Below are 104763 nucleotides of genomic sequence, written 5' to 3'. Positions count from 1 at the left end.
CTAAAGGGAAATAACAATTTCTGGTACATCACTATATTTTTCGAGATCTATTTGAATTAGGATAGATAAATTAATAAGCTACTAGGTAGTAAACTGTATCAGAAGAAAATTGCTGATCATCATGAACAAATACCGGTAGTCTATATCAAATGTTTACGTTTTTTTCATTCTTATGTTCAAGGGGTAGGATTCACTGTAAGAACCAGTATTCTGTCAAGGACATTGTCTTTAGGCATTTCTCTTTTTATGTATTAAGGCAAATAAAAAAGGGGGTATATTATTGCTAATTTAGTGACATTTGTGTATTTTTTATTGCATTATGTTGCCAAATCTCTATAAAATATTAAAATTGGATAAAAATTAAGAGGCTTTAAATTTTCTTAGTAATGTAAATTGAACTTTCTGTACACTGTTCACATAAAACACGAAAAAAACAACATAACAGCTATGATAAAATCTTAATTTCAGTCTTTTCATATTTCATATAATTTTTTTTTGCTCTTATATTGGTGACAAACTTAAATAAAAGAGAGTTATCAAAAATCATTAGCTTCAAGTCTTTAAATAGATAAATTTTGCAGAACAGTTGATATATCCTGGTCAATGCCCCATGTCCTCATCAAATGGGATAACAATTATTTCTTTGATCAAAAGAATTGAATATAAAAAGTAGTGGTATACAGTAATCAACTAATGCAAAGGTTATCTGATTTTATTTTTTTAAAAAAGTCAGTAAAATGGCTTTCATTTTTATGAATGAAAAAATAAGGGGCTATAAAGGGGAGATAATTTTGACATAGTAGAAATTAGAATCCTGACTACATAAGTAGTAGTTTGATATGAAAATTTCCATATTATTTTAAAGTAGGTATGAAAGTAAACTGGATCAAGAATGTTAAAATAAAATATGTTTTTGCAAATTTGGACGACAATTAATTGCAAGTATGTACCATTTCAACAATAGATATTGTACAGACTTGCAAATCCTTACCATTACATCACAGGAAGTAGTATGGTTGTCTGAGCGAAGCCAATTGGAAGTATGTACCTCTCAGTGAAGCTAATTGGGAGCACACCCTCTGTCATGTTGCGAAGCTGATTGGAAGCAGTACATATATACCTCTGTCTGCAAAAGCTAATTAGAAGTAGTACCCCTGACAGAGAGGTCCCAATTAGAAGTACGTAACTCAGAGGGAAGCCAATTGGAAACATGTACCTCTGCAAAATTTGATTAAACAATATTCAACAAATTCTATTTAACATTCTTTTCAAAGTTTGATGTCATACCAACTCTCATTTTCTATTTGTAATTACTCCCCTTGTTGATATTGTGACCTGCAAATTATCACTTCACCATTTTGTACTTGCCTGTGGTTTATATCCTGATGAAGATGCACTTAAGAAACAGAAACATGTAGATTATTTTTAATTTACTACAGCACATCCTCAAGTACTAGTATTGTTATAATTGAGGGCCAAATTTTTTAAAGTCAATTATTAAGGTGCATAATTTTAGTTTATGCATCTTTAAATGATAACTTATCTTACTGTAACTTTTTGACAGCTAAGGTTCATTAAGATCTATAGGGAGGCTGATATAAGTTTGCTACCAAGGGCATATGATACAGTAACAGGGGAGGTAATGATGTAGCTAATGTAATGTCAAATGTTACTTTTGGCCATTTCAAATAGTTTCATATTAAGAAAAGATTAATTTTTTGACTGATTTTTATCATTCAGACTGATTTAACATGAAAATGAGTTTTTGGACCCCTTTTTTGAAAAATTACATTAGGTTTGAAAATGTATCAAGATTATTTGCGCCAATTTAAATAAATCACCAATGGAAAGTTTTTAAATAAGATAAATATATACAGCCAAAGATGATATGTTTTTTTTACTAAAATCCGGTATAAAATCCGTTATAAAGATGCCAATTTGAAGAAATCACCAATGATATATTTTAAATAAGATAATATAAACATCCAAAAATGATGTTTTTATTTTACTAAAATAATGAAAACAGATAAAAATGAATTATTTCGGAAGAATTGTTACACAAATTTAACTCAAAATACTCTAAATATGTATAGATGATATTCCAGTTTTGTTTCTTTTACAAAACCCTGCTTGTGTTTATCTTTTAAAACAAAAAAGTTAGGTATATCTTTCCAATTAAAGGGAAATATCCAAGAAACCGAAATGTCTAAAATTTTGACCCTATTTGTCTATAAAAGTAGCACTTGAAGGTTTATTTATTATTACATATTTGAATTGACTAGCTGAATAAATAGGTTGTAAGCACAGTAAAATAAAACTTTGGTTTTTTTATTTTCGATAAAAAAAATTTAAATGAAAAATACAATAATTTGATTTTTATGCCCCACTTACGATAGTAAAGGGGCATTATTTTTTCTGGTCTGTGCATCCGTTTGTCTGTCTGTCCCACTTAAGAAAGTTTTTGGTCAAGGTAGTTTTTGATGAAGTTGAAGTCCAATCAACTTGAAACTTAGTACACATGTTCTCTATGATATAATCTTTCAAATTTTAACGCCAAATTAAAGTTTTGATCTCAATTTCATGATCCACTGAACATAGAAAATGAAAGTGCAAAGTTCAGGTTAAAGTTTTTGGTCAAGGTAGTTTTTGATGAAGTTGAAGTCCATTCAACTTGAAACTTAGTACACATGCTCCCCATGATATCTTTCTAATTTTAATGTCAAATTAAAGTTTTGATCCCAATTTCATGGTCCACTGAACATGGAAAATTATATTGCGAGTTGGGAATCCGTGTGCTATTAAGTTAAACTGTCAGAGGACGGGGTAGAAAAATCAGTTCTTATTTAATGAGTTCATAAGAACAGACTTTGCAATCCTTTCAGTTTGTTAAATTTTATTTGTGAAATAAAATAATTACTCATGGCACTTAATAGATTTTACAAGAAATTATTTTGTTATGAAGAAGTTAAAAGTGAAAATGGAAACCCTTATTTTTTTTTAACAGTTTTGAATTATGAACCTCATGTATACTTTAAAAATTTGATTTTAATAAAGGAAGAAAAAATTTGTGATAATTTTCAGTTTAGATTCAAATTGCAGATTTGACATGATAAATTACCAAATTTGTTGTTTTTCTAAACAACTCCCTAGTAAGCTTTAGATTAGAACATCTTGAAAAAGAAAAAGAAAAAAAAAGTGTACTAGCAGTGAAAGGATTAATCATTTTAATTATTATGAATTCAAAGTTTTCCGATGTTTATAGCTGCAAACTAGGCATTGATATTTGTTTACTTGACAAAAAGAGGATTTTTATTTTCAGTCTTCAGGTTATTTATTAAAAAATGGATTTCCTGAAAGTTGGCTTTTGAGGTTTGAACTTCTCCTCTTACACTATATATTGACCCTTAACCAAAAAGATACACTAGTTTTCTCTGACAATTAAAAGTTGTGTGTTTACTAGCAACTCAAAAAGATTTGCTTTTTCAGTTATTGTTTGGATATACAAGATAATATTTTTTATTTATATTGTTTTTTTTCAATATAGCCTCAACATATCATATTCAAAACATTCCTAAATTTTCTATTATAGCTTTAGATTTTACAATAGACATTTTACATTTTGGTTTTTTTATGCATAATACAAGATATGTTTGTCATTTTATTACACATGTTACTGTACATATGTTTATTTTATACCTTTTTTTTTAATTTGTCCCTTTATTTGTAAGTAAACAAACTAGCATCTTTTCTCTTATTAATTTAATATAACTTTATCAAATTATTTCTCACAATATCTTTTTATTGTTGCTTTAAAGAAAACACCAATTGCTTTCATTTGTTTAAAATCATTCAACATATTCAGACTTTAATTGTAAACAATTTTGCAGATTTAAATAATTCAATCCATATATTGGAAAAAGGAAAACCAAGGAAATAGATTTCCCTGAATGCATACCAACACAAATGCAAGTCCACTATCAAACTCCCACATTGACCACAATAATCACACATTAAATCATATACAGTTTGTACCATCAAGCTTCAGTTTCTACAGAACTTCTTTCAAATTTTATCTCTATTTTTTCCATCATTTCAGCATTAATAAAAATGATAACCACTTCCCCAAAAAAAATTATAGTTAACCATGCCAAAATTAAAGTAACTTGCATCTTTCAGAAATTGTTTTAATCAATAAAAATCAGTGAAGATAAAACTATGCCTTTCAATGAAATAAAGAAGAATGGTCATTATTAAAAAAAAATCCCAGAGCCTGTATAAAAAATTGTGCTTATTTTTATATAAAAAAAAACAACTACCAACAATCTAAAACTTACAGCAATCCTATCAATTAATACTTAGAAATACATTGTACTAGGAACAAACTTATTATATCAAACATTACAAACTAACCATACAAAATCAGAAACTTTATTATATTTATAGAGTCTATTATCTTTTGATCAGTTATCAGTATTATTCCTTCAAAGAAAATATTAATTCTTCTAATCATATAATTCATTCATTTTGTTTCACATAAACTCTTATTAAATCATCCACAAGTACAGCTACAATCCACTATTCAACCATATTTTATGTAAAAAAAGACACGTTTTGGTTAAACTAAAAATTTAAATGAATGAGCCATCAATACATGTCTAATCTATAAAAGTATTCAAATGTAACTTGAAAAGATGTACTAAAGGGACGAAACTCACAAGGCCAAACTGACATATTGAATTGATTTTTCCATTAAAGTATTTTGTTCATTATTTCATAAATAAAATTTATGTTTATCACATATCAAAATTATCTCTAAAACAATTTTTCACTATTTAGACTTTTCTACATTTTAGACTTAGTCAACCTGGCCTTGGGGGTATAGGCAGTACTATCTTTTCAAAGTTCGAGATCAAATTTTTATATTTTTTATTTGCACAGTCACCAGAAACTCATTCACTGGATTTCAACCGATTGAGTTTTAATTTTTGTTTGTTAATAATATTGATGTGTGAAACACCTACTGATGAGTCCTATTCACACATCCATATTACAATACTTTGTTATCAATTTCTATTCATTCCAGATTTTGATCTTTTACAACCTTACTACTACCTACATAATTCACATCTTGCAATAATTTTCCCATTAAAAGTGCATAATAAAACAGAATCTATAGTCTGAGCTATAGTCATGTATTTTGTTTTGATTAGTTCTCCTTTTTTATTAGCTTACTTGGCCCAAAGGGCCAAGTTAGCTTTTCCCATTACTTGGCGTCCGTCGTCGTCCGGCATCGTCTGTTGTCCGTCTTTGTTAACTTTTACAAAAATCTTCTCCTCTGAAACTACTGGGCCAAATTAAACCAAACTTTGCAGCAATCATCATTGGGGTATCTTGTTTAAAAAATGTGTCTGGTGACCTGGCAAACCAACCAAGATGGCCGCCATGGCTAAAAATAGAACATAGGGGTAAAATGCAGTTTTTGGCTTATAACTCCCAAACCAAAGACTTTAGAGCAAATCTGAAATGGGTTAAATTGTTAATCAGGTCAAAATCTATCTGCCCTGAAATTTTTAGATGAATCGAACAACCCGTTGTTGGGTTGCTGCCCCTGAATTGGTTATTTTAAGGACATTTTACTGTTTTTGGTTATTATCTTGAATATTATTATAGATAGAGATAAACTATAAACAGCAATAATGTTCAGCAAAGTAAGAATTACAAATAAGTCAAATGACGGAAATGGTCAATTGACCCCCTAAGGAGTTATTGTCCTTTACAGTCAATTTTTAACAATTTTCCACTGAAACTAATGGGCCAAGTTCATTAAAGATAGAGATTATTGTAAGCAGTAAGAATGTTCAGTAAAGTAGGATGTACAAACACATCACCATCATCAAAACGCAATTTTGTGATAAATCCATCTGCGTCCTTTGTTTAATATTCACATAGACCAAAGTATGCCTCCTGAAACAGTTCTTCCAAGCAAGTTATAAAGTAGGTTTCCAACATTTTTTCAAGACATGTTCATTTAATCTCATTTTAAATACAGTTTACAAGTAATTATAAATTTTTCAGTGTTTCGCAGTATAGTGAAAAAAATACTGTCTTCAGGTGGCTTGTCGGTACCAAAAGTTTAGCAAAAAATTAAACCTTTATTTTTTCATTACAAATTTTATCTATTACATTATAAGTTGTTACTTTATGATATGGTACAAAAAACAACCCAACAAATTTATTTGGTTTGGCCCCAGAAGACTTTAAAAATTGAAAAAGCTCCAAATTATCTCCCTTTGGTGCAAAAATGCCATTTTTTGGCCTTAAATTTGAAATATCTTTTGTAACTCATCGGTGACCTATATTTTTTATTATTGTTTTCAAATAAGCTGTACATAAACTTAATAATTGTAAAATTTAAGCGATTTCTTATATTAGGTTATTTTTTTATTTTGATATTTCCTCTTTTTCTCCTATTAGTTCAACAGAAAAAAAGGACATTAACAAAATTGTATGCTTCTTCCAGAGACAGATTTTTAGCTTAAATGAATGGTGACCCCATTTTTTTATTTCATTTTTCTATTAAGTATATGAAAAAGTTCATTCATGTAAAAATATAGTGAAATCCTATATTAGAAAAAAAAAATCATTTATACCCAGGAGCCCCATAAATTTTCTATCATATTTTGTATGGGTCAATGATGTATGATTGATCGTTCAGGTGACCTTAATAATGCTTTGTTATGCTAATTTGTTTTTCGCCGGTTTGTGAAAAAAATGTTTAGATGGTCATTCCAGTCGTAGACATTGACAGTTAAAACTTCCTTTTATGTATAAAAATTTGTCCTTTTATATAATAATAATCATGATGGAGTACGGCATCATTACCCAGAAACGGTTCTTGCATCATGCTCCATGACACAGGTTTCCAAACAATTGTTTTTTCTTTGTCGGCGAGTGTCTGTTTATGACGGGTATCCAAAATATGATAATAATATTTGGAATGTTCTTGGATGTTAATAGACTTACCAGTATATGTATTACTATTGTTGCCAAAAGTATATATTTTTTTTGGTTCACCAAGTTGTGTGCAAACTACTAATTAGTATATATATATATATTACTGTGTTAAATGATGTTTGCATGTGTGTAATATGAGATTATTGTATTGTATTGCATTACAAATTTGATTAAATGCTGGCTCCAGTCTGTCTGCATGGCAAAATGCATATTTGAGTTGAGTCTAATTAAGCCAGCCAAAATTATTGTGTAGTTATGACCATTATTAATTATCATTATAATGATTTTCTTTATGTGTATATGTTTATGCTAATGTTTTGTATTCATGTATATTGTATGTATAATAATTCCCTAGGCATAAAAGTATAACAGGAATTGATTGTCTTCTTGCATATTTGTAATACATGTACATGTAGGCGTAGGAATTTTAGCACCAAAAATTTGGATTGTATTAAACATGTGTAAAGTGACATTCTTAATGTATTGAGTTCTAACCTGAACTTTGAATATTGTAATTTGTATGTAGGAATGTCTATACAAACGTTATCATATTTCCACTTATGTACCAAATATTTTAAAGCTATATTCCTAATCAAGGATTTGTATGTAGCATCTTTCTATAGAAATCCTTGTCCTAATGATAAAAAATATAACATTTCCATTTTACTTACACATCTACAAACAAAATTATGTTTTCTTTTTCTCATTTGCCTATTGAGGTCCAACGCTCGAGTTTCGCTCTCATTGACAAATATAGTTTGTATAGTTATTAAAATGCATAAGGTTGACATGAGATTATTTCTCTAGTACCGGTACAAGTTACTGAATTTATATTGCATATATATATATAGTGTATGTTTATATTGATAATTTGTCTTATTAAATCGGCAGCTCACAATATGCAGTACTTGAGCTAGTCAACAAAATAAATTTGTGTTGTGTTTTTCTTTTAGGAGTTAAAGGTTAAATGTAGTTAAAAGAAGATGAATACATGTATTATTAAGATCAGATGTCCTTCAAGCTGTCTGAGTTGTTGATGAAAATAAGAGGTGGTATGATTGCCATTTAGACTCAACTCTCCACAAGAAACCAAATGACACTATAATATTAGCAATCATAGGTCACAGTACAGTCTTCAATAATGAGCAAAACCCATACCGCATAGTCAGCTATAAAAGGCCTTGAAATGACAAATGTAAAACAATTCAATCATTTGTTTTGTTTATATTAAAAAGAAGATGTAGTATGATTGCCAATGAGACAACTTGATCTCCCAAGAGACTAAAATGACACAGAAGTTAACAACTATAGGTCACTGTACGGCCTTCAACAATAAGCAAAGCCCATACCACTTAGTTGGCCTATATATTTAAGGGAAAGAAGTTGAGGTTTAATATATAGACTAGTTGGCTTATAAATTAATATGCCAGATGTGAGAATATGTATACCATCTTTTCTGCAAGTTTATTGTTTCCTGTTTTCTGTTTGATTATTAAATTTGATAATTAAGATCCATTTTATTGTCGAGCCTGCAACCATTGTTGCAGAAAGCTGGACATAGGGATAGTGACCCGGTGGCTGCTATGGCTAACTTCTTTAAAGCCTTTTATTGATTTTTTGCCAGCTTTTACTATGAAATTATATGTAGAACATGGACTGTTGGTTTTATAAAAATACCCAATGTAAAAGTTTTATTCATTTTATTCATCATTTTGTAATGCAAATAGTTTTAAGACATTCATCAATAATCATATAAAAATACAAATTAGTATGAAAATATTGAACATACAAAACTAATATCAAATGGTTAGAATACTCTTTCTCTAAAATCAAAAACAAAAAACTTTATGTGTAAACAAGATTTGTACACATTATTAGAACATGATGCTGAACATATACAAATATCATAATATGATAACAGTTTTATCCAGACTGATGTTGACATACATGTTAATATTCAGCAGCAGCATCAATAATTTATCATTTCAGAATAATGCATTTTGGGTAATATTTATTAAACTACACCAAGAATGTGATTGGTTAGTAACATTCAAAACAATGCTTATCCAGCCTATGATACAAATGATTCCCATTTTGATGTACAAAAACAAGGATATTTGACACAACCTGAAAGATTTTATATTTACAGTAGGTTAGCAATTCATACATATGCTCATTTTTCATTGGCTGCAAGATGAATCACCTGATTCTATTGGATGTTTCTAATTTATGTATAAGCAAGATAAGAAGAATAGAATTATTAGCTTCACAATCCAAAAAAAATGTCACTATTTTTAAACATTGCTGTACTTGTAGTTAAAGGTCAAGATTTAAAAAAAACTTGCCTTTTGTGATACTACAAATTTTATGTTGATGTTTTGCTTAAAGACTTTTAGACTTTTAATATGAACAGATATGTTGTATTTTCAAGATCTGTAAATAAAGGATTGAAACTTGTTTTTTTGAAAATTTACTTTTAAATAAAAGCAAGTGACTAGGATATGAAGGTAATACACATTTTAGCAAGAAAAGCATCATGTGATTTGTGGATGGATTTCATTTGTTTGGTAATAATTCACAGTCTTTTGTTCCAATTTTTTCTGTTTTTCTCAAAACTAGATTAATTGATTGGTTGTTGTTTGATAAACATCCAGTGATTAATATCTCATGCATGTAAAGGAATATCACAACAAGAATGTGTCCAAAGTACATGGATGCCCCACTCGCGCTATTATTTTACATGTTCAATGGACTGTGTAATTGGGTAAAAAATTTCTTTAAATACATTTATTTGTTAACATATATGCATATCTTATTTGAGCACTTGGTGAATATATCTTATATTAAAAGCAACATTCATAAATAAATGATTAGCAAAACTAGTTATAAATGCATATAAAACTTAGTATTAATTCAAAAAACAAATTAGGAACAGCGAATAATAATATATTGCAAATTTACGTTTCCAAAATGGCCACCATTCAAGATGGCCTCTAAATACGTCAATAGTATTATATTCTTTGTCATAAGAAATACGAAAGTTTATCAAAATTAGTTAAGTAACATATTTTTCATATTTTTTCTAATAATTTTTATTTACTTTTCAGACATGATTTCAAAATGGCCGCCCAGAGCTGCCATTTTGATTTTCTGAATTGGGTCCATAGCTATAAATGTTAGTTATGACCTCAACTAACACTCTGCAAAGTTTGATGCTTTTACCACAATCTGAGCAATTGTTTCACATTTCGACTGGACTACTAGATTTATGTTGAAAATACTGAGTTTTAATTCGAATAGATAACTTTCATCATCTATAAAAAGATTAAATTCCAAAGCAGACAAATGATTGAATTAAATACTTGTTATGTAAAAGTGTCTTGTCCGTAGCCACTTCCTCATCTTCTGGTAATACTGAAATGAAAGGATAAAGTCAGAGAGAGAGAGAAAAATACTTTTTCTTCATTTGATTTAGTTTTCTTTTAAGGTATGCAACAACTGGAATAAACATATTGAAGTAAAATAAGGTATGCTTTTATCACTGATAATTTGCCACATGTAAAGAAATTTTACAAAAAATTAGAACACTGATATTTCCATTTATCATTTAAAAATAAGATATTTCTAAGTTAAAACAACACATAGGACTAAAGTAGATTTAGACCCTTAAGTATGAAGGTATCAACATTATGTACTGAAATCTGTTATCAAGTCCTGCAGTTTACCGTTTAGAGCTTTTAATTTCTACAATGTTTGCATAAATATTACAAATGTATAACTATGCCACAGTGTGTACTTTGCAAATTAGAAATATCTTAGTAATAGGTATACTGCATGACTCATTTATGTGATTTATATAATAGTGTAGGCATTCAATTTATTATGATTATACATTATTAAGCGTTGATATGATGTGATTTTCTGTGATATTATGTAAGTTATTATGTTAATTACATCATTATACTTCGAAATAAATATTTTGTAGAATTTTATTTTTTAACTTTTCTTTTAAAATTAGTGAAGGTTCACATATTCATGTAGTTGGATACTGTAATTTGATTTAAATGAAATTGTCTCACAGAAATGATTTTGTTGATCGAACCTGCCACTTTTGTCACAGGAAGCTCAACATAGGGATAGTGATTGGGCAGCTTTAGCTAACCTCTTAGAAGGTAGAAGACCTGAATGCTTTATACTTTGTATATTGATGCCTTATGTTATATAGTGTCCGTCTATCACATGTCCATTGTCCTTGACCTTATTTTCAAGGTTCAATGACTTCTTGATAAAAAGAAGTTTAGATTTTTAACTGGACCATGACCTTATTTCACGGATCAGTAAGCAAGGTTAAGTTTTGGTGGGCAAGTCTATATATCAAGAGATTATAAGCAATAGGTCTAGTATATTTGGTGTATGGAAATATTGTAAGCTGTACATGTCCAACTGGCAGCTTTCATATGACTGTGACCTCATTTTCCTGGTTCTGTTGTCAAATTTTTTAATGATCCATATGTCAGTCTCTCAGGTTTTATTTGACCTTGATCCCATATTTATTGTTCAGTGTTAAGATTTTGTGTTTTGGTCTTTTTTTCTTACTATTTGTTGTATGGGAGGATTGTGCGATGTGTCTGTCTGGCAGGTATATGACCTTGACCTCATTTTGGTGGTTGATTTGTCAAGGTAAAGTTTGTTTCTGAGATACTATAAGCTAAAGGTCAACCATATTTAATGCAAAGATTGATTGTAAGGTGTACATGTCTGTCTGGCATGGTACATCTGACCTTGACCTCATTTTCATGGTTCATTGGTCAATTTTTAGTTTTTGTTAAGTCTGCTTCTTGGAAACTATAAGCAATAGTTCAAGTATAATATTTAGTTTATTGAATAATTGTAAGGTGTCTTTCTTTTTCTCATTTGGTTTATCTAACCTTTACCTCATTTTTGTGAATAACATCAAGATTATATGCTAGTTGTAGTAAAACATTATATTTAGGACTATCAGCATAATATCAATGGTTAGTAAAGAAGACGTGACAATTCAGTGTGTGCACACTTGTTTTCATTTTCAGACTTCTGACTTGGGTTTTCAGGTTTATAACTACCATGTGAAGTTTTTGAGTGTGTTATCTCACCGTTAAGTGTATTTCCTCCAATTTAAATATCTTTTTGAATAGTAATGACTTATTTGAAAGCTAACCAGCTCCCATCAAATTAAAAAAAACATAATTTTCCTTTAATTAAATATATAATTAAAGGAAAATTATATAAACTGATATCAGTTTAGAGATTTCCCTCTATGGATTTTTCTATTCAGGGAGTATTTACCCTAGTATTTTATTAGATAACTGTTTAGAACATCCAGAACATGAGATTGATAAAAGCTGATTAGTGTGCAGAGAACCCCCTTTCGTTGGCTGATGGGGACATACAGCTGGACCCCCAACCCTTTATCCTGGGTTGGGACCCCCCTTTTTAAAATGGCTGGATCCGCCCCCGAGTATTATGTACCATTTTCATAACATTTGGTAAGGGAACAGGAATTACAATCAATAACTCTGGAATGGTTTAAGTGACACCCTAAATGTTCAAACTTGATCTGTATATTGTGGTAATAAGTTTCATAACATTTAGAGACTGGGGGAAAAATAGTGCATTTTTTTTTCATTTGAAAAGAGGCACAACTCTAGGAATGATAAAGTAATGCCACCAAAATTCAAACTAGATCTGTGTTTTGTGGTAACAAGCATTGTACAATCAAGTTTCATAACATTTGGTTGAAGCAAACTAAAGTTACATAATTGAAACCAACTTTGGGACATACAGACAAGGGTAATACTTAATGCCCCTCCGTGAATGTTCAAATGAGCAAGCAATACAATGTCTATTGTGAAATTTGTCTCATTCAGGATTGAGAAAAAAAACAATACTTCTCACTTTCCCATTTACCAGTTCCAACTCCGATTTTTTGTATGCTGGAGGATTTCGGGCTTAAATTATTAACTAGAGACTCTAAAGAGCCTGTGTCGCTCACCTTGGTCTATGTGAATACTACACAATAGACACAGATGCCATGGATTCAAGACAAATTGTGGTTTGGTGATGGTGATGTGTTTGTAGATCCTATTTTACTGATCATTCTTACTGCTTACAATTATCTCTATCTAAAATAAACTTGGCCCAGTTGTAACAGTGAAAAATGTTAGTGAAAATCTACAAATTTTATGAAAAATTGTAAAAAATTGACAATGAAGTTCTTAAGGGTCAATTGACCATTTTGGTCATGTTGACATATTTTTAGGTCTTGTTTTGCTGTACACAGTTTATCTCTATCTATAATAATATTCAAGATAATAACAAATTCCAGGGGCAGCAACCTAACAACCAGTAATCTGATTCATCTGAAAATTCCTGATCAACAATTTCATTTCCTGTCAGATTTGCTCTAAAGGCTTTGTTTTTTGAGTTATAAGCCAAAAACAGCATTTCACTCCTATGTTCTTTTTTTAGCCATGGTGCCCATCTTGGTTGGTTTGCCGAGTTACCAAACACATATTTTTTAACCTAGATACCCCAATGATGATTGAGGCCAAGTTTGGTTTAATTTGGCCCAATAGTTTCAGAGGAGATGTATTTTGATATTCTTTGTCACTACATTTCATTATCCATACCTAAAGAATCATTTTCATAATAGCATGGACAACCACAATACTTGTGTAGGTAATATTACTGAATTATTTACCTTTAACTTGTTTGTCATTAGCTATCAAGAACAGTGATTTTACGCTCACACATTTTGTCAGAGGCCTTCCCAATGGGGATTCCAATAGAATAAAAGAGTAAAGTACATGCAGGTTCAAGAAAAGAAAAAGAAAGTTTAAGTATTCACCATTTATATCAACACACAAGGTTTAGTCTGCTAGTTATTGGTAAAGTTTAAATTCCATAACACATACCTTATGACAAGTGGGGATTTCAGACCATTGTTTACCTTATCTGAACCAGTCAAATGATTACCCGAGTGCACAAACAAATGATTTAGTCCACACTGTTATGAAAATGATTCTATATTATATAGGAGATGCTTGGGCCTTTATAAAAGAATAAGTATATCTGGAATAAACTTTATTAATAAAATATAACATTTATCAATCTTATGAAAATAATGAACAATGGGAAAAATGAAAAGTGAAACATGAAACTAATAACATTTTCTTAAAACTTGTCAAATAAAACTTAAAATTAACTGTAAACACGAAATGATGACTACATAATGCTGCCTTACCAATTCTGCTGCATATAATGATAAAATAAGAAACAGTTGTAAATTCTGAATGATGTTGAATAAGTAAGATGTGACCAGACCTAATTTGACTGCATCTTCTAAAAATCAAACAGAAAAATGTATCGAAAGTATAAACTGTGATGATGAGTGTACACAAATACACAAAAAATATTTTAAATGCCATTTCATCTTATAAAAATAAAATAAAACTAGGTGTCGCTCACCTTGGTCTATGTGAATATTAAACAAAGGAAGCAGATGGATTCATGACAAAATTGTGTTTTGGTGATGGTGATGTGTTTGTGCATTTTACTTTACTGAACATTCTCGCTGCGTACAATTATCTCTATCTATAATGATCTTGGCCCAGTAGTTTCAGTGGAAAATGTTAGTAAAAATTTACAAATTTTATGAAAATTGTTAAAAATTGACTATAAAAGACAATAACTCCTTAGGTCCTTAGGGGGTAAATTTACCATTTTGGTCATGTTGACTTATTTTTAGGTTTTACTTTGTGTACATTATTACAGTTTGTCTTTATCTATAATAGTATTCAAGATAATAACAAGAAACAGCAAAATTTCCTAAAAATTACCAATTCAGGGGCAGCAACCCAACAACCAGTTTTTCAATTCACCTGAAAATTTCAGGGCAGATATATCTTGACCTGATAACAATTTTACCCTTTGAGTTATGAGCCCAAAACTGCATTTTACCCCTATGGTCTATTTTTAGCCATGGCCGCCATCTTGGTTGGATGGCCCAGTCACCGTACACATTTTTTTAAACTACATACCCCAAAAATGATTATGGCAAAGTTTGGCTTTATTTGGCCAAGTAGTTTCAGAGGAGCAGATATTTGTAAAAGATTACGAAGATTTACGAAAAATGGTTAAAAATTGACTATAAAGGCCAATAACTCCTCAAGGGGTCAACTGACCATTTTGGTCATGTTGACTTTTTTGTAGATCTTACTTTGCTGAACATTATTGCTGTGTACAGATTATCTCTATCTATAATAATAATCAAGATAATAACCAAAAACAGCAAAATTTCCTTAAAATGACCAATTCTGGGTTAGCAACTAAACAACAGGTTGTCTGATTCATCTGAAAATTTCAGGGCAGATAGATCTGGACCGGATAAACAATTTTACCCCTGTCAGATTTGCTCTAAATGCTTTTGTTTCAGAGTTACAAGCCAAAATCTACATTTTACCCCTATGTTCTATTTTTATCCATGGCGGCCATCTCGGTTGGTTGGCCATGTCATGCCACACATTTTAAAACTAGATACCCCAATGATGATTGTGGCCAAGTTTGGTTAAATTTGGCCCAGTAGTTTCAGGGAAGATTTTTGTAAAAGTTAACGACGACGGACGCCAAGTGATGAGAAAAGCTCATTGGCCCTTTGGGCCAGGTGAGCTAAAAATATATTGAATTAATATTGCTATAACATATTTCACAATATGATTATCTCATTATTTAATAACGCTTTTGTCGATGTCATAAAAATTTCGATATGGTTACACATACGATAAACACCAAAAAATATACATGTTGAATATAGATGATACACAATTTAAGCTAAAATACTTGTCAAGATCTAACAAAGATTCCTTTACCTTGGATGACAACATAAAAATTGTTTCAGGGTACATACATATGTTTTTTTCAAGTAATTTGGTCTTTGGTAATTATGGGGTATCAAATACCCCTTTTATGCCTATTAACAGTATATACAACAATTACATATAGCACTAATACATATACAAACATACATACTAGAACAATACTTCATCAATGTCTTAAAACTATAAAAAGAAATATTCTTGCCCTTTAATTTGAATATATCAAAGCGATCTATATACACATTATTACTACACTTGCAATTATGTTTTACTAAGTCAATCAAGTGTCTCAAGCTTGCAGAGTTACTGTCTCATTAGCCTTTACAAAGATAATCTGACTCCAATACCATTAGGCTGCTTCTATTTCATTCAATTTTTCTGTCTGGTCTGATTTACATTCCAGAGTCTCCTCAGCAATTTTATTTTCTGTTTCTTCTTTGTCAGGGGCTTCTGGTTTTTCGCTCTTTTTCTTTTTTTGAATTTCATCTTGTGTTGTAGTTGCATCACTCTGTGAAGAAGATTGTGAACTACTGATCTGACTTGCGGTTTCATCAGAATCAAAACCAGAGTCGCTCTTTATTTCCTCTGTTAAGCTTTGTCCATCACCCTGTAACAAAAGAAGTTACAATGGAATGCTATCAAAATTACTTTCATTGGTGAATTGTTCAAGACTATTGAGATCTACACTCCAAAAAGACATTATTTTGAAAATCAAAGGTCTCCTATCAAGAAATTATTTCAGGCCTGTAAATTCAAAATTGAAGTTCCAACTCTAAAAATCTAAAAATAAAGATTATGAAACCCGCACATGTATAAATTTGAACACCTGATTATATACTAAAGATTTTCTTGGTACTTAATAATTTAATCTGTTTTCAACATACAATTGCTATTTAAGTGTGCAAAAGATAGATTTTATTTCAATTCTGCATGTTGTCATATGTATCTTGTACTAACTTGTAGATATAGAAATTGTTTATTGATTACTGTTCATTTTCATAAGATTTAAAAAAAAAAAAAAAAAAAAAAGGCTGACATATAGGTGGTTTTGATGAAATACCTAATTCCATTACTTACACTTATACATAATACATTTCATTTGTATTTTCTTAAGACAATATTGAGTTCTGTAACAAAATCATGTTCTTAAAGTCATTTCTTGCAAACTGCCTTAATTTACTATAAAATAAAAAGATGTTGTGTGATTGCCAATGATACATCTCCCCACCCAGACCAATTGACATAGAAATTAGTAACTATATATAGGTCACCATACAGCCTAAGCCGTTCAACAATGACCATTGGACGATTTCAAAATAATATATGTAAAAAATTATGAAGTGTTATCACAGAGATATGTTTCACTTTTTTGTAATTTTGATAATGCAAATGTTGAAATAAACTAGAGACTCTTCTTTTGCACACTTAAATAGCAATTGTATGTTAAAAACAGATTATATTATTAAGTACCAAGAAAATCTTTAGTATATAATCAGGTGTTCAAATTTATACATGTGCGGGTTTCATAATCTTTATTTTTAGCTCACCTTGTTCTATGTGCATATTTAACCAAGGACACAGAGGATTCAAGACAAAATTGTGTTTTGGTGATGGTGATGTATGTGTTTGTCAATCATACTCAACTGATCATTCTTGCTACTTATAATTTTCTTTCAATCATACTCAACTGATCATTCTTGCTACTTATAATTTTCTCTATCAATAATTAACTTGGCCATTTAGTTAAAGAGAAAAATATTTTGTAAAAATTTACAAAAAGAAGTAGGTTTGATAAGGCAATGGCCCCCTTTTTTAGCCTGAATTTCATATTGAAATTTATTGACCAATATCACAATGAATAATAGCTAATTCAGTGACAATATAGGAAATAAGTCTTTTTGTTGCAAATTTACGTTCCTGCGTTTTATTCATTAAGTCACAAATAGTACTCATTTTGATTTTCCACGAAAAAGCAATGAAAATAAATAAATTTCCATTGAAGATTTGGACAGGAAACATAGAGCCCATATGTGGACAAAAAAGATCTTTGACAATAATGTTAGTAATGATATTTAACATGTTTTACTTGAATAATAGGTTGTCAACAGATGTGCTCTATGTTTCTGATCTTAAATTTGGCTGAAATCCTGCCAATGTTGTCAAATTTTGCCAAAATTCCTTATTTTGACCTAACTTGGATGTACCAATCAACGATTTAGAATAAAACTATGATAGAAATTGTTCAATAAAACTCTCTTACATATCTTTAAGTCACCTTAAAACAGTTTTTATCTTGTAGCATTGAACTTTTTAATTGGTGCCAAATATGACCCTTACCAAACTTACTCCTTTACTAAATTAATGAAAATTGTTAAATATTGACTATAAAGGGCAATAACCCCTTAAGGTTCCAACTGATCATTTTGGTCATGTTGACTTATTTGTAGATCTTGCTTTGCTGAACATTATTGCTGTTTACAGTTTATCTCTATCTATAAAAGATAATAACCAAAAACGGCAAAAATTTCTTTAAAATTTACTAATTGGGGGAGAGCAACCAAACAACTAGGGCAGATAGATCTTCAACTGATAAACACTTTCACCCCCATGTCAGATTTGCTCTAAATGCTTTGGTTTCAGAGTAATAAGCCAAAACCTATATTTTAACCCCTCCATGTTCTATTTTAAGCCATGGCCGCTATCTTGGTTTGTTGGCCGGGTCATCGGACACATTCTTTAAACTAGATACTCCTATAATGATTGTGGTCAAGCTTGGTTAAATTTGGGCAAGTAGTTTCAGGAGAAGATTTTTGTAAAAGTTAACGATGACATAGACAGATGCCAAGTGATGAGAAAAGCTCACTTGAGCTAAAAAAGCAAGCGTCAAGCAAAACAAAAATAAGCATAAACATTTATAATTTTTGTCACCTCAAAGGTCCATGGTGGTGGTGGTTGATCGGTACATCTTCTTAAGGCAAACTTCCACACCAAAAACCCAGACTGACCAGTTGTTGACCAATATTTCTCTACAGTGTATAAACCTTAAATAAAATATACAAATACTTTCATGTACATGTATCTATAAATATTCAGTTTAGGTAAACAAAATGTTTTGAGTGTTTCTTTCTTTCAATCAACAAATCATAGCAATGGATAATTCAAACTTTGTTTGGGAGTTAATTCATATATTTTGGTGAAAAGGAAATCTCTGAAACAAGATTTCCAACCAATTATCCTACTTTAACAATTTTAACCAGTTCATATTGATTCAGATCATGTAAGCTTTTAACAATACATTCTGTGGTCTTTGGTAGTCTTGCAGGGCTCACACTTCTTCAGAATTATACAGAGAAGTGACATCTCTTTTTGAAACTGTTAGGGAGAAGTGGTGAGATTTGAAAGAGGAGTGCTCATTCGCGCGGTGCACTACAATGTTTGGATTTTCCTACAGTATAAAGGGTCATATGTAAATAATGTTCTTTTTATATTTTTTCAATTCATATCGGAGTATACAATTAAAGTAACACTTCAAATTAAAAGTTGTTTAAGTTTTACTAAGGTTCTAGTGAGAAACTTTCAACTGAATATTTAATATCTAGCACTAAAAAAAAATTTTTTATAAAAAAAATGTAAAGAAATTATAATATATCAATTACAATTTAATGCAAAACTATTTTGTGCATGAAATTCAGTGTTTCTCATAAAAAAAATATAAAAGTTATCAAGCTGGGCCATAATATATTGATATTAGTATAATAGTCTCAGTCTCAGAGTTAAGCAACTTAAATCAATAGTTTGAAACAATCCATAAAAAATATAGGGAATTATATACACCAATCAATTAGATGTAACCAATAGTCTCATTACGCGTGTGGAATACATAATTTTCCCCTTTGGGATCAATATTCTTCTGTCAGCTGTTCCATCCGTGCAACCGTAGTAATTATTGTTAAAGTACGGATTTCTGTCATAGCTGGTCCGGTTCAGATCCTTGTTTTAGAAATTGGTCAATTGCCAACGAATGAATGAAAATTTACAAAAATAAACGATGTTTGATAAGTCATTTGGAAAGGAACATGACGTTTTAATGCAATAAATAGATTAAACATTTACTGGAGGCAGGTTTTATTACATTTAAATGAGGTAGCAAACTAATTTTGCCGCTGAAATTTAGGTTGATGTACATTTTTGAGTAACAAGCACCAGAACTTGCGGAAATGCACGAAGTGATAAAAGTTGAACTTTTATCAAATAACCTATTACACACTGCAAAGACATTGCTTCAACCTCTTTTCTTAAGATAATGAATCGTTTATGTCTAAATTTCTTTAATTAACAATAAAAAAATGGTGTTTCATCAACTTGGTAAAAATTGAAAATGTCCAATGACGGAAGCGAAGGAAAGCAAGTATCGTCAAGATAAGGGCTACTTGTTTTCACTTTTGGGGGTCGGGAAAAGTAAAGTGACGGTCCGGAAAGCGACTTCGCCCAAGTCGCCTGGTAGTGTGATCCCTGGTCTTGATTTATTATTTTGGTTAATTTAGGTTTCGAAGTTTCATATGATGTCCATTATCACTGAACCATAAAATTGAGAATGGAAATGGGGAATGTGTCAAAGAGACAACAACCCGACCAAATAAAAAAATAACAGCAGAACATTTTGTTTAGGGGCCAGCTGAAGCACACATTGGGAGAGAGGGATTTTCTTGCCATTGGTGGCCTCCAACTGTTTTTTGCTCTTTTTGGTCGGTTGTTTTCTCTATTGCAGGAAGGTATACAAAATATATATACATTTTTGTTGTAGCACTTTTAATAAACAAACCATCATATCTGTATCCATCCTCTGGAGCAAATTGACTGAACTGTTGTAATTTATATCCCCTAATCACTCTGACTGGGTTTCCAGTTTCAACGTTACGACTCAATGCAAGATTACCACGAGTCAGCGTCTGATCTTTAGACTGTGGTGCTGTTCTCAGATTCTATAGAAAATAAAAATTTGTTAATACTAGTATTCACATCACTACACTGTTATAAGATTTAAGTATTGATGCTTATTTTGAATAGTATCAGTACACTTAATATCTATGACTTGATTAACTGTTTTTCTATTACCCAATACATTTTTGTTCAACCACTCAGACAACCAGATTGTAAAATTAAAATACAATTTAATTTGACCAGTTGCTATAACCCTTTCCTCCACAGTGACACCTTTTGATGCCACCCCCTTTACTCCATTATGAGGCCTTTTGACGCCTGTGTAGCACCTCGGTTGGAACGCTTTGACTACAAAGTGTCTGCTTCAAACGTAATAAAATTTGTATCCAATATGAAAAGGATATTCATATGAATATCTGACTTGAATTTATTTGATGAAAAAGTTGTTTTTCGAAAATTGTTTATACTTTAAAGCATATTTTTAGCCTTTTATTGTAAATCCTATGCAAATCAAGTATGCCAAAAAAAATGTCAATGGAGGAAAGGGTTGAGAGCTAATAGTAATACATAGATGATCACTCAGGCATTTTAAAGTTTTTTAGACTTAAAGTCCAACAGGATGCTTTCCCATTACTTCACATATTGATTTTATTTTCGTAGTCTTACTGAGATAGTTGCAAAACTGATTAACTGACATAAAGGCTTCAGTTTTTATCTTGGAAAGTAGCATTACTGGTATACTGTTTAAATAGGTATGGCATGACAATAACTAAAGTAGAGCTGCAAGTCCAAAATTTTAAAGAGCAGCTGGATATTTTACATTTATAAGGAATGGCACTTAAAGGTAGGAGTATAACTTAAGCCCATATTTTACCTTTGGTTTGTTGGCTGTCCCTTTCAAATCTCTGCCTCCTGCAAAATATAAATTAATTTTATTATAGTTCTATTATGCCAATATGGTCAATATTACCAGATAACTTTCCAAATTTTCTTCCACACAACATTCTAGGAATATTTCTGCATTGTGGACCTGAAAAGGTCTTCCCTGCTTCTAAAATTTGTTTGTGTTGCTGTCTAACTCACCTATTCCTTTTATTAATATCAATTTAAATAATTACTGATTTCTTTAGTTGACTTATTAGTTTACTAGAACACACCCGAGGTATCGCGGATCTGTGACTGAATTATAGAATATAACTATGCGTAAGCCTTATTTTAGTATTGGTATTGTCATCATGTCGATTATAAGATGCACAGTTTTCTCTGCTTTCAACATCTTTCTGTTTGAACCCGTCGACCTGGAACTTATCAATTATTGATATTATTAATTTTATATGGAAAACAAAAGGACCTGGAAAGGAGTATTTTTTTATCAACAGCATTGTCCTTTATGAGTTATAAAGTTGAATTCTTTGATTCACTGTTTACGTCATTCCAGCCAACACATGAACTGTACATGCCTTACCTATACACCTTATTTTAAGTCCAGATTTTTATTATTCGTATTGTCATCTTAGAAAGTCATAATGATTAAAATACTACTTGGGAACAATGTGACAATGATTGAATTTAGTAGAGTAAACCCTGTAATTACGACCCGTTTATTACTTTTATATAGCAAAATCCTAAATACAGCGTTTGGTGGTGCGCCTGTAAGATGCGGAACGTACAGATAAGGTAATAGGTAACAGTTGAATATACTATAGGTATCGGTATCGGATTTGACCCGGCACTTCTTAATTATTGGCAATAATAAGTATGTGGAAACAAAAAGGTCTGGAGTGGTGTAATTTTTAATCAACAGCATTGTATTATATTAGTTATGTATAAAGTTGAATTCTTTGATTCATTGTTTTCATGTGATGACGGCTGACAAATTGGACCTCGTAATTTTAGTATTATAGATATTACCGGTATGTACATTCTGGAAAGTGTGAGTATGCATTTACTGAAGCAACAGTCATTGTATACTATTTAAATCAGTTTTTTTGTCTATTTTTCCCATGAAATTGACCTTTAAAATTTGTTATATATAGTTGAGAACTTTTTTGTTATTTTATCCATTTCCTCTAAAATGTTTGCTTTTGTCTTCATGGTGATTTACACATGTAACATTAATTTGCAAACTAGATTTATAAGCATAGAACCAACTCTGACCATGAACTATAATATGTTCACACATCATATTGGACCTTATAGGATTAAGCATAATTCAGTGTTAATTGGACAAAAGAAAGTGTGTTAAAATTGAGGGCATATAAATAATTCATCAAAAGTAAGAATTTAAGAATCTCTATGATTCCTGTAATTTGAATACTTCAATATTAGTCTACTGTAAGTTATGGCTCTGTTTTCAAATATGTGGTAAATGATTGCATGTTGCCATGTTTTATATATTGTTTACGAAAGTAGTCAAACTAAAACATGGTCTATCAAAAAAATAAACTTCCCAAAATAATCCTATTAAAAGCAGTTCATATTTAGGCCTTAATAAAAAATATATAAATCATTTAGGAATTTCATTTTATAGTAACGACAGAAATAACAGAGATGTAATTACCTTCTCCTGTGTAAGTAAAACAATCTCCCAAGTCAATATTGTCTTCATATCCACCAGAGAGAGCAATAGAAAATGATCCATCTTGTCCAGCATGGATTCCTGCTACTGTAGGCCTAGAAATCACAAAATATTTATCTAAAAGATTATTATCAGGGGAGATAACTATGGCTTTACCAATACAAATATATCATCTATGTTGTTTGGTTTCTGGTGGAGACTGGTTGTCTCATTGGCAATCATGTCACATCTTCTTGTTTTAATATAACATATCTATTTCATTCCATAGGTTTTCTATACCTGTCCTGTATGTTGCCATAGTTCAAGATTTGAATAGATAATTATTAACAAAATATATATATTCAAAATCTTTTCTTTGAAATTGGAGGTTGATGGACTCAATGAAGATTTTTCATTTGAGCCAAAATTATAAAACAGGCAAGTTTGCCATAGCCTGACCGGCCTGATTTCAGATGATTTGGATTTTTTTTTAATCTCCATTCACCTAAATCTCAATTTCAATGTGATTAGAACAAATGGAAATAAATTCACCATTCTTAAAGGATTTCTATAATATCATAACTGTCTGGATGATAAATGATGGAAGTTAGTGTTGTGATTGAGGTATCATACAAATAAACCAAACACATATTAAGCTAGGAACCATATTTTGTTTGAAAATCAAGCAATAATTTGAGCATCAAAATCTCAGTGGGGTCCTTGTATTGGATTTTGTAAGGAGTTTCACTTTAGCTCTAAACTTCAAGATTTCTACTTCTAACATTCTAATAAACAAACATAAAGATTTCAAATGATCTTTGCTTAAGCATCATTAATAAGAACATCCAATACCTGTGTATGCCATCACGACAACATTCCATTCTTGTGGCCCATACTGTTCCTACTTCCACACCTAAAATGCAAAGAAAACAACATGGAAATTAAAACTTGTAAATTATAAAATATACCGTCTGAACAAAACAATGGCCACTTGTCCAAATAAGAGAAATTATGTTTTCAATTATCATTGTAATATGAGTGGACTTTTTGCTATGTGTTACAATACTTCATACTTGCCAAGTGACATGATATTCGCGTGTAATACACGCTTTTTCAACGAATTTACACACATGGAGTTTGTCACATGGCACGTTTTTTTCCACTTTACATGCGAATACACGCTTTTTCTTTCTTTTCACTTTTTGGTCGTTAGTGATATCGTTTTTCACGTTTTTTTTCCTTATTCAGAGTAAATACCGAAAATTTCTAAGTAATTGTTTGGCTGCCATTGTTTGTTTTTCTATAATGAACGAACAGCAAAAGGTATGTAGTCTGTGATTAGTTTTTATGATTTTGTGACTTTCTTTCAAATTCACTTTATTGGGAAAATGAACACAGGAATAGGTTGCTTTCAGGGTCTGTACTGTCGTCTAAAATGCTGGTTGGCCAAAACAATGTGTACGTACCAAGATTCAAGATTTACTAATCATATAATTTTGGAGTTCGAGTTTAAATGATAGAGTGACGAATTGTGCATTCTATGTTGCAATAGTATATAAAATACACATGAGAGGGGAAATACAATTTAGCTATTTGAATAAGCATTCAACATGTTTATTAAATGGAAATCAAGTTATAATTTATATTAAAACATTTTTCTTTTTCAATTTCAGTTTCAAATCTAGCCAAAAGATTTCCATGGGCAATGGGATGAAAATATTGCAGAACTGTTGGATCATAGTGCCAGTTATTTTCTAATAAACTTACCAGTTTTGACCAGGCAATAGCAATGGGAGCAATGGCAGAGATTATAGATGACATTTTACATTGCCAAAAAAAACCAACATTATGACATTCTTCCAACGCTTGATAAAACTAATTGAGTTGAGCCAAATATCAATTCTTACTGAGAGAGAGCAACTTTCAAAGATTTGTTGGGGGTTTTCCACACTATAAAAACAAAATGAATGATGTGAGGGAATGTCACTCTGGTCAACCCGATTGGGGATTGACGGCTTGAAGATTTCCCCCAAAACAGGTATGCCAGTCCTCTTATGAAATTTGGATAAACTGTATAACATATTACCTGGAACTGCTCCGTAAAAATTTGGTCTATTTGGTGCAACTTTGGCCGGTGCATCATTCTCATTAATCCATTGGTCAACTTCTTCCTTTAATTCTGTTTCTGTTTGCACTTCCTTTAATGCAAGCCAAAATATAAATAATCTTGTCGGTTTGTAAATTCAGACTTTTTACATGCATCTCAATATTATATTTTATACTTATGAAACTAACAACAGTTATAATTGTTATTTATAATAGATACTAGATTCGTGCACCAAGCACAGTTTATGCAAATTTTGTTAGTTAGCTATAACCATCATTTTGAAACTTAATATATATATCATTTATAATTTTTGTATGTTCATCTATTGGATCTTTCGAAGGTTGTGCTCGATACACTTTGCTTTTTACTTTTTCTAATAAGAAGTGATTAAAAAATTTATAACTATAAAGCCAGTCCCTTTAGGATTTTGATTGTTTAAAGGCAATGTTTATCCCAAAACATACCATCTGTTACTAAAATCTCACACTGATTAATTTTTAATTGATCTCTTAGTCAACCAATATATATCCCATTATGGCTTTAAAACAAATAAAATAGTTCAACAATGTATAAATTAAACAACAAAAGAAAGAGTTATAATTGCACAATATTAAGTCCTTCAAAATGTATGGCTATCATTCCAATTAGATATCAGAATTGCTTTCGAGGAAATTTCCTACATATATATGTACCTTTCCCTTAACACGAGCTGAACGTCTACGACTTCCCCTCAAAGATCCAGAATTTTCTGGATCTAATTCAACATGCTTCTTTACTGGTCGACTAGAAGTGCTGTCTTCTGCTTTTCTCTTGTTACCACGAATACCCTTCTTGAAGCTGACTTTAGGCAAGGATTTGTACTGAAATAGAAAATCATCTTGATCAAGATTTTTACTTTAATTTTAACAGGGATTTATGGTTAAATATGGCTAGTTAAAACATATTTTAATTGTTTGTGTTTCATTAGCGTTTCTCGTTTTTTAAGTAGATATGACCACTTAGCTTTCCTGTTTGAATGGTTTTAAATTAGTCATTTTTTTTGCCCTTTTAAGCTTACTGTTCAGGTTACAATGTACCAAATAGAATTACATGGGCGCAGCCATTTTATGAAGTGAACATGACAAAGAGATAAACATAGATGGCTCTCTGTGATTGGTTGTTATACAATGTAGCATTAATATATTTTTCTTCTGCAAAGCATTATGAATGAAGTTTCATGCAAGCACAAATTTGTTCTTAAATGTATACGATGCTCATGAAGGGCTGGAAATAATTTTTATATGTTGATCAAAATTAGGGAAAATTTTCAGCAAAATCGTAAGGTATCATGAAAACCCCAAAAATTCACCAAGAAAAGCCATGGAACCAGATACTTTTAAAAGTGCTGTAAAATCACAATTAGATATAGAGCTTGAATTAGACAACAGTATTTTTTCCCTAATTAATTTATTAAAAACGCCTTTTAAGGAGATACTTGCTAAAACTAGCATTGCCGGCAATGGGGCCACCATTTAGTACTTTATATTCTATAATGTGAGCCAATACTTAATAGACCACTTTCGAGTTCATCCGTCACCGGCAAAAACTCGTCAATTAAGCACGCCTTTATGACGTCATTTACCAGATAGAGGGGGTTGCCTGCATCCCTGCACTATTTACGTTCATCAAGCGTCTTAGTGATCGTCTTTGTGCAGGATAAACTAGAAATAATGGTTGCTCTGTAGGTACTTACTGACAATTCCCTGACAGCAGTGTTGATTGTCAATTTTGAGAATTCAATTTGCCGAATAATTCGTACAATATAGAATTATAGATTTCCAACCACTCGCTCAACATAGGAAGGGAAGTGACGACGCCCCTAAACGAACAAATGACTGTGATAAAGGCGCGTATAATTGACGATTTTTTTTTCGGTGACGGATGAACTCGAAAGTGGTCTATTGTGTTGAAGACTGTACTTTGACCTGTAATAGTTTACTTTCACAAATTGTGACTTTGATGGAGAGTTGACTCATTGGCACTCATATCAAATCATCTTGTATCATTTTTACAGTAGTTTGTGCATATACATATATATATATAAATATCTTGTATTGTGTGTTTAAAAGTATATACGAAAATCTATAATAATACTGAAATATAAGTATGGTATCAATATCAGTCTATAATGTATTTGTATACATAGGTTTGGCTCATGACTTGTTACATGAATCTTTATTTCATTTATATGTTGTTTTAATATTATAATTGTCTGTATTTGGATCACGCCTCTATTGTGCTCTTTCCAATAAAATATTGAATTGAATTAACAATGGAGAAAAAAATATACAAGGCAAGTATAAATTATTTTAGATGGTGTATACAAAAAAACACCAAAAGACGCGATTCATGGCCAATGTTTAATGACTAAATATGAAAAGTTTAACATAAACAAATAAAACCCTCATCAAATCAAGTGTGCAGCCCTAAAACATATAAAAATAAATATAAAAATTAATTTTAAGTATAATTTCATGGTCACTATGTCAGGCTAATATTAAAAAATAATTACTGGATTGATTAATCCAATCTCAGCCAAAATTCTTCTGTTATCTTCTAGATTCTTCAATCGGACTTGTTCATATTCGTTTGCAGGCATTGTCAACCTCCAATTTTTTAACCTGATAATTATCTCAGTTCGTGTTTACATTTACAGAATACCATGTGGTATTTTCCCGCCGTTCATCACATGACTTACTGGGGTTGCACTAATGACAGGATGACTGCCCGCAGAATCCGGGTTCGCTCGTGCCCATTCATGTTCGCACCCACTCATGTCCGCCCCTTTCACTTTCGCACCCTACATGTTCGCGCTCAATTTTAATTGGTTTTGGGTTTAATAACTTTGTAATCAAGTTTTAGTGACAGGACGGTTGACCGGACGAGATATAAATATATATAGTCATAACTTTTTTGTTATTCGATAGATTTGTTTAATATTTGCAGACCTTAAAGATATTAAAATAAATTTTATGAAAATCAAGTCAAGAAGGTGAAACAAATATTTTTGAGCAAATAAAGTTGACCGGACGGTATAATATTCACACTCGCCGTTATACGCTATACATATATATATTGAACTTGTCGACAACAAGTGCTAATATCTCTTTTGTTTTACAATATTTGTCCAAGAAATTCAGGAATTCTGAGATTTATAAATAAATTATACGAAAATATAAATTTATAGTAAAAAAAAATGTTTTTTTCTGCTGAAAAAGTTGACCGGACGGTATCCACGTTTGCCGATATATGCTTTAAATATATTGAAATGATCAGCACAAGTGTTAATATCTTTTTTGTTTTACAATATTCTATGAGATTAATAAATATAACATACGAAAATATAAACTTCATGAAAAACAAAAATATAGTTGACATGCATTTTGTGCCCGGACACATGGACACAACGATAAATTACAAAATATTGAATATAGTAATTCAGTTTAAATGCTTGATTTAATATAAATGACCAAATGACAAATGACACAATTGAAAAGTCAATCAGATTCAATTTTCTTGAATATAAATTATACTGCCAAATTTCTTTTTGCATTGTGTTTAGGAATCTTTAGAAATTGCGTTGTGTCCACTTGTGTCCGCCTGTGCCCCCATAATAAGAAGTTTTATATAAGAATAGTACTGTGTCCAGCTGTGTCCGATTGTATCCCCTTATTTCATAAAGTTTTATATAGAAATATGTTGTGTCCACTTGTGTCCGCCTGTATCCCCTCATTTCTAGAAGTTTTATACTGAAACAGCACTGTGTCAAGCTGTGTCCACTTGTAGCCAGCAGATTTGATACGTTTTAGATAGAAATTGCGTTGTGTCCACTTGTGTCCGCCTGTGTCCTCTCATTTCTATAAGTTCCGCCTGTAGTCAGTAGTTTTTTTTATGTTTTATTTAGAAGTAACCTTGTGTCCAGCTGTGTCCACCGGCTAAATCACAAGTTTTATATAACACTGGGCTTCTGTAGTAACCTTGTGTCCAGCTGTGTCCGCCTAAATCACAATTTTTATATACCACTGGGCTTCTGTAACCACTATAATAGACATTGATTGTTTATCTGTTTATATATATAGTTACATACATACGTGTCCATGTATCCCCGGACACAAAATGCATGCTAACTATATTTTGCACCGAAAATAGGACATAATGCATGAGGGATGTGATTCAACGCGAAAAAAGTGCTATGTCTGATCTTTAAAGTTAAAACAAAAAATCAGACACATTCTTTAAGCTAAACAAGCACATCAAACAAGAGGTATTAGTGAACCCATACTTAGGACTATCAAACGACCTGAAATGGAGTATCTACATAAACAACATCAGCAAGAAAGCCATAGCCACATTGGGATTCCTTAGGAGGAACTTTTATGACTTAGTCAGTGTACAAATGTTATTTGAGAGTGATGAAGAAGAACCTCATCATAATAAAACAGAAATTGATAAAAGCAATGGAAACGACAAAGGATCAGCAGACGAGAGCGTTGCTGATTGTGCTGATAGAAACGAGTCATACTGATAGCCTGACTGGTAGTTTTAATGGTGAAGATAGTCTCCCTGAATCTGATGATAAATGCAACTGTAATTGCGAAAAGCAAACAGACACTGACTTCGTGCAATACACTGTGCTTATAAAATACTGAGTAAATCTGTTTTCAGATGATATACGAAGAATTTTATTAGAGGTTGTGACACACAATTTTTCTTTGGAAAATTGACAATTTCTTAAAACTTGAAGAAATATTAACCCCCCTCCCCCCCCATAATTTAAAGAAATTTTCTTTTTAATATTGAAATCTAGTGGACCAAATATTGTCCCTAACCCCCTGAGTTTTTGTTTACTCCCCCCCTCCAATTATTTTTTTTACCTCTGTTTAAACTCCATTGGAAATTTGAATTGATGACCATATCTTACGGGGTGCCGAATGGGACTCTTGTGGTTTTGTACAAAATTCAATTCTGTCATAACAAAATCATTTTTGTCCTACAAAACTATGTGCTACAGACTTGTTTTGTGAGAACTTCAATTTTGTGATGACAAAATTTATTTGCGTAGACAAAATTCATTTTTGTCATGGCAAAATTCATTTTTGTAGACAAAATTCATATTTGTCATGACAAAAGTCAATTTTGTCTAAAAGGTATGCAAATATAAACATATTTGCATACAAAATTGACTTTTGTTACCTGATATGGAAATTAAATCACAAAAGTCAATTGTGTGAGGTAAGATTCTATTTTGTCAGACAAAATTGACTTTTGTGAGACAAAATTAACTTTTGTGAGACAAAATTGACTTTTGTGAGACAAAATTCAATTTTGTCAATTTTGTTGAGACAAAAGTCAATTTTGTTAATTTTGTTGAGACAAAAATCAATTTTGTCAATTTTGATGAGACAAAAATCAATTTTGTCAATTTTGTTTAGACAAAAGTCAATTTTGTTAATTTTGTTGAGACAAAAGTCAATTTTGTCAATTTTGTTGAGACAAAAATCAATTTTGTCAATTTTGATGAGACACAAGTCAATTTTGTTAATCTTGTTGAGACAAAAGTCAATTTTGTCAATTTTGTTGAGACAAAAGTCAATTTTGTTGAGACAAAAGTCAATTTTGTGACCACAAAATTCATTTTTGTGACGACAAAATTCAATTTTGTATTAACTTAATTGACTTTTATGAGACAAAATTGACTTTGGTGAGACAAAATTGACTTTCGAGAGACAAAAATCAATTTTGTTGAGACAAAATTCAATTTTGTCAATTTTGTTGAGACAAAAGTCAATTTTGTCAATTTTGTTGAGACAAAAGTCAAATTTGTCTCACATTGGTCAATATTGTCTCACAAAAGTCAATTTTGTCACTTTTGTCTCACAAAAGTCAATTTTGTCAATTTTGTTGAGACAAAAGTCAATTTTGTCAATTTTGTTGAGACAAAAGTCAATTTTGTTAATTTTGTGTAACAAAAGTCAATTTTGTGTAACAAAAGTCAATTTTGTGTAACAAAAGTCAATTTTGTGTAACAAAAGTCAATTTTGTGTAACAAAAGTCAATTTTGTGTAACAAAAGTCGATTTTGTATGCAAATGAGTTCACAGAAACCAAACTAAACTAATTTCAATACAAAATTGACTTTTGTCGCCCAATTTTCAAATTAGGTAACAAAAGTCAATTCTGTGTAACAAAAATGAATTTTGTCATGACAAAAGTGACTTTTGTCCGCTGATAGCCGCTGATAGATAATTTTGTATGACAAAATTTTAAATTTGTAGTATGATACAAATTTTGTTAAACTGAACTCATTTTTGTTGAACAAAAGTCACTTTTGTCCGTACAAAATTGAATTTTGAGTACAAAACCACAAGAGTCCGATTCGGCGCCCCGTATATCTTGGGGTAAAAAAAAATTATGGGAAATTTGGGATGACAATTTTTTCCATCAAGATATGGTCATAATCTCAATTCAAATTTCCAATGCAGTTTGAAACTATAAACCCCAATTTAAATACATCATAAAAGTATTAAAATAGAAAATGACATACATTATCATGGCTGAAATTTATATACCTGTATAAGCATTTAATACATGAGGTAACTTCTAAAAATAAATTGACAGCTTATGTATGCCCTCAAAACAAAACAACATTTCTTTATAACAAAACCATTGAAGGCAAGAAACTGTTTATGTTAAAAACTCTTTCATGGCCTTATATAATTTAAAAGCAATGTAAGAAGTTAATTCAAATTTTTCATTGTAATTATTATTTTCAATTTTTTTTTTTTTTTTTAATTGAACAAAGCAAATTTCATAGCCCTGGCAAACAAATTTTTACCAATGAGAATAAAATACACAGTTGTCTATTTCATCAGGGACTTTCTATACAAACTTTAGTATAGAAAGTCCCTGATTTTATAGAGATCCCATCCCCAATACTTTAATTGCCCCTAATTCAAAACAGTTATAACCACCAAATTAAATCATAAGTTAACCTTCCCTTTGTGGTATGGAAACTTGTGGTATAATTTCAGAGAGCTTCATACACTGTTCCACAGTCATTGTCTGGAAACTAGAATTCCTAGACTATTGGGACCATAACCCCCAAAATTAATCCCATCCTTCCTTTTGTGGTTTCAAACCTTGTATTTATTTCATGTTACAAAAGTTATTGTCACAAAACTTTTAATGTCTTCAGATGACACTGATGCTGCTGCCAACCATGTGATACCAATTTACGACTGCAAATTCCTATAAAAATAGAATACAGTCATCCAGGAAATATTAGAGGTGACCAGATATCCATTGATCTAAGAACAGTTAAAGATTAAAAAGTTGTTAAACCAGTCAGATGACATGAACTAAGATATACATACAAGTTTTATTGATTTTAGCGATAACGTGTTTTAACCAAACTATTTGCATTCCCATGGGAACCAACGGTGCCCCTCTTCTTGCTGCCTTGTTCCTTTATTCATATTAGGTTGACTTCTTACAAAAACTGCTAAGAGAGAAAGAAAAGTAGTAAGCAACTTAACTTTCGCTATTACTATGATGTTCTCTCACTAAATAATTAAGATGTTGAAGTCATCTATACTATCAAACTAGAGATGCAGGGTGAGGACAATGTTCAAAAATGTATCTCCTCAAGGTAGGTTTATACTATAAAAGAATTTCATAGAAAAGCTAGATTGGTAGCAAAGGGTTTTGATGAAGACAGTCTAAAGGAGATACCAACAAATTCCTTTACATGCCAAAAGCAGTTCTTGCTACTGATTTTGTCAAGTATTGCTAATAAAAATGGTCAATTAATTAAGTGGACATTATAACTGCTTTTTTTTAGGAAGAGAAGATGCAAAGAGATGTATACTTGAGACCTCCAAAAGAAGCTAAACCAGCTAAAAGAAGTTGTTAAACCAGTACTAAAACAAATGGTAAAGTCTGGCGTATAAACATGTGTTTATGTGGTCTTGCTGATGTATCCTTCCAAGTGCTCCACTAAACATCTTTCTAAATTATAAGTATCAATTTTATTAGCAATCAAAGCCTGGCTTCAGAGGTGGTGTGAATCAGATGTGGATACTAAAAACTTCTAAGATCCTTTTAGGACCCTACAATCTATCATCTTGCAATAGTATGAAAACATTTGAGTTTTCTACGCTTTACAAAAGTATTTCTTATTCCAAACTAAAAGACAAATCAAAGAGTTGGTATTGCTTTATCTTATAAAAGGATAGCCAATGTGTGTTGAAGTATCTTGTCTTAGTGAAGGAAAAATAACTCCAATTAAAATTTTAAACAAGAATGTGTCCTCAGTACATGAATGCCCCACTCACACTATCAGTTTCTATGTTCAGTGGACCGTGAAATTGGGGTAAAATCTCTAATTTGGCATTAAAATTAGAAAGATCATATCATAGGGAACATGTGTACCAAGTTTGAAGTCGATTGGACTTCAACTTCATCAAAAACTACCTTGACCAAAAACTTTAACCTGAAGCGGGACAGACGGACGAACGGACGAACAGACACACAGACCAGAAAACATAATGCCCCTCTACTATCATAGGTGGGGCATAAAAATTCTTTGAAACTGACATTATCAATAATGCTTGATGTGCTGATTGAAAAGTTGACAATATACAGTATTTGTTCCTTTTGGAGGACATGTTTTTAAACAAACTATTTGGCATTCCCATTGGAACCAACTGTGTACCTCTTCTTGCTGACTTGTTCCTTTATTCATATGAGGCTGACTTCATATAAAGACTGCTTAGAGAGAAAGAAAAGTAGTTAGGAACTTAACTTAACTATACAAATGATGTTCTCTCACTAAATAATTAAAAATGTTGAGTCATCTATCCTATCGAACTAGAGATAAAAGATATAAGATACAGTTGAGTCTGTCTCATATCTTGACTTGCATCTAGAAAATGACAACTAGAGCTGGTTGAAAACAAAACTTTACAACAAAAAAGATGATTTCAGCTTCCCAATTGAGAACTTTCTATTTCTATGTAGCAATATTTCATAGGGAGTACATATCTCCCAATTGATACAATATCCCTTGGCTTGTTATTACAATTTCCTTGATAGAGGATTAATGCTCACAAGGAACCTGTTAAACCAAGAGTTCCAAATGATGGAGATGAAATCATCCTTCAATTTTACGGTTGCCATCATGAGTTGGTTGACCTTTTCACAGATGTTAGCTGATATGTTCCTTATGTTGTTACTTCAATCCTGTACCCTTATCATGAATGTGACCAACCAAATTACACAAGTTACTGGGTTTGTCCAACCTTGAGAAACACATGTTGAGCTTTATCTGCTTACCCTTCATGAGCACCTGAGATCACATTAAGTTTTTGGTAGGATTTGTGTTGCTTAGTCCTTAGTTTCTATGTTGTGTTTTGTATACTATTGTTAGTTTATCTTTTTCTTTTTTTTGCCATGGCTTTGTCATTTAATTATTGATTTATGAGTTTGATTGTGCATCAGGTGTTTTTCCCCCATTTTTTAAACAGCTATCATAAGTCAGGAGCCTGTTGTTCAGTAGTAGTCCTTTGTTGGTGTGGCACATAGAAGTTTCTCATTTCATTTATTTTATATAGATTAGACTGTTGGTTATCCTGTTTAAATTGTTTTACACCAGTCATTTTAGGGCCCTTAATAGCTTGCTGTTCTGTGTGAGCCAAGGCTCCTTGATGAAGGCAGTACTTTGACCTATAATTCTTCATTTTTTATGCATTGTGACTTGGATGAAGAGTTGTTTCATTGGCACTGATATCACATCTTTTTATTGATATAGACAATTAAATGTGGACATGCTGAAGCTTTACATGATATCCTTATTTTAAATAACAATGCATGTACCATTAGTTTTCCAGATTTTATCAAGTATATTCTGAGAAGGTACGCACACAATTAGTCCATATAATAAAATAATTAAATGAATGTCAGTTCTTTTAACTCCTAAATCTACTAAACAGCAATGGGTCTTTAAGATATTCAGTCTTCTTGTATGTATACGGCATAAATCCTAAAAAAATAAAGTAAAACAGTAATCAAATATACATTAAAATTCTAACATACCTAATAAATAAAAAGGCAAAAACATAAAAAACAAGTGAAACTGCGAGCTACTGCTCACTGATGATACCCCCGCCGCAAGTGGATAATATTAATAGTGTAAAAATATGCAAGTGTTCGGTAAACAGGAAGTTGTCGAGTGATGAATCTGAAAACGCATCACACAGTATAGCTGACTTATATAAATCCTGAAACCAAATTTCAGAAATCCTTGTATTGTAGTTCCTGAGAAAAATGTGACAAAAATTTTCAACTTGGCTATCATGTGTAAAATCATACAAGTGTTCGGTAAACAGGAAGTTGTCAAGTGATGAATCTGAAAACGCATCACACCGTATGGCTGACATATATAAATATTGATACCAAATTACAGAAAGGGTGGATGTGTAGTTCCTGAGAAAAATGTGACGAAAGTTTCATGGGACAGACTGACTGACGGACGGACTGACAGACAGAGGTAAAACAGTATACCCCCCCTTTTTTAAAGTGGGGGTATATTTTAAAGTGGGTGTATAATGACAGACAGAGGTAAAACAGGATACCCCCCCCCCCCTTTTTAAAGCGGGGGTATAAAAAGAAACCAAAATGTATTTGTGTTAAATAACAAGACTAGTACCCCGCTCACAGTGAAATTTCTCAATTTTGCTTAAAATGAAAATGTAGTAAATTTAGGGTAAAACTTTAGTCTTACTAAAATGATGAAATAATATTATATTACATTGTATTATTGTGAACCCAATTATAACTTTCCATAGATTCACCTGTCCATTTAAACTTTGACAGCAGTCCCTTTGCTCCATTTACTGTTTTTCGGGGGTATCATTTGCGCTAAATTTTGTTTTCTAAATGTATCAATTGCACCAATATTTGGAACTAATTTGCGCCAATTTACCTGTACACATATCCATCATAGATATTAATGATTATTATTTATTCTAATTTTTGGCTTAAAAAGTATCATATAATTGGAGATATTTCATCATCTCGAGAGAAATGACTCAAAATGCATTAGACAGTTCATGTACAGAGAGAGAAGAATATTTATAACAAGATATGCCAAAAGAGAAAAATTAAAGCTTTTGCTGATTATGTTTTTGACAAATATGTTGATGACACAGGGCTTTGTTCCCACCATCCGAATGGGCTCAAGACGTACCAGTAATGGAGCAAAAGCAATCCACAGGAATCATTACAAACTTTTTTATGCATTTCATCCTTCAGTTTTTGTCTTTTTGGACAATATAGTGAATTTACAAGCTACTACATGCATTTAAATGGGAAGTATCCATGCAGCAGCAGTTACAAGAAAGTATGTTGAAGAAAAGAAAATATTTGCTGTGTAAACTGCCAGTTGCAAGTCCGAAAAAAAGGAGGAGGGAGTTAATTTTTCTTCCAATTGGTGCAAAGGTATGTTTTATTTTTGGCACAAATGATACCATGTAATTTTAAAACATGTGGCACAAACGTAGCATTGGAGAAAAAATGGTGTGGTGCAAAAGGACACATTTTTGGTGCAAACAAATCTCTCCCTAAACTTTTGGCAGTTCATTTGTCCAATTGAACAAATTCAACAGGTAAAAACATGAAATTTAGAAAATTGTGACCAATTGAATTTACAAAAATAATCATATTTGTAAAATATAATGATTTTCCTAAAATTTGACAAAAAATTAGCTGTGTTAGTGGTTCAACTAAACTGGTTAAATAGAGGACTTTTTGGACATTGGGCACCCTAATCCAAGGACACTGTTACAGAAATAAGCCAGAAAAATACCGGTTATGTTTTAAAGAATGATAGGTGGAATGAATCTGTTGAAAACAGAAATTAACAGGTAAACAAAGGGTATATGGTATGAGGTGTTTTTCTGCTTGATTTTTAAAATTATATCTTAAAATTGCAAATTCTCAAGAAATTAATCATGCTTCTCACAATTCAAAAAAATAAATGACCTAAACATGTAAACTTATACGTCATTAGATCCCTGATGAAGAGTTGTCTCATTGGCAATTATACCACATCTTCTATTAAAGATCTATGGGGAAAAATATTAAAAAAACTAGATGTGTCAAAATGGTATGAATGGCCCTGTCTAAAAAAGTTTAAAAACAGTAATTTTAACAATTCATGAGAACACAAACATCATGGTAGTCACCCATATCAAAAATCTGCTCAAAATCTGAAGGCGAATAGAAAAAAGTCCATATAACTGAGTTTTTTCAACAATTTTCAAAGTCTTAAACCCTTAATTTCAGCAAAAATGAGCTGAGCAGAACTAAATTTAAACTTGATCTGTAATTCATCATGGTTAACTAACATACCAAAAATTAGCCCAATATCTCAAGGCGTTTAGAGAAAAAGTCTATATAACTGTGATTTTCAACAATTTATCAAGGTCCAAACCCCATAATTTAGGCAAATATTAGGGGAGCGGAATGTAACTTTAACTTGATCTGTAACTCATCATGGTAAACTAACATACCAATAATCAGCCCAATATCTCAAGGCGTTTAAAAAAAAACCCTCTGTATAATGGTTTGTTGCCGAATGATGGTATTACAGAATAACAAACAAGGATAAAACTATATGGCATCGCCAACTTCATTGCGGAGTCATGAAAATATCAACCTTTTTATCAAACTGTATAACAAATGTATTTTCAGGTGTAGACTAGTGCTGAAACATGACATGATATATTTTCCAGTTTTAATTCAAGCTGTTCAGGTATTAATGATAATCATTAATGTCTAGCAATACATGTACTATAAATACAAGTAACGGTACATGTTTTTCTAGGGAAGACCCATTCTAAAGATCTTGAAGATCCATTAATCTAGTAAGGAGAACAGATTTGGAGCATTGGCATGAATGATAAAATCACCACTAAACATTGATTTCATATAAAAAAGAAGATGTGGTATGATTGCCAATTAGACAACTGTCCACAAGGGACCAACATAACACGGTCATTAACAACTATAGGTCACCATACGGCCTTCAACAATGAGCAAAGCCCATACCGCATAGCATGCATATAATTGTCTCATAACTATTCATACTGCTAGTAGATAAAAGATAAACTTACCAAATGTTCGTGATTGTTTTATTAATCTTGATATTTCTCTCTGCATTGGTATGCAAAGACCTGTTATTTTACGACCATAAATCCTTCCTGTATTTGGTGATACAAACTGACTTAGTATTCGACCATTCTGAAAACAGAACAGTAATACATGTAGTCACTTTTTTTCAATATAGATTTTTGGGGGTATTTACATGTATATAAGTTGGATAATATGCATTATGAGTTCTCTTTGGTTCTAGTTTTTTTTCACCTGCTTTAAATTATTAATTAAAACATAATTCCATAGTGATTCTAGAAACATCATGGCTAACTAACATACCAAAAATTGCTTATAAAATAATTAAATGAATGAATTGAAATACATAAAAGTAACCTCTTTTTATGTGTAAAATAAATGTTTGAAAATATTGTTTATATGAACAATCATATAAACTTAATTTTAAGCTTAAATTGAGCTTAATCATTGCATAATTAGTCCTTTCTTCATATAATAGTAGTACCTAAAAATAAAAGTAGAACATGCCCATGGACACAGATGATGCCTTCCCTAATTGCATATAACTTATATTTATAAGTGGTCATAACTGGAACAGTAAAAGTGATGACAAACAATTACAAACTTAATCAGTGTTTTGTGGTAATAAGTATTGTGTATTAAGTTTCAAAACTTTTGGTTGATGCAAACTAGATTCACAGAATGGAAAGCCATTTTGGGACAAATCAACCATGTTTGTCGGCAGAATGGGGTCATCTAACACATATTTTGAACTACCCATTAATGATTGTATGTGACTCAAGTTTGTTTTTATTTGGTCTAGTAGTTTCAGAGGAGATGGTCTTTTTTCAAATAGGTGAAAGAGGACAGAGACTATATCTGTTGACAAGTGATGGGAAATGCTCATCAGGCCAGGTGAGCTTATAATAATAAGCATGAGCCCATGATACGCACATCGCTTTTTCTAAGAATACAACAACTTCTCAATGTCATATCAGAAAATCTTGAATAATTAAAGGGAGGTTATCTTTATAGATCTATATAAACCTGCGAGTTACCATAGTTTCATGATAACTGCTCAAAGTATTGTACAAAAGCTGGAAAATCCCCCCTTTTATATGAAACAAGAATGCACATGCTTAAATGTCTCTACTACCTTTTACTAATCAGTGATATAATGTTGAGTCCTAAATATGAAGCTTTACTACAACTATTACATAAACTTAATATAATCCACGAAAATAAGGTCAAGATCATATAAATCAAAGCAGAAATAAATGTACAACCATTGAAAACACCAATTATAGTTGACCTATTTAAATATTAAAATGTAACTGTCTTAGAAATATCATAACACACTTGTTGCAGTTGTGGAATCTATATATGGGGCTGCCTCATTTGTTCTAGGTCGGGCTATGCCCGGTTCGCCCTATCACGTGACCGGGTTAAATATGACTGAAAATAAAACGAGTGGAACCAGCTGATTTAAAGATGGCGACAGAAGTTCAAATTTATACTTTTTTGCTTTCTAAGCTAGGGAATATAAAATATGAACATATTAACAATAAATATATATTTTTAAGATGCAGTCTTTTTTTCTGAGGCCTTATTCATCATAAAAACGTTTCTCCGAGATAATTTTATAAATTTGAAAATAAAATATAGCATGGCAATTTAATATCGTCATAGTGGACTAATTCAGTATCATGTATCATACTAGTCTGATTGACAAAAAATCAATATTCACCTTTTAAATTCCGATAATTTATCTAAAATTGCACTTTCCGCCATACTTTTATGACCGACTGATGGCTTGCCGGTTAGTGTACACCGGCGAGAGCGGCGTATGCCTATTTGCGCCGGCGGCTGATTTTACAGCAAATGAAGCGACTGTGCCTATACCGGAAGCGTCAACCGGGCTAAGCCGGACTAAGCCGCTGTGGCAAATGAAGTACTACCTATGTCTATGCTAGAAATACAAACCTTATAATCTAATTTGACATTATACTGACATAATATACATCTTTTCTGTTTTTCCTCGTATGGATTGACCATATTTGGTACTGGCTATAAAGAATAAAAGATACATGACATATGTAGTATATTTAAATGATGTGTCACAATTTGAGTTTTGCTCTTCCTTACTTCATAATCTTTCAATCAGTTTAATTGAGGTCTGGAGCTGGCATGTCAGTTAGCTACTAGTAGTCTGTTGTTATTTAAGTATTATTGTCATTTCATTTATTATCTTTTGTTACATCTTCTGACATTGGCCTCTGACTTCTCTTGAACTGAATTTTAATGTGCTTATTGTTATGCGTTTAATTTTCTACATTGGCTAGAGGTATAGGGGGAGGGTTGAGATCTTATAAACATGTTTAACCCTGCAGCAATTTTGCACCTGTCCCAAGTCAGGAGCCTCTGGCTTTTGTTAGTCTTGTATGATTTTTAATTTTAGTTTCTTGTGTATAATTCGGAGTTTAGTATGACGTCCATTATCACTTTACTAGTTTACATATTTTTAAGGGGCCAGCTGAAAGACGCCTACAGGTGCGGGAGTTTCTTGCTACATTGAGGACCCATTTGTGGCCTTCGCCTGTTGTCTGCTCTTTGGTCGGGTTGTTGTTGCTTTGACACATTCCCCATTTCCTTTCTCTATTCTATTCATGTATAGGCATCCTGCAAGTTAAAGGGGCACTAGCTACGAGATATATAAATCAAAGTACTGGATACAGCTCTGAATTTGGATATGTGACACAGCTTCCCCATTCTCGGATTCCAAAAATAATCTCAATTCAAATTTCTAATGGAGTTTGCAACAATAACTACTCATTTAAATACATAATAAAATATCATAACATAAAATGTCATACAGTCATGGTTAAATTTAATATTAATTTATAGTAACTTCTAAAAATAAACTGTTTTCACAGAGATATGTCTCTCATTTTTGTAATTTTTGTAATTTTGATAATGCAAATGTTGAAATCAAAACAACAATACTTTATTTTAACATCTTACACAATTTATGCAAATAAGTCAATGAACAATGACTGAGTTACATGGCTAAACAATCTTCATGTAAATGAGATGTGCCAATGCTCATACAACTGCATACCAAATACCATTGACTTTTTATAAGTCATTCCCAAACCTAAACACAAACATTTACTTACAAACTATGTAAAAGTTTCAAAGTCAATGAACCATGAAGAGGGGGTCGGGCTATATAAATATTCAAATCACTCAAAAATAGTTTAACTTGTGCTAGAAAATGTACATAATCACCTCAAAACTATCGAATTCATTGTGAAGGAAAAATTAAATGGTGGAGCTGGTTGACAGATATGAAATTTCCGTAATTAAAAAAGGTGCAACTGATGTTTTAATTTTTGAGTTTTTGACAAAGTTGTTTTGAATTTGTCCAATAAAATGTGCATGCAGTATCACAATAATATATTTTGTCCTCTGAAATGTCTAATACTGTTTTTTGAATCATATGTTTTCTTGTTTTCAAAGAAAAATGTGTTAAATTACAATCTAAAAAAACAGCCAACTTTTTTGAAATTTTACTCGGGATTGTATTATATTTATGTCTTCATCATTCCAATCATTCTTCATGTTATGTGCATCGAAAATATTCATGAAAATAGCGGGAAATTTAACCAAAAAAATTTAGATTTTAAGGTGACTACCCAAAACCGTAAATTGAGGGCTACCCAATTAAAATGTTAAAATACAAAAATTTGACCTTGGAAACTTTTTTAAGACCAGACGGAAATTAAAATATAGATATTATTCTATCATTTAAAACAATTTGCAGCCTAATTTTCATAGTATATACCTTTCTATACACTAAAAAAAAAGACACTTGGATTGAAATAACATGTTCCACATTTAAAAACCTGCATGTGAGTTTGTTTTTATTATATTTTCAATCTGTCGAAAGTAAACACTGATTTTAGTTTATTTCCGGCAAAATTTTCAACATTATTCCTATTTAAAAAAGGAAAAAACAGGGCCAAAAATATATATATTTAAACAAAAACTACAAATAAATGTTGATAGGAACAATACTTAAGTCTTTCAAAATAGATATAGGAAGATGTGGTGTGAGTGCCAATGAGACAACTCTCCATCCAAGTAACAATTTAAAAAGTAAACCATTATAGGTTAAAGTACAGCCTTCAACACAGAGCCTTGGCTCACACCGAACAACAAGCTATAAAGGGCCACAAAATTACTAGTGTAAAACCATTCAAACGGGAAAACCAACGGTCTAATCTATATAAACAAAATGAGAAACACATATATATTACATAAACATGTATAAAAAGTCTATTTTTTATGATTAAATTAGTCTTTATTTTGAACAGATTGAAAACAATATACTATTAATATTGAATAAACACAAAATCACATGCAGGTTTTAAATGTTAAACATCAATTTAGCAGATATAACTTTTTATTCAGGTAAATTAATCAATGAGTGATAGATTTCTCTTAGAAGAAAATTAAAGGTCCCAGTGAATAAACTATACAGAGAACCATACCTGTTGTATTTGTTCAACGGGACAATAGAACTGACAAAAGTTTAAATGGATAGGTAACTATCAGATTAATCTGTGGTAAGGTATAATTGGGTTCACCATAGTTGTATGTCAAGAAGAAAATTGTTTCACATGGAAGATTATACATTACCATATTATCACTGTAATCAACTTTTTCTTCTAATTCTTTTAAAGTTTCTTCTAACTTTTCCACTGAAAATGTTGTTTTGGCATCTCTCCTTCTAGGTGTAAATTTTGATGCTTTCTTTACAAAGGAGCTGATTTCTGGAGGTTTAGATAGACTTTGAGGTTCAAGTGGAGATTGTTTTTCTATAGAAGAACTATAAAACAACTGTGGCTGTGCAAAACAGGCTTGTGATGAACCTATTAAAGAGATATACAAGTAACACACTTAATCGTAATATGTAGACAAATAGTTTTCAATTACATCAACTTCAAACTAAATATATAGAGGTTAAAGTATAAGCATTGCAAACAACATCATTTGTACAGGTTACAAGCTGGAATTTGACTATAAAAGGCCAAACTCAAAAAGCTTCATCTAAATGTACAATTGCACATGCAACATAAGCACAAAAATCATGAACAATGATGAATGGAAAAACATTAAAACACACATAAATATATAAATATATAAGCCATGTAAACATAAATATAGATATAAATAAATTAAGCCAACCAGTACAATGTACATTTGGATTTTTCAAGAAATAAAATTATATATGTTCATCACCATTTTTAACTGTATAAGAATGAATTTTTGTGGATATATTATAATCAGTAAAATCAAATGATTTACATGTACCTTTGTTTTACTTTCAATGTTGACAACCTTTTCCTTTAAGGAGGCTTGAGAGTATAAAAATTTCAGAAAAAAATAAACATTTAATTTTCATTACAAATTGTATTTATTACCTTTAGTAGTTGTTACTTTATCATATATATATGGTACAAAAATAATTTAAAAAAATCAATTTGTGTTGGCCCCAGACATGCCAGATGAACTTTAAAATGTAGATATCATTGAAAACACTCCAAATGATCTCCCTTTGGTACAAAAATGCCATTTTTTGGCATTAGAATTGAAATATCTTTTCATTGATATTGGTGAATATATTTTTTATTATTATTTTCAATTAAGCTGTACTTTTATCTAAACTATTGTAAAATTTGAGCGATTTTTGTAATTAAGTTCTTTTTTTATTTCGATGTTAACTCTATTTCTCCTATTAGTTAAAAAAAAATAAGGTACCTTTAAAACTAGAGGCTCTAACGAGTCTGTGTAGCTCACCTTGGTCTATGTGAATTTTAAACAAACGACACAGATTGATTCATGACAAAATTGTGTTTTGGTGATGGTGATGTGTTTGTAGCTCTTTCTTTACTGAAAATTCTTGCTGCTTACAATTATCTCTTTCTATAATAAACTTGGCCAAGTAGTTACAGTGTGAAAAGTTAGTAAAAATTTACAAATTTTATGATTTTTTTTAAAAATTGACTATAAAGGGCAATAACTCCTTTGGGGTCAATTGACTATTTTGGTCATGTTGACTTATTTTTATATCTTACTTTGCTGTATATTATTGCTGTTTACAGTATATCTCTATCTATAATAATATTCAAGATATTAACAAAAACTGCAAAATTTCCTTAAAATTACCAATTCAGCGGCAGCAACCTAACAACTGGTTGTCTGATTCATTTGAAAATTTCAGGGCAGATATATTTATACTTGATAAACAATACACCTTATCGCTATTCCCGCTTGACCCGAGAATCTGTTCCGCTAGAACTATTGGCGTCATACAACAATCAGTTTTCCATTGTGGCGTCAGATATTTTGAATTATGACGTCAAAATTTTACGGGACCCTGTGTGATGTCCAGTAATGGCGGACAAATAGCGATAAGGTGTATTATACCCCCAGATACCACAATGGCAATGATGAGTGTGACCAAGTTTGGTTTAATTTCACCCAGTAAATTCAGAGAAAAAGATTTATGTAAAAGTTAACGAAGACGGACGACAACAACGGACGCCAAGTGATGAGAAAAGCTCACTTGTCCCTTTCGGCCAGGTGAGCTAAGTAAAAAGTTACAAAAAAATAATTCATACAGACTTCGTCCCCATTCACAGGTAAATGCTTGCCTCATATTTTGTTTACCAAGGATTGGTGTTTACCTAGTATTTCAGTTTTAAATATATTCCAATTCAATACTTTTTTGGAAATTCCAATAGACTTTATACATTCTATCGAAAATCTCTTCCACATGTCGATGTTTTTTTTATGTTGACTTTTCTTCGAAGCTGAGTTTTTATTTATCTTTACTTATCCAGTAATTTTTTTCGGATTTAAAAGAGCAGGATTGATGTAGACAAAACTCATTCGAGATATTTCGTAATTTTACATTCATTTAATTCTTTGATTATTGGTCCGAATGGATTATTTACAAATGGCTGAAGTTACTTGACTACTTTCCTGTCTTCATGTTCTTCGGATGTACATTTTGCTTTTGATCACACTACAAAACACAGCTTCCTTAATTACATGTAGGTAAAACAATTTATCATTGTGGAAAATAATATGAGGCTGGTGTTAACTGTACTGCCCTGTAATTGTAAAAGACCAGTTACGACCACAGGCAGGTATCAGGTCCGCATTACACTACACGTTCGCACTTCGCACTTTCGCACCCAAGGTCCGTTCTTACTCTACACGTTCGCACCCAATTTTAATTCATATTCCAGTTGACTTATTGGAAAATCATGATTGTTGTTTTTTTTAAATTGCTTTGGTTTAAATACTGAATGTATTTATAGCTTGGTATGAGTAAAAAGTCAAATCACAAAAATACTAATCTTAAAGGAAAATCAATTAGGAAAGTTCATAATCACATGGCAAAATCAAATAACAAAACGCATCAAAAACGAATGGACAAGAACTGTCATATTCCTGACTTGTTACAGGCATTTTCAAATGTAGAAAATGGTGGATAAAACCTGGTTTGATAGCTTTAACCCTCTCACTTTAATGACAGTCTGATCAAATTCCGTTATATTTACATTGATGCATTGAACCTTGAAGATTTTAAATGAAAAACACAAAAGATAATTATTTTAACAGCTTGGTCCCTTTGATTTGAAACAATGAAACAATACAATATATAGCAACACACTATTATAACCAAAACATGATTGATAAAATTTATTCAACACACAAAAAAAAACGTAGTCATTTTTTTTGTGATTAGATAATTACATAATTACATATATTTAAAATAGTGATTTATTAAAGATTATCCTTGGGTCATATGTTTTCATACGTCATATGTTTTGGTATCATCAATATTTCATCATTTTCGATTGCACACGAGTACATGCATGTTGGTTTTCCCGTTTGAATGGTTTTACACTAGTAATTTTAGGGCCCTTTATAGCTTGTTGTTCGGTGTGAGCCAAGGCTCCGTGTTGAAGGCCGTACTTTAACCTATAATGGTTTAATTTTTAAATTGTTATTTGGATGGAGAGTTGTCTCATTGGCACTCACACCACATCTTCCTATATCTATGACATGTATATTATATATTGTGACAGAATTTTTGGTTTCTTTACTTAAGGGCATACGAAACAGTTACAGGGGGAGGTAATGACGTTGCTAACGTAAAACGTCAAACTGTGACATATCGAGAAAAGATGCATTTTTCGACTGATTTTTATCATTCAAACTGATTTAATTTAAAAACGAGTTCATGGACCCCTATTTTTCAAAACCGCAATTTGTTTCATTTTGCAGGGAGATTATGTGACCCAAATCTTATAAAACTGTAAATAGAGGATTTTTTTTAATTTTGATAAACATGCAGCAAAAAAATTACGTTTTTTCCTCAAATCACAAATATTTGATAAATATGAGTTATTTCTGAATAAAAAATGCGTATTGTTTAAGATACTTATAACATACAGAAATTAACGATTATTTAACAAAAAACAATTTGTGTTTATCTTTTATAACAAAAAAGTTATGTCTTTCTTTTAAAAAAGAAATTACGGCCAGAAATCTGAATTTTGAGCAAATATACAAAATTTCGACCTCATTTTACTCAAAAAGTAGCACATGAAGGTATATTTTTTATTACATATTGGATTTAATCAGGTAAAAAATAGCCTATATGCAAATTTTCATGAACTTGTAAATATAGGATCAAAATTGTATCGTATGCCCTTAAAAAACAACAACACCATTACAACTTGACAAATTTAAAACATATATTCAACTTCGCATTTTAAAGACATTTTAACAAATTAAATTTTTTTTTTTTTTTGTGATTCCAGCAGTTACCACTTACCAGAACCAGGACTTTAGAATACTCATTTCTGGATTTTGTATTCATTTAAAATCTAAATAACCTAAAAACATTTTACAGAATGTGTTTTTAAAATTTGAGCACACAGGTGAATAAAAAGTCCACAGTGAAAACCGTAAGCATTGAAAATTGTTATTTAAGTACAAAAACACATCACACCATGATACATGTACTTTAATATATATCTAGTGATATATTGAGAATGATTGCAAGTTCAAATTTTTTTGGGACATCATCAATGATGTATAACTAACATCTTATATACATTTACATGTACAATGTATGTCCTTGAGGTCATGCAAAATTATTAATATATAAATCAGCAACTACATGTAGCTGCTTCAAAAAAAAATCTCTGCCAGTGGACATTTTTCATTGCATTTAAACCAAGAATTTGTATAGTGATTGTTGCACGAAAATAATTGATTTAACCACCCTCTGTAATGTTCAAATAAATAATACACTGTCCAATACAAAGGTCACAAACTTACAAGCATTTTATCTTATTTTATTGAATTAAAAAAAAAGACAAATTGTCCAGATTACTGAAGCTATTCATCAATTAAGTATATCAGACTGTTAGCAAATTTGGAATAATTTTTCCATTCACAGTGGATAATATTTGCTTCAATTTCAATGTTGTGATTTTTTTGCCCCAAAGTTGGTCATCAAGTGTCAAAGGTCTCAATTTTGTTGATTTTTCATCCTAGTTCTTGACTTAGAGGAACCTGCGATGCTGGTATAGGTATCCAGCTGTTGTCTGCATATAGAGTGGACCAAGTTAACAAATTGACCCCAACAGTTGTTAGGCGGTAGTGAATCTGATCTTGGTTCAGCTTGCTAAAGAAGGTAGTTAGGACCAAAAAAACAGAATTTCACGATTTTTTCTGATTTTTGACTTCAACTGGACCTGCAATCAGAATAAGTCGTTTACTATGCAGATTTCAATAATAATTATGATCAGTAGTTATATGCCTGCAGGTTTGCACTATTTTTGCAAGTTTTAGGCCTATGAACTTCCTGTGTAAGACATCAAAGGGAAGCCCACCCCTCCAGAAAATACAGTTTTATTTGATTTTGATTTCCCAAATTCCTATTTGAGCTCAAAATGCAATTTATGCATGATAATTATTACCAAAGATAGCCTCAAGTGGAGGGAACATGCATAAACTTGTAATAAGTATCAAACAGTTGACTTCTAGGGTTCTTGAGATTCATATCACAATGGGGCCAAATAACAGTGGTTGGAAGTAAAGCCATCATATGAAGCTCACAGCATGGAAAGGGTTAATAAGTTTTGAACTTAATATGTATATTTATGTTGGCCTATTTTTTTTTTACTTCTAAACAGTTATTTTCTTTCAGGAGCTATGGATCCAGTTTCCTTAGATAGCATTCTGATAACTGAAGACGGTGATGGTGATGGATTTGATTTAAATATTGTTGATGCACCAGGGGAATTCAAATCTCATGATAATGATGAATTCAATATTTTTCAAAATTTAAATGATGTTCCAACAGGATTATCTATTGAAGAAAAGTCAGACCTACAAAATGAAGAAAGCATAGAGATAGAAAATCATGATATACATATTACTTTGGATACTGACAGTGTTGGTAAAGATAACATTGTTGATTTGCTGGGTTTTCATACTGATGATGGTACGTCTAAAAACATTAAATGTGTGGGAGAAACAACAGTTTCAACTCCAGTAAATGATGAAAAATCAATAGAAGATGATGAAGGAAACTCAACACAAACTTCTACCGAGATATCAAGGCAGCCAGCTGACTTATATAAAGAAAATAACAAAAAAATAGAAACAGTAGATGAAAATACTATTGAGAGAAAAGACACTTCAGTTGATAAGGCTAAGCAAATCATTTATCCAGGTGAAAAGATAATATTTCCCACACAAGATGATTTAGATATGATTAAGGTGACCAAACAAGACACTTCAGATGTAAAAATTGTAAGTATTTTATTTTATTCACTTTGATATGAATTACATGTAAGTAAGGCACATGTCTGCCACATATGACAATTGAGGTCTCTTCCAAACTGTGTTATCAAACTAAACACTTTCAATGCTTTTGTTCACATGTATTCAAAAAAAAGGAATTTGATATGCACTTTTCAGTGGTCAAACCAATTTTTATAAAAAAAACCTCAGGTAAACATGTTGTAACGGATTTCTGACTAATGGAAAATACTGTACATTATCTGATGGTTGCATGAAAACATTCTAAGATATTATTGAAGCTGTCTTTTGTTTGGTGATTTTGTCATTACCATTTCTGATAAATATTGACCTCAGAACAGTACTGAGAATACAGTCTTGCTTGTTACATGTACATGTACACCTCTATTTAGTTTGTTTATTTATAAATGAAATAGTGCTTCATTGCTTCTTTAATTTGTGTACCTAACTTACTTCTTTCATTTCAGGAGGAAGACTTACAGGAGGGGGCATCATTTCCAGATATGGGCATGCAAAGGATAAGACAAGATAGCTCCTCTGGCTCGGAATTTGATTTTGAACTCCCTCCTGTCAAAAAGAAAATTGATGACCCAGGAACAGAAACTGACACAACAACAAAATCTATAGTAGAAATCAAATCAGAACAAAAATCTGAGCAAAAGACAGTTGTCATAGAAACATCTCAAGCAAGTGTATCACCAAGGGAAATTCCCTCCACGCTTCATAGCATAACAGCAAATGCAAAGAAAATTATAGAATATAAGGAGGAGGTAATTTTAAAAGTTTCTTATAAATTGATTTGAAAATGGGTAAAATGCATGTCTACAAATGTATTCGTTAAATACGACCTAAAAAAATATTGAGTTAGTATATTGGTATCATGTCATTGCTGTCAGTGACATCCGAAAACATTTGGTTTCCCTAAAAATAACTAAATCTAAATGCAACAAGATTAATAACCTAAAAATGAAGGTTGGGATTGATTTTGGGGGTTATGATCCAAACAGTTTAGGAACAAGGGGCCCAAATAAGCATTTTTATAGTTTCCAGACAATAACTTGCGGAACGGTGCATGGATCTTTCTGAAATTATACCACACGTTTTCATACCACAAAGAATTGGTTAGGATTAGCTTTGAGGGTAATGGCTGAAACTGTATTAGAATTAGAGGCAAAAAGGGGGGAAAACATGGGTTTCCTGGTTAATGGACATTTACTTATGTACATTAGATAGTTTGAAAGTCATAAGAAACCTCAAATAAAAAAAAATAATGCATATGTTTTTTTTAACTCAATGGATAGTTTTCATTATAAAATTTATGTACATATACTTTTTTCTGAAAAAAAATCTTTAATTTATTCAGATTTAAAGGAAGTTTACTTTATTTTAATTGCTTCCTTCCAGGAAGCAATTCCCCGACACTTTTTCCATATGCAAAGTGACCTCAGTGTGACCCATTTCGTAAAAATCCGATGATACAATATGCATGGATGTCCTAAAAATTATCTATTATCTAAATTTACATGTTAAACATGTGCTCAATTTCCATGCTTTTCTGTTTATTTTTTGTTGATTGTTGACAAACAGGTGACAATCGTTAAACTTCGGCTTCAAAACACGAACATTAATTACCTGCCATATTTTCACAACAACACTGACTGATTGAAAAAAAAATTGACAATTATACGAAATTTACCGGTACATGAAAAAAATGATAAATTCTTGCACTGAAGACTAAGTTTATGATGTTTGTATGAATTGGTTTCAGAATTGGAAGAACATTATTTTTCACCGGTCACTCGTTTCTTATGACTTTAAAGCATTGTAAGGAAGGTAATTCAATTAATTCATACACAACATATGAATTACCTCCCTTACACTGCTTTTAAATTATGATATTAAAGCAATGTTGTATTGTCTTGAGGTGATTATGTTTACAAGTTATTATGGTTGCAAATTCCATTGGAAATTTGAATTGAGATTATGACCATATCTTGAGGGAAAGAATTTTTTTTTTTTAAAAAGGGAGGGGTGACAATTTTTTCTCCTCAAGATTTTTTGGAGGGCTGATTCGTAACAGCAAAGTACAAAAGCCCCAAAAAAAGGCATTTTATCAGATAAGTTTGAACATTTTTTAAATTTAGAACTTAAATTAAATAGATGTTGAGGTCTTGTATCTTTTAGAACAGTGTTTTGGAACAGGACATTTTAAAAGAAAATATAGTCCTTTAAGGTGTAATACTTTTATTATTATAATATTATTTCATTGATATAAAGGTGTAATACTACCATTGATTTCCCTTATATAGCTTTTCAAAAAATAGTGCAGAACTTATCTTTGTTTCAAATAATGAAATATTTGGCATAAGTGAAGTTTTATCCTGTCCAGAAAAAAATACCATGATTATTGATATCAAATAAAGAAAATTAAAAAATTCTCATTCTAAATCAATTAAAAAAAACTAAAAATGTAAAATTGAATGCTGATAATTAGTTTAATGTTAAGATTTTTATCTTTTCAATTTTCTTATATTTAGTGCAGTTCAAATGATGTTTCTCAGACAATCTCTCAAAAGAAAGCTGCTGAAGATTGGGAAAACGTACAGACAATAGAACCAGGTACTGATTATTTAAATTTGGATAAATATGATAATGTTGAGAATTTTACCTACATGCTACAGAGATGAGTGATCATATTTTTTTTAATGGACAAGAAAATGAACATAACAAATGCATTGTGAATGCCTTGGTAGTCTTGTTGTAGTTTGTTTGCCTCAACTGCTTTAGAAGAGTTGGTCTACACCCAGTTTAGGTCAAACAAAGTCTTTAAAATTGGTAATTGACTGGTCAGCCCAGAGTCAGAATAATGTGTCTGGGTAAGGTGGCATGTCTGCCACCTTACTTGTCCATTTATGAACTATCATGTTGAAAATCCATCTTAGTGTGTCTGTCTAGTACAGGCAGGGTTAATATTCATATTAAATTACCATTTTCTTGTCCTAAATATGCATATCAATTTTAAGCAGCCATTCATCATCATAATCATCATCACATATGTACTGTCAGTTGGGCATATGTACTGTTAGTTGGGCATATGTATTGTTAGTTGGGCATATTTATCAAGTTTTCTAGGAATTTTGTTTTACTTTTCAGCATTATAGTGTTTGTGGTAGTCATTAAGAGGAATGGTGCTGTCCTTGAAATTTTCTGTATCTAAGACACTACTTTTGTTCTTATGTTCTAGTTGGACCAATGATTATTAAATTTAAACAGAAATAGATTGATAATTTAGCTTTTAAAAAAGTAGTTTGAATATCTGAATAAAGGTCTTGGTCAAACAGCTAGACTACACTATAAAAATCCTTTTAAAATATATTATCAGGTGTGAATTTTTTAGTTTGAATTTATTATCTGAAAGAAATGCACCACTTGCAAGAAAACCTGCATATAATAGAGGTTCAACATAATATTAATCAAGATTAGTAAAGCAGGTGAGGTATTCTGAAGTGTTTACTTTTGTTTTTATCTCTGATTCAAAATGCCTATTGATGCTTCTTTTTGAATTTGTATATATATACCAACACTACTTTATTTTATTTATTATTCTTTTGAATAGGATTTTTAAAGGATGGCGAACAGATTAAACGTAAGTTGTTTTATTTAGTTTCTAGAAAACAATGCTATCTGGTCTACATGAGATTATTGTTACATGTAGGCCAATATTTTTTTAATAGGTTATGTGGGGTTTACAAAAATATAACATTTTACTTTTATTCACCTTATGATATATATACTGTGAAAGTACTTTAATTCGTGGGTATCAATTTTCATGGTTTGAGCAATATTTACATGTTTGTGGGTTTTTAAATTCGTGGATTTTCTAACAAAAGAATAATTGAAAAATTAAAGCCTTTAGAAACAAAGGTTACAAATAGTCTGGACTGAAGGAAATTACAGAGTAAACATTGACCGTGTAAATCATAACTACTGTTTCACTACTAAGCATGCATAGATCTGTGTGGTGTAAAAGAAAGGATAATATGCATGATCTTGTCTGGTACTGAGGTTCAGTCAATATTGTACATAGAGGCAATGTACTGATTCCTTTTAATATTCTTTAAAAGATAAACTTGTATTTTTCATACAGCTTCACTTCCTGAATCTACACCACTTTTGTCATACTTTGAAATGCAGGAGGAACTTCTTCGAGTAGATCATTCTTCAGTGAAGGTATTAATAATTTACTATAAACAATTATGGTACAATGTGGTGTTATAGTCTGTAGACACTTATTCTTTTATTTCTCAATAATGTTTGCTTTTTGAAATGCCCCCTGATATTACCGGTACATTATTTTGTTGTTGTCTGAAAACACATTTTGAATGACAAATACTATTAAAAAAACTTTATATTTTCCATAATTAATATATAAAGCAATGAAAAAGTAAGTAAATGCAACTTTACGTTGCATATTATTACTGTATTAAAAAAAGAAGATGTGGTATGATTGCCAATGAGACAACTATCTACAAAAGATCAAAATGACATACATTAAACTATAGGTCACTGTACGGCCTTCAACAATGAGCAAAGTCCATACCGCATAGTTAGCTATAGAAGGCCCCTATTTGACAATGTAAAACAATTCATACGAGAAACTAACGGCCTTATTTATGTAAAAAAATGAACGAAAAACAAACATGTAACACATAAACAAACGACAACCCCTGAATTTACAGGCTCCTGACTTGGGACAGGCACATACATAAATAATGTGGCGGGGTTAAACATGTTAGCGGGATCCCAACCCTCCCCTAACCTGGGTCAGTGGTCTAACAGTCCAATATAAGAACTAACTTTAAAAATCAGTTGAAAAAGGCTTAAGGAGGCTCCTGGGTACACAAATTTTAGCAAAAAAATAAACCTTTATTTTTTCATTACAAATTTTATTTATTACACTACTAGTTGTTACTTTATGATATGTTACAAAAAACAACCCCCAAAAATGATTTGATTTGGCCCCAGATGACTTTAAAACTTGAAAAAGCTCCAAATTATCTCCCTTTGGTGCGAAAATGCCATTTTTTGGCCTTAAATTTGAAATATCTTTTTTAACTCATCGGTGACCTATATTTTTTTATTATTGTTTTCAAATGAGCTGTAAATTAACTAAATTATTGTAAAATTTAAGCGATTTCTTATATTAGGTTATTTTTTTATTTCGATATTTCCTCTTTTTCTCCTATTGGTTCAACAGAAAAAAAGGACATTAACAAAAATGTATGCAATTTCCAGAGGCAGATTTTAGCTTAAATGAACGGTGACCCCATTTTTTTATTTCATTTTTCTTTTAAGTATATGATAAAGTTCATTTCTGAAAAAATATAGCGAAATCCTATATTAGAAAAAAAAAATCATTTATACCCAGGAGCCCCCTTAACTCATCAGATGGACAATAATACAAGTGAACATGGCCGGGTACTTATACATCCCGACACAAAAAGACACAATGAACAGATCTGAGAGAACTCACAATTATCTGACAGCTAGTTCAAAGCCACTAAAAACCAGTTGAAAAAGGCTTAACTCATCAGATGGACAATAATACAAGTGAACATGGCCGGGTACTTATACATCCCGACACAAAAAGACACAATGAACAGATCTGAGAGAACTCACAACTATCTGACAGCTAGTTCAAAGCCACTAAAAACCAATAAAAAAATCATGCATCAAAGACTAAAATATTTGAAAAAAGAAATTATATGATCTATGAAGGTTAATGATAATTATTGCTTCTAAATGAATTGTCTGTGTAAAGTTTGATAATATCCTTATTTTTTAGTCAAACATTCACATATCAGTTGACAGACATGGATTTTCAGCATTGAAACACTTCCTGTTTGGGCCACCAAAATTGCACAGAAACTTGCATGTAAACAGAGAAAAAATCTTTTGTATTGCAGCATGTAAGAATTTCAGTCAATGTAAGATAAGACCATTTTACAAGGATTGATGCCAACACTGAGTTTTCACCGTCTGTCGTGTATCAATTTTTTCTATTTTGAAATTGCTCGTCATTTGGGAAGTATACTTGACTAGCATTTATTTTACTTACAGTATATTCATTCAGAATGATACATATGAAACAATAAGAATGTGAAATGAAATTTCACTTGTTTTATATTTTTTAGTCTTGCCTACAATGTAAGTTGCTTTAGGCTAGACATATATGTTGCTTTTTCAGACTACAAAAATGGCAGAATTGACAGTGTCAATAATTATAAGTTGATAGGAACTACTTGTGAAAGATCAACTAAAAAGAAACACACTCCAACAATGAGATCTCACTTCCCGTATGCAAATTACATTAACTCATCCACATGTGCCTAGATTGATTAAGTTCATAGATTAAATTTCATATTTAAACGACAAATTCTATGAAATAACTGCAATATGCTATTTTGTTCTGAATAATGAATAAAATCTCACATCAACTTTTTATAATAAAAAGGGAATAGAACAATATATTATATATACAGCTTTCATCATGCCATGGTTTCTTGCCATGGTAACTAGTGAAATGTGAAATTTGTTTTCAGTTTTTAAATACACTAAACTAAAATTTGGGCCAAAAAGGGTTCTATGAAACAATCACATATATGTGACATAATATAGTTAAATTATTTGATTTATTTACAGACAAATTGTAGACACATTTATCAGTACTGGGTACTCTCATATACATAGTGTCATATGGCAGTTCATGTTAAAAAAAATACTGTTTTATGATCTTCCAGACTCGCAAAATTAAAATTTAAATGGTAGAAAAATGTTCATGAATTTGTTCTAACTGTTTAGTAACTTGTCTGTAGTTGATGGCTATTGATAAATTGAAAAAACTGTACACGTAGCAGTATGTAAGTTTTACAGATAAGATTTATTAATGCCTAAAGCAAAACTATATTTATATTATAGCAAGTTTTAACAACTCTGATAAACTGCACACACGAGCCTTACAGACTATTTATAGATGTTTAACAGGGTCTAGATTTGACTGCAGTAGGTTTGGAAGTCACTGGGAAGAAATAGGTTTTCAGGGTAAGATTTTTCACTTCCTTTCACCATTATAAATATCCTTTTCTAGGGGACCACCAGTCTTTTGTCCTTCCAAACATAGAAGGTGAACTTATAACTTGTACCTGGTGCAAATTATATGTAAATAATTTTGAAAAGATGTTTGTGTGATAAGAATAGTTGTCAAGTATCTTGTAGAGAGTTGACTCATTAGCATTCATACCACATCTTCTTATTTTTTTCTACGTTTAGGAGTTATTGCCCTTAAAAGAGTTTTCTTTATAAATGTTTGCATTTTTTGCAGAAATCATTATATGTAGAGACATATTGTACTTACAAATATGTTAAGGACAATAAGATCTTCAAATAAATCAAGGGTCAGTATGTGGCCTGTGGCAAGATAAAATTTCTGTCCCTATCCAATATATCCTCATTTTCGAGTATCAGTCCAAATTTCCTCAGCCTTCATCCCTGATGGCTCGATTACAAGACCTGCCTATTGTATTTATTGTTGAACATGCATGAAATATTTGCTATTTGATTTTAAGGTGGTACCAAACACTTACACTAAAATTAATTTGGCTCGTTTAATTTTCATAAAATTTTGTCAAAGTAAAATTTCACTTATTTTGAACCAACCGTTTTGTCAGAAAAATTACACTGGTTATATAGCAGTATGACAAACACCAATTTTTATCATTTAGAAGCTTAATATTCCTTTTACAACACAATGTTATTAAAGCATTTAGCTGACTTTACAGAGTTATCTCCCGGTAGTGTTAGGTACCACCTTAAACAACCAATAATTAATCTATCAAATGAATCATCAAGACTTAATTTTGCTATTTTTTGGTAAAGGAAAGAAAAATTGTGTATTTACATTAACAGGCAAAAGTCATAAAGAAATATCTTGAAAAGAAAGTAATGTTTCATATGTAGGCATATTTTCCTTTATATATTTCAATATTGCATATATCAAGAAATTTCTGCAAAATAATTGTCTTTAGCCTTCTTACCTTAAAATATATTTAAGTATAAATTCTAACTTTCATCAAGGAGTTGTTTAGTGACTATACAAATCCTTGCTTTCAGGACTACAATTTCTTTAAGTTGATAAAAAGAATAATTATAATGTTTGTCTTTTATTTAAGGAAATGATCCATCAACAGATCTGAGAGGAGTAGGGTTATTAGGCTTAGTGAATCTAATCTATTTGTTACGAGACCCAAAATGTCACATGATTGCTAAAGATATTTATAAATTATCACTTCATCCAACTCAGGTAAGACATATTTTTTGATTAAATATGCTATTGACCAACAAATGGTAGTTAAATCTGTTTAATTAAATTTTGATTTTAGTTTTCTTGATTAAATCTGTTTCTTAGAAACTATAAGCAATAGGTCAACTATATTTAGCGTATTAAATGATTGTTAGGTGTACATACATTTCTTGTTCAGGTTATATGACCTTGACCTCATTTTCTTAGATCATGTTAAGTTTATGTGATAGTTGTAGGTGAGTCTCATTGGGGTCTAAGCGTGAGACGGGATTGCCAATTTTTTGTATGTGACACGTGAAAGTCAAACTATTGTGTAGTGAAATGAGGTTTAGCCAAACCCGAAAAAATGATAAAAAAAATGAGAATTGCTTACGTACATAGTGTAAGCGGGGGTACAGGAATCTGACAAAACAATAAGCGGGATCCAGGATCAGAACCCCCCCAATGATACCCCATGTAGTAAAGCTTTATATGTAGGACTATCAACATAATTTCAAAGATTAGTAAAGAAGGGGAGACATTTCAATGTGTACACTCTTGTTTACAAAAGCATATATGGTATATTTCATTACTACTGTAAATTCTGAAATTACAGGAAGGTTTTTATTATTGCAAAAAATGCGACAGAGTTGTAAACGCAATAACTTAAACTCGCATTTTGAAACATTTTCTATGAATTAAACAGGATTTTTCTCATAAGCGTCAAAATTAAATTTGCATTTACCTCTAAATTGACAAAATCGCAATAACAAATGCACGCAATAATTTCTGAATTTACAGTATTTGATTTGAACTTTTACAGCATGCTTAAGTTTTCGCCATTAAAACATTGTCATCCAACCGTATCTTCAAAGGAAATAACTATGCAATAGGTTAAATTAGCTATATATATATAAATTAGGCTGCAAATTTTATACCAGTAGTTGTTTACCTAATTTGCATGTTGAGTTTTAGCTGTACAGCACAGTAAAAATAGTACTCAGTAGGTGAATAGAGGTATTACATCTATGGTACGTGTAAACAGCTGTTTTTTTAATTATTACCTTGCTGTTTGTGTATTGACAGTTTTATATTTTTTTCTGTAGAATTTTCCATTTTGTGTCATGGGAATAAATATGACAAGAATAAGTTTACAATCATTACGAGAAGATTGTTTAAATAAGTAAGTATACATTTCTTTTATTTTTCTAGGTGATTTCAATCTTTTTAAATCACCTGGCATAAAGGGCCCACTGAACTTTTCTCATCACTTGTGGTCTGCCCTCCCTGAATTTTTACAACTATCTTCACTGATGAAACTCGTGGACCAATTTAACCAATTTCAAATGTTTTCAAAACTGTTTAGGCACTATTTATAGGAGTACTTGTCCTTAACCTTTTCATGCTGAATATATATCCTTCAGAATGCTGGTGTAGATGCAGTATTTTTCATTCTGGATACATCAATTTCAAATTTTAGACTATCACAATCAAGAGTGAATTATGCATGTTTCAAGACTCAGACCGTAGAATGGCTAGAACTATGCAAAAAACATAATTCATTGTAAAATGAAATAATTAAACTGTCAAAATTATTTTTAATAACAGTGAGTTGACTATGGGTGTTACCGTTCACCTGTACCTATTGTTCAACCAGATTGAAACATTGACAATTCAATAGGGACATTTAAATTGACCAGTTGGTTTTGTTAAATTTAAATCTACCTTGATGCTACCGGTACAGTTTTTTTATTCACCTAACTAAAACCTTCAGCATGCTTTTTCTTAAGTTTTTCTTATCCTATCACTTCACCTGTTTAATTGTTACGGTTGTAGTATAACGGGGATATTTTATTTTTTTTAACTTTTAAATATTTCATCAAGGCTTCAATTTTTAGCTTTATTGAACAACATAATATGCACTTTAAATTAGTTTATATGGTATGAATAATGCTAGAATATGACCACTTATATATTATAACAAGACACAAGCTTATTTCATGTTCTTACATATTAAACTAAACACAGTGAATTTGATAAAAAAAATCCTTTTCTCATGTTTTTTTTAATTAAAATCCTATAACAGGTAAAGAAATTTTATAACATTGTTATTAGTCTTTTTGTTATGGAAATGGATGTTTTCCCTGAAATATTTGGTCATTCAAATGCAAAAACACAACATTTAGACAGAAAAAGAGATTTTTTTTGCAGTTATTTAAAATTTTAGAAGAAGGCAAGCCAGATCAGGACTATATGTTTTTGTAGGAATTCAATTGCATGTCATATAATTCACTACATTTCCTCTTTAATGTTTTCATAGCCAAATACTATAAGTGCTTAGATTTCTTGTTGAAAAAAAATCTTGATAATATCTCTTTGACTTTTTCTAATGGGAAATAACTCAAAATAGTTTGTTTTTGACATGTTCCTTGTACAAATTGTTAATGTATATTCATATTGAAATATCAAAATCATATTTGAATGAACTATTGTATTTACTCTACATATTTTACATCTCATCCAGTATTTCATTTTCTTTATCTGAAATAATTTATAACATTTTTCTAATTTTATGAACATGATGAAAGTTTTTGAATATTTGTTCACGCTTTTCACTATATAACTAGATATTCTGTTAAATTTCCCATGATATATATATCCTTAAAAACAGGTAGAGAATTTTGCAATATTTGATTATTTCCATTATCACATTTAAAATGAGCATCCTCACTTTACAAATATTTTGGATAAGTGTATTCATATATTTTCGCTATATATCACTTGACTTTATTATATCCACAGTATTGAGTTTTTATTTCATTTACATGTATATGTTCCAATTTAACACTATTAGATCCAGAACTTTATAATGTCACATTCTAATTATCCCAATGTTAGGAATATTTTGGAATATTTTACTTTTTCTTTTCACTTTATCAACTCTATGAATTTAACATTTTGTTTCATTTCAATAATTCCCATGATATATATTCCATTTAAACAGGTGAATCACTCTACTAATATATCCCAGCATTTATTATGAATGTGTTGAAATTATTTCTCCTTCTTGCATTCAAGTTTGATTTTTATAATTTTTTATTTATCATTTACCAGGGGGAGGTGGAAGTAGGATTTCGAGCAGGATAAATCAATATAAAAGCTATATATTTTTATTCTTTAAAATCAAGAAGTAAAAACCAAACATAAAAGCACTCTGTTTATGCTAAAATAAAGAATTATGAATCTATTTACAACATTCAAATCATAAATCTATTCTTGTTGAATGTTTATAGGCAGCCATCTAATATAATCCTTTCTTGTGATTTTGTCTGTTCTATATTGGCATAATTGTTGATAAAGAGGTCCATCTTTTCTTTGTCTGGCTTACTTACTGATACAGGCATTTCTAGAGTGAATTCGCATTTTAACATACGTAACGGCCTGGATTTTCTTGATAACATCTATAAAAAACATATAAGTTGTGGTGAAGCTGCTCAGAAATGAGGAGGATAGTGTTACATTGTGCATATATATGTACTTACTCTGTAGGCTAAGAATGTAAGACTTGTCATCAGAAGGAGTGTCAGACATATAATCAAACGTAAAGCAGTCATCGATTTCATTTGGGGGATGGAATGGTTACCCAAAATAATGGGATAACCATTTACCAATTTTGCTTAATTTGTCTTTATACTCTGTGCTCAGTCCAATTAAAAGTATTAACTTACCTGTAAATCCAATTAGGAGAAAAAAATAAAATTGGTGCAAATGAAAAATTGAAATCAGCGCAAATGAAAGAATGAAATTTTCAAAATCGGCGCATATGTCATACACCCCTATTGTATTGTCAATGTTTTAATCTGGTTGAACAATAGGTACAGGTAAATGGTAACACCCATGGTCAACTCAATATAATTATTTTATGTAAAACTTTGAAGCCAAGGTGAAAAAAATTGTAACCACAACAAACATGGTGGACAGGAATGATCAAGCAAACTTTCTAGTTAATTTACCTAAGAAAGCATAAAAAAAAATCAACTGATATCGTTACTCATTAAACTTCATAAAATATTGAATTTGTCAATTTTCAATCGTTTGTGTAGTGTTTTAGATTTAGAATCATGGTGTCTGTCAGGTGCTTGCATTCACCGCAAAGGTCAAGTTTTTATATCACTTTTTTGATTGACTGAAGGGAAATAAATAAAAAAGTTTTCAGTAACATGTAATACAAATTTTACATTTTTTTCCCTCATTTTTGCCTATTATTTGAAATCTATTATAGATTCAGTAAAACTTTAAAGTCTGAAAATGATCAGCAAGACAAGATCTAATTTGCTCTTTGATGATGTTTTCTTTACCAATTTTTTGCAATTTTGCCTTATCTTATAATTGATAGCAGGAATTAAACTTAAATAGTCAAAAATGATCAGCAAGACAAGATCTACTAATGGACAACATAAACGAAATTGTCGGACAAGTCCTTATTGGAGTTAATGCCCTATAATGTCAATTTTATCTTTTCTTTGTGGAATCTTCACAGTGTTCAAAGGATTGAGGGATAAATTAAATAGTTAGTCTTTCAGTGACTGATATTTATCCACAGAGGCATTGGAATTTTCAGAAAGATAATTGTGGACAACTTTGTTGTAGCTAAAAATATATACTATTTATATATTTGAATCATGAGGGGGTAAAAAAAATACATTTTGACATGCTTTTATTTAATAATGTGATCTTTTTTTACAGAGAATGCAATAAAAGGGAAGACGTACTGAATGTTGTAAATGACTTTTATGCTGGAATATATTTACACATGTACCAACTATGGAAGTCAAAAGGAAAAACAATATCCGACTCTGGATTTGTTATCAAACGTAAATATACATATTCTATGGCTTCATTTAACAATTTAACAATAATTACATAATAGGAGAAGAATGTATTGACTGAAAATGTTAAATATATGGGTTTCAGGTTTGTCACTTTATGATTCTAATTTTGATAAATATTGATGAAAGGAGATGCTGGATAAATATCTATGAGACAGCAATCCTCCAGGACAAAATTAAACATTAAACCCCTAGAGAGCAACATACAGTTTCATCAATGAATATGTTTTTACAATATTTAATCTTTAAAGCACCTTAGCAAAAGGGGCATTAAGTGTTACCCATGTCCATACTGTCTGTCCATCCTGAACATCCCCAAAATTGTTTTCTTTTCTCCAATCTTTTTTGACATGATAAATTTGTAAACCTTCATGGAGTGTTGTGAAATTGGACAGAAGCAAATCTTCAAGACAAAGAAAGAGTTAGATGTTTAAAATTCTGTATTTTACTGATAAATGGACTCACTTTTTAAGTCAGCATTACAATTTTAAACTTCTAATTTGACATTGATGTGGGGTTAAGGAAATTTATTTTCTGAAAAAGCAATTGGCATATCATGCACTCATGGCACAGCTTTTTTTAATTCTGAATCCTCCATAGGCACCAAAACTTATCAAGTTCATTAAATTTGGGCAGTAAGCACTTAAGTGTTGTTGTTATAACTGCTTTAACAATTGATAAGTGTTCAAATATCTGAAAAGAAATTATGTTATTTTTTTAGATTTAGAAACTGAAGCTAAGAAGAATCCCCACCATATTCTGAAAAATTTAGAAGACTATATACATAGCAAAAAGAGTACAGCCAGCACAGTAAATTTAGACAATATGGATCCTGGAGGAGATAACTTCCTAAGTGTATGTGAAACAGAAGCAGGGCAATATTAGATAATAATGTATTATGGATCCATGGGGAGATAACTTTCTAAGTGTATGTGAAACAGAAGCAGGCCAATATTAGATATAACATATTATGGGGGAGATAACTTTCTAAGTGTATGTGAAACAGAAGCAGGCCAATATTAGATATAACATATTATGGGGGAGATAATTTTCTAAGTGTATGTGAAACAGAAGCAGGGCAATATTAGATATAACATATTATGGGGGAGATAATTTTCTAAGTGTATGTGAAACAGAAGCAGGGCAATATTAGATTTAACATATTATGGGGGAGATAACTTTCTAAGTGTATGTGAAACAGAAGCAGGCCAATATTAGATATAACATTATGGGGGAGATAACTTTCTAAGTGTATGTGAAACAGAAGCAGGCCAATATTAGATATAACATATTATGGGGGAGATAACTTTCTAAGTGTATGTGAAACAGAAGCAGGGCAATATTAGATATAACATATTATGGATCCATGGGGAGATAACTTATCATGTGTATGTAAAATAAAAGCCAGGAAATAGATATCACATAATATTATTAATTCATATACTTTAACAAATTTGATTTGTTTAGGGATAGTCACATGTTAAATAATGTTTTTGAAGGTAGAGAGAAAAAGGACGATAACAAAAAGCATAGTTCACAGTAAAATGCATATTGCTCTATTATTTTTAGAATATCTAAAAACCAATATACTTTGTGACGTCATGCAATGAAAGTCATGTTATTGTTAAAAGTTTTATAAAGAAATAGTTATGATCGATTATTCAAGGAATTGTATATCTTATTATAGAAATCCTTGGATTATTTGAGGAAAAAAAATCTTATAATATATAGGATGTTAAAAATATCAAACATGAAAAAAAGGAAATAAAATTACAACTAATATGTTGTTAGTGTCTAGGAGACAATATGATATCTATATGCAATATGCTTTTTGCTATCCGCAGTTTTCTCTCTACCTTTGAAAATATAGTTTAACATGTGACTATCCCTGAAAAATTAAATTGGTTGAAATGTACAAATTAATAATTTCAGATTATATCATGGCATTTTTCATATCACATGTATAATCAGCCCTAGGTGCAATATCAGCCCAAGAGCCACATGGCAAGGTAGACATGAAACCACAAAGGTAACTGAATAAGCCCAGTAAAATTGCTTGTATTACATGAATTGACAAATATTATTTGATAACTGATGCATGGAGCTGATGCGTTAGCCTTAAAACACTGGGTCATGTAATAAGTACAAGCTGACTTAGATGCCTTTAAAACAATTGAATGTAGATTAAAGTAATTCTGATCCAGGTCACAGTATGTGTGGTTGTTTTGACTGAGAAGGCTGGGGGTAGTTACGTGAATGCAGATTAACTACCTCACATTATCATAATATATTTTTGTTTGGAAAATTTCTATGATGTTGATGAATACTAAGGGTTGATGTTTGTATAATTTATGACCCTTTTAAACTTACATTTGTTTGTTGTATCTTTTTGATACATATCATTTTCTACAGAAACTGTATATTGTTTTGTGATAATTTATTTTTGTATTGGCTTTGTGATTTTAATGAACAAGTAATTACCTTAAATAGAAAAATTGAATAAAAATATGGGGTCACTGTTCATTTAAGCTCTCAATCTGCCTTCAAAAGAAGCATTCATTTCTGTTAAGGTACTTTTTTTTTCTGTTGAACTAATAGGACAGAAAAAGGTAAAATCGAAAGAAAATAAAGAACTAAATTACAGAAATTGCTTAAATTTTACAATAGTTTAGTTGAAGTACAGTTCATTTGAAAAAAAATATAAAAAATATAGTTCACCAATGAGTTAAGAAAATTATTTCAATTTTTATGCCAAACTTTTTTCATTAAAGGGAGATAATTTGGAGCTTTTTCAATGATATCAATATTTTAAAAGACATCTGGGGAAAAACGAATTGATTTTTTTTTGGCTGATTGTACCATATCAAAACGTAACAACTAATAGTGTAATAAATAAAATTTGTAATGAAATAACAAATATATCTATTTTTGCTGATTTTTTTGTACCCTCGAGCCTCCTTAAGATATGACAATTGCCAACACACACCATCGGCGAAGGTCACATGACCTTACTCAGAACTCATTAAATTTTATCGCGAAGGTATTTGTTATCAAAGCTCTTGACAAACTTTATGAAAACACATGATACATTATTCGGTATATTGATGTTAGTTTTCCCTGTTTCAAATTTATATTCCGCAAAGATTCAAGAATGTTTTTGTTTCTTAATTCATAATAATCAATGAGTATTTAAGAAAATTTACAAATTCAATAAAACAGAAGGAAACTGTGGCAGATTGTGACTGGCAAAATTTCATAACTTTGGTTGTCCATTTCAACCAGCTGAACCTTTGTTGAAATATGTCACACAGCCTTATATTTTGACCTTTTATAAAATAGTACTACTAGAACTAGTCAAAGCAGCAAAGTCAGATTGTGCTTTATACAAACAGTCACTTTCTGTAATTGTATTTGAACTAATGTTTAACAATGATTAGTGCTCTCGCTAATGTAAAAACTGCTTTATGTGTTTATACAAAATCATGTTCTCTTTTTACATTTAAACAAGTGTGCTTTAACTGTTGTTTAAAATTACTTATTCATTTAGTGCTTTAGGATAAACATGATAAGAAACATTCAACAAAGTGACTATTGTTTGAAATTTTAAATTGTTCTGTTATTGTAACTTGTTATTACATATCTTGAACTATATATGATGAATAAAAATTTGAAAACCCCTTGTCTTCTATTATTATCAAGTAAAAAAGGCTATACAGGTGTTTATAGGTATGGAATCATTGTTCATTTAACAAAAAAAGGAAGATATGCAGTTTCAACACAAACAAAAAACATTGCGTACGTCTATAAAAGAGTCAATAAAATCTCCAGCTGTGGCTTGACAACTCTGTCAAATGTCTGTAGTAGTGCATATAAACTTTCCTTTCTTGGATGTTATTTTTCAAGAAACTTCCTAGTAAAAGTATCACAGTTTTAGCTGCAACAGTCTGAGTTCCTATTGCCAATTGCATTGTCTTGTTTTACAGAATTGCAACCTATAGTTTCTAAGAAACTTGTTCCAAGAAAGCTGAAAAATGACCAATGAACCTTGAAAATGAGGTCAAGGTCAGGAGAACTAGGCAAGACAGACATGTACAGCTCACATTCCTTCCACGCAACAAATATATTAGACCTAATGTTTATAGTCTAAGAAAAACAGACCAAAGCCCAATAACTGAACACTAAGCAATGAGCCATGAAAATGAGGTCACGGTAAAAAAAAATGTGATACTGACATGTACATCATTAAATATTTCCATACACCAAATATTGTTGACCTATTGCATATACAGTAGTACAAAAAGTAGTATTAGAAAAAAGTCCAAAACTCAAAAACTTTAGTTTGACCACTTAACCATGAAAATGAGGTCAAGGTCAAATGACACTTGCCAGCTGGCTAGACATGAACACCTTACAATTATTCCATGCACCAAATATGATAGACATTAGTCACTATAATAATTGCATAAAGTATAAGAAAAACAAACCAAAACACAAAAATTAAACTATAACCACTGAACCAAGAAAATGAGCTCAGATCAGAGTCACCTGACAGTTGGACATGTACACCTTACAAGCCTTTCATACACCAAATATATTAGACCGATTGCTTATTTGTATCTGAGATAGGGACTTAACCACCAAAACTTAACCTTGTTTACTGACCCATGAACTTATGTCAGGGTCTAGGGACAAAAATTTGACAGGCATGATGACCTTGCAAGGTACGCACATACCAAGAATAGTTATCCTATTTCTCATAATAACCCAATCCTATATTTATGAACTAAATGAACTTTTTTTGCAATAGTCACTGAACCATGAAAAAGTTGTCAAGGACAATGGTTTTCCTGTTTGAATGGTTTTACACTAGTAATTTTGGGGCCCTTTATAGCTTGTTGTTCGGTGTGATCCAAAGTTCTGTGTTAAAGGTCGTACTTTACCTAAAATGGTTTACTTTTATAAATTGTTATTTGGATGGAGAGTTGTCTCATTGGCATTCATACCACATTTTCCAGAGGGAAAATTCTTAACATAAGACATATATATACAAAGTATGAAGCATCCCGGTCTTCCACCTTTTAAACTATAAAGCTTTTAGTAAGTTAACTAAAGCCCCTGCCAGATCACTTTGATGTCAAGCTTTCTCCGACAGAAGTAACAGACTCTACAAAAAATAATCTTTAAACTGCATTTGATGATCCACAATAGTGAGTACAATTCAAAGGATTAGGTCAAGTGGGACTATAACTGTCCAGAAATGTATGAAATACCATTTTCAAGCCACAACTTCTGAACAATTATTGTAAAAAAACAAAATTGACTTTACCTGTTCATTGTTTGCTGATGTGATTCATAATTATTTCTCATTTCTTATTTTTTATATAGATTGGACCATTGGTTTTCCTGTTTGAATGGTTTTGCATTAGCCATTTTTGGGGCCCTTTATAGTTTCTGTTGAACGAGAGCCAAGGCTCTATGTTGAAAGCCATACTTTGACCTATAATGGTTAACATTTACAAATTGTGACTTGGATGGAGCGTTGTCTCTAGGCACTCATACCACATCTTCTTATATCTAGTTACTATAACTTCTACACCTTAAATATTTAGACTTAAACAAATCAAACAATATATATATATATAATTCCGATATTTTGGACAACTTGTGAGGACACAGGGTTTTAACTAAAATGACTAAATAAAACTAAAACCCAAATGTAAATTTGCTGACAGCCCATTGAACATGACAGACGCCATATTTAATTCATATCATAAATATTTTCCAGCAGTACACATTTTACAAATATTTAAAATATACAATGTATCAATAGTGTAATCGCTGATATTTATGAATTTTTACCCTTTATAAATAGTCAAAGTAGTCCCGGAAAAAACAACAATCATTATTTATATGTATATGTATATGAATATGAATGGAAACCTGTATTGGATGCCAATGCTCAGACCTATCTCAGAATAAAAGTGTTGGACCACACCTTTAATTAGCAACAACGTATATAAATAGAAAATTACAAAAACAACTTTTATTGCAATCAGCAATTATAAAAAGGCCCATATATATAATTACTAGTCTATGTTGAACGATGGCTAGAAAGTGAAGCAATTGAAAAACACCAAGATATTGTAACACAAAATACGACAAACTGATTGGTCAATTATCCATGCCTAGTAATATGAATATTTATGAAAATGTAAACCGCAGGAAAATACAATTATTAAACCAATGAACATGAATACAAATCATAAGCATATATAAAATATAAATAAGCGTCTCATAAGTCAAATTTATGACTTGGTAAGTTGGTATCGATTGTTTTATTGAAAACTGTGCTTTCACAATCAAAATGTGACACCATGATAAAATATATATTTATTTATTATTATTTTATAAATAAAGGAAATCATCAAAACTATAATTGATAAAATGCTTGTGTGCTATATTTAAAGTTAAGTTTTACCAAATAATGACAAAGTCTCTATCATCTACAATCCTGCTGGCTAGGAACAGCCAGCTAAAACCATTTACCACAGTCAAATTAAAATAGGAGGAAGTGTTTTTTAGTAATTGTCTAAAGTGTGGACGACGGACGGATGGACAACAGCATTATCTTCCCTTCTATAGATTTATAGGGATATGATTGGTTAATTGACTACACATGGTAACTATGTATATTTCGTATAGGGTGTCTTAAATAATACATGGTTAGTTAGCAAAAATGGTCAGCAACCATATGGGGTTAGTAAGGGGTTACTTCCCTTTCAAAACAAAAAAAGATGCCACAACCTTTTATAAAAACAACCCGGTGTCATATATGGTATTTTGAACCCTCTAAAAAGTGAACTCTGGGTCATTTTACCCTATAGTATTTTGACCATTTTACCGCATGGTAATTTGAACGTGGGGTCATTTTCACATATGGTATTTTGAACCCCCCTGTTTATAGATACATAGTAATGGCTTTCATTTTTTTGATTTGAGGTTTTTAGTAGGGTGTTCAATATACGGCAAGGGGGTTCAAAATACCATGGCAAAGTAAAATTTTCAAAATATTTTTTTCAGCATGCAAAATACATATAAACAACTTAATACTGTATTATTACTATGTATAGGGATTAGAATAGCTTGAATTTTTTAAATTAAAGATCCAGAGTAGGGAGTTCAATATACCGCAGGGGGTCAAAATACCAGGGCAAAGTAAAATTTTCAAAATATCTTTTCCAGCAAGTTTATTAAATACAAACTATTTATTGGTGTATTGTAACTACATAAAAGAGTTAGACATGCCAGATTTTTTTTAATTAAAGGTCTAGAGTCAAGCAAGTTTAATACATACAAACTACTTATTAGAGTATTACAACTATGTAAAGGTGTTAGAATAGCTTGAATTGTTGAAATTTAAGGTCTATAGTAGGGGGTTCAATATACTGCAGGGGGGTCAAAATACCATGACAGAGTTAAATTTTCTAAATATCTTTTAGAGCATGCTGAATGCATATAAACAACTTATTACAGTATTATTACTATGTAAGGGGGTTAAAATAGCTTGAACTTTTGAAATTCAAGGTTTATACAAGGGGTTCAATATACCGCAGGGGAGTCAGAATATCATGGTAAAGTAATATTTTAAAAATATCTTTTCCATCATGTTAAATACATAAAAACTACTTATTCGAGTATTATAACTATGTAAAAGTGTTTGAATAGCTTGAATTTTAAAATCAAGGTCTATATAGTAAGGGGTTCAATATACCACAGGAAGTAAAAATATCATGGCAAAGTAAAAAATTGTCAAAATATCTTTTCCATTATGGTTAAATACATACAAACTACTTATTGGAGTACTATTACTATGTTTAGTAATAAGAAAAGCTAGAATGTTTTAAATTCAAGGTCTATAGTAGGGGGTTCAATGAACCGCAGGGGGGTCAAAATACCATGGCATAGTAAAATTTTCAAAATATCTTTTCCAGCATGCTTAATACATATAAACATCTTATTACAGTTTTATTACTATGTAAAGGGGTTAGAATATCTTGAATTTTTGAAATGCCTGTCCCAAGTCAGTAGCCTGGTATTCAGGGGTTGTTGTTTGCTGATGTGTTACATATTTGTTTTCTTTGTTTCATGGCCTTTTATAGCTGTCTGTGTGGTATGGGCTTTACTCATTATTGAAGGCTGTACAGTGACCTATAGTTATGAATTTCTGTCATTTTGTCTCTCGTGGAGAGTTGTATCATTGGCAATCATACCACAACTTTTTTATACTAACTTCATTTCAATAGGTTTGGTCAAGCAGTATATCATGAAAACCCATATTTTACTGTTAATTAGGCCATTTCTTGTTCAACTTATGTCAAAACCATAAAAATCTAACTGTCCCTCAATTTTATGGTTCCACGACATTGCCTTGATATTTCAAAAGATTTGTTCAAGCTGTATTTGAAATCTGGAGTGGAAATTATAGTTCCAAGAGAAGTACATAGGGACAAATGGATGGACATCTGCCATCACGTATACCCCTCTTTATAGCAGGGGTATTAACATAGGTTATGTGAAATCAATTTTATATAAGAGTCTATTTACACGCAAAAAATATAAATAAGTCTAAATTGAAAACAACGTTCAAACATGATTGTGTTGGATAAAAACTGCAATTTTTTATAAGTGTGCATGCAAAACAAATTTCTTGGTAGAGGGGTCTAAATACAGCACAAACAGCATTTTCCAAAAGACTAAAAAAGTGAAAAAGAATATTTTAAGAAAACACACTCGATTTAAGCAGTTTGAACAACGCATGTTCTTAAACTCTGCTGACTGCCATTTGCAATCGCCAAAAACGCTCACCAGATGTTAAGAGGAATCATATATACAGAATGTATTGTCAGCCTTGTATCACCATGACTGCTGGTGATCTGATGGATAAAATCTATTGCAAAGTCATCATTGGTTCAGACATATTTATATATAAAATATATATAATATATTACCTTAACTTCTTTCCCTCAAATATATAGGCTTAACAAAACAAATGTTTGAATTGTTTTAAATTTGTCATTTCATGGCTTTTTATAGCCGACTATTCAGTATGGGTTTTGCTCATTGTTGAAGGCTGTACAGTGACCTATGGTTGTTTATTTTAGTGTCATTTGGTGTCTTGTGGAGAGTTTAGCCTAAATGGCAATCATACCACATCTTATTTTTATCAATAACTCAGACAGCTTGAAGGACATATGATCTTAAATTAGTCTTCTTTCCACTAAATACATTTAACCTTTAACTCCTTAAAAAAAAACACAACACAAACTTATGTTTCTTGACTAGCTCGAGTACAGCATATTGTGAGCTGCCATTTTATATAGGACAAATTATCAATATAAACATACATTATACAATATGAATTCAATAGTTTGTACCAGAACTAGAGAAATAATCTCATGTCAACCCTTTTGCATTTGAATAACTACGTATACCCTATTATATACGCTCATATCTATTATAAGGCATAAATGAATACAATATATATAGTGTTGCTGATAGCCCAGCAATCATAGTGGACAACAGAATTCATTTAATAATTACATACATGTGTCTTAATATATAAATATATGAAAAAAACAATAACCACAATTACTCCTAATAACAAAAACCTTGAAATATACTATTAGGTACAACTTAGCTAGTAAAGTAAACCTTGAACGAACAAAAGATATAATATGGTTGACATGAATGTAAACTGAACAAATGAATAACTCGATCATGAACGACCTCGCCGGCCAGGAACAACCAAACAAACCCAATAATGGGAAACTGGAAACCTGGGTCCGACCCAAGGGTCTGGAAACTGTCATATATGCTCCAACCCTTTGAATGCGACAAGTCGTCTCACGAGACATACTCGGACGTATATATTGTTTTGTTTTGTTTGTAAATGTAAGTAAAAATGAAATCTTGTCTTTAGGACTACAACTATAAAATATATGGTACAAAAGTTAAAATATGATTATGTTTGTATATATAATAGCCATTCCACCTACATAAAAATTAATTTAATATCAAAATACAAAATTTTGCAAATCTTTGTTCTTTTAACATCCATAACAATACAATGTTCGAAGTTCAAGTTAGAACTAAAATACATAAAGATGTCACTTTACAACTAAAATATTTTGGTGCTAAAATTCCTATGCCTACATGTACATGTATTACACATAAGCAATAAAAAAAATCCTGTTATACTTTTATGACTAGGGAATTATTACACATACAATATACATGAATATAACAACTCATAAGCATAAATATATACACATAAAGAAAATCATTATAATGATAATTAATGAAGTATTTAAAACCAGATAAAATCAATATATAGTGGGAAAATGTTTTGAAACTATTTGCTTGGAGGAACTGTCTCAAGAGGATTACTTTGGACACTTATAATAAAGGAGAACTATTCAAAACAAAATACATGATCATAAAACTTGACACTCTGCATGGTAGAAAGTGAAGGTTATTTCCAACCATAATTCAAACACAAGCAAAATTTAATTATAAGGCACAGGCCCGTAGCCAGGAATTTCCAAGGGGGGTTCGTTGGACTTACAAACTCAACTTTAACAGTCACAATTCGTACAGAACATTGACTTCAACAGTGCTTATTTGTTTTCAAGGGGTGGTTCGTCCGAACCCCATGAACCCCCCTGGTTACGGGTATGAGGCATCATGCTACAAAATACCTAAATAACAACTAATCTGTTTCCACTATATTAACAAGAATGTGTCCAAAGTACACGAATGCCCCACTCACACTATCATTTTCCATGTTCAATGGACCGTGAAAATGGGAAAAAATATTATAAGGCATTAAAATTAGAAAGATGATATCATAGGGAACATGTGTACTAAGTTTGTGTAACAACATATTTTCATGATTTCAGTAAAAAAAAAATCATTTTGGATGCATATTTATCTAATTTAAAATATATCATTGGTTATGTCTTTAATAGGCACAAATGATCTTTATACATGAATTTAGTAAAAACCCACACCATTTTAAGCTGTATATTTATCTTATTTAGAACAATTCCATTGGTGGTTTCTTCAAATCGGCACAAATCATCTTTAAACATATTCAAGCCTAATGTATTTAAAAAAAAAAAGAGGTCCATTAATTCATTTTCATGTTAAATCAGTCAAAACATGTTTTTTTTCCTGATATGTAACTATTTGACATGGCTAAAAGTAACATTTGACAGTAGCAATGTCATTACCTCCCCTGTTACTGTATCATATGCCCTTCACAGCAAATTTATATCATTCTCCCTATAGATCTTGAGGAACATTAGCTTTCAAAAAGATACAGAAAGTTTAGTTATCATTTAAAGGTGCATAAACTAAAATTAATAAACTATTTTACCCTTATAACAATACTTGATCGTGTGTTGTAGTAATTATTTATTAGAATGATCTACTAAATGGTGAAGTGATAATTTGCAAGTCACAATGTCAACAAGGGAAGTAATTATAAATAGAAAATGAGAGTTGGTATGCAAGTAAACTTTAAAAAGAATGTTAAATAAAATTTGTTGAGTAATTTTTTAATCAAATTTTGCAGAGGTACATGCTTCCAATTGGCTTCCCTCAGAGTTACGTACTTCTAATTGGGACCTCTCTGCCAGGGGTACTGCTTCTAATTAGCTTTAGCAGACAGAGGTATATATGTACTGCTTCCAATCAGCTTCGCAACAAGACAGAGGGTGTGCTCCCAATTAGCTTCACTAAGAGGTACATGCTTCCAATTGGCTTCGCTCAGACAACCATACTACTTCCAGTGCTGTAATGGTACGGATTTGCAAGTCGATACTACTTCTATATTTGAAACAGTACATAATTGCAACTAATTGTCGTCCAAATTTGCAAAAAACACATTTTATTTAATATCCTAATCCAGTTTACCATCATACCTTCTTTCACTCTCTATTTGTAATTTCTTCTTATGGTATCAAAAAACATGTATATGATACAAGTAGAAATAATAAACACATGTACACTACACAACTTGTAAAAACAGCAATAAAAAACGTTTGAAAGGATTACGCAGAACCCCAAAGATTTGTCTGTGTTACTGCTGTGTAAAGTTGGTGGTAAAAACCCAAATAAATTTACCTATAAAATATGGAAGGATGAAATGAAAATGAAACAATTTTTCTTAATCATAAAGATAATTATGTTAACATTCCAAGGAGGGTTTTAAGCTGTTATTGGTGTCTTAAAGAGGATAACCAAAGGCTAAAGGTAAATCACAAATGCAAAACAAAACTAACTTCATCTTTCAGAAAAATACTGAAAATTTTTAAATATTACTTTTGGTTTTTTCTCTTAATGTTATAGAATTTTATGTCTAAATTTTGTACATTAAGACTGTCAGGAAAAACTATAGTCAATTTATAAGTGAGATACAAAAAATGTAATTCCAAGTTTTGCTTTTGATACTATCTTTGAATTAAATTATGCTCAAGCTTTTAATTTTTCACATAATTCCAAGAAGGTTTGACATGGTTATTGATGTTTGAGAAACTTTAACCATGGACTTCAAATATCCATAGCATTTAATGGATTAGGGAGAAAAAGAAAGTTAGGTGAACGTTAAAAACACAATACATTAACCTTAACTAACGCTTCCACTCTTGTTGAAAATGGAGAATCTTTACATTAGTTATTTTAGAATTTATCAACTGCATTCTTGCTCTTGTTTAATGCAAGATTTAAATGAACCGTTCATATTGGAAACTGTTTGGTAGAGTTAGAAATAGCCCAAAGGAACATATGGTAACTCTTGGTCTTCTTCAGATTGGCAGTAAAATCCTTGCAAAAGTAAGGCATCTGTTTGGTAGTGCTGGATATACAAATCAGCAGTCATGTTCAGTGTCAGAATGGGGATTTTAAATCTGATGTCTTGCAAAGAGAGCATGCCCAGCTGTCAACATATTAACAACCTTCACAACATCTCTAAGGAGTATGGAGAATTAATCACACAATTATATCCTTCAGCCACAGTATTGTTATCTGAAAAAGAAATACACTTTTCAATTTTCTGTGATATTTTAAGAAACTGAAATAGGCAACAAATAGTAAACTGGGAATAACAATTAGAGCAGAGAAACTTTCAAAATAATAATTTTTCACTTCCTAAAACTTGAAATGTCATTCCAGAGAACATTAATTTATAAAATTGTAAAAAGATTATATAAATTGTGGGAATTAACTTACATAATTTAAAAATAGAAATTTTTTAAATCTATAAAATAGTTTTTTACCTTTAAAAGTCAACTCTAATAGCCATTTCCAACATCAATCTGTAAGGACAAGCTGTAATGCTAACCTGAAAAATAAAATGCTTATTCATTCAAAATAGTAAACAAGAATGTGTCCAAAGTACACGGATGCCCCACTAGCATTATCATTTTCCATGTTCTATGGACCCTGAAATTGGGGTCAAAAGTCTAATTTGGCTTTAAAATAAGAAATATCATATCATAAGCATCAAGTGTACTAAGTTTCAAGTTGATTGGACTTCAGCTTCATTAAAAACTACCTTGACCAAAAACTTTAACCTGAAAATCCCACTTTCATTTTATATGTTCAGTTGACAGTGAAATTGGGGTCAAAAGTCTAATTTGGCTTTAAAATTAGAAAGATCATATCATAAACAACAAGTATTAAGTTGATTGGACTTCATCTTCATCTAAAACTACCTTGATCAAAAACTTAAACCTGCGGACGAATGAACGGACGGACGGACGTATGAACGAAGAAAGGAGCCACAGACCAGAAAACATAATGCCCCTCTACAGCCACAAACCAGAAAACATAATGCCCCTCTACTATCATAGGTGGGGCATAAAAAGGAATCGCTGTTGGTATACTTATGTACATTATATAGAAATAGGTGATATTATAACGTATCAAGGTGAAAAAAGATGCAGAGAACACATCAATGTGACAATAATTGCTTCAATTCACCTTATTTCTATAACTATACATGACGGGAAAACAATCCAATTACCTACAGAAGCTTTCTGTTAAGAGTCCCGATCAGAGGAGTTGTGTTCAGAAGTTAATTTTTTGTCATATTTAAAATTGTGATAGACTTCCTATAACTTCTTTAAAAATTGTCAAGTCAAAATGGTGGTACATTATGGTCCACTACACATGACCAAGTAAGATGGCTTTCTGTCTTATCCCAGACCCTTAACTTTCCTCTGTCATGCTAATAAAAAATCAGCCAATCCCACTTCTCCCTTAGACTTCTATGAAACCCACAAGTCTAGTTTTTGTCTTAAATGTCACAGGCTTAACAAAATTTAAGGGCATTTAAATAATCTGTAATTAACAAGTTTATAAATCTATGCAATGGTTCTTTCTTACCTCAAAAGTCTGCTCCAATGATCATTCTAAAACTCTATCCATACTGAAAAGCAGTAATCATTGCTAGCCTGAAAAGCAAAATGTTTAGTCAATAAAATTTTTAACAAAATAAATAGAATCAGTGTTGGAGTATGGTCTGCATATAATTGTAGATTTCTTTATTTTCTTCGGCACCAATTTATTGAGGAACAATTGTAATTTTGTTGGTACTTTATTTTGTGGTTTAGCCAAAGTCTGCATACATTATTCTATACAATGACATCAGTGTGATCAATTCAAATTTTAGAACCCTTTAGTCAACAACAAAAAACCATTTGACCTCTTACAACTTTAAGACTAGTGCATGTTTTTTCCCTGTAAACTTATTTTAGGATGATAAAATTTGTTTAAATAGAGGCATTTTATACGTACTTGTATTTAAGATATCTTATACCACAAGTCTTACTCCCCTTCATGAGGAATTAAAATTGACACATATTATATATTTTACAAATTTGTTAAATTGCCAGCCTAAATTTTTATTATTTTTATTTATTGATTGTGAAATAGTGAAATATCTCCCACTGAAAGAAACGTTCTTGCTGTTTATTGTACTAGTAAAAACACTCTCAGGATTTACTTTTCAGGGTATAAATTTTATTCATGTACCCGAAAAACATTTATCGAACTGATGAATATCTTTTTTTGCGTGTTGTAAATGTGCAAAATAACAAAAATGTGTTTTGCCTTATAGATAATCCTTATAGACTTAATCACATTTTCCCTGATAATTTACAGAACTATAATTGGCTTGAACATACTTGCATTATTTCTTTCATGACAAAGCCTCAGACTTGGTTGAAGATCCATGTAATACTTAATCTTCATTCCAGCTGCTATCCTTGCTGCTTGATTGCTTACATGGCGAAGCCTTGGACTTGGTTGAAGATCTAAGTAAACATCTTCCATGGAGTTGCTACTCATCTGCCATCTGGATTGAAACTTGGTACTGGCTGGCTACTGGAACAAAAACTAAAATTATAAAATATGTTATATTTATAAGACTGCTGTTGGTCAATATAAATGAAACGACATTCCTTCAAGCTTCATATCATGAACTGCATCAATTGAGCCATTTTTAGTGTCTTACTTGGTGAACAATTGTAATTTTGTTGGTACATGTAGTTTAGCCAAAAGTCTGCATACATTAGTCTTTACAATGACATTAGTGTGATCAATTCAAAATTTTAGAACCTTTAGCCAACAACAAAAAACCATTTGACCTCTTACAACTTTAAGCCTACTCAGTACACTTTTTTCCCTGTAAACTTATTTTATGATAATAAAATTTGTTTAAATAGAGGAATTAAATACATACTTGTATTTAAGATATCTTATACCACAAGTCTTACTCCCCTTCATGAAAACATTGGCACTGTTTTATAACCTAAAAAGGAATTAAAATTGACACAAATCATATATTTTACAAATTTATTAAATTGCCAGCCTAAATGTTTATTAATCTATTCTGTATTCTGATTGTGTAATAGGGAGTTATCTCCCACTGAAAGAAACATTCTTGCAGTTTATTGTTACCTAGTCTCCCTTGATAAGTAAAAGTTCTATCAGGATTTACTTTGCATGGCATTAGATTTTATTCATGTACCCGAAAAACATTTATCGAACTGATCAATATCTTTTTTTGTGTGTTGTAAATGTGCAAAATAACAAAAATGTGTGTTGCCTTATAGATAATCCTTATAGACTTTATCTCATTTTCCCTCATAATGTACAGAATTAATTGGCTTGAATATACTTGCATTATTTCTTTCATGACAAAGCCTCAGACTTGGTTGAAGATCAATGTAATAATTAATCTTCATTCCAGCTGCTATCCTTGCTGCTTGATTGCTTACATGGCGAAGCCTCGGACTTGGTTGAAGATCTAGGTAAACATCTTCCTTTGAGTTGCTTCTAATCTGCCATTTGGACTGACACTTGGAACTGGCTGGCCACTGGAACAAAAACTACAATAATAAAATAGATTATATTTATAAAACTGCTGCTGGTCAATATAAATGTAATAAGACATTCCTTCAAGTTTCATATCCTGACCTGCATCAGTGGAGCCATTTTGAACGTCTTATTTGGTGAACAATTGTAATTCTTTTGGTACTTTATTTCGTGGTTAAGCCAAAGCCTGCATAAAAGTCTTTACAATGACATCAGTGTGATCAATTCAAAATTTACAAACCTTTAGTCAACAACAAAAAACCATTGGACCTCTTACAATTTTTAGCCTAGAGCACGTTTTTTCCCTGTAAACTTATTTTATGATGATAAGATTTGTTAAAATAGAGGAATTATATACGTACTTGTATCTAAGATATCGTATACCACAAGTCTTACTCCCATTCATGAAAATATTGGCACTGTTTAATATTACCTAAAAATGAATTAAAATTGACACAAATTATATATTTTACAAATTTGTTAAATTGCTAGCCTTAATTTTTATTAACCTATTCTGTATTCTAATTGTGTAATAGTGAGTTATCTCCCACTGGAAGAGACATTCTTGCTGTTTATTGTACTAGTCTCCCTTGAAGTAGAAATTTTATCAGGATTTACTTTTCATGGAATAACACTTAATTCGTGTACTGGAAAACATTTAGAAAACTGATAAATATCTTTGTTTGTGTGCTGTAAATTTGCAAAATAACAAAAATGTGTTTTGCCTTATAGATAAGGCTCTCATTTTTCCTGATAATGTACAGAATTAATTGGCTTGAATATACTTGCATTATTTCTTTCATGACAAAGCCTCAGACTTGGTTGAAGATCAATGTAATAATTAATCTTCATTCCAGCTGCTATCCTTGCTGCTTGATTGCTTACATGGCAAAGCCTTGTACTTGGTTGAAGATCTAAGTAAACATCTTCCATCGAGGTGCTACTCATCTGCCATTTCGACTGACACTTGGTCCCACCTTTAAGCTTCTTTCCAGATCTTTGTCAATCACACAATTTTCTTTGTCTATGCTCTTTTTGCCTATAATTCATTAACCATTTTCATTTTAACTTTAAATCAGTATTATGAAGACTCATTAAGTCTGAAATTAATGTATGTAGATAATCATCAGAATGCGGTGGCTAACCAAAACAATCTGATGTATACATTTTGAACAAACAATCTAAACAAAGTCATATTTTCCCAATTCAAATGTAAGTAATTATGTAAATATCTAAATTGTCAATATTAAGAGTATATTTGTTGTAATAATTAACTCAGAAATATGATGCATGTTTTATTTCAAATCCTAAATTGGGGGATCAGTCTATTTACACTTACAATGATTCTTTTAAAATTATATTTCATTAGAAAATAAATTTGAACAAGAAATTATGGACAATTTTGTAATAAAATTTTAAGTCACACTGGTCTTTCAAAGGAAAAAGTGATTTTTATTACCTATTTTTTTTTCAAATTGTTTTAAACACAATTGTAATGACCAAATACTTACATCATCATTATCTGGCAAATAAAATGAAACAATTTTCCTTCAGGTCTAGTACTGAACTTTCATCTGGGTTTCTCCATCTGTAATACAAACTTAAATCATCTTAATAATTAAGACAAACATCCACACAATCTTATCTTAACATACCTTCTGTTCTGGTCTTCAAAATGCATACCTGTCCTTCTTGATCCTTTGGATGCCACCTAGAGGAAATTTGAACAAAAAGGCATACAAACATATATACACAATCTTACCTTAACATACCTGTCCTTGCGATCCTTATGACCCCACCTAGAGGAAATTTGAACGAAAAGGCATACAAATAATACACAATCTTATCTTAACATACCTGTCCTTGCGATCCTTTGGACGCCACCTAGAGGAAATTTGGACAAAAAGGCATACAAACATATATACACAATCTTATCTTAACATACCTGTCCTTGCGATCCTTATGACCCCACCTAGAGGAAATTTGGACGAAAAGGCATACAAATAATACACAATCTTATCTTAACATACCTGTCCTTGCGATCCTTTGGACGCCACCTAGAGGAAATTTGGACAAAAAGGCATACAAACATATATACACAATCTTATCTTAACATACCTGTCCTTGCGATCCTTTGGACGCCACCTAGAGGAAATTTGGACAAAAAGGCATACAAACATATATACACAATCTTATCTTAACATACCTGTCCTTGTGATCCTTTGTACCCCACCTAGAGGAAATTTGGACGAAAAGGCATACAAATAATACACATTCTTATCTTAACATACCTGTCCTTGCGATCCTTTGGACGCCACCTAGAGGAAATTTGGACGAAAAGGCATACAAATAATACGCAATCTTATCTTAACATACCTGTCCTGGTGATCCTTTGGACCCCACCTTTAGGAAATTTGGACAAAAAGGCATACAAATAATACACAATCTTATCTTAACATACCTGTCCTTGCGATCCTTTGGACGCCACCTAGAGGAAATTTGGACGAAAAGGCATACAAATAATACACAATCTTATCTTAACATACCTGTCCTTGCGATCCTTTGGACGCCACCTAGAGGAAATTTGGACGAAAAGGCATTAAAACATATACACAAAAAGGCATACAAATAATACACAATCTTATCTTAACATACCTGTCCTTGCTATCCTTTGGACGCCACCTAGAGGTAATTTGGACAAAAAGGCATACAAACATATCTACACAATCTTATCTTAACATGCCTGTCCTTGCGATCCTTTGGACTTCACCTAGAGGAAATTTGGACGAAAAGGCATACAAATAATACACAATCTTATCTTAACATACCTGTCCTTGCGTTCCTTTGGACGCCACCTAGAGGAAATTTGGACGAAAAGGCATACAAATAATACGCAATCTTATCTTAACATACCTGTCCTTGCGATCATTTGGACCCGACCTAGAGGAAATTTAGACGAAAAGGCATACAAATAATACACAATCTTATCTTAACATACCTGTCCTTGCGATCCATTGGACGCCACCTAGAGGAAATTTGGAAGAAAAGGCATACAAATAATACACAATCTTATCTTAACATACCTGTCCTTGCGATCCTTTGGACGCCACCTAGAGGAAATTTGGACGAAAAGGCATACAAATAATACACAATCTTATCTTAACATACCTGTCCTTGCTATCCTTTGGACGCCACCTAGAGGAAATTTGGACGAAAACGCATACAAATAATACACAATCTTATCTTAACATAACTGTCCTTTTGATCCTTTGGACCCCACCTAGAGGAAATTTGGACAAAAAGGCATACAAATAATACACAATCTTATCTTAACATACCTGTCCTTGCGATCCTTTGGACGCCACCTAGAGGAAATTTGGACAAAAAGGCATACAAATAATAAACAATCTTATCTTAACATACCTGTCCTTGCGATCCTTTGGACGCCACCTAGAGGAAATTTGGACGAAAAGGCATACAAATAATACACAATCTTATCTTAACATACCTGTCCTTGCGATCCTTTGGACGCCACCTAGAGGAAATTTGGACAAAAAGGCATACAAACATATATACACAATCTTATCTTAACATACCTGTCCTTGCGATCCTTTGGACCCCACCTAGACGAAATTTGGACGAAAAGGCATACAAATAATACACAATCTTATCTTAACATACCTGTCCTTGCGATCCTTTGGACGCCACCTAGAGGAAATTTGGACGAAAAGGCATACAAATAATATGCAATCTTATCTTAACATACCTGTCCTTGCGATCCTTTGGACCCCACCTAGAGGAAATTTGGACAAAAAGGCATACAAATAATACACAATCTTATCTTAACATACCTGTCCTTGTGATCCTTTGGATGCCACCTAGAGGAAATTTGGACGAAAAGGCATACAAATAATACACAATCTTATCTTAACATACCTGTCCTTGCGATCCTTTGGACGCCACCTAGAGGAAATTTGGACGAAAAGGCATACAAATAATACACAATCTTATCTTAACATACCTGTCCTTGAGATCCTTTGGACGCCACCTAGAGGAAATTTGGACAAAAAGGCATTAAAACATATACACAATCTTATCTTAACATACCTGTCCTTGCGATCCTTTGGACGCCACCTAGAGGAAATTTGGACGAAAAGGCATACAAATAATACACAATCTTATCTTAACATACCTGTCCTTGAGATCCTTTGGACGCCACCTGCAGGAAATTTGGACAAAAAAGGCATACAAATAATACACAATCTTATCTTAACATACCTGTCCTTGTGATCCTTTGGACGCCACCTAGAGGAAATTTGGACCAAAAGGCATACAAATAATACACAATCTTATCTTAACATACCTGTCCTTGAGATCCTTTGGACGCCACCTAGAGGAAATTTGGACAAAAAGGCATTAAAACATATACACAATCTTATCTTAACATACCTGTCCTTGCGATCCTTTGGACGCCACCTAGAAGAAATTTGGACGAAAAGGCATACAAATAATACACAATCTTATCTTAACATACCTGTCCTTGCGATCCTTTGGACCCCACCTAGAGGAAATTTGGACAAAAAGGCATACAAATAATACACAATCTTATCTTAACATACCTGTCCTTGCGATCCTTTGGACGCCACCTAGAGGAAATTTGGATGAAAAGGCATACGAATAATACACAATCTTATCTTAACATACCTGTCCTTGCGATCCTCCGGACGCCACCTAGAGGAAATTTGGACAAAAAGGCATACAAACATATATACACAATCTTATCTTAACATACCTGTCATTGCGATCCTTTGGACCCCACCTAGACGAAATTTGGACGAAAAGGCATACAAATAATACACAATCTTATCTTAACATACCTGTCCTTGCGATCCTTTGGACGCCACCTAGAGGAAATTTGGACGAAAAGGCATACAAATAATACGCAATCTTATCTTAACATACCTGTCCTTGCGATCCTTTGGACCCCACCTAGAGGAAATTTGGACGAAAAGGCATACAAATAATACACATTCTTATCTTAACATACCTGTCCTTGCGATCCTTTGGATGCCACCTAGAGGAAATTTGGAGGAAAAGTCATACAAATAATACACAATCTTATCTTAACATACCTGTCCTTGCGATCCTTTGGACGCCACCTAGAGGAAATTTGGACGAAAAGGCATACAAATAATACACAATCTTATCTTAACATACCTGTCCTTGAGATCCTTTGGACGCCACCTAGAGGAAATTTGGACAAAAAGGCATTAAAACATATACACAATCTTATCTTAACATACCTGTCCTTGCGATCCTTTGGACCCCACCTAGAGGAAATTTGGACGAAAACGCATACAAATAATACACAATCTTATCTTAACATACCTGTCCTTGCGATCCTTTGGACGCCACCTAGAGGAAATTTGGACGAAAAGGCATACAAATAATACGCAATCTTATCTTAACATACCTGTCCTTGCGATCCTTTGGACCCCACCTAGAGGAAATTTGGACAAAAAGGCATACGAATAATACACAATCTTATCTTAACATACCTGTCCTTGGGATCTTTTGGACCCCACCTAGAGGAAATTTGGACGAAAAGGCATACAAATAATACACAATCTTATCTTAACATACCTGTCCTTGTGATCCTTTGGACGCCACCTAGAGGAAATTTGGATGAAAAGGCATACAAATAATACACAATCTTATCTTAACATACCTGTCCTTGAGATCCTTTGGACCCCACCTAGAGGAAATTTGGACGAAAAGGCATACAAATAATACACAATCTTATCTTAACATACCTGTCCTTGCGATCCTTTGGACGCCACCTAGAGGAAATTTGGACGAAAAGGCATACAAATAATACACAATCTTATCTTAACATACCTGTCCTTGAGATCCTTTGGACGCCACCTAGAGGAAATTTGGACAAAAAGGCATTAAAACATATACACAATCTTATCTTAACATACCTGTCCTTGCGATCCTTTGGACCCCACCTAGAGGAAATTTGGACGAAAACGCATACAAATAATACACAATCTTATCTTAACATACCTGTCCTTGCGATCCTTTGGACGCCACCTAGAGGAAATTTGGACGAAAAGGCATACAAATAATACGCAATCTTATCTTAACATACCTGTCCTTGCGATCCTTTGGACCCCACCTAGAGGAAATTTGGACAAAAAGGCATACGAATAATACACAATCTTATCTTAACATACCTGTCCTTGGGATCTTTTGGACCCCACCTAGAGGAAATTTGGACGAAAAGGCATACAAATAATACACAATCTTATCTTAACATACCTGTCCTTGTGATCCTTTGGACGCCACCTAGAGGAAATTTGGATGAAAAGGCATACAAATAATACACAATCTTATCTTAACATACCTGTCCTTGAGATCCTTTGGACCCCACCTAGAGGAAATTTGGACGAAAAGGCATACAAATAATACACAATCTTATCTTAACATACCTGTCCTTGCGATCCTTTGGACGCCACCTAGAGGAAATTTGGACAAAAAGGCATACAAACATATACACAATCTTATCTTAACATACCTGTCCTTGTGATCCTTTGGACGCCACCTAGAGGAAATTTGGACAAAAAGGCATACAAACATATACACAATCTTATCTTAACATACCTCACTGGATCCTGGGCATAACCTAAAACATAAAATGAAATAAAGTTGTAGGGGCAATAAGGCCTTTATTTGGCCCAAAAATTACTGCAAATTTAAAAGTTATCATACATGGTCTTAAATAACTGAAAACTTGACTATTCTTAGGTATAAGGTTCTAAGAAAAACAAAACAAATTTGATATTGAACAAGTTACCATGGCAACAAATCATGACTTAACTTGCATATTATGATAAATTATGTGATTTTCCTTGTTTTTTCATCAAATTTTAAGTATATTTTAGATTGAAAAAGTATGTGCGCATCCAAGAAACATACAAAAAAAGATTTTTTTTACTTTGAAAAATGTCAATTCCAGTATTGTTTGATAGTTTACTCGACACTGATTTCAAAAATATATGGTTCTATATACATTAATTTAGTGAAAAAAATAGCTACTTCCAGTTTAGAAAAGGTGACTTCTGGTTGTTTTTTTCAAGGTTAAATGGATTGCAACCTAATGCAAAAAGTCCCATGACTTTATTATGTATACACATGAGATATAAAAAGCAAAGGTCAAATTATAGAATGTTAGAAGGTCTGAAACAAGGGCCTCAAATCAAAAGACCCTATGTTTTAATTATATATGATAAATGAGTTATAAAACCATACCTGTAATTTTAGATATTACAGGGAACAACTCTCATTAAGTGACTCTACTCTTTCAACTCAAATTTATGTACATGTATTAGCTAGGACATGTCGCAACTAATAATTCTTAAAAAGGTTTTGTTGGTATCTTATAACGAAGATTTTTGAAAGTTTGTAAGATAAACAAGCCAAAATCAAAATTTTGAACATGACCTCATACATGTATTAATTTTTGTGGATCAAGGATCTCAAATCAAATGACCCTAGGCCTCTTTCACTTATGGTTTCTAGTTACAAAAACATTTCACTTATATCAAATACAAAAGGGGAAATAACTCTCATGTAGAATATCTATACGGCTTTGGTGAAAATTAAACGAAAAATATCCTGAGGATATAAAGAGCAAATTGGAAAATAAGTTTGTTAGTTTCTTATACAGTTGCAATGTTTCCGAAATAACAATAGAAACAGTGTTTGGGGAGATAACTCTTACATGGAAAAGTATTTGGTTAGGCAGTAGTAGTTACAAAAGTGTACAAATTTAACTGTATATCATATTCCAAATATCTAAGCGACATCTTGCAAAATAACACAACAGCTAAGGAAAAAATTTGGCAGAAGAAAAAAAAAGAAAAAATAATCAGAAGATAACCTATAGGTCTTTCCACACAACCATACACTTGAAAACATATAAAACGAAATAGAAAAACCAACCTCCATATCAATTATTTTGAAATTACCTATAGAATATTAAAGGGAAAAAAAACACACATGAAAAACATATTAAAGGAAATAGATAAACATTAAAATAAATTACAATGACAGGCAGGCATGTACTGCTAACAATTCTCCCATACAACAAATAGTGGTAGACCTATTGCAAACAGTATAAGAAATTGAACCATGAAAATGAGGTCAAGGTCAGATGTTACCTGCCAGTTGGACATTTACACTTTACAGTCCTTTCATAGATTGAATATGCAACACCCATTGCTTATAGTATCTGAGATGTGGACTTGACCTTCAAAACTAGACCAAAACTCAAAAAATTTGACCACTGAATCATGAAAATGAGGTCAAGGTCATATGACACCTGCCAGCTAGACATGTACACCTTACAATATTTCATACACCAAATATAGTAGACCTATTGCACACAGTATAAGAAAAACAGACTAAAACACATAAACTTATCTATAACCTCTGAACAATGAAAATGAGGTCAAGGTCAGATGACACCTGCCAGTTGGACATGTACACCTTACAGTCCTTCCAATCACTGAATATACTAGACCTATAATTGCTTATAGTATTAGAAATATGGACTTGACCGGCAAACTTAACCTTGTTCACTGTTCCATTTCTGACCAGCATGAGGACCTTGCAAGGTATCAACATACCAAATATAGTTACCGGTATCTCATTACTTATAAGGGAGAATTTACAAAAAGTAGTCACTGAACCATGAAAATGAAGTCAAGGACAGTGGAAATGTGACTGACGGAAACTTCATAACATGAGGCATCCATATACAAAGTATGAAACATCCAGGTCTTCCCCCTTCTAAAATATAAAGCTTTTAAGAAGTTAGCTAAGCTAACGCCACCACCACCAGGTCACTTTCCCTATGTCGCATGCTCAACAAAAACTTTAACCACAGAGTGAATGTTTATGGATGACGCCATCAACGACGAAAAATTATCTTAATATTTATTGAATTCTAAGATTTCAAGTTATTAGAACATATAATATAGACATTAAGTAATTATAAAAAATTGTATAACTGTATATATTTTATATAAATTATAAAATATATTTCATTCAAGTATAAATTTGAATTTTTTTTTTTGATTTTTCAAGCTGTTTCTCCAACCAATTTGAAAACTATTTCTTAATATCTAACAAATTTTAACATAGTTTCAAATACAATTGTAATTAGATATAGGAAGATGTGGTGTGAGTGCCAATGAGACAAATCCAAATAACAATTTAACAAGAATGTGTCCTCAGTACACGAATGCACCACTCGCACTTTCATTTTCTATGTTCAGTGGACCGTGACATTGGGATAAAAACTCTAATTTGGCATTAAAATTAAAAAGATCATATCATAGGGAACATGTGTACTAAGTTTGAAGTTGATTGGACTTCAACTTCATCAAAAACTACCTTGACCAAAAACTTTAACCTGAAGCGGGACAGACGGACGGACGAACGGACGAACAGACAGACAGACGGACAAACGGACGCACAGACCAGAAAACATAATGCCCCTCTACTATCGTAGGTATAATCATAAAAAGTAAACCATTATAGGTAATGACCATATACTTACATCATTATCTGGCAACTATAATGAAACCGTCTTCCTTCAGGTGTAGGACTGAACTTTCATCTCAGGGCTCATCCATCTGTAATACAAAATATAATTATTCTTATATTTATGAGACAACAGTTAGTAAATTGAAATAAAAATTTACTTATATCAAAGTAATATGGAGATATCCAAATTGACAATCAGAATCTTTTCTTTCGTTCAGTAAGACTACATTAGAGAAAAGGTTTCCAAATTGTCAATGGATAGATAACTAAGAGCTGACTGCCAAGAGCGCATGATACGCTGGACGCTTTTTAAAGAATAAAGTTCCATAAGTCCTCAATGTTTTAGTTTTATAAATAAACAAGAAAGTGTTCCCAGTACACGGATGCCCAACTCCCACTATCATTTTCAGTGGACCATGAAATTGGTGTCAGAACTCTAATTTGGCATTAAAATAAGAAAGATCATATCATAAGGAACATATATATTAAGTTTCAGGTTGATTGGACTTCAACTTCATCAAAAACTACCTCGACCAAAAACTTTAATCTGAAGTTGGGCAGACGAACGGACGAATGAATGTAAGCACAGACCAGAAAACATAATGCCCCTCTACTATGGTAGGTGAGGCATAAAAAAAATTCAAGGAGGTTTAATTTAATAGATAGACACCAGTCACCAAAGTTTCATGAAAAACGGGAAAATCCCCAATTTTTTATGAATAAAATCTCATGACTTATAAAACACAAGTTAAAAACTTATACAAATTGAAAGGGAGCTTTAATAATTATGTCAAAAGATTTTAAAAATACTTCAAAGATTTAATGGAAATGGGTTAAAGCATTTTGAAGTTATTGTTGGACAAGGTATACCATAATATGTCCCTTAGACGGGTGTATAAAAATAAAAAAGATGGGGTATGATGAGACAACTCTCCACAAGAGACCAAATGACACAGGAATTAACAACTATAAGACAGCCTACATAATGACAATATGTATGGAGGATGTGGTATTTCAATAAACCTTCTGTATACCTGCCAACTTTTCAAAATGCCCATGGGGGTTTTGCACACAAGATTGCTGTTATAGTTCTAAAAAACCTTCAAGGGGGCCTGCAAATACATTTTAATGTTTATTTTGGCTTCTTCATACTTTTTTAAGCATAAAGTCATTGTAAAATTAACTGTTTTGTTTAAATTGTGGACAAAATTGCTCTTTCAAAATTTAAATTTGGAAGCCTCCATGGGGGAAATCCCCCTCAAATAGTGACAGTTGGCAGGTATGCGTTCTGGTCATCACAAGCCAATTAAAAGTGTTCAGACCCTGCATGCAGCTAAAAGACATTTATAAATATGAGTAAACCGTCCAACGAGAATTCAAATGATCTAAAATAAAAGTTTTGATATATCCATGCATGGCCCATAATTTACAATTTTCAGGAAACATTATAAGCTTAAGGCCACAAAAAATTAATTTATAGTTCTTCTGACACTTCTCAAAACTAGAGGCTCTAAAGAGCCTGTGTCGCTCACATTGGTATATGTGAATTAAACAAAGGAAGCAGACAGTTCATGACAAAATTTTGTTTAGGTGATTGTGATGTGTTTGTACATCTTACTTTACTGAACATTCTTGCTGCTTACAATTATCTCTATCTATAATGAACTTGTCGGTGTAGTTTCAGTGGAAAATGTTGATAAAAATTTACAAATTTTATGAAAATTGTTAAAAATTGATTATAAAGGACAATAACTTCTTAGGGGGTCAATTGACCATTTTGGTCATTTTGACTTATTTTTGAGTCTTAAATTGCTGTACATTATTGCTGTTCACAGTTTATCTCCATCTATAATAATATTCAAGATAATAACCCAAAACAGCAAATTTCCTTAAAATTACCAATTTAGGGGCAGCAACCAAACAACGAGTTGTCCGATTCATCTGAAAATTTCAGGGCAGATAGATCTTGACCAGATAAACAATTTTGGTTTTTACCCCAATGTTCTATTTTTGGGCATATCGGCCATCTTGGTTGGTTTGCCCGGTCACAAAACACAATTTTTTAACTAGATAGCCTAATTTTGATTCTGGTTATGTTTGGTAAAATTTGGCCCAGTAGTTTCAGAGGAGAAGATTTTAGTAAAAGTTAACTAAGATTTACGAAAAATGTTTAAAAATTGACTATAAAGGGCAATAACTCCTAAAGGGGTCAACTGACCATTTTGGTCATGTTGACTTATTTGTAAATCTTACTTTGCTGAACATTATTGATGTTAACAGTTTATCTCCATCTATAATAATATTCAAGATAATAACCAAAAACAGTAAAATTTCCTTAAAATTACCAATTTAGGGGCAGTAACCCAACAATGGGTTGTCTGATTCATCTGAAAGTATCAGACCAGATAGATCTTGATCTGATAAACAATTTAACCCTATGTCAGATTTGTTCTAAATGCTTTGGTTTTTGACTTATAAGCCAAAAACTGCATTTTACCCCTATGTTCTATTTTTAGCCATGGCGGCCATGTTTTTTTATGAAATGGGAATTAAAACACAAACTTTATTCTAGATACCCTAGGAATCAATCAGATGAAGTTTGGTTTGAATAGGTTCAGTAGTTTCAGAGGAGAAGATTTTTGTAAAAGTTAACAACGCAGGACGACGACGATGGACAACGGACGCAAAGTGATGGGAAAAGCTCACTTGGACCTTCGGGCCCTGTGAGCTCAAACAGGGTAGCAAGAGAATGAAAAAAAAAATGCTTTTTTTCAAAATTTCAATTCTTGGCAGGAGAAAGTTTGTTTTTTTTACTAGTGACCAATATTTATTTTTGAAATGTTAAAAAATAAAATCTGTGAAAAACATTTTATGCCAACTCCTAATCTCTCAGAGTTAATTTAATATTCAAGCAACGGTTTTTAATACACAGAGTTCTGAACTATTTAGGCAGCAATCATAAGATTTTCTGGGGAGGGGGGGGTTGGGCTATGGATTTTTTTTCTGGACAAACTTTGTGTTCGACTGCGGCAGAAAACAATCTATTTTTATCGCTTCAAGTCGAACACAATTTTTTTCTCTCAATTTTATCATTACATATAGTGTCAGCTGATGGTGAAACAAACATTTTTTTTCTCAAAATCAAAAACAAATTATTTTTTTCTCCAAAAACTGGAAACAAACTTTTTTTCCAAAAACATCCATAGCCCCCCCCCAAAAAAAAAATCACAGTGATATGAATGTCCCACTCTGGCGAGGGTTTTACTTCCAGTTTTAGAAAGCCCTATGGTGACCTGATATTTCTAGTCCTTAGTCACTCAAGGAGGGGGGGAATAGCAATCAGATCTTTATGTATATGGGATATATTGCTCTGTGTTGAAGGCCACAGTGTGTGAACTGTATTGGTTACAAACCTCAACAAATTTGGTCTCTGGTTTGTCTCATTGACAATCATACAAATTATTCTTAAAAGATTAAGTACATTGTTCAGTTGGATTGAAGTGCTTTTTCAATTACCATGCAAACACTTTCTTATCAAATTCCATGCTTTATAACTTTGTAATGATACTAGAATATATAAATCAAAGTTTGGAGGGAAAAAAACTTTTAAAAGATTAACAAGAGTACACATGCTGAAATGTCTGGCCTTCTTTACTAATCATTGATATTATGTTGAAAGTCCTAAATATAAAGCTTTATTACAACTGTAACATAAACTTGTAACATTAACCAAGAAATCTAAACATTGACCAATGAATCATGACAATGAGGTCAAGGTCAGATGAACCATACCAGGCAGGCATGTGCATCTACAAATTCTTCTGTACAACAAATATAGTTGACCTATTGCTTATAGTTTAAGAAAAACAGACCAAAACACAAAAACTTAACAATGAGCAATGAACTGTGAACATGAGGTCAAGGTCAAATAAAACCTGCACAACTGACATATAGATCATGAATAAAATATTTCCATGCACCAAATATAGTTGACCAATTGCATTTAGTAACCAAAACTCAAAAACTTAACTTTGACTTGGCACTGAACCACGAAAAATTGAGGTCAAGGTCATATGACACCTGCCAGCTAGACATGAACACCTTACAATTATTCCATACACCAAATGTACTAAGTAGACCTATTGCAAACAGTATAAGAAATTGAACCATGAAAATGAGGTCAAGGTCAGATGTTACCTGCCAGTTGGACATGTACACTTTACAGTCCTTTCATAAATTGAATATGCAACACCCATTGCTTATAGTATCTGAGATGTGGACTTGACCATCAAAACTTCACCTTGTTCACTGATCCATGAAATGAGGTCAAGGTCAAGTGAAAACTGTCTGACTCACATGAAACCTTGCAAGGTACTCACATATCAAATATAGTTATCCTATTTTTTAAGAGAGAAGTGACCATAAAATATGATTTTGTTGTATCATTCATGTTTTTGGCAGGATCTACACAAATGTATATATACAGGTTGCCAACTCAGGTGGAGATATCCCTTAAATTAGGGACTGTCCATCAGTCAATGGGGTGACATTTTACTCTTAAATAGGATAGAAAGAGTTCACACATCTTAAAAAGAGAATTTAACAAAGTTACAAAAATCTAAACTTTTTATTCCAGGAGTCACTGAACCATAAACATAAGGTCAAGGACATTGGATATGTAACTGACAGAAACTTCGTAAACTGAGGAATCCAAGTCTTCCACCTTCTAAAATATAAAGATTTTAAGAAGTTAGCTAAAGATGCTGTCGGATCGCTAACTATCCCTATGTCGAAGGTAAAAGATGAAATACACTTGGTCTTACAAATTAAACAAGGAAAATGTTTAAAACTTTCTCTCATGATGATGAAGTCATGTAAAATAAACTTATCTAGTTCTCCTGAAAAGTTATTTTTGTTGATGACCAGTGTGCCTTGACATTATAGTAATTTGTTCCTTTTTTATTAGGTTAAATTTATAATGTCATAACTATAGCTTGCTTGACATTTTAAGACAGAGAGTGCATATAAGGAAAAAAAACATGCCATCTTTATTAATTCAAAATAATTCTTAGCTTACCTCACATATATTGTGCACGTAGCACATTTCCATAGTGACCATAAAATATGATTTTGTTGTATCATTCATGTTTTTGGCAGGATCTACACAAATGTATATATACAGGTTGCCAACTCAGGTGGAGATATCCCTTAAATTAGGGACTGTCCATCAGTCAATGGGGTGACATTTTACTCTTAAATAGGATAGAAAGAGTTCACACATCTTAAAACAACTTGGTATGACCAAAGCTCAATGAATTATAACACTGCTTACAAAGTTTCACGACAATAGAATGTATATTATAGACAATAAGTTAGGTTCTATACTCATCTTTGCGTGTAAAATTTTGACGTTAAAATTGAAAAATTTCAACTATCAACATTTGGGGCTTTCAAAATTAAAATATTGCAAAAAAATACTTTTTAAATGCCTTAATATATAACTTATCATGTACTAAAAGCAATAGAGTACTCATTTGATTTATCAGACTTGGCATAATTATTCAAAAGTCAAAATTATATTAGCCTGTGCCTAAAAATTGAGGCTTTTCCATGAAGGGGGGGAAAGTACTTTAAATGGAAAGAAAAGTTATAAAAAACATATCAAATTAGTTTAAAAGGGTCTTAGGCCAAGCAGAGACATATATACACATATGTCTCTGGGCCAAGTAAGACTTGAAAAAATTAAGGGTCAATTTAGACAGTGCCACATTTTTACATTAAAAAATGTATATTGAGGCTATTAGAAATAAAAATTTGTGTCTTTTGTATCATTTCTACACTCATGTAACATGATACAACAAATCTGAGCACAAAAAGGCTCTTGCAATTAACTTTTCTTACAAACAGTATTGTCTGATACAAAGAATTTTGCCTTCTTAGGGAAAAACTTGCATGCAATTTAATCTCAACAGGCTTATATTAAAACCACTTGCTATCCTACACAAGAAAAGAAAGATATTATGTGAAATGAAAAAGGCACAATAGACATAGTCGACTGGCAAAAATCTCAAATGCTGTTTGTCAGTAACTTCGACATATATTCCCAGTGAAAACAATTTAAATAAACGTTTAATGAAAAATAAATCAAAATTAAACTACATGGGGGGTCATTCGGGATACTCCCACTCAGGGGCACCCAAAGGGTATCCTGTCCACAAGTACCTGTGGACTCAACTATACAATCCTGTAAAGCATTAAATATGGTTTATACTACATAATGCTTTATAGACTTTTTTTCATTTCTATTTATTAATATAGTATTTTATTTTAAATTGATTTACACAAAAAAAAACATGCATGCGGCGTGCGGTCGAGTAGACCCGCCGGGGGAAATATAGTAGTGTAACAAATTCAAAGCAGAATTACTGAATTATGAAATTTGAATGTTCTTTTTGGATTGTCTTTTTAAAAATTCTTTTTCGACAGCCACCAAAATAAACTTGACATTCATTTTGTGCAACACTTCTATTACTATTCCATTAATTAGTTAACATGTTATCATTAAAGAAAGAATAAAAGCTACCTTCTGCAAGAGACTTTCCAACCAAAGTGATAACAGCCAGCTCAGTGAAACTAGTAATTCGAAATTAATTCCCATATAGCCGTGAGGTATTTTGTCTAATGAACCGTGAAGCCTAAATAAAGAAGTGTGAAATCTGTTCAAGTTCAAAACACAAGTTTAACCTCCAGTCTAAAGCCTTAAAAAATACGCCAACTTCTGTTTTATTGTGATTTTTTAGGTGCAAAGACACTAGAAAAATCAAATGAGGATTATTTTTTTTTCATCAGTATCAATTTGTTTTTTTAGTTTGCTTAACAATAGCATTTTGCATGGGCGGGTACAGGTAAAGGCGTAAGTGGCGTACGCCCCCTTTAAAAAAAAAAAATTAAAAATAATGTCGGCATCTGACTGCTATTGAATATGACAATAGATCATCTATACTATTAAACAGAAGACCTCGTTTCTAAACAGCCAATTTTTAGTTTGAAACTGTTTTACTCGGGGATGTTATAATATTTTAAAAATTATGTCTGTCTTCATCATTTCGATAATCCTTGATACGTGCATTGAAAATGATTTACGAAAAAAGCGGGAAGATTAACATACGTTTAGGATTTTAAAGTGACTAGTCTACCCAAAACCGACGGTAAATTAAGGGGTATCCCATTGAAGGGCCGCTAAAATACAAAAATGTGACCATAGAAACCTTTTACGACCAGACGGTAATTGAAATATAGATATTATTCTATCATTCAAAACAATTCACACTCAATTTGAAGCCGGTGTTATATAGCCATTCTTCCCCCATGCCAGTTTTTCCCCCGGGGGAAAGACTGGCATGAGCCAATATTTCCCCCGGGGAAATTTTGGATCATTGCCATTCTTCCCCCGCGGAAATTTGACAATACGTATACATATAGTCACTTTTCCCCCATGCCAATCTTTCCCCTTTATTATAGATATCACTGTATACATGTACACGTCCGAAAATTAAACCGAACTGTGTTAGAAATAGATTTATAGATACAAATTTTTAGTTCTTTTACATTAACACAAGTCCTGTCTACAGGTTTATCAGTCTGTCTATGTTTCAACTAATCTGTCCTTCTTTGTGTCCCCTAGTCTTTCTTCATTCTCAACTGCATGTCTCACCCTTATCGAACTTCTTCTCCTGAATGAAAGCTTTAAGGCGATGAGTATTTTTTCTCTATCCATGCCTTTGATGGGTACTTTTACCTTGTGGTACAAAAATAATTTATCATGTAAAGTTAAAATATTCAGACTGACCAGAAGTGGTTTAAGTAGTAACTGTTGTATCCAGTAGGTCAATGATACCAAGGGTTCACGAATGAGAATGGATTGTATCACTGCATCAGAATGTGTTTCGTGTGTAAATATAACTTGTTTGTATACATGGTATACATGTATATAAATATATATATATCAATTTATATTAATACGATGAAGCTTCGGTACCGCTAAACTAATTAAAAAAGTTAGTATTCTTTTTTTAGGATAAAAGTTTCTAACTGACGTCGCCGACGTTATAAATTTTATAAAGGGGAAAAACAAGCTTATCATGTCGCAAAGGGGAAAAATTGGCCTGATCCTCGTTTTCCCCCTATAACGTTGAAGGGGAAAAGTTGGATCATGCCAATTTTTCTGGGGGGAAATATTGGATCGATCCAGTTTTTCCCCCAGGAAAAATTGGCATGGGGGAAGAATGGCTATAGGACACCGGCTTGTGTTAATCATTCCGGAACATTAAACTAGGCGTTTGTTTCGAGGTCAGTTCAACTGTTGCAGTACTATTAGTTTACTTATAATTTGAAAATTGGTAAAACGGACAATTTTAGAAAAGTGTGTTTGAAAAATCATGTTTTGAAATTTTAATATGCCTGTCTGTTTCTTTGTTTTTGTTGTGTATTTTAGGAACAATCCTATTGTTTGGATTTTAGACTAATAAACATTCTTATTCTTATTCTTATTCTTGTCAGTATACCGAACTCAGAACTGGTAGATGACCAGCAGAGGTATCGATCCAGCGTTGTAAAAATGAAAACATGTTGAAATTTAGAGATAAAGGAAGGATAACTCTAATTTCTTATTAGTTTCACTTGCGGTTAGTGGCAATGTATTTTTTTTGTGTGTAAATATTACTACTGTGTATATAAGTCTCTGGTTTAAGAGAAGGCTGTTAAAGAGGGGATACGTAAAGCAAATAAACAAACGATAGTTCCTAATGAAATTTAAATACATTCCTAATAGGCATTCGTTAAACCCCAGTCACACTGTCACGTTTCAAGAGCTACGTTTTACTACGTTTTTAAAGCGTAGCGAACCTGGAATATACATATAACGAAGCGTATCGAAACGTAGTGATCCGTTGTTCAAAACGGGACATGCCCCGTGTGTATTGAAAATTCAACAACAAGCGTAGCGAAAATTGAAAGGAAGTAGAAACCTAAAAAAACATATCAAAGCTTAGCGGGACGCAACAATAATTCATGTTTTGTTCGTTTTTTTTTTGGTCATCACCTCAGTTATGGTCTAAAGCTGGGGTAAATAGATATGTCGAACAACAAGCACTCGCTGATATACGTATTATTTATTTTCTGTTTAACATTTTATATAAACATTTCATTACGATTAAAGCTATGCCCACATTGGAAAACTCGGAATATCCGTCATTTATGTCATTGGGGCAACTAACATTTCTTACGATTTCAGGAGCTTGCAGCTCAAAGTCGTGCAATGAGTTTCTAAGTCGTTTGCAAAATTTTTCAAACAGGTGCGCACCATATTAAATCTCCGGCAAATGAAAATATTTGTATTTTTCCAGGAGAGGCTATATGTAATTATATATGGGTTGTTCAATATCATGGAACATATGGACGGTCAAACACATATGGGCATATAATGATTTAAAGGTTGCTATAGAAACCCAAAATTAAACCACCATTTTTTAAGGAAAGTGCATGTGCCAATAAAGAAAAACATATGCCAGTTGCTTGGACCCCTGTAATTTTTTATATAATGTTTTTTCTTCAAAATTTCAACAAAAATCAACAAGAATCCTCATTTTATAGATATGACTGTGCATTAACATTAACCGGAACCAGATATGAGACAATCAAACTTTTCAAACAACTTAAAACCCAAGTTATGCAGGACAATGATACGGACTATATATATATCCTCTCCTTATATATCATGTACTGTAGCACGCCGCTAGATTAAAACTGACGAGGAAAGGTAACACATGGCCACCGAAAGCTTTACTATTGTGAAGCCAAGGTGGTCGGGTGGTCTAGAGGCTGTAATGCAGGCGATTTGGTGTCACAATATCTCAGTAGCATGGGTTCAAATCCCGGCGAGGGAAGAACAAAAAATTTGCGAAAGCAAATTTACAGATCTAACATTGTTGGGTTGATGTTTAGACGAGTTATATATATAATATATAGTGTATATTGTTTTGAGAAAACTAAAGTCGGTATGATATTATCAAATAATCATACCCAATGACATTGAACCATCTTAGTCCTATCCACGAAAGTGAAGCGAAATAAGTCATGCTCATCCAGTCTTTTGTTTATCCTTTTTTCAAATATAAATTATCATTTGTTTTAAGAATGCCGCAATTAATATTTTTTGTGGATTTATAACCTATAAAAAATAAGCGTCATCTTGCAGATCTTCCGCGGCCCTCTTCATATCAAACTGAGGTATGCGATCTATCACGATCCGTTCATCAATGTTTTACACATTTTACCAACTTTTCAAACAGTAATGTCGAACCAAATTTTTATAAGAAACCTAGTTTTAATTCATAAAAAAACCTAAAAAAAAACCCAATCATTTTTAACTTGCGTTTCTTTAATGATCGAAGTTGTTAACTTGACTGGCTATACAGCCTTCGAACGATCGGGACCTTTGAAATTTCGAGGAGCAGTCTGTCTTTAGTAGTTTTGTAAAAATGATATAGTTTTATACCAGGAAGTTTTTCTGATACTGATCGTAACAGAGGCGGATCCAGCCATTTTGAAAAGAGGGGTTTCCAAGCCAGGACAAAGGGGGGAGGTCCAACTATATGTACCCATTCAAATGCATTGATCGTCAAAAAGGGGGGTTCCAACCCATGGAACCTTCTCCCTGGATCCGCCACTGCGTAATATTAAACCATTTTGACAATCAGTTTATTTTTTCCAATATTTATCATTATAATTAACTTAGATAAGTGTGTGTACTGAATTTGTATGCGTCTTCTCGGTAACATTCTCTTGACGATCATTTACCAATATAAAGATCTAATTTTCGAGTGTGATTGACGGAGGTATATCCTTAAAAAGCACGTACTATATAAATTAATTTTCATTCTAATAATTCATAGGATATTCTGTTAATAACGTTTAGAACAAAAAATAGAGCAAGACCTTTGTAATTTCACTAATTTAATGACACCAGATTTTACAATATAATGAGCCTCTAATCTGTAGAATGAAGATGTTACATGACAATATAAAAAAGAAGATGTGGTATGATTTCAAATGAGACAACTCTCTACAAGAGACCAAAATGCCACAGAAAATAACAAATATAGGTCACTGAACGGCTTCGACAATGAGTAAAGCCCATTCCGCCTTCGATCGGCTATTAAATGACCCCGAAACGACAAATGTAATACAGTCAAACAAGAAAATGTGCGGCCTAATGTATGTACAAAAACAAATATGAAACAGCTAGTTATACATCTTAAAACGACAACCATTGAATTACATGCCTGCTTCTGACTTGGGACAGGCACATACATTTAGAATGTGGCGGGTTAATCATGTAAGCGGGATCCCAAATCGTCCCCCTAACCTGAGACAGTGGTGTAACAGTACAACATAAAAACTGACTATAAAAATCAGTTGAAAAAGGCTTAAAAAGGGACGAAAGATACCAAAGGGACAGTCAAACTCATAAATCTAAAACAAACTGACAACGCCATGGCTAAAAATGAAAAAGACAAACAGAAAAACAATAGTACACATGACACAACATAGAAAAGTAAAGAATAAACAACAGGAACCCCACCAAAAACTAGGGGTGATCTCAGGTGCTCCGGAAGGGTAAGCAGATCCTGCTCCACATGTGGCACTCGTGTTGCTTATATTATTACAAATACGGTAAATAGGCTTATTCGGTAGGTCACATTCATGAAAGGGAAGGGGATTGTAGTTACGACGTAAGGAACATATCCGATATCATTTTTGAAACGGTTATTCCGTTACGGTCAACCAACTCGTGATGGCGTCCGTAAAATTTACGAAGGGATGATTTCAACTTCACAATTTGGAAACTTGGTTTAATAGCTTCCTTGTGAGCAGCAACCCTCTATCAAGAAAATCATGATAGGAAATGCAAGCAAGGAAATATCGTATCAATTGGGAGATTTATACCCCGTATGCAGGTGCTGTTGGAATGTTGCTACTTAGAAATGGAAAGTTCCCAATTGGAAAGCTGAAATCATCTCTTTTGTCGTAAAGTTTTGTTTTCAACTGAACCTCATTGTCAATTTCTAGATGTAAGTCAAGATATGAAGCCGACTTAACTGTATCAGTAGTATCCTTTATCTCTAGCTAGATGGGATAGATGCGTTCCACATAGTCACCATTTTTTTAATTATTTAGTGAAAGAACATCATCTATATAGCGGAAAGTAGAGTTAAAGGATATTGCTAACTTCTTATGTTTCTTCCTATTAAGTTCCTGCATGAAGTCAGCCTCATAATAATTAAGAAACAAGCCGGCAATTATAGGGTGCACAGTTTGTTCCCATTGGAATGCCGACAGTCTGTTGAAAAACACGTCCTCCGAACGTAACAAATTTGTTGTCAATCAAGAAATCAAGCATTTTGATAATATCAAATTCGGAATTTTTTGTTTGAATCAGAGTGATTCTTTACAAAGTAGGATTTATCCCTCCCTAAGACAAGACTTAACTCATTAGATGGATACAAATAGAAAAACATCTAACAAAAACACAGAGTGGAGGTGCACTGGTACTCCAAACAATAAAAAAGACAATAAGCAATGGTCATTCGGTCGACAAATAGAGTAATAAAGGGCCCATCCAGTAGGCAGGTTGCAGTCTGGTCTTGAAAAGTATTCGATATATCAATTCGGCGAAACAGACATTCAAACCCCCGACCCCAAAAAAATACGACCCAGCGTTTTTTTTCCATTCATGATGTTCATTTAATGCTATATTATTCTGTTGGAAATTTTCGTTTACAATAGCGAAAAAGTGGACAAGATTTTTTTTAATCCAGATATTTTTGTTTAAGACAAAAATCAGAGTCAAATATATCAGACTGCCTCCTCAAACAAATGGTTCGCACTTTAAAGATCTTTGAATCTATCTCAAGCGTATACTTACTGGGGATCCTTACACAGCTACGTAATTTTGTGTTAATGAATGGCTATTATCTATTTTGAATTTATTGAACCATAAAACTAATTTTTGACTCTTCACATTGAATAATCCGCGAAGCGGATTATGTAAAATGTGAAGAGTCAAAAATTAGTTTTATGGTTCAATAAAATCAAAATAAATTATTGCCATTCATTATAAATAAATTTTCTATCAAAAATAAGTCTCAAAGAACTTTCAATATTATTTATTTTAACAATAAAAACGTGCACACATGTTGGCGTATGAATATACAACCGTCAGAGTGGGCGTGTCGCCATCAAAATTGACAACATTGAAAATAAAACTAATAATTTTAACTAATCAGAAGACAGTAAATACACAAAATTTATTTATTTTGGGGTTAAACATAATCTAGGTTAGTTTTATTGCTGTGGAACTTTTTCATGAGAGTGTAACATAGTAAACCTTTCTGTTTGGTGGAATTGTGAAATAAAAGTCATTCTTTCTTATGCAGAAAAAATACTGAAATCTGATTGGTTAATTACCCCGGGGTAAATAACACCCCACCCTGGTTCACCCCGGCCGGGATGAATAAAATTTTGCGAAAAATTAAAAGAAAACAAAAAAATGCCAAAATAAGGTGAAAAAAAAAAAAAAAAAAATAAAGATAAAAATGCTAAAAATAAATAAAAGAATATTTTTTTTAACATCTTCAAAAATATTTTTTTTCCCCTGAAAACTCATCAGAAAACAAAAAAATTCAGAATTTAAGTGAAAGTATTTTACAATGCGCTGCAACATGGACATTGAAGAAATGTTACGCTGGAAATTTTTCATTACCATTCTTTCAATTTTACATCCTGGTTTTCAAAATGAGTAAAGGAATTGTTCATAAGAAATAAATTCGTTATCTTGGTGTAATCAGGGGTGAATGATTTTTCAACAACGGTGTAAAATTCTGTACACCCCTGATTACACCAAGATAACTAATAATACGGTCTTGCTCAATCCTGTATCACTTTGAAGGTGTCGTGATTGTTATGCTCAGCCTATATGCAATATGTTACTGCAACTTGAATTTCAAAACGACTGGCCATGGGAGACGTTTTTTTTTCGACAAACTGGTCAACACCACCATAGCGAATCACATGTTTTGATGAGACTGTCATACAAGTTATAGACTAAGCGCTAAAAACAGGTTCAATTTACCATTTTCTACATTGTCTGTACCAAGTCAGGAATATGAAAGTTGTTGTCCATTCGTTTGCTGTGTTTTATGATCTGATTTTGCTATTTGATAATGGACTTTCCGTTTTGCATTTTCCGCGGATTTCAGGATTTTTGTGATTTTACTTTTGACACAATCATTAAATACCAGCGAAAAATATCTTTATAAGTAAAGAATTTTCGCATAAAGATTATATACACGGGAAATGGCAATGGTCACGAAGTCTAGTAGTCTGATTAATCTTTTTTTTTTTAAAGTCCAAGTAAAGTGGGGCGTACGCCCTCTACGTCCCCTCTGGATCCGCCACTATGACAGCTAGTTCAAAGCCACTAACAACTAATAAATCATACATATAAGACTTAATTATCAATCAGTAAGTTCACATCCAACATTCAATCGGGATTTTGTAAAGGCGTCATAAAAAGTCAGAGAAAAACATGACCTTGTGCTATACTTGTTATTGTTGTTTGCCTTTTTTTGTTACGATTTTTACTATTATTTTGTTGATTTGATTATCCCAATCTACATTTCTAAGGGTGGCTCTAGTAATTTTAAAAAGGGGGTTCAAAACCCATGATAAAAGGGAGGTATAACTATATGTTCCCATTCAAATGCATTGATCGTCCCAAAAAAAGGGAGGTTCCACTTGAAGTCTCGGAACCCTACCCTGGATTCGCCACTCCTATTTCTTAGGCAGCAACCATTAGATGTTTTTTTTGGGGGGGAGGGCTATGGATTTTTTTGGGAAAAAAGTTTGTTTCCAGTTTTTGGAGAAAAAGATAATTTGTTTTTAACCCTGAGAAAAAAATTGTTTGTTTCTAACTCCGCTGCCACTATATGTAATGCTAAGATTGAAAGAAATTATTTTTTTCGACTTGTCGCCAAAAAATAGATTGTCTTACGCCGAAGGCGAAAACAAGTTTGTCCAGAAAAAAATTCCAACCCCCCCCGAAAATCAAATGTTTGCTGCCTTATGTCACATCTTGATAGTAGCTGGGAACAGTATATATCCATATATTTTCCTGATAGTAGTTATATGATCTAAAGAATACTGTTCAGTTCAGTTAAACGAAACTAAGTTATGCCACTTGCATTTCCAAATAAATTCCTGTTTGATATAGAACAGAACAGAACATATTTTATTTCCAATTAAGGGCCCACAAGGGGCATACAGAATATAGCCAATTCTTTTTTTGCGAGTTAAAAAAAATCAGTCCAAAATTTATTTAAAACTGGCATTAATTACTTAAAGTCTTTCAGAAACAACAACAAGATAAATACAGTGTTAGATTATCAAATTGTATATCAAATAATCCATGATGAAATAATGATCTAAAATAGGGACGAAATATTCCAAATAACATATCGTCCATGCTATTCTGATCTGAGTTTTTATTCATACATATTCTTGCATGGTTGGTGCTGTTCCAAGTTGTCTTCTTTTTCCTCATGTTTCTTGAGAAGTATTTGTTTGACTTTGTCAGTCACTAAAACGTGTTACAATTCATATTTAGACTCACTGACAGAGTCTCTGAACGCAACACATAACTCATGACCGAAAAGGTACTGCTTTCACATGCAAGAGAACCTAGAAAAAATAAACGTACATGTACACATT

General features: G+C 31.8%; 3 protein-coding genes and 1 long non-coding RNA gene across 11 annotated transcripts; 1 reads left to right on the top strand and 3 right to left on the bottom strand.

The window, feature by feature from the left end:
• Window positions 1-14123: 14123 nt before the first annotated feature.
• Window positions 14124-28310, bottom strand: LOC134715407 (uncharacterized). The gene is made up of 9 exons (XM_063577568.1): window positions 28083-28310; window positions 26224-26391; window positions 25511-25622; window positions 24277-24337; window positions 23428-23540; window positions 21742-21779; window positions 20749-20908; window positions 18855-18967; window positions 14124-16533 (listed from the first exon to the last, which is right to left on the bottom strand). Exons 1-9 carry the CDS (start codon window positions 28167-28169, stop codon window positions 16276-16278), a joined length of 1110 nt encoding a protein of 369 aa, XP_063433638.1. The 5' UTR covers window positions 28170-28310; the 3' UTR covers window positions 14124-16275.
• Window positions 28311-35444: 7134 nt separating this feature from the next.
• On the bottom strand, window positions 35445-45654 carry LOC134715406 (uncharacterized). The gene is made up of 5 exons (XM_063577567.1): window positions 45489-45654; window positions 43438-43670; window positions 40720-40803; window positions 38742-38868; window positions 35445-35608 (listed from the first exon to the last, which is right to left on the bottom strand). The coding sequence occupies exons 1-5, from the start codon at window positions 45577-45579 to the stop codon at window positions 35535-35537; spliced, it is 609 nt and encodes a 202-aa protein (XP_063433637.1). The 5' UTR covers window positions 45580-45654; the 3' UTR covers window positions 35445-35534.
• An 85-nt stretch (window positions 45655-45739) lies between these two features.
• Window positions 45740-66557, top strand: LOC134715405 (ELMO domain-containing protein 3-like). 3 transcript variants are annotated; one of them, XM_063577566.1, is made up of 13 exons: window positions 45755-45857; window positions 47640-47786; window positions 49037-49644; window positions 50121-50423; window positions 52191-52272; window positions 53270-53299; window positions 53801-53883; window positions 55499-55622; window positions 56632-56754; window positions 57882-58012; window positions 59098-59174; window positions 62738-62865; window positions 63602-66557. In XM_063577566.1, the coding sequence occupies exons 3-13, from the start codon at window positions 49042-49044 to the stop codon at window positions 63763-63765; spliced, it is 1848 nt and encodes a 615-aa protein (XP_063433636.1). In that variant the 5' UTR covers window positions 45755-45857; window positions 47640-47786; window positions 49037-49041; the 3' UTR covers window positions 63766-66557. The 3 variants fall into 3 exon arrangements, with proteins under 3 accessions (XP_063433635.1, XP_063433633.1, XP_063433636.1); XM_063577565.1 differs by lacking the exon at window positions 47640-47786 and having other exon boundaries at window positions 45740-45857; XM_063577563.1 differs by lacking the exon at window positions 47640-47786 and having other exon boundaries at window positions 45746-45861.
• Window positions 66558-72205: 5648 nt separating this feature from the next.
• LOC134715404 (uncharacterized) lies at window positions 72206-95591 on the bottom strand. Of its 6 annotated transcripts, none has more exons than XR_010106697.1 (12): window positions 95519-95591; window positions 88949-89024; window positions 84906-86008; window positions 80832-84735; window positions 80206-80359; window positions 79683-79753; window positions 79124-79334; window positions 78686-78754; window positions 78129-78339; window positions 77329-77396; window positions 76218-76282; window positions 72206-75966 (listed from the first exon to the last, which is right to left on the bottom strand). It is a non-coding gene; the product is annotated as an uncharacterized LOC134715404 (long non-coding RNA). The 6 variants fall into 6 exon arrangements; XR_010106696.1 differs by having other exon boundaries at window positions 80832-85416; window positions 85587-86008; XR_010106695.1 differs by having other exon boundaries at window positions 80832-86008.
• Window positions 95592-104763: the final 9172 nt, after the last annotated feature.

This window comes from Mytilus trossulus, chromosome 4, assembly GCF_036588685.1.
Source record: "Mytilus trossulus isolate FHL-02 chromosome 4, PNRI_Mtr1.1.1.hap1, whole genome shotgun sequence".
Taxonomy (NCBI): Eukaryota; Metazoa; Mollusca; class Bivalvia; order Mytilida; family Mytilidae; genus Mytilus; species Mytilus trossulus.
Note: the sequence above shows the minus strand (reverse complement) of the source record. Positions and strands in the feature narration are given on the sequence as shown.

Excerpts from the sequence above, each read along its gene's own strand:
- LOC134715407 (XM_063577568.1), bottom strand. The coding sequence starts at position 28,169 with ATGCCTGCAAACGAATATGAACAAGTCCGATTGAAGAATCTAGAAGAT. Across the intron at positions 23,541-24,276 it reads TGTCGTGATGGCATACACAG|GCCTACAGTAGCAGGAATCC; the intron begins GTATTGGATGTT and ends TGTGATTTCTAG. Across the intron at positions 18,968-20,748 it reads GGATGGATACAGATATGATG|GTTTATACACTGTAGAGAAA; the intron begins GTTTGTTTATTA and ends ATTTTATTTAAG.
- LOC134715406 (XM_063577567.1), bottom strand. The coding sequence starts at position 45,579 with ATGTGGAAGAGATTTTCGATAGAATGTATAAAGTCTATTGGAATTTCC. Across the intron at positions 40,804-43,437 it reads TTGATTACAGTGATAATATG|CCAGTACCAAATATGGTCAA; the intron begins GTAATGTATAAT and ends TATTCTTTATAG. Across the intron at positions 35,609-38,741 it reads AAAACAATCACGAACATTTG|GATTTATGCCGTATACATAC; the intron begins GTAAGTTTATCT and ends TTATTTTTTTAG.
- LOC134715405 (XM_063577565.1), top strand. The coding sequence starts at position 49,042 with ATGGATCCAGTTTCCTTAGATAGCATTCTGATAACTGAAGACGGTGAT. Across the intron at positions 52,273-53,269 it reads CGTACAGACAATAGAACCAG|GATTTTTAAAGGATGGCGAA; the intron begins GTACTGATTATT and ends TCTTTTGAATAG. Across the intron at positions 62,866-63,601 it reads CTCTGGATTTGTTATCAAAC|ATTTAGAAACTGAAGCTAAG; the intron begins GTAAATATACAT and ends TTATTTTTTTAG.